The sequence below is a fragment of the Chiloscyllium punctatum genome, chromosome 23, assembly GCF_047496795.1.
Source record: "Chiloscyllium punctatum isolate Juve2018m chromosome 23, sChiPun1.3, whole genome shotgun sequence".
In the NCBI taxonomy this organism is placed as follows: Eukaryota; Metazoa; Chordata; class Chondrichthyes; order Orectolobiformes; family Hemiscylliidae; genus Chiloscyllium; species Chiloscyllium punctatum.
In genome coordinates, this window is record NC_092761.1 from 59,849,661 (window position 1) to 59,993,839 (window position 144,179).

The following is a 144,179-nucleotide window of genomic DNA, read 5'->3' on the forward strand; positions in this document are numbered from 1 at the left end:
TAGGAGAGAAAGGATCAGAGGGGCCTTGGTGGTGTATCACCCTAGATCCTCAAAGGCAGTGGGACTGGTAGATAAGGTGATTAAGAAACTGCAAGAGTACAGAGGATATGGTGCACCTATGTATAAGACTGAGTCGAAGAGTGTGTTGCTGGAAAAACTCAGCCGGTCAAGAGGCATCTGAGGAGCAGGAGAATCGACGTCTCAGGCATAAGCTCTTCATCAGGAATGAAGGGGTGGTCCAAGGGATGGGAACTGGGGGAAGGTAGGTGGGAATGTGGTAGGTACTCCTGCTCTTCGCATGCTACCTGACCATCTGTGCCTTTTCAGCACCACACTCTTCTGCTCTGATCTCCAGCATCCGCAGTAGTCACTTCCTTCCAGTTGATTAAAAACTTATTGCAAAGCCTGTTCCAAGTTCTTCTCCTCCCTCTTCAAGGATTTCAGGAGTCTCTCTCACTGCAACCCCCCCCCCCCCCCCCCCACACACACACACACACACACAAACACATACATATATAGCAAGGACAGCTACAAAGTGGATCCCACCAGGATGAGAGGTACAGGGTTATGAAAGATGTAGATAGGTAGAAACATTTCACCTTAATAGAGGGGTCAATAACCAGTGGGCTGTTTTAAAGGTAAGGAGCAGGAGGTTTTAAGATTAGAGGGGATTCATTTGAGGGACATCAGTTGATTTCTTTAAAAATTAATGTAGCATCACCCGTAATCGTTGTGCCATTCCAGAGAAAATTCTCTCATTGAAGACTATGATGGAAACCTTGCCCAGACCTTCCATTGCATTTTTCCATAGCTGCCCAATAGACTTGAGAATCTGAGTAATAATACTTGACTCACCAGCACATTACATACGTACACACTTAGAGCAGGGATTACATGCTTTGATTTCCTGAACCTGCTCTGTTATTCAATGAAATTATAAAACCTCAAATCCACATCCCCCATCTCTCAGAATCACAGTGTTTGCTGCAAGAGGAGGATTTTCAGCCTGCCATGTCTACACTTACTCCTCAAATAAATACGAGCTAGCGCCAGTGTCCCCACCATAGCCTTGCACATTATTTCAATCCAAATAATCATCCAGTGCCCCCCATGTGCCTCCTTTGAACTTACCTTGACTACATTTTCCAGCAGTTCATTCCATACCTTAACTGTTCGCGGTGTGAAAATGTTGCTTCTTGCATCAGATTTGCTCTTTTTGAAAACCACTTTAAATCTGTGCTCACTGGTTCTTGACAGTTTATCCCTATCAAGCCTGCTCATAATTTTGAAACCTTCTATCAGATCTTCCTCTCGTCTTCTCTCTAAGGCCAACAGTCCCAACTTTTACAATCTGTCCTCATAACCGAAGTTTCTCATCCCAGGAACCATTCTTGAAAATTGCTTCAGTACTCATTCCAATGCATTCATATCCTTCCTACAATGAGGTGCCCAGATCTGTATTTAGGGTTCCAGCTGAGATCTAATAATTGTTATAAAAGTTCAACATCACCTCCTTGCTCTTGTACTCTATGCCCCTTTTAATAAAGCCGAGGTGACTGCATGCTCTACTTCCTGCTCTTTCTACCTATTCTACCACCTATAGTGATCTATACACATATACACCCAAATCCCTCTGCTCCTGCTCCTGCCCCCCCCCCCCCCCCAACCTTGGAATTGTAATTCCATTTATAATGTCTTTCAATATTCTTTATACAAAATACATGACTTCACACTTCTCTGCATTGAATACCACCTATCTGCCCACACTACCAAATTTTTTATGTCACAGAATCCCCAAAGTGTAGAAGTAGGCCATTCAGCCCATTGAGTCCACACCTACGCTTGAAAGAGCATCCCACCCAGGCCCATCCCCCCCATCCCTGTAGCCCTACATTTCTCATGGCTAACTCACCCAATGTGCACATCCCTGGACACTATGGGCAACTTAGCATGGCCAATCCTTCTAATGTCTTTGGACTGTGGGAGGAAACCCACGCAGACACAGGAAGAATGTGCAAACTCCATATTGAGTCACTCAAAACTGGAATCGAACCTGGGTCCCTGACACGGAGGCAGCAGTGCTAACCACCATGACCATCATTGCCTAAATATATGCCTTTTTAAAAAAAAAATACAATCTTTAAGATGCTTAGTTTACCATGGATGGTGGGTTTCCCTTTTGATTTTTGTGTGTTGGATTGCGACTAGTGTATTCTGAAACATCCCCTTAAATATCTGCCATTGTATCTCAATTGACTTACCCCTGAACCTAATTTGCCAGTCACCTTGAGCTATCTCTGTTAGAAGGCAGTGAAAGCCAGGTCATTGAGTATATTTAAGACTGAGATAAATAGGTTCTTGAGTATCAAGGGGATCAAGGGTTACGGGAAGAAAGCAGGAGAATGGGAAACTTATCAGCCGTAACTGAATGGTGGAGCAGACTCGATGGGCTGAATAGCCTAATTTCTGCTCCTATGTCTTATAATCATCCTAATCTAAATTTAAAATGAACCCACTTTTCTCTCCCTCAAACTGAATGTAAAATTCAATTTGAACACTGCTACCAAGGGGCATCTTCACTGTGAAATAATTAATACTACATTGTTACACAATACCAGGTGTGGTATAGGCTGTGTAGCTCCAGAACATGCTGTTCTAAGAAACCAATTCAAAACTGAATTCATCTAAGTTACTTTTGCCTGTCTGACGTTTTCAGTAGACTAACATCTATGATTATTATCAGAGCTTTCTAACAAACTCCCATTGCTCTTTCCTTTATCACTATGTTCTCACATACAGCTATTATAATCATACAATCCCCACAGTATGGAAACAGACCATTAGGCCCAGCAAGTGCGCCCCCCCCCAAAGACTAACCCACCCAGACCCATTCCCCTATCCTATTACTCTAACATTTACCCTGACTAATGCACCTAACCTACACATCTCTGAATACTATTGGCAGTTTAGCATGGCCAATTCACTTAACCTGCACATCTTTGGATTATGGGAGGAAACCCACACAGACATGGGGAGAATGTTTAAACTCCACACAGTCACCAGAGGCTGGAATCAAACCTGGATACCTGGTGCCATGAGGTAGTAGTGCCAACCACTGAGCCATTATGCTGCCCATATGGGTCATTTACATCACACCCACAAGGAATTTGACTTTATCATTTCTCATGTCTACCAGGTCATATCTACATTGATTTCCTGAACTTCATTCATCCCTCTCCAACGTAGTAATAATGAATGAAGAGTAATCATTTTAATAACATCATGTCCTTTCTAATTGTCATGCATCCTTCATTATTTAGATTTGAAGCTATATAATCCCACCACCATGTTTCTGTAATGGTAATTATTTTCATTGGTACTATCTATTCATCTGTTGTATTTCAAGTTATGCTCAGTTACAGAACTTTTAGGTTTGTCCTTTCTGTATTCTGTTGCCATATTTGCTGTTGTAATGTGAATATCATTTCCCATATTAACATTTTTTTCTTGTGATGTGCTGGTGTGATTTAGAATTGTACTGATGTCCAGAAATAGTTATAGTTTAAAATTGTCTTTAATTTGTAAGTTGCAAATGATTAAATCAGTATTTTTACTTATTTTAATAATGGCTGTTGGTGGGTGTATGAAACTTTCACTATTTGCTCACCTGTGCTATGAAAAATAAATTGCAGTTCAATTGCAGATGTTAACATTTCAAAATTGAGCTGTATCTGAAAAGTGTCGTGTGCTGTGCAATACTCTGGTGAACTACTGGTTGCCACAATTTATGTCACAGTTATTCTGGGATAATAAATTGATTGCTAGTTTCCCTTTCATGGCTGGCTGTAGTTAATACCAAGGTGGCAATATTGCAATTCACCTTCTGTACTAAGCTTCCTCAGTGCCTTATTCAGAAAGCGTTGCTCCAACTTGTACAAGTGCTTTTATTTTCACATTAAATGGCGTGTATACTGACATATATCAAATACATTTTGAGCTCCATTTTTATATCATCCTCAGTCTGCAACAGGGGCTGAGGACAAAGTCCTTATTACAAAAGCACACAATGTGTCAAACACAACTTTTAAAATTACTTTGTATAAGTTCACAAAACATAGCACATTGAGTAAGACCTTGTTCTTTTTAAAAAGAGAAAGTTGAACAGCTCAAGCTTGCTGTAGTTTGAAAACAACATGCTTTATATGAAATCTGAAAATGCACATTAAAATACAGTCAAATACACTAATCGTCCTTCATATAAAAAGGGGCAAAAGCAGCTTGATCTGAAATTTATGGACATTGTCCATCAGCACCCTCTACCTAGAAGTAATATTTTATCTCCCTTTTTTGGTTTGTTACAGGAAGTTGTACCATTTAAAATATTTGTTGAAGAGGGTGGCTCCCTGTATAATCAGTGAGTTAATACTGCGTGTTGTCCAATAGATTCAAACCAATTAAGGAGTCCCAGGTCACAGCCCAGGCTGTGTCGAGTTCGCTGATCTCAGCCTGAGTAAAAGTTGGAGCACAATAATTAATGGTCAGTGATTCCTAACGTGATGAATGTTAGCATTCTTGTTGGCATTTTGGAGTTACGCTCCAAAGTTAAACCTCATGCTTATATGCTCACACTGAGCCTGACTGGACTAACCTTGGGGAGTGGGTAGGATCATGTGAAGAGAAAGCCTGCAATGTCCATCTCTCTGCAATTCACACAGATTTCAGTAGTGAGGCAACATTTTCACTTATCAAGACAGCTGCAATCTCTCTTTGCTGCAGACCAGTAGAAATGTAATGGTACATCACAAAACAGGGTATTGCAATGCCTTGCGAGCTTTCTGAATGGTATCTGCAATAGGGAAAGATAGCCTTCTCATCTAAACAGGACTTTACACATAGGAGCCCTGTAAAATGAGCAGTAGTTAGATTGCTAGCATCAGAAAAATAGAAACAATCCCAGATTTGACTAAATATTAACTGGCCACAGAGTCTGAAGTGGAAGAGGAAAATCTGTTTGCAGCTTTTCTGCATCTCCAGGTGAATCGATTGAAAAGCTACATTAAATGTCATAATGTCTATAGGCTGTAATCCCTGAACCAAAGGGAATATTTCAAAGGGAATTCATAGTTCAGACAACATTATGGACTGAACTACACCTCACAGTGGGGGAGCACCATGAATTAAGTGCTTAAAGCATGTATTTTAAGCTGAGAAAAGGAGCAGAGGGATAGTAATAACCCAATGACTGCTGGAGATGTGAAGACACATAACTGGCAGGTTAATAATTCACATGAACCACAATATTGATAGTTTTACCAAGTACACAAGTCACACAAAATACAATAGAAACATGAATTATGACCATGATCATGTTAAGGTCGGTTTTCTGTGAGGCAGACACAACACAGCTTGAAACAACTCAAAGTGAAAGAAGCATTCGATGCTTTTGCTCTTTATAGCACTAAGTACCACTATGTTATAGATCCAGGTGAATACCATCTACAGTACACGGAGGTGACTACTGCCATGACTCCTGCTGTATCCTTTAATATAAAAGGAAGGTCATTCAATGGGGTAAGTATCCTCAAATGGGGCTGGGACAATGAAGTCTGATAGTATTTAAGAGTGTCTCAGTTTGCAATCAGGTAAAATTGTGCCAAATGTGTATAAAATTCAACATTTTCAACTCTTTAAAAAAAATGTTCCAGTTATGATCAGGATTGGAGCTGGATGCAGGATTCCAGATAGAGCTCTGGTAATTTAAGTCTCTGTGCTAGTGAACTGTACCACAAGATAAGTAGAGTATCCAAATCTTCTTTGAAAATGGATTTTAGTGTTTAATTTAACCATTAACTATATTGTTTAAATATAACATTCCAGAAGCACTGAAGAGTCAAAGTAAAATTAATTTCAAGCAAACATTATGATCACATCCTGGACCAGACAGTTCCCAAGTGAATGTCTCTTCTGAATTCACTGCTAAATATATATAATTTAGATTTTTTTTAGATTAGATTAGATTAGATTAGATTACTTACAGTGTGGAAACAGGCCCTTCGGCCCAACAAGTCCACACCGCCCCGCCGAAGCGTAACCCACCCATACCCCTACATCTACATTTACCCCTTACCTAACACTATGGGCAATTTAGCATGGCCAATTCACCTGGCCTGCACATCTTTGGACTGTGGGAGGAAACCGGAGCACCCGGAGGAAACCCACGCAGACACGGGGAGAACGTGCAAACTCCATAGTTGGAGTAAGTAAACACAAATCAGATAAAGAACTGTACTAGCTGTTTCTCTTGATTTTATGGAAACAAACTTCGAAATGTTCGATTTGGAGTTTTATTGCTTTAAATCTAAAGGCAGGGACTTTGCGCATTAAGTGCGGCTTGTTTGAATTAATTATCTACTTGACAGCCCAAACATTTTGGTTTCAAACTTTTCTGTACAAGTTGCTGAAATCTAATTTAAAAACAAAGACTTGAAATGGCAGATTATAGGTACATTTAATTTGTATGGGGTGGGGTATGTGTGCTATTTGATGTGATACACAGACTAACACAGAGGGAGAGGAGACCAATATGGTCAATCCCTGTTCAGTGTTGAATGACCAGGTGGCAGTGGGAGTTCTAAAACTGCCTCAGCCCTGGATTATCAAAGGGGGAGGGCCAATGCAGAGGATAATGAGAAACATTAGTAGGGCTAACACACCTGATTGCTCTCCAGTGATTCCTGCTCAAAGCAGGTCACCAATAGGCATCAGATTAACACCTTCATCCAGGTAGTGCTCTGGGAAATTTTACGAGTGTTCTAAACGACGGGAAAGAAGAACAAAACAGAATTTTAACCCTTTGGTCTCAGTGCAAGTGCTAATTGCAGTGCCAGTTGCTCAACTTTTGCTTTTCTTATTCCATTGTTCCACGTTTGGTTTAAAAACATAATTTTCCCAATTTGATTTTAGTTTAACCTGACACATTGCACTCATCACTGCTGGTTCAAATGGTCTCAAATGTGTGTTAATTTGACAGTAACTATGCCCAGAAACCTGCTTGTTTCTTACTCCCTTTTGTAAATTAATAAATGTTAGTTACATCAGTCTCCTTAATTTACAGAACCTTTAAATGCAAATAAACCTACCTTCAGCCTGCACGATAATTGTGGATAGATTTCTAACAGAATTATTGACTAAAGACAGGGTTTCAGGTGCCATCTCTTTCAATTGATATGTCAATAACTTGATGGAAGAAACAGCTTCACAGCATTAAAGTGACCCATTTAGATTAGATTCCCTACAGTGTGGGAACAGGCCCTTTGGGCCAACTCCGAAGAGTAACCTCCCTCCCTCTGACTAATGCACCTAACATTATGTTTAGTACGGGCCAATTCACCTGACCTGCACATCTTTGGACTGTGGGAGGAAACCCACGCAGAATCCGGAGGAAACCCACGCAGACACGGGAAGAATGTGCAAACTCCACACAGTCAGTCGCCCGAGGCTGGAATCGAACCTGGGACCCTCGTGCTGCGAGGCAGCAGCGCTAACCACTGAGCCACCATGCGACCCATATGGGTCACCATTTCAGCACTTGGTTGAATGCCAACGTCAAGTCAATAAATGCATTGTATAATACAACATACATAACTGCAAGCAGTCTGTTGCCAGGGTACTGCTAATACTCAGAGATATAACCTCCAACAGCTCAGATTTCTTTTGAATCAGAATTTCTTTGTTACAGAAATTAGTATCAATTAATGAATGGATGTCGAAGAAAAAAATTACAGACTGGAATCTAAGGGAGCAGTTCAGGTGGCTCACAAGAATAGTAATGAATATCTAGGATTGAATCATGAAGTGGCATTTAATAAAAGGGTTTCTAGAGAAGTGCCATTGAAAAACGAACAATACGACAACCTGAGGAAATTGCACGACACGCGAGAGGGAAGGGAGGTGTGTGTATACGGACGAGAGAATGTCAGTGAGCAACAGAATACAATGAAAAGGGTCCTTGTAGTCCTATATTTCAGCTTGCATTTTAGACACTGTCAAGAGATCAATACAACACAACTTACTTATAAAGAGAATGTTATACCCCACTCAGAAACAAAGTGCAGCAATTCCACAAGTGGAAATTGCAACTTGTGCAGAACATTAACAATTGGTCCAGCTCAATATTTCATGGGCTGTGGTATCTCAATACTAACAGTCAAACATGTGCTGAGAGACTTTGAAAGTACTTCCTCAATATTTTATAAATCCGATAAAAGTGATATTCCTGGATGGTCAGCATCCTGATGGTATTTGAGAGAGATGTATGTCATTTTTTGTGTCTGTGCATACATAGGGACACAGGAGCAGGAGTAAGCCATTCAGTCACTCAAGCCTTTTGCAGAGAAGCTGGTTCTATGCACTCAAGGTCAAGAAATCTTACCAAGATTCATGTTCAAAGCTAATTAATCAGTGTGGTGCAGCAATAGATCCAAATCGACATCAAAAATAAACATCAGTAAATAATGGAGAACAGTGCATGTTATCTTGGTACAGGATACTCTGTTTTCTCTTTCTGAAATTTAAGGTCTACTGGTTTTAAAATGTTGCTTCATGTAAGTAATTTTTGATAAAGTTAGGGACACAGTTTGGTTCCATAGTTCTTATAACTTACCTTCTACGGTATACTAATTGTGAACAGGCATGATCAGATATCCCAAAGTGGATTAAAAAAGTCTCGTTCACACATAAACACATTGGTTTCTCATTTTATGGTGCATATACTCAAAATGGGACTGCTTGTGGTATTGGAAAGTTCCACTTCAGGGCGGGCGGGGCGGGCGGGGTGGGGGCTGCAGCTCTCCTCCTTATTACCATCATTTCCCATTATAGGGACCCAGTGGCTAAAGGAGGGTTACATAGTCAAGATAACAGGAGTCTGCTGAACCGAGTGAATACCATCGAGGAGAAAGTGAGGACTGCAGATGCTGGAGATCAGAGCTGAAACATGTGTTGCTGGAAAAGCGCAGCAGGTCAGGCAGCATCCAAGGAGCAGGAGTAAGCCATTCAGTCACTCAAGCTTTTTGCAGAGAAGCTGGTTCTACGCACTTAAGGTCGAGAAATCTTACCAAGATTCATGTTCAAAGCTAATTAATCAGTGTGGTGCAGCAATAGATCCAAATCGACCTAAAGAACCTAAACCTAAAGAAGTGCTTATGCCCGAAACGTCGATTCTCCTGCTCCTTCGTTGCTGCCTGACCTGCTGCGCTTTTCCAGCAACACATGTTTCAGCTAGTGAATAGCACCGACTACAGTAGATCATGAGATATGCTTTTTTATAGATGCACAAAGTTATTGATAAGTTTAAAAGTTTGCTCAACTACATTAATCACATTTCAAGATTGCAGAATTTTAAATACCTTTTATCAACCAGTTGAAATGAAGTGGAGCTCCTTCAGTACACCACAGGAAGTTGTTTTGACTAGTCTTGGTTACAAGAAACATGGCAAACATTGCAGCTCTAGAGGCATCTCACCAGACAGAAGCTGCAAGGCTCAATAGAGGATGGAGATAAGTGAAAGAAACATGAGCAGTGTGGGCTTCTCAGCCTGGTAAGGAACAGATGTGAATTGTGATCCTGAGTAATGACTATCTAGAACACAATCTCAAATTAAAAATTGTGACAGGAGGTTCAGAGGCAAATGTGTGACTCATGCCAGAATTTCTGCTTCACAAGGTGAAGTCACAGCATCAGAGTATGGGTCGAACACTGGGGATGAAAACTCTGGAAAAGTCTTAAAATGAGACAAAGCTGGCTCCTTCAGGATGGATGAATGCCTTTGGAATATCTTGTGACCTCTGTATCCAGTGAAGTTTAAGCAGTTGTCAGTGTGAACAGAATAGTGCAACAACACCCCCTCACCCCACCTGGTCCAGCCATACATAAAATCATAAGAATCAAATAGCACGGAAACAGACCCTATGTCCAACTCGTCCAAGCCAACCAACCCAACTTCAGATCTTACAGGTAAAAGGAGAACAGTCTGCTCCATTGTATGTCATGGTAGAGTTACTAACTGTTCCTGACTACTGGTCAACATGACTGACACTGACCCAGAAACTTTCACGATTGAGTGGTTTTTTTTTAGTCATACTTTTTTCCATCATAAACATGCATTCTTCCAATTTTGGAAGCCATATGTAACCCCCCACCAATGACATTCTGTACAGAAGGAAGCAACAGTCAGTTCTCTTTCCTCACCTGTCAGAATCCCATCTCTCAGCAATAAGGGAACACCACACTCCGAACTGTTGGAACTGGTCACACGTTGAGAAGACTTGAAAGCTAATACATTCTGTACGGCTATTACAGAAGTAACCTAGACATGTATCAACGAGTTTAATATAACCTTCGATCTGGCCAAAGACAAAATACGGTCAACAGTAAAACTAAGGCAAAGTGAGACTACCTTAAAGGGGTTTGGCCAGATTGGGCTGGGATGGAAAAGGAGAGGGTTGAGCAGCAAGAAACAGCAAGGAGTAAAGAACTTAAATAAACCATAAAATTTGGACAGGACCAAAACGTGATCTTACCAAATGGATGACAGATCAGAAGATGGTTGGGTTTGACCTTTCATTTGCCAGTCATTGTGCTGACCTACAATTTGCTGTTACAGTATTCACACAACTCAACTTTTGTTCATGGAGTATCAGCCAACCATTTAGCCACATATCTGAAATGCAAGTATCGTCAGTTCTGCTATAACTAGTGTTTTTTCAAAGCAAATGGACTATAATGTGATTGAAGAATTTAGACTGTTATTTGTAGATTGCGACCTTTCCTTACCTGTCTTGGCTATAACGTGATTCAGACCCCATTATTTTAGATGGTGCAGCTATGGCACAATTTCTTTATAACGTGAGACTGCACGAGGATGGAACCAATGCATTACATCAGAACGGACTGTGGTATGAACACGGTCAATACAGGCTCAGTGATTCCTAACATATGAAAAAAACACATTGGGCTTGGGACAGTCTAAATCAGAGCACATTTTTATGAGAATCGAGTTCAAATGTCAGTCTTTAAGGAATAAAATTTTGTAAATTCCACACTGCAGTACTCCATCCCTCTTCAAAAAGAACCACTGAATTAAAAAAAATCAGGTTTCTTCATTAACTCAATGGGATCACAAATACACTTAACCATAATTATTAGTTTTAATATTGAACCAGAACTAGAAAGTTACCATTTTCATTATGAAATCCCTGATGGTTATCTGGAGTGAGACTAATACTGACACAAGCATGGTTACATGTTCACAACCTTGCACACCTTTCCTCTCACCCTGACCCCCTCAAAACAACAGAGAAACACATTATGTTCTGTAAGTCACACACTTGGCACAAATGTATACAAATGTAACATTCAGGCACAAGTCAGCTAACATTTGCAACAACTTCTCTCTCACTCACATGCATTCTATAAAACGCTTTATACATAAAAGTGTACCACTTGAAAATCAGATGAAAGTTCAAGTCTTCTACTTCCCAGTTTGCTAACACGTAGGTGAATTGCACAAGAATTCAGAGAGGTGGGGTGTTGGACAGGTGAAAGGCAGGTCTGGAATCCATGTTCAGAAACACGCGAAGTGTGGCTGCTCATTAACAAAGTCTCCAGTAGAACAGTCTTGCCTTCTTGAGCTGTGGATCATTTGTGAGAACCCTATGCAAAGGGAGGGGGGCAAGAGCATTATACCCTCAACTGAAATTTACTGCTGTGTCGTAGATCGTTGTTTGGCAGGGGATGAATGAGGAGATGGCAGATGCTCAGATGACCCTGTTGTTGTCATGGCAGATTGGATATGAACCGTCTTGTGAAAGAGTTTATTGCTGAGCATGATCACAAAGGAGAAGAGGTGGAGCTGGAAATGACTGGAAGAGAAATTGAAATAACAATCAAAGTTGTGTCTGTTTTAATTTCAAATAGCATCATTCCAGTTCCTATTATGATGGAAACATTTCTCAAGTCCTATTCCCCTTGCTTTGAAATTTCAAGTCGTGATTGTCTGGTATTAATTCCTGCTTTCAATCAAGTGTGATGTGCAGAATTCCTGACTAACAAAGCTCATCTTCACCTTTTTAAAAATGTTATATCTTCTTCATTTTGCTGTATTAATAATATTTGGGACATGAGCATTCCTGCATTTTAAGATTTCACACTGCATTCAATCTGGTGTAAGATGTTACATGAAATTTAGACAAATAAATGTGACTGTGCAACAGAAAACCCTTGATTTTTGATACTGTATGCTTTATAGTAATTCCTGTTTGATTGTAGTTTGTGAGGCTAGCCAGTTCTTCAAATACATTCATAAATTCACCACTTTGAAATTAAAAAAATTCCAATTCTCCCCACACGTCTAGGGGATCGTTTGTCCTTTGCCTGCAGGATAGAAGTATGACGGACAATCAACATAGCAGACAGGAAGGAAGTCTGCTGAGAGTTTTGATGTGCAGTCCTGCAGCTAATGGATGCTAGCCTGTGGCTGCAATTCTGGCTGGTGTTGTGGGAGGCTTCAGCTGTTGGCACTGGGGAAATTGGGCAAGTAACTTTGCTGGGTTACCTGTGTGTACCTACTTCAGGGGGGATAATCAGGAGAACTGGTTGTGTCCTGGCAACAAGTTGCCATCCACCATGAAGCAACAATGAATGGTTTGCAGTCTCTCACTTTGGGAAATGGTTGGAACTGTTCAAACGTCATTCATGGAGGGTCCATACACATCAGCTGGGGCTGGGGTTCTATACTGTGCTCCAGAACTGAATAAATCTAATTGAAGTTGCTTGTCATCCCATCCCTCCCCGAGTTTTATGCTTTTATAGTTGGGAAAAAGGTTGAAACATCAATTCTGAAGGACAACATCACCAACTCTGGGATATGTCATGGAGAAAGAGAAGTCTTTCATTCTCAGTGCAGCATCAAAAACCTCAGTTCTCCCTGCATTGTGCTGACAACTGATGCTATGTTGTCAAACCTGAGAGTTGGTACCAACACTCTTCCCATTTTCCAAACAATTAAAAAAAAATTCATGTGAAGTGGGCATTGCTAGCAAGGCCAACACTTGCTGCCTATTCCTCAATGTCCTCAAGAGGGTGGGCAGTGAGCTGCCTTCTTGAACTTCTGCAATCTGCAGAAATGGAGGAGCAAGAGTAGGCCATTCAGCTGCTCCACCATTCGAGATTATGGCTGATGATCTATCTCAATGCCCTATCCCCTTATCCCCGTCTGGGGCAAACACAGTGGCTCAGTGATTAGCACTGTTGCCTCTCAGCGCCAGGGACCCAGGTTCAATTCCCACCTTGGGCGACTGTCTGCATGGAGTTTCCACATTCTCCCTCTACCTGTGTGGGCTTCCACCACGTGCTCCAGTTTCTTCCCACAGTCCAAAGATGTGCAGGTCAGGTAGATTGACCATGACAAATTGCCCATAGTGTACAGGGATGTGCAAGCTAGGTGGATTAGCCATGGGAAATGCAGGGTTACAGGGATAGGGTAGGGAATGGATTTGGTTGGGATGCTCTTCAGAGGGTCGGTGCAGACTTAATGAACCAAATAGCCTGCTTCTACACTGTAGGGATTCTATGAAAACATAAATGTGTATTCAAACTCCAAAAGTTCCATGAAGTGGTATCAATTTGGTCTGACTGAGTAAAGTGAAGAGTGATTTTTAAGGGCAATAAAGGTCAACCATATTTGTGGGGGTCTGGAGTCAAATGTTTCCCTAATCAGGTAAGGATGGTAGATTTTCTTCCCTAAAGGATTTTAGTGAATCAATTGGATTTCTATAATTATAATTTCAACATGGTTTCATATCATACTTTCACTATACCAATAATGACTTTCAATTCAAGATTTGAGTTTAGAACCATAGAATTAATTCTGAAGGGCAATATCACCCATCTTTGGGAAACGTCAGGAGAAAGCTCTGTCCTCCACCCTCAATGCAACATCAAAAAATTCAGTTCTCCCTGGACTGTGTTGCCAATTAGTGTTATGTTGTCAAGCTTGTGAGCTGAAAGCTCGGAATGAGGCCATTTGGCCCACTGAATCTGCACCGGCCCTCTGAAGAGCATCCTATTCCCCAACCCTATTCCTGTAATCTCGCATTTCCCTCGGCCTGCACATCCCTGGACATTACGGACAATTTAGCTTGGCTAATCCACCTAAATTGCATATGTTTGGACTGTGGGAGGAAACTGGAGCATCTGGCAGAAACCCAGGCAGATTTTATTAATCAATTGAATTTAAATTCCACTATCTGCTGTCGTAGAATTTGAATCCATATCCCAGGTATTAATCTGGCTCTCTAGATTCCTACTCCACTGTCTCCTTGCTATTTTAGTGTTCCTTCTGTTGCGTTATGATGAAAATGGGAATTGAAATGTACTTACAATGATCTCAGTGGGGTCTTTGCTTCATTTGCACTTATTATAAATAGAGGAAAGAGAATGGAGAACAAACAGCCACTGCAAAACACAAAGAGGGACATTTTCTGTTACGAGGAGAAAGTGAGGACTGCAGATGCTGGAGATCAGAGTCGAGTGGAAAAACACAGGCAGTCAGGCAGCATCTGAAGAGCAGGAGAATTGACGTTTCGTTCATAAGCCCGTCATCAGGAATGCCCATCCTGGTGAAGGGCTTATGCCCAAAATGTCGATTCTCCTGCTCCTCAAATGCTGCCTGACCTGCTGTGCTTTTCAAACACCATACCCTTGACCCACATTTTCTGTTACAAAATGATCTTTCTAGCATCCTTTCCTGGGCAATAGCACATTTTATGCCAAGCTGAGGATTCTGGGTAATCCAAGATGGAGGATGGGAAATATTTCTGGCTGTACCAGCTGCTACCTTTTTGAGATACTTTCGATGTTAGAGGCGATTTCCTCGAATTCCAGGAGCAGCAATTACTGTTTTATATGCTGTTGCATTGTTTTGAAACTTTGGGAAAAAAAGGCCATAACAACAGTTTTAAAAGGGAGAAGAACAGACAAAGGAAGCACGTGGTGAGGTCAGTGCAGGAGAGAGGGAGAGAGAGAGAGAGAGAGAGAGAGAGAGAGAGAGAGAGAGAGAGAGAGAGAGAGAGAGAGAGAGAATGAACCTGCACAGTTATTACCTTTGCTGTTTGAATTCATGTAACAGTGGACATCGGAGTGCATCTGGGAAAATTAACAAACAGTGAAATTCACAACTAATCTTGGAGGAATTGTTTGGGTGAAGGTCACAACACAGAATCAGATAAGTGAATTCTTTTAAGTGTGTGGGTTCTTTCTTGATTATATGCTTTTGAGATATGTCTCTTGATTAAACGTAAGATATAAGCCATAGCTATTAATTTAACCTGGGGCAGTGTTTTATAGAGGAATAAGACGGTGTTATTTTCTGGGTCTGTAGATTGTGAAGGAGCAAAAATGGACTTTAGCAGAATGATATGCACTTCTTGTCAGATATGGGAGTTTAAAGAGAGTTTAAGGGTTACTGCGGATTATATCTGCAATAAATGCTGTTGGTTGCAAATCCTATCAAATCGAATGGATCGGTTGGAGAGACAGTTAGAGGCAATGAGGAATTTGCAACACAACAGTATGTGAGGCATGGCAGTTATAGGAAGGGTAAGAGAGGTAGGCAGCTAGTGCAGGAGTCTTCTGTGGCTATCCCCATTTCAAGCAAGTATGCTGTTTTGGAAAATGTAAGGGGTGATGGATTCACAGGGGAACGTACAACAAACAATCCAGTTTCTGGTGTTGAGACTGGCTCTAATGCAACGAGGGGTTTATCTGGTTCCAAGAGATCAGTTGTGTTAGGTGACTCTCTAGTCCGAGAGACAGACAGATGTTTCTGTGGCCAGTAACGAAAAATCAGAATGGTGTGTTGCTTTCCTAGTGGAAGGATTAAAGACATCTCAGAGAGGGTGCAGAATGTTCTTAAAGGGGAGGGGGGCCAGCAGGAGGTCATTGTGCACATTGGAACCAACGACATAGGAAGGGAAAAGGTTGAGACTCTGAAGGGAGATTACAGAGAGTTAGGCAGTAATTTAAAAAGGAGGTTCTCAAGGGTAGTAATATCTGGATTACTCCCGGTGTTATGAGCTAGTGAGGGCAGGAATAGGAGGATACAGCAGATGATTGCATGGCTGAGGAGCTGGCGTATGGGCGAAGGATTCACATTTTTTGGATCATTGGAATCTCTTTAGGAGTAGAAGTGACCTGTACAACAAGGACGGATTGCACCTGAATTGGAAGGGGTCTATTATACTGGCAGGGAGATTTGCTAGAAGAGGATTTAAACTATCAGTAGATGTAATCTATATGGACTTCAGTAAGGCATTCAACAAGGTTCCCCATGGGAGACTGATTAGCAAGGTTAGATATCATGGAATACAGGGAGAACTAGCCATTTGAATACAGAACTGGCTCAAAGGTAGAAGACAGAGGGTGGTGGCGGAGGGTTGTTTTTCAGCCTGGAGGCTTGTGACCAGTGGAGTGCCACAGGATCAGTACTGGTTCCTCTATTTTTTTTGTCATTTATATAATTGATGTGGATGCAAGCATAAGAGGTATGGTTAGTAAGTTTGCAGATGAAAGTAAATTGGAGGTGTGGGACAGCAAAGAAGGTTGCCTCAGATTACAATGGGATCTTCATCAGTTGGGCCAATGCGCTGAGAAGTGACAGATGAAATTTAATTCAGATAAATGTGAGGTACTGCATTTTGGGAAAGCAAATCTCAGCAGGACCTATACACTTAATGGTAAGGTCCTAGGGAGTGTTGCTGAACAAAGAGACCTTGGAGTGCAGGTCAATAGCTCCTTGAAAGTGGAGTCACAGGTAGATAGGATAGTGAAGAAGGCGCTTGGTATGCTTTCCGTTATTGGTCAGAGTATTGAGTACAGGAGTTGGGAAGTTATGTTGCGGCTGTACAGGAGAGTGGTTAGGCCACTGTTGGAATATTGCGTGCAATTCTGGTCTCCTTCCTATCGGAAAGATGTTGTGAAACTTGAAAGAGTTCAGAAAAGATTAACAAGCATGTTGCCAAGGTTGGAGGATTTGAGCTACAGGGAGAGGCTGAACAGGCTGGGGCTGTTTTCCCTGGAGCGTCAGAGGCTGAGGGGTGACCTTATAGAGATTTACAAAATTATGAGGGGGCATGGATAGGATAAATTGACAAAGTCTTTTCCCGGAGGTGGGGGAGTCCAGAACTAGAGGGCACAAGTTTAGGATGAGAGGGGATAGATATAAGAGAGACCTAAGGGGCAACTTTTTCACACAGAGGGTGGTACGTGTATGGAATGAGCTGCCAGAGGAAGTGGTGGAGGCTAGTACAATTGCAACATTTAAAAGGCATTTGGATAGGTATATGAATAGGAAGGGTTTGGAGGGATATGGGCCGGGTGCTGTCAGTTGGGACTAGATTGGGTTGGGATATCTGGTCGGCATGGTCGAATTGAACTGAAGGGTCTGTTTCCATGCTGTACATCTCTGACTATGACTCGGGTCCACAAACCAGTGTTTCCCAAACATTATCTCACTATGACTTCATTTTGACACTTGAAAATGATCAAACCTTTGAGTAAGAACTACCAGGGCGAGGAGAGGAGGACAGTGAGAGTGTGATCGCGGGCCTTACTGTAAGTGCAGGCTGTACGTGTTACAACAGTCAGAGCTCCATGTGGCCACAACTTGCAAGTGTCAGCTTGCAACCCACTCGGGGTCCTAGAGAAGGTGCAGAGGACGCTAACGTGAATATTTCCAACGATGGGTCAAATTGGTTGGAAGGTTAAGTTGGAGAAGCTGGTTGGTTTCCTAGGAAAAATGGGGTTTGGGGACAAGAGTTTGCGGGGAGATCTGGCAGAGGTGTATATGATTGTGAAAGATTTACATTATGTAAAGACATAAAAGCTCTTCTGATTTGCTCATGGCACAAGGATGAGGGAACACAGATATAGGCTCTTTCCCAAAAGATTCTTCAGGGAAGAGGAAAGTAAAAGCTTTATAATCTACTGGATAGTATTGCCTCTGATCTTTGCTGCCAGTGAGGGTGGTAGATGCTGAGATGATGAAAGATTTCAAAAGTAAATTGGATGAGCAAGTGGGCAAACTGAACTAAGCAGCCGATGAGGATAGAGCAGAAGGAAAGGGTCTAATTGGATTGCTCTGGAAGATTTACATAGACTTACTGTAGATCATAGAACAGTACAGGCCCTTCAGCCACTGCTGTTGTGCAGACCTTTTATCCCATTCGAAGAGCAAACTAACCTACATATCCTTCATTTTACTATCATCCATGTGCCTATCCAAGAGTCACTTAAATGTCCCTAACTCTACTACCACCACTGGCAGTGCATGCTACGTACCCACCACTCTGTGTATAAAGAATCCATCTCTGACATCTCCCTTAAACTTTCCTCCAATCACCGGAAAATTATGCCCCCATGTGATAGATATTTCTGCCCTGGGAAAAAGCTTTCGACTATCCACTCTATCTAAGCTTCTTATCATCTTGTACACTTCTATCAAGTCACCTCTCACCCTTCCTTGCTCCAATGAGAAGAAATTTTCTTCATTAGACATGCCCTCCAGTGCAGGCAGCATCCTGGTAAATCTCCTCTGCACCCTCTCTGAAGCTTCCACATCTTTCCTATAATGAGTCGACCGGAACTGAACACAATATTGCAAGTGTGGTCTAACCATGGCTCTATACAGCTACAGCATAACCTCGCAGCTCTTAAACTCAATCCCCCTCCTAATGAAAGCCAACACACTATAAGCTTTCTTAACAATCCTATCAACTTGGGTGTTAACATTGAGGGATCTATGGACATGGACCCCAAGATGCCTCTGTTCCTCCTCACTGCCAAGAATCCTGCCTTTAACCCTATATTCTGCATTCAAATTCGACCTTCCAAAACTTATCACTTCCCACTTCTCCAGGTTGAATATTTCCCAGCCCAGTTCTGCTAACTGTCAATGTCCCATTGCAAACTACCACAGCCCTCCAGACTATCCACCACTCTCCCAACCTTCACGTCATCAACAAACTTTACTAACCCACCCTTCCACTTCCTCATCCAAGTCATTTGCTCACAAAAAGCAAAGGTCTCAGAACAGATCCCTGTGGAACACCACTGGTCACCGAGCTCCAGGGTGAATACGTTCCATCTACTACCACCCTCTGCTTCTATGGTCCATCCAATTCTGTATCCAGACAACCAAATTTCCCTGTATCCCATGCCTCCTCACTTTCTGAATGAGCATATCATGGGGAACCTTATCAAACTCCTTGCTAAAATCCATGTACACCACATCCACTGCTCTACTTTTGAAGTGTTTTGTAACATCCTCAAAGAATTCAATAAGGCTTGTGAGGCATGATCTGCCCCTCTCAAAGCCACGCTGACTATCTCTAGTCAAACTATGGTTTTCCAAGTAATTATAAATCCTGTCTCTCCGAATCGTCTCCAGTAATTTGCCCACCACTGACGTAAGACCGACTGGTCTGTAATTCCCAGGGCTATTCCTATCCAAACAAAGACACACATGAGAATTCCTAGAAGCATGGCATTCCAACTGAAACTGTATCAACAAACACAGAGTTAGACCCCATCTACCACCCCTAGAAAAGGGGCAGCAAATGTCTTCACCGCAGAAAATGACATCACCAACCCAAAGAAACCCAAACATATAAATAGAAAGCAGGAATTTTCAGCACTGCTTCGCCTGAGGCCCACTGAAGATGTTGAGGTAAAAAACAATGACTGCAGATGCTGGAAACCAGAATCTGGATTAGTGGTACTGGAAGAGCACAGCAGTTCAGGCAGCATCCAAGGAACTTCGAAATCGACGTTTCGGGCAAAAGCCCTTCATCAGGAATAAAGGCAGTGAGCCTGAAGCGTGGAGAGATAAGCTAGAGGGTGGGGGTGGGGAGAAAGTAGCATAGAGTACAATGGGTGAGTGGGGGAGGGGATGAAGGTGATAGGTCAAGGAGGAGAGGGTGGAGTGGATAGGTGGAAAAGGAGATAGGCAGGTAGGACAAGTCCGGACAAGTCAAGGGGACAGTTACTGAGCTGGAAGTTTAGAACTAGGGTGAGGTGGGGGAAGGGGAAATGAGGAAACTGTTGAAGTCCACATTGATGCCCTGGGGTTGAAGTGTTCCGAGGCGGAATATGAGGCGTTCTTCCTCCAGGCGTCTGGTGGTGAGGGAGTGGCGGTGAAGGAGGCCCAGGACCTCCATGTCCTCGGCAGAGTGGGAGGGGGAGGGGGAGTTGAAATGTTGGGCCACAGGGTGGTGTGGTTGATTGGTGCGGGTGTCCCGGAGATGCTCCCTAAAGCGCTCTGAAGATGTTACCTAGTCAGGTAACAAAACGTCTGGAAATGAACCTTCAAGCTCAGCGAGCAAACTAACATCCAAAACTATTCTATTCCCTTTCTTGAACAAGGGAGTAACATTTGCCACCCTACAATCATCTGGCACTATTCCAGTGCACAGTGAGGATGCAAAGATCATTACCAAAGGTGCTGCAATCTCTTACCTCGCTTCCTGCAGTAACCGAGGTTATATCCCGTCTGGCCCAGGGGACGTCTCTATCCTTATGTTTTTCAAAATTTTCAGCAAATCCTCCTTCTTAACATTAACCTGTTCAAGCACATCAGCATGTTTCATGCTGTCCTCACAAACAACAAGGGCCCTCTCAGTAAAGAATACTGGACCAAAGTACTCTTAAGGGCCTCCCCTTCCTCTTCTGACTCCAGACACAAGTTCCCTCCACTATCCCTGATTGGCCCTACCCTCACTCTGGCCATCCTCTTTTTCCTCACACAAGTATAGAATGCCTAGAAGCTTTCCATAATCCCAGCCTCTAAAGCTTTCTAATGCCCCCTTCTAGCTCTCAAGTCCAGTCTTCAGTTCTTTCCTGGCTACCTCTACAGCCCTGTCTGATCCTTGCCTCCTCAAACTTAAGTAAGTTTCCTTCTTCCTCTTGACTAGATGTTCCACATCCCTTGTCAGCCAAGTTTCCTTCACCCTATATCCTTCCTTCCCTCAGTGCTGTATAGGTTTGTCGCACTATCAGCAAGTGCTCCCTAAACAACCTCCACATTTCTGTCATGCATTTTCCAGAGAATATCTGTTCCCAATTTAGGCACCCCAGTTTCTGCATAATAGCATTATAATTCCCCCTCCCCCAATTAAATACTTTCTCATACCATCTAATCCTATCCCTCTCCATGACTATAGTAAAGGTCAGGGAGTTGTGATCACTATCACCAAATTGCTCTCCCACCTGGCCTGGTTCATTGCCAAGCACCAAATCCAATATGGTCTCCCCTCTAGTCAGCCTATCTACATATTGAGTCAGGAATCCTTCTGGGACACACATGACAAAAACTGCTCCATTTGAACTCAGGAGACTCTAATCAATATCAGGGAAAGTAAAGTCACACATGACAACAACCCTGTTACTTCTGCACCTTTCCAAAATCTTCCTCCTAATCTGCTCTTCCATGTTGCCACTGGGGGAGTCTGTAGAAAACTCCCAATAAAGTGACTGCTCCTTTTCTGTTTCTGACTTCTACCCATACTGACTCAGTAGACAAACCCTCCTTGGTAACCTCCCTTTCTGCACCTGCGATATTATCCCTGATTAGCAATGCCACTCCCCCTCCTCTTTTACCTCCACCACCCCCCTTCCTTTTTAAACCCGGAACATTAGTACAGAACCTCGATTATCTGAACATGGTGGGCGGGGAGCATCTTATTCAGATAACTAATCCAATGTCTCTCCTCTGGGACTCAGCGTTTTCTGAAGTTTCCTTTTTCCTTTCTCTGCCTACCTTGCTCCCTCCCTCTGTCTCAGGGTTTGTTTCTGAGCAGACAGACACACACACACACACACAATGTAAGGGACCTGCAGCATTGCTGAAGCCTCTCCCTGCAGCTGCTTCAATTCAATGGGATTGACAGAGCGAGTGCTTGCTGAGTCCACTCTCCGTTCAGGAGACCAGGCAGCAGCACAGTTCCCCTCACAAATGCTGCGTACTTTCAACTCCCCACGTTTCCAGCCAGCGGATGGAGTGAAGCGGCCAGATGCCTCTTATCTCTTCCCCCCAATGGGACTCTGGAACAAAATGAAGTAATGGAAATAATACATCAGCTGGACTGGACACCAACAGCAAGACTGCTGCTGCTCTTTTTGGGTGGGGGGAGGAAGAGATGGGGTGAGAAGAAGAGTCTCAATAAAGCACACACACACACAAAACTTCTTACTGCAACGTTTTGACAAGTTCCCACTCTGCCATGGACAGGAAATGTTTGGAGATTATCTGGGGAAGGGGAGTTTGTATGGTAGGGTAGACCCCATAATAAAGAAAAATAACAGTTAAATTTCAGTGTTCTTATGAGTTCAGGACTACTATTTTCAAAAACTCAAATGTGAAGTCTTTGTAATGGACTGGTGTGTTCATAATTTGAGAATATTCAGTGCTCTGAATTTGCCCAGATCGTCATTCTGTCTGTCTTCGTTGGGAGAGGGAGAGGAAGGAGGGAGATCAGTCTTTTGGAGATGTGCCTGAGCTCCAATCGATGTCCAGGACTGTTCTCGGCAGCATTTCAGGAATCCAAATTCACTTTTAATAATTGAAAACAAAAGATACAATCGTCGCACCAGTGTCGGTAACACCTCTTTGATGTAATGTTTTACGGGATCTTCAGATCTTGTTCGGATAACCAAGGTTGTTCTGTACATTCTTTCCCCTGTGATTTCCAAGTCTCCATAATGGCCACACTATCCTAATTCCAAGTACTGACCCATGCTCCAAGTTCGCCACCCTTATTCCTGATACTTCTTGCATTAAATAACACACTTCAACCCATCACACTAACTACAACTTTGCCCTAACACCTGTCTATCCCTCCTCACAGCCACTCTGCAAGCTAATTCTGGCTGTTCACAAGCTGGTCCATCTTCAGATCTGTAGCTCCGGTTCCCACACCCCCTGCCAAACTAGTTTAAACCCTCCCAAGAGTTCTATCAAACCTCCCACCCAGGATATGGGGTCCCTCCAGTTCAGGTGCAACCCGTCCTTCTTGAACAGGTCCAACCTTCCCATGAGGTATCCCAATGATTGATGTATCTGAAGTCCTCCTTGAAGGAATTAATTCTGTAATGTAATGACTCTAATTTTTCCTCATTGCTGCTTGTGTGCCTTTTATGAATCTTATTTTTTCTTCTTCCTTGGTTACATGAAGACAGATCTAAGTTTAACAGACAAGAGCACTTTTGATTTTTTGTAGCAGTCATTATTGCCTTCATCCCATAAACTATAAGAACAGAGTGTGCAGTTTTGGTCATACTTCAGGAAGGATGTGATTGCACTGGAGGGGGTGCAGAGTAGATTCACAGGGATTTTGGCTGGGGTGGAACATTTCAGCTGAGGGGTAAATAGAAAACAGTCGGTACTCTTAGACAAAGGTTCAATATCAAAGGGGGCATAATTTAACATGAAAGATAGGATGTTTGGGGGGGGGGGGGGGGGAGGAATTTGAGGAAAGCGGGGACTCGGGAAAGCGCTGCCTGGGAGGAGAGTTGAGGCAGGAAACTTCACAACCTTTAGAAAGTACTTACATGAACACTTGAAGTGTCATAACAGTCAAGGCAATATGGACTAGTGTGGAAAGTATATTTCTGGCAGCACAGACTTGATGAGCCGAGGACACTCTTCTACCCTGAATGATTCTAAGCTGGTAACTGGTAAGGAAGATGAGCAAGACTGCATCACTGATTAGATTGGGCAATCAGTAATGATCATAAAGTAATTTAAAAACAAGGTGAGAATTTATTTTTTTTTAGTTAGTAGGGACTGGGAGCTGATGTAGCTCACTGAAAGTAAGGATGATGGGTGATTAGGAATTGGTCCAGTACAGGATATAAGTGGCAGAGTTTTAGATGTGCTTTACAGACATAGGAGGATAGGAAGATAGCCATGAGATCACTGAATAGTCACGTGTCGAGGTTAGAAAGACGTGAAAAGATGGCTGAGGTAGGGATGCAAGTACGTGATGTCACAGAAGTAGGAGATAGATGAAGACATGAGATAGCACCAATATTAAGACTCTGTGATTCATCAGAAGTCAACGGTCAGGGGGGCGCGGGAAATGAACTGCAGCTTGTCATAGGGAACGAAGAAATGGGACTTTAGTTTTATTGACATTTACTTTAGACAACTGCACCCATCCAAGATTGGAGTCTGACGATGTAGAGTCCATGAAGGGATAAAGCTGTGCTGTGTGTCTGCATATACATGGAACATAACCCCAGGTTTACAGATGGTGCTGCTGAAAGGTTGATTGGAGATGAAAAGAGGAGAAGGCAGAGGATAGGTGTTGCTGGAGGTAACTGGGAGGGCCAGTCGTTGCTAGATATGCTCTTGCTGTACTTGAATACGAGTGGAATCTTTAAGAGCAGTCCTACTCGTTTTGATAATGGAGGCATAGTGTTTGGAGGGATTGTCAAAAGCTACAGATATTGATACGTAATGATGCACCATACACAGAAAAGCCCATTATGGTGCTGTGGTAAATGTGGAAACTCTCTGGAAAGATTCAAACGGGTGTTATAGCGAAGGATAGAAACTTGGGAGACAAGGACTTTGGAAAGAAAAGTGAAGTTGAAAATGCTGCAACAGTTTGGAAAGGAAGAGGAATTAAGAACGGTTGTTTGAGGAGTTGGTGATGATAATAGTTTCAGAGAGGTTGTGATGGTACACTGTTAGAGCTTCATGGAATTTTATTCTGTCCATCATGCTCATGCTGGTCCTTTTGAAAGTAAAAAATATTCACTTAGATCCAGCCTCCAGGTCATACCCTTACAGCTTTACAATTTGCTCCCCTTGCATTTAATCCAATTTCCTGTTAGGCTTCCATCAACCTTTTGGACAGTGCATTGCAGATCAGAATACATCATTGTCCAAAAAATGTTCTCACTTCACCTCTGCCTCTTTTGTGAATTACTTTCAATCTGTCTCTCTTAATACCTTCCTCCCATTAGAAATGGTTCCACCTGATTTACTCTATCAAAACACCTTGTAATTTTAGACATTTAATTAAATCTCTCAACTTTGTCTGCTTGAAGGAAATCATTCATAACCTTCCGCCTCACCACATTACTTATCCCTGATACCATTCTGGTACATCCCTGCATCCTATCTGTGGCAATGATATCCTTCCTGAAGGATGGTGCCCAGGATTAGAAACAACATTTCAGCTGGTGACTAAGCAATGAATTCAGCACGTTTATTCTGTTTGCTTCCATTAACAAAGCCAAGGAGTCCATAGGTACTGCTGAAAGCAGCTGGTAAAGGAATTTGTGACTGTTGTTGCAAAGTACCTACCTGATGACATAGGATGATGGCAGAGCAGTGAGGATAGCCAATGGCAATCCAAAACCAAAATAATAAGGCCAATTCCTCTCAATGTTGGACAAGCGCTGATGCATCTCGATTCCTGTATACAGCACAAAGAACAAGATTAATACTGCAAATCTGGAGCAGTATTGAGTCACCTGATGACTGCTGTACAATTACTGTACCTATGACATATCACACCAACATACGCACTGTCACATTACATCTAATACCAGGTTACTCAGATCCTTGTGGGATACAGACCATCTTCCCTGTGCAACCTACCATTGCTATACTCCACCTGAGATGGGCCAGACATCCTTGACATAGATACTCAATGGTTGCACCTAATGCAGGATTGGAGGTGGAAATAGGAGTATTGCTAAAACCTGCAGCAATATTCCTGATTAGAGCAGTGTCTCCCAGCCGCTCTCTTCCTCTAACTAATAAAAAAAAGACTGGTGTGTTGATAATATAAGGATTTTCTATTTTATAATCATGTGATTGGTGTGATTTCTTTTTCCATTTATCTATTATTTCATATTATCGTTGGACTAGATTAAGCTTAAGAATAAAAATGACAGGAGATCGCAGACCCGTGTTATTCTCCTTTTGCTCAATGTGAGAGCTCAGGGACGCGGCTAATGTTCCTGAGTTCTTCACGTTCAGGAAGTGTGTCCAGCTGTAGTTCTTGTTAGACCGCATGCTTTAGATAGGGGATCTGGATTAGCAGAGACTTGGAGGGCCGAAGGGCCTGTTCCTGTGCTGCAATTTTCTTTGTTCTTTAGTTTTATTACCTGGCACTGAGGCCTTCAACCTTCCCTGAAGAATAATAGGCCCTGAGTTCAAAAAGCAACCTGGAACCTCAAAGGGCTCTTACCTGACTTGATCTTCAGGGACCCTAAAAAACCCTCCAGTCTCCAGAGGTCCCAGTGCAAGTGTCACTCTGAGCCTACCACAGACAGACCCAGAGGAGAGCTGAAGCAAAAGGGTGGGAATGTCCCTTTGAGTGGGCCTTCAGCAGCTTGGGGAAAGTTGGCAACTGGTAGAGGAGGACATGACTACTCCACCGTCATTACCATTGCTCCACCTAGTATTCCTCAGGTTTAACTGGAGAGGAAAATTTGCAATATAAAGTTTAAAAACAAGTTCCCAATAACTTCCACAGTTTCTCAAGTAGCTGTCAGTTTTTAGGATTACCCCAACAATGAGGAAATGGCTCATTCTAATGAAATTCAAACAGCATAAGTCAGTGAACAAGAAATTAAAAACCCCAGCAGAGTGGTGCTTACCATGCTCAGTGGTAAGCATTCTTGTCTGAGTCAGAACATTGGGAGTTCCAGTTTTGCCCAAAAACCAGATCATCAGGCGGACCTTCCAGTGTAGCATCAAGGAAATGCTGGGCTCTTTCAGATCAGATCATGGCTCTGCCTGTGCTGCCGCTCCCCCAACCCCCCCCAATCCCCTCAAGTGAATGGAAGAGATCTTATAGCATTATTTGAAGGAGATCAACCCTGCTCATTCTTCCCCTCACCTCAGGGTGAGGGGAGGAATGAGATGGAGGAGTGATCACTGTCAGATGTGAGGGGTGGGTGCCAGAGGAAATGGTGGAGGCTGGTATAATTACAACATTTTAAAAGGAATTAGGTATGTGAATAGGAAGAGTTTAGAGGGATGTGGGCCAAATGCTGGCAAATGGGACTAGATTTACATAGGATATCTCGGCCTGGACGAGTTGGACTGAAGGGTCTGTTTTTGTGCTGTACACCTCTATGGTTCTTTGACATGCTGCCAGACCTGAATTTTCCCAGCAATTTCCATTGTTATGTTTCCTTTTGTTATGGGGTTTGCTGAATTCTGTATTTAGATGCTTTCCTTTTCTTGTCCAGTCTCCACAGGAAAATAAACATTGGACTTGCTCCCAATATTTCAGCCTCATTTTAAAATTATTAGGATTAATGTGGATTAATTATTAGGATCCCCTGGATTTGCACCCACCCCTCACTTCTGACAGTGATCACTCCTCCATCTCATTCCTCCGCTCACCCTGACAGTGACCATCCAACTCATCCACCATCCTTTTTAAAATTGGCTATTTGGAAGCCAGGGATTATAGAAAAGGAGTGAGAAGAGCGGGGGTGGGCAAACACATCTCGGGGGGGAATTATTGAATGTTACCATGTGGGGGTGAGCATTGCTACTGCTTGTTCACACTGTGCAGTAACTTTAAGACTAATGTGAACAACTGGAAGTATATCTACTGAGAATTAGAGAAAGGGCATGGCTACAGCCCACATGAGAGATTCCGGACAATCTTAGGTGGGATACGGATCCTGCAAGTGAAGACAGTTTTAGTATGGAAGGATAGGATGTGTTGGTGCAGGGCTGAAAGGCCTGTTCCTGTGCAGGATTGTGCTTTGTTGTAATCTAAGCAGATTGACACCAAACATAGGAATTCTAAACTTGCCAAGTAAATACTGCCGATATAATAACTTGGGTCTTTCTCAGGAGTAATGTAAGTGAAGCTGGAGCCTCTGTCTTTGGTGGATGTGGATTAGGTCCAAAAAAGGCTTCCCATACACATTAATCCTAATAATTTTAAAATGAGGCTGAAATATTGGGAGCAAGTCCAATGTTTATTTTCCTGTGGAGACTGGACAAGAAAAGGAAAGCATCTAAATACAGAATTCAGCAAACCCCATAACAAAAGGAAACATAACAATGGAAATTGCTGGGAAAATTCAGGTCTGGCAGCATGTCAAAGAACCATAGAGATGTACAGCACAAAAACAGACCCTTCAGTCCAACTCGTCCAGGCCGAGATATCCTAAGTAAATCTAGTCCCATTTGCCAGCATTTGGCCCACATCCCTCTAAACTCTTCCTATTCACATACCTAATTCCTTTTAAAATGTTGTAATTGTACCAGCCTCCACCACTTCCTCTGGCAGCTCATTCCATATGCACCACCTTCTGCATGAAAAGGTTGCCCCTGAGGTCACTTTTAAATCTTTCCCCTCACAACCCTAAACCTACGCCCTCTAGTTTTGGATTCCCCCATCCCAGGGAAAAGACCTTGTCTATTTACCCTATCCGTGCCCCTCATGATTTTATAAACATCTATTAGATCACCCCTCAGCCTCCGATGCTCCAGGGAAAACAGCCCCAGCCTATTCAGCCTCTCCCTGTAGCTCAAACGCTCCAACCAAGTGTGGAACGAAAGCAGAGTTAAATGTTTCCAACCTAGTGACCCGACTTCAGAACCCTTCTTCTAGTTCAAAAGAGGAGTTACTGGACCCAATACATTAACTCTGCTTTCTCTCTACAAATGTTGCCAGACCTGAATTTTCCCAGCAATTTGTTGTTGCTTCCGATTTCTTTGGTTTTTTTAGTTTAGGATAATGAGCTCCCCTGCTGGCTGCTTGTTGAAGCTTCAAGCATATGGACTAGCACAGAGGCTCCCAGTCTACATAGAGACAGCTGACAGTAACAGTACCTGCCTTAGCTAACAGGCAAGAGGTAAAACTTAGGAGGGAAAGGTCCACCAGACTTCTTGAAACTGATGACAACTGAAGGACATCTGAAAATACTGACTTCACTTTATATTATTGTCCTGCCACTGGTGATGAACTTGTTTTGCTATTGAGTTTGTTGTGGGATGAAACTCTGTCTGGCTTTTCAACAAAATGTCCATTGTTCAGGAGTCACAAGTGGACAATCCAGTTTAGCCACTAAACTGCTGCAAGAAAGTCCCTTTCTCAACATAGCATTTCAATAAAATGGTTTAAAATGTCCAGAAGTCAGAATTGCCAGATACTTAAACTATGTTTCAAGTTTCCGCCAGGGACACTAAACTCCCTTCTGGCTGAGTTTCACTCAATTTCACTAACTTATCACATTTGGCAGGCAGCAGTGGTACAGAATTGACTCACCGTTGTTGAACCATTTGTATTCAAAGCAATAGAGAGAATACAGCATCGACATGTGAAATAGGCTCCCCAGCTGTCCAATAATTTCAATCGGAAAATGACTCACTATCAGTCCCTACGGAAAACAAATGGAGTGAATAAAACCAGAACTTAAATGATAGAAAATAGCATATCAATGAAAATCATAAAACTTGATCTTGCTGAAGCTTCACAAAGGCACTCTTCAACAGAGGTTAATAGGATAGCAGCAGGAACCCTGATCTCATTTTCCCCAGTTCCAATTCGGGGCAATTCTCTGAACCCTTGCAGTAGACAGTGGTACAATTTGCATCTGAAATGGAAGATTTAAACTCCACCCCAGAGACCCAACTACAAAGATCTATGCTGACACTCCGATTCAAGACTGAGGGAGTGCTGCCTTTCAATAAGATGTTAAAATCAACGAGGTAAAAACAATGATTGTAGACGCTGGAAACCAGATTCTGGAGTAGAGTGGTGCTGGAAAAGCACAGCAGTTCAGGCAGCATCCGAGGAGCAGGACTGGCCCATCTTCTCAGATGGAGGTAGAAGATCAGTGCTTTGGCCAATATTTATCTCCCAGCAGTATTAATGCCAAGTAAAACAGATGATCACACTGCTGTGGATTCTTTTACTGGCTGTTGTGCTTCCTACGTTATAGTACTGGCTACACTTCCCAAGTATTTCGTTGGCTTTAATGAACTTTGTGATGTCCGGATGCAAAAAGCACTACGTAAATGCAATTATGTTCTTTGCACTGAGATCAGCTAATAGCTTAGTCACATTTAAGATCATAAGACATAGGAGGGGAAGTAAGGCCATTTGGCCCATCGAGTCCACTCCGCCATTTAATCATGGCTGATGGGCATTTCAACTCCACTTACCCGCATTCTCCCTGTAGCCCTTAATTCCTTGTGACATCAAGAATCTATCAATCTCTGCCTTGAAGACATTTAGCGTCCCGGCCTCCACTGCACTCCGCGGCAATGAATTCCACAGGCCTACTACTCTCTGGCTGAAGAAATGTCTCCACATTTCTGTTCTGAACTGACCCCCTCTAATTCTAAGGCTGTGCCCACGGGTCCCACTCTCCTCGCCTAACAGAAACAACTTTTTAGCATCCACCCTTTCCAAGCCATGTATTATCTTGTAAGTTTCTATTAGATCTCCCCTTAAGCTTCTAAACTCCAATGATTCCAATCCCAGGATCCTCAGCCGTTCCTCATATGTTAGACCTACCATTCCAGGGATCATCCATGTGAATCTCTGCTGGACACGCTCTAGTCCCTCCTGGGGTGTGGGGACCAAAACTGAACACAGTACTCCAAATGGGGCCTAACCAGAGCTTTATAAAGTCTCAGTAGCACATCACTGCTTTTATATTCCAACCCTTGAGATAAATGACAACATTGCATTTGCTTTCTTAATCAAGGATTCAACCTGCATGTTTACCTTTACAGAATCCTCGACTAGCACTCCCAGATCCCTTTGTACTTTGGCTTTACGAATTTTCTCACCGTTTAGAAAGTAGTCTATGCTTGTATTCTTTTTTTCCAAAGTGCAAGACCTCGCATTTGCTCACATTGAACTTCATCAGCCATTTCTTGGACCACTCTCCCAAACTATCTAAATATTTCTGCAGCCTCCCCACTTCCTCAGTACTATCTGCCTGTCCACCTATCTTCGTATCATCGGCAAACTTTGCTAGAATGCCCCCAGTCCCTTCATCCAGATCATTAATATATAATTTGAACAGCTGTGGCCCCAACACCGAACCCTGCGGGACACCGCTCGTCACCGGCTGCCATTCCGGAAAAGAACCTCTTATCCCAACTCTCTGCCTTCTGTCAGACAGCCAATCCTCAATCCATACCAGTACCTCACCTCGAACACCATGGGCCCTCACCTTACTCAGGAGCCTCCCATATGGCACCTTATCAAAGGCCTTTTGGAAGTCTAGATAGACCACATCCACTGGGTTTCCCTGGTCTAACATACTTGTCACCTCTTCAAAGAATTCTAACAGGTTTGTCAGGCACAACCTTCCCTTACTAAATCCATGTTGACTTGTTCTAATCCGACCCTGCTCTTCCAAGAATTTAGAAACCTCTTCCTTAACGATGGATTCTAGAATTTTACCAACAACTGAGGTTAGGCTAATTGGCCTATAATTTTCCATCTTTTGTCTGGATCCTTTCTTGAACAATGGGGTTACAACAGCGATCTTCCATTCATCTGGGACATTCCCTGACTCCAGTGACTTTTGAAAGATTTTAACCAACGCCTTTGCTATTTCCTCAACCACCTCCCTCAGAACTCTAGGATGTAGTCCATCGGGGCCAGGAGATTTGTCAATTTTAAGACCTTTCAGCTTTTCTAGCACTCTCTCTTTTGTAATGGCAACCATACTCAACTCAGCCCCCTGACTCCCTTTAATTGTTGGGATATTACTCACGTCTTCCACTGTGAAGACTGATGCAAAGTACTTGTTAAGTTCTCCAGCTAGTTCCTTACCTCCCATTATTAGCCTTCCAGCATCAGTTTAAAGTGGCCCAATGTCTACTTTTGCCTGTCGTTTGTTTCTTATGTATTAGGGCTTGCATTTCTTAAGATAACTGTATTTTTGAATTAGAGGTTTTAGTTATAACCCAACAAGGAAACGGTGTAGCACAGGAAAATTTCTGACCTGATGTCAAAGGCAAAGAAAGAAAGAAACAATTCTGGTAAGTCTCACTCATTGACTGTCCAGTTGTTATTCTTCACAACACTACATTAGCACAGGACTCAAATAATCCATACGGTTCTAGTCAGACACAAAAGAAATCCAGCTGGATCTGCAGCTGCTCTATATCTTCATGGTCTGAGTCCCCATTAACCAGTAGCATGACCTATTTACTCGTCTCAGAGCACTGTGCTTCATACATACCTGAATGAGGAACAAGGCCTGCAGGAGCAGATTGAAAAGCATGTCTGCGATAATCTTACTTATACTGGGGAAAGGTTGTGCTTTCCTTCCAGACACTTTAAACGCTAGGTCAGCAATGTCCTGTAACAAGCAATGATTTTTAACAATTATTCACTCTTAAAAGCTATGTGAAAAGTTGTGGGGTTTTCTTTGGGTGGGGTGTGAGGGGCTAAGAGGATAACCAGTATAAGTATTTATACTTTCCACTTCCTCCTTACTCAGTTGTTTCCTTCTGAGCCTCCTTTGAGTATGTAATTGATCTGCTCCCAGGCTGCTGAACAGCGCACAACTTTGAAGCCTCAAAGTCTGTCCTTTCTGTTTACAGACATAGCCTGACCCTAACCCTCCCTGTGCATTTGTAGCACTCTTCGTTTCATACAAGACATTGGCAAAGAAATTTTTAAAAATGACAATGCCACTGCAATTTGAGGCTAGGCGTGTGGGTGTCACCTGAAGAGTTTCTCCTGTAGCCAATATTTAATTCTCCACACTGGTATTAAAATAGCTGAGATTAGGAATTCTGAAAAACTATGGAGTTAGTGGAAATCTCTGCTGAAGGATGTGACAGGCAGTGGGGGGAGAGCTGACACCAGCACACAAGAAGGGACTCAACAACACGCGGAAGCATATGCATTCTCTCACATAGTAACACTGAGGCATTCTGGATTAATTCCCAAATTCTTATAGGTTCAGCTGCTTTGCATTCTCAAGCTCTGTTTCAGATGCAAAACAATAATTTTAAAATAATACTGCATTCTGAGGCAATACAAGAGAAGACACTGGACTACATAAGGAGATATTAGGGTAAAAGCTTGGTTAAAGTGTCCTAGGAAGTGTTAAAGGAGACATCTCACTGAAACATATAGATTCTTAAGGTGCTTGATAGGGTAAATGCTGGGCGGTGTTGCCCCTCACAGGAGAATTAAGGATCAGAGGGCAGTTTCTGAATGAAGGAGCACCAGTTGAAGACTGCGATGAGGAGGAATGTTTTCTATCAGTGGGTTAAGAGGCTTTGAATCACCTTGCCACAGAGACCCACAGGGCAGAGTCTTCATGCACTTTTAAGGCTGAAATAGATTTTTGATCAGTCGGGGAATCAAGGGTTGTGGGGAAAACATCAAAATGCAGATGTGAAGAACGGCAGATCAGCTATGATCCTACTGAATGGTGAAGCAGGCTCGAGGGGTTGAGTCACCTACTCTGGAGATCACAGAAGTACGGAGAGACAAAGCCAAGGAGAGATTTGAAAATAAAAGAGGAGAGATTTAAAATCAAACCATGGTTTAAACAGAAGCCAATGTACGTTCATGATCACAGTGGTGACAGGGAAATGGGATTTGGTGCTAATTAAGACACAGGTAGTTCACTTTAGGATGGCCTCAAGTTAACAGAGGGAAGAGTGCGGAGGACCAGCCAGGAGTGCATTGGAATAGTCAAATCTAGAGTTGGTGCAGACCTGAATGAGGGTTTCAGCAAGTTCACACAGAGGCAAAGTTAGGTAATGTAAAGGAGATCAAGATAGTTGCTTTTAGTGACAATATAAATGTGTGTATGGTAGCTCATCTGAGGGTCAAATGATACCAGATTGTGAACAGACAAGTTGTGGGGGTGTGGGAGGGGGTTGGGCTCAGTCAAAACGTATGGTAAAACTTACTTTCTATTGCCTTTTGCTTAATCCCTAGAATTCCCATCTTCAGTGAGCTGCACAGATTATGATGCCTGGAGGTGCATATCTTGAGTGCTACAGACCACTATCAGACAGAGCAAATGCCAGCAAGAAAGAGAAGGATCGATCCAAGTTGGTGAAGCCTCTTCTGGAGTGCTGTGTGCAGTTCTGTTCACCCTGTTATAGGAGTATTATTAAACTGGAAAGGGTTCAAAAAAGATTTACCTGGATGTTGCCAGGAATGGAGGGTTTGGTTTATAAAAAATAGACTGGAGGGGCTGGAACTTACTTCATGGGCATGTAGGAGGTTTAGGGGTATAAAATGAGGGAAACAGAAGGGTTAATTACAAGGGTCTTTTCCCTGTGGTGGGAAAGTTCAAAACTAGTGGGCAAAAGTTTAAGGTGAGAGGTGAAAGATTTAAAAAAGACATGGGGGTAACTTTTATTTGACACAGAGTGGTTTATGTGTGAAATGAACTCCAAGAAAAACATGGTGGATGCAGGTACAGCTACAAAATTTCAAAGAAATTTGGATAAATTAATGAATAGGAAAGGGTTGGAGGGATATGGGCCAAACACAGGCAGGTGGAATTAACTTAGTTTGGGATCATGGCGAGCATGAACTAGTTACACTAAACGGGCTATTTCTGTGCTGTATAACTCTAACTACAGCAATACCTACACCTTCATCTGCAACAGCTGTAAAAGAATCTGTCACTCACAGATAGGCCTGACTAGCCACCAGTGGGCCTGCACCGTTGAACACAACTATCTAAAATCTTCACAAATGAACAAATACAAAGAAAAAACAATTTGCCAGAATATTAAGATTGAAGAAGGTTCAGAGAAACCTCCAGCTACCCAGATTAGTCTGTATGTTCTTAAGGAGATGTAAACATTACACTTGATTTTCTCTCTTTACTTGGTGTTCATTTGTCCTCTTATCATTCAAGCGCTTTGACTTGTCTTTCTTTTACCAGCTTCTTGCTGCCATTGCCCATGTGAAAGTTGACATATCTTTTTGTCAGTACCAAGTTTTACCTCTCAAAAGCCAAATTTCAAGGATAATCTTGATATAGCAGAATACCTAACATTTTGTTCTTGGGTGTTTGGACGGGACTCCCATTAACAACATCTATGGGGCAAGAATGGACATCTTCATTCAGAAACTCACTACACCTTTTGGTTGAGTATTTTGTGCTAAGTGGGTCACCTCCTGATTCCTTGAAGCTTGCCCATCACACACAAGGCACAAGTGAGGGATGTGATTAGATGCTGTGTCCACATTCCTGAAGAATGCTGCTGCATTACTCAAGTTCAAATCTGTCCAGAACAAAGCAATTGGCTTAATTCCAGCACTGTAAATAAGCAGTTTCATCACTGTAGCATGTACCAACTAAAATGCAAACTTCAGCAAAGCGTTCTTATACAGCACATCTTTACCAAAGGTGATGCATGACAATTTCACCTTCAAATTATTCATCATCCTGACCAAGATCCTATCAAATTTTGTTTTTGTGTGTATGCTATTTATTTAAATATGTGGGACCTTTAAAATATTTTGCACAGGACGACCTATGTACAACCAGTGTGGAATCTTTTTGGATTGCTGATTTGCTGTGCACTCTCACATCTCAAAAGGAAACAACGATCTTGTTCACATTCATTCTTATATTCCTGTGATTATTTGAGATTTAATAATTTAAGTGCGTGGATCCTTTTTGTTTGGTGTGACGTGTGCCAACGTGCTCACCCTGACCAGGGTGTCGCATGTCAAAGAAAGAACATTAATGCTGACTTGAAATGTAGCATCATTCACAAAGTAGACCTAAATTAAACTTGGGTGAGTGGAATGTGTACTCACAAGGAGGATGTACAGGCAGAAACGGACAAATAGAAGTTCAGTATAACTATCCTAGTTGCTTGGCTGGAGACCTGGGAATGGCTGTATGCACACATCAGACCTTTGGGTGGCTAAAATACATAGAGGTTTTTGGCACCAAAGAATAAATTAGTTAGCGTTTTGTGCAGCCTGCAGTGTTTTTATTTGGAGTGTTTGAGAAATTGAAAGCTAATATCAGTCATTTTAACATTCCAGTTAAGAAATGGAGGTATGGAGATGCTGGGCTTTTTTAAAATTCAGGGCTGTAGTTTCCTTTAACACACTTCACTCCTGTCTGTTTACATTTCTACCCATATTCCTCAAATCAATTCCTTGCATGGGTTAATAAATGTGGCTCTATTATTACGTAGGCTTTATTCAGTGCCAACACCACCCTCGTGCTCGTTTCAAGCAAGAACTATTATATTCTTATCCTTTGATTTCCCTTTCCTCCTCAAAATCTCTCTGGAAAACCCACCATTAATTAATGTCACCCCAACTAATCTTCTCTGGCACTAGTTTTCCCCAAGCCTCCCTGAACCAGATTAGGTTACCTACATTAAAGGCATGATATAAATAGCTGATACTGAAGACTTGTTAAACAGGAGGACAGGGTTATAATTAAACAATCTGTTTTACTTACCTGAAACCAGATGGCATTCACTATTTTACTGAGGACAAACAGAGGCAATATCCACAAAGCACTGAAAGTGGAGTTCAAGATAAATTCCAGCCAGGACCAGACATCGCCATGTAATGAGGGGTCACCTGCGCAGATAAAAACACTACTTCACAAACACAGTCAAAGGTCAACATCTTAGGATTAAAACCAAACAAATTTTCTATTAAAGGCCAATGCTACACAATGCAATAGCTTTTATAGTTTGTTGTTCTTGACTTACAAAAGGCAAGAAATTAATCTCATGCAAGGAAAGTACTGAAATAATATGGAACACAGAAAGGAGTCAAAGAGGAGACCATTTCCTAAAACAGGCTACACAACATTAAAATAAGGAGGGAGAAGCACACAATTCCAGGAAGAATCAGGAGCACAGAGGCAAGGTATACAGGTAAACAGAAGGCCTGAGTAATAAATAATGGAAACGATCTTTTGAGGAACAGTCTGGGTCATTTGGGACAATGTTTTTCCAGAAGTTTGGAGTGTAGAATTCCTCAAAGAACTCTGTTTCAGCACTGTTGAGTCAGAAGAAGGTGGGCACTCTTCTTTTATACAGCACGAGTCACCATGTGGTAAGCTAAAGGTCCATTGTGAATGTTAGTGAATGGAAAGGTTGCTAAGATGGATGTGGTAGCAAATGGGCCTGTGGGGTATCTGGGTCAGAGGTTTAACAGAAGATTAAAGAGAGTTGGTGGGGCTTCAGGGAATGAGGTTGGCAGATGATCATGGGAGGGAAGTCAGGTGCGGTGGCTAACAAGTCAGGGGTGTAACAGCTTAAGGAGTTACTTAGGGCTCGGGTATAGCTAGTGTTCAGGTGGTGTACCTCGGTAGTTTGTAGACAGGTTATGGTCACGGCAGTGTCACAGAAGTGCTTCTGGGGCATTAGGAAGGTAGTTGGGGATATCAAGTGAGGTAATCAGGAGGAAGTTTGGACTTAGTTGGCTGTCATGGGGAGCTGTTAGAACATAGAACATAGAAGAGTACAGCACAGAACAGGCCCTTCAGCCCACGATGTTGTGCTGAAGATTAATCCTAATGTAAAATAAAATAACATAACCTACGCACCCCTCAATTCATGTGCATGTCCAGTAGTCGCTTAAATGTCCCGAATGACTCTGCCACCACTGGCAATGCATTCCATGCATTCACAACTTTGTGTAAATAACCTATCTCTGGTGCCTCCTCTATACCTTCCTCCTAATATCTTAAAACTATGAACCCTCATACCAGTCAATCCTGCCCTGGGGAAAAGTCTCTGGCTTTTGATCTTAGCCATGCCTCTCATTACCTTGTAAATCTTGATCGGGTCACCTCTCTTCCTCCTCCTCTCCAGAAAGAAAAGTCTGAGCTTAGTCAACCTCTCTTCATAAGGCAAGCCCTCCAGTCCAGGCAACATCCTGGTAAACCTGCTATACACCCTCTCCAAAGCCTCTGTATATTTCCTATAGTAGGGCGACCAGAATGTTCCAAGTGTGTTGCACCAGGGACTTGTAGAGCTGTAGCAAAACCTTGCAGCTCTTAAACTCGATCCCCTTGTTAATGAAAGCCAAAACACCATATGCTTTCTTCACAACCCTATCCACTTGGGTGGCAACTTTGAGGGATCTATGTACTTGAACACCAAGATCCCTCTGTTCCTCTACACTGCCAAGAATCCTGTCTTTAATCCTATAATCAGCATTCCAGTTCGACCTTCCAAAATGCATCACTTCGCATTTATCCAGGTTGAACTCCACCTCCCATTTCTTAGCCCAGCTCTGCATCCTGTCTATGTCACGCTTCAGCCTGAAGTAGCCCTCGATACTATCAACAGCACCTCCAACCTTTGTGTCATCTGCAAATTTACTAACCCACCCCTCAACCTCCTTATCCAAGTCATTTATAAAAACTACAAAGAGCAGAGGCCCAAGAACAGAGCCCTGCGGGACACCACACAACATTGACCTCCAGACAAAATACTTTCCATCTAAGGAAGTGATATTAACAGGTCACCTTGCGGTCTAAGTAGGTAGCATGGTGTTGTGGAAGAAAGTGATAGAAAAGTGCAACAGTAGGACTTGGACATAAGAATGCTCGTCTGTGGTTCTTGTAAACCATCTGTTGTGTAATTGGTGGCTTTTGTAGGGAAAATGGAGCCCCCATTTGTTAGCCAGGTTTCTGCTAAAATGTCAGTAGACTGGCTAAAAGCAGACACTCAAAGCTTTTTATCTAGGGTAGATATTTTGGGTGTAACCCTTCTTTAGGACTGGGGGTGGGTTAGGAGGTGGAGAAGTCAATGTTTTGGATGTAACCCTTCTACAATACTGGGGGTGGCTTTTCACTACTACCTCACAGCCCCAGGGACCTGGGTTCGATTCCACCTTCTGGCAACTGTCTGTGTGAAGTTTGCACATTCTCCCTGTGTCTACATGGGTTTCCTCCGGGTCTCCAGTTTCCTCCCACAGCCCAAAGACGTGCAGGTTAGGGTGGATTGGCCATGCTAAATTACCCACAGTGTTGGGGGATATGTAGGTTGGGTGCATTCATCATGCGTAAATGTGGAGTGATAGGGTAGAGGGAATAAGCCTGGGTGGATTACTCTTCAGAGGGTTGGTGAGGACATGTTGGGTCAAATGGCCTGTTTCCACACTGTAGGGATTCTATGAATAAACCACTCTGTCTTCTATCAGCCAATCAATTCTGAACCCAGATAGCCAAATCTCCCTGTATCCCATACCTCCTGACTTTATGAATGAGCCTACCATGGGGAAACTTATCAAATGCCTTGCTGAAGTTCATATACACCACATCCTCTGGTCGACCTGTCTCGTTCACCTCCTCAAAGAACTCAATAAGATTACTTAGGCATGACCTGCCCCTCACAAAGCCATGCTGACTGCCTTTAATCACACTACGCTTTTCCAAATAGTCAGAAATCCTATCTCAGAATTTTCTTTCCAAAAACTGGCTGACCACAGAGGTAAGACTGACTTATGGAGTAGTCAGGGCTCAAGGGTGCATCCAGGAAACTTGGAGGTTGTTGTGGTGTTTGGGGGCTGGATCCCCTAATCAGTTTTTGTCCAATGTGTACAGGAGGGTTTCCTGACACATTATGTAGTTCGGCCAACAAGAGGCCATATTGGATTTGGTACTGGGTAATGAACCAGGCCAGGTGTTAGATTTGGAGGGAGGCGAATGCTTTGGTGACAGTGATCACAATTTGGTTAGCAATGGAAAGGTATAGGTATATACTGCAGAGCAAGAGTTATCACTGGGGGGAAAGGCAATTATTATGCGATTAGGCATGATTTGGGATGCATAGAATGGGGAAGGAAATTGCAGGGGATGAGCACAATTGAAATGTGGAGCTTATTCAAGGAAGAGCTACTGCGTGTCCTTGATAAGTATGTACCGGTCAGGCAGGAAGAATGTGGTCAAGTGAGGGAGCTGTGGTTTACTAAAGAAGTTGAATCTCTTTGTAAAGGCGGAAGATGAGTCGCTCTTCCTCCAACCGTCATGTTGTTATGGTCTGGCGATGGAGGAGTCCAAGGACCTGCATGTCCTTGGTGGAGTGGGAGGGGGAGTTGAAGTGTTGAGCCACGGGGTGGTTGGGTTGGTTGGTCCGGGTGTCCCAGAGGTGTTCGCTGAAACGTTCCGCAAGTAGGCGGCCTGTCTCCCCAATATAGAGGAGGCTACATCAGGTGCAGCGGATGCAATAGATGATGTGTGTGGAGGTGCAGGTGAATTTGTGGCGGATATGGAAGTAAAGAAGTTGAATCTCTTGTCAAGAGGAAGGAGGCAGCTTATGTAAAGATGAGACGTGAAAGCTCAGTTAGGGTGCTTGAGAGTTACAAGTTAGCCAGGAGGCACCTAAAGAGAGAGCTAAGAGGAGCCAGGAGGGGACATGAGGAGTCGTTGGTAGATAGGAAGATCCTAAAGCTTTCTATAGGTATGTCAGGAATGAAAGAATGACTAGAGTACGATTAGGGCCAGTCAAAGACAGTAATGGGAAGTCGTCCGTGGAGTCTGAGGAGATAGGAGAGGTACTAAATGAATATTTTTCGTCAATACCCACACTGGAAAAAGACAATGTTGTTGAGGAGAATACGGAGATACAGGCTACTAGACTAGACGGGATTGAGGTTCACAAAGGAGGTGTTAGCAATTCTGGAAAATGTGAAATTAGATAGATCCACCGGGCCAGACGGGGTTTATCCTAGGATTCTCTGGGGAGCTAGGGAGGAGATTGCAGAAACTTTGCCATTGATCTTTATATCATCATTGTCTACAGGAATAGTGGCAGAAAACTGGGGGATAGAAAATGTTGTCCCCTTGTTCAAGGGGAGTAGGGACGTCCCTAGTAATTATAGACCAGTGAGCCTTACTTCAGTTGTGGGTAAAGTGTTGGAAAGGATTCCAAGATACACCATTTATAATTATCTCGAAGGGAGATTATTTTGATAGTCAACGTGGTTTTGTGAAGGGTAGGTTATGCCTCACAAACCTTATTGAGTTCTTTAGTGGTGGTGACTAAACAGGTGGATGAGTGCAAAGCGATTGATGTAGTGTATATGGGTTTCTGTAAACATTTGATAAGGTTCCCCATGGTAGGCTATTGCACAAAATATAGAGACACGGGATTGAGGATGCTACAGTGGTTTGGATCAGAAATTGGCTAACTGAAAGACAGAGGGTGGTGGTTGATGGGAAATGTTCAACCTGGAGTTCAGATACTGGTGGTGTACCACAGGAATCTGTTTTGGGGCCACTGCTGTTTGTCATTTCTATAAATGACCTGGATGAGGGCGGAGAAGGATGGGTTAGTAAATTTGCAGATGACACTAAGATCGATGGAGTTGTGGACAGTGTTGAAGGATGTTGCAGGTTACAGATGGAGATAGATAAGCTGCAGAGCTGGGCTGAGAGGTGGCAAATGGAGTTTAATGCAGAAAAAAAGGGTGCAATGATTCACTTTGAAAGGAGTAACAAGAATGCAGAGTACTGGGCTAAAGGTAAAATTCTTGACAGTGTGAATGAGAAGAGAGATATCATGTACATAGATCCCTGAAAGTTGCCACCAGGTTGATAGGGTTGTCAGGAAGGCATATGTGTGTTAGCTTTTATTGGAAAAGGCATTGGGTTTCGGAGCCACAAGGTCATGCTGCAGCTGTACAAAACTCTGGTGCAGCCGCACTTGGAGTACTGCGTACTGTTCTGGTCGCCGCATCATAGGAAGGATGTGGAAGCATTGGAAAAGGTTCAGAGGGTCAGGAGGTGAGTTACTCGCCACAGTACTTCTAGCCTCTGACCTGCACTTGTAGCCATGGTGTTTTGTTGCAAGTTGAGTTGGTCAATGGTATAAACACACTTGGGATTAGTGGGGGATTCAGTGGTGGTGACACCATTGAATGTCAAGAGGCAATAATTAGATCGTCTTATTGGAGATGGTCATTGCCTAGCATTGGATTCCAGTTTTGCTAGGGCTCCTTGGTACTACATTTGGTCAAATGCAGCCTTGATGTCAAGGTCTGTCACTCTCACTTCACCATTGTGGAGAGATTGGCTGCACTTGTAACTCTTGCTTCAGCAACAGTATGGGAATGAAGAGTTCACTGGCAGAAAACTTTCCCAGGTGTCTTGCCCAGACTCCTCATTCTGCCTGAAATACAAATAGCATAGTCCAGTCAAGCAAACTGAACTCTTTTTATCTATTAACGTGACAGTGTTTTCTAACTTTGGAATTCTACCTGAAAGGACTTGAAAGAAACAAACTATGCTGCAAAACTGCAAATGCTTCAGGGTAGAATCAAGTTCTAAAATTCACCTGTGACTTGTCAGAATCTTTTTAAGAAACGTTTTTTGGTCCCAATTTTTTAAAAAATCAACTTATGCTAAGATTGACTTTGTCCAAGATACGATGTGGAGATGCCGGTGTTGGACTGGGGTGGACAAAGTCAGAAGTCACATGACACCTTTTACAGATTTTCAATAAAACATTTGTAACTCTCTGAAAGTCTTTTGCTGCTTAATTCAACATATGGATATCGGTGTATAAACATGGAAGTCAAGCAAAGACACGGCATCTTTGTCAAATGAAGAAGCTGAAGGAGGAACAGCGCTCCAAAAGCTTGAGACTTGAAATAAACCTGTTGGACTATAACCTAGTATCATGTGACTTCTGACTTTACCCAAGACAATTCATCTAAAAGTCTATTCTTCACTAGTGGGCCTATCTCAGTGCTAGCAGAGTAGTTTGGCTGTGGAGACAAGAAGGGTCCTGTTTTTGCTTGACAACCATGTTTGTACACTGATATTCATATGCTGAATTAAGCAGCAAAGGACTTTGAGATTTACAAACGCTTTATTGTAAATCTGTAAACAGTAAATGCTTTAGTTTCATTGAAACATCATTTCTCATCTTTTTCTTCTGGACCCCTTGCCTGTTTAGAAATGAATCTCCATTGGGGGAGAATGCTTATTTAATTAAAGTCACTGCACCTTCTCACCTACCACAATATACATATGTAACCTGCTCATGAAGGCACGACCCAAACGTGTCTGAAGACACAGGTCAGTCAGACCAAGGAAAGGGCATTCTGGCTATGGAGGGAGTGCAATCAGTTTATCACACTTGATTCCTGGGTTGGCATCAGAGTTTAGAATAATGAGGGTGGAATCTCATAGAAACTTACAAAATTTAAACAGGTATAAACACACAAAAAGATTTTTTGATAACCAAAGTCCAGAACCAGAGATCACATACTCAGAATACCTGGGTAGGCCATTTAGGACTGAGATAAGGAGAAATATCTTCACCGAGACTATGGTGAGCCTGTGGAATTCTCTGCCACAAAAAGAGATTGAGGCCAAAATATTGAATGTTTTGAAGATGATTTAGTTAACAGTTTTTATGGCTAAAGGGATCAGCTAAAGGGATTTAGCTAAAGGCTAACAGGGAGAAAGTGGGAACAGGGCAAGGAATTGGAATGATCAGCCCTGATCATGTTGAATGTGAAAGCAGGTTCAAGGGACTGAATGGTCTGATCCTGCTCCAATGTTCTCCATTTCTATTCCAGAATTTTATAGAACTCAAATTTCACTATCTAGATGCTAGTGATTTGAACTCATCGCATCTACTTTGTGTAGTCAGTTCCACTCTACTTGATCTATTTATAGAATGACTAAACCGGGAAATTTGTTCCTTATGGGCTACTGGTCCCAGATTTATCAAATACATCCACAACCTTTCTATCTCTCGTGGCGTAATAGTTTCCTTACCAATAATACGTGCAGTGATGGCTTGAAGCAGAGGGATAAAGACTCGATAGAAGACCAGGATACTCAGCTGTGCAGACAAGAGGAGAAACATTTGTTGCTGGAAACAGTGTAACAGCATCATTTCTCAAATATTCATGGCAATAAAGCATACAGTACTTAAGTTTCTACTGCTTATTGTTGTACTCTTAATAAGAGAAAAGTACATAATGTATTCACCCAACTTTAAAAAGTGGGTTTTCTTGGATCCAGCAAAGAAGGCAGCCATACTGGTCTACATGTGATCCCAGGACAAGTATCAGCAGGCTGTTTGTGGGGCACTTTATACACAATGCTTATTCCTGACCTCAAAGAATTGCCCAAGTTACTTGTGGTGATACATTTGAATGCTCAACTTCCACTCAGCTGAGATTGACAAATTCTGAAAAAGTATTGTGAAGCCTGAAGTGGGAGGTCAGGAAATGGTATAAGGCATGAGGTCAATAGCAAATTGCTTCTGACAAGCCCCATCTGTTGAATAGCAGGAACTGTAATACTTATAGCAAGAGTGATCCTTGGTGAATAGCTTCAGAACCAGCCAGGGCTTATGCGCAACCATGCACCTTCACTGGAGCCTCCCTATGCATGTGAAGAGACACAAACATCTATTGACCTCCTGTTTTATCCCATTTCTGGATCCAATGGAATGCCTGTTAGTAGATCTCAGTCAGGAATTTCTGAATGGAGTTCCAAAATGGAAGGAAGGCAGAACTGAATAGATCATCATGCAGTGGGTAAAGTGAGGTGCAGCATGGATCGTTACAACCAGCCTATGGGTTTCCATTGGCCAGATAATGTGTACAGGATTGAAGCTTGACAGAACAGAAAGCTAGGGGAGGGCTGTTGAGCACAGGATTCTAGTTATGATACGCATCGATGCATTCAATTCACATTCCCTTGCTAACAACCACATGAGCTAAAGAACCACAGAATTTCTGAAAGTTCAATATTCATTTGCATTGTTTTCAGAATACATTCCAGTGTGAAAAATGTTGAGAAAATAAAATTGGCAGTAATTTCACTCTGGCTATCTCTGCTCCAGAGTCTGCAAAAGATAATTTTTCAATAGACAAACTCATTCCTGACAATTAAGCTCCAACTGACCAAAAACAAATAGTCAGTAATATGACTGGAGGTCTTTAAAAGGATTGATCTTAATCATAGGATAATTACAGCATAAATCCCTTATCATTGAAAATGAAGATGTCATTCCACTTAATAGAATTAAAATCACTACAGCTCCATTAGTATATTTTAAATGAGATCATTAGAGAGAACATATTATTGCAAAATGCTACATTTTATAGTCGTAGCTGGGGATAGGCAAGTCACAATTAGGGCAGACGACAGAATCAGCTGCAATTAGGGCTGGTTGCAGGACAATTCCAATTTGTGATTGAGAAAGGTGCAATGTGATCCCCAATATGGAACACAACTTTGCTCTTCAATTATGAGTCCCTTCTTTGAAATTAGTACATTTGACGGGGTAGTGGAAACCTTTCCTCTTTAATCAGTGAAGACACTGAATAATTCCATCACTTAAAAGGTTCATTATTGCTAACTATTTGTTATAAAATAGTTGCTCAGCTATTTTAAACTAAACCACCAGGAACTTTCAGAAAATAAATACAGGCTCATGTTGCTTAAGCAGCTGTGATTTAGGTAAAAGTAAGGAAGTTAATCAACAAGCAAGTTCACCCTATTCAGGAAACACCATCCTTTAGGAGGAGTTAACCTTAAGCAAAGAACAATGGTCTTACCCAGAATATTCCTCCATTCCAGGCACAACACTGCAAAATCCGGTGTGCTATTCGGGGTTCACTGAAAAACAACAGCAGATGCCTTTCATCAGAGAGAAAAGGCTGACTCTTGATCCCAATGGATGGGTGCCTGTATACTTGGTCTGGGCATATGCAATTTGCACATACACAAGTGTCACCCACTGTGCACTACACAAATCTTACAAGTTTAAACAAAAGAACACTAGTTTCAGTAACCCATTTATTTCCTAAATAAAACAGTTTTGTAGCACTGTCATTCCAGACCCATTCCTTACCCCTTCCAATTTTAGCGAAATGCTCAAACTGACTCAGTGATGAAGTATTTTGACTGTCAACACCTCTATTGATCCTTCTAGTACAAATCTGAAGCTTTCACCTCATTAGTAACAATCTACAGCAGAATGAATTCCCAATCTTTCAGATGCCCCTTCATCATTGCTACCCTGCAATTCTATGACCTAACCTCAAGCCCCAAGCTCAAGGCCTCGGAGTAGGAATGAAGAAAGTTAAATTAATAACCATTACCATTCCAGGTGGGGATGAGTGCAGGAGAAGCACATGTGCAAAACCCACCTCTCCTTCTGCAACTCTTGCTTTACAGATTTAATTCATCACTGAATCCCAATCAGGTACTATTTTAAAACAGTCTTTAACTTGTGTAAGGAGTGTAAATAAGAATTTAACTTAAAAACATTAAGTAATGCACTAAAATTAGTGAATGGAGTAAATTTGATATTGGTATATTTATTAAAATAAACCCCAAGACTGCAATTTGTTCTTTCTGGAACTTCTGGTCACTTTATTTTAGAATTTAGACAATGACGTCTCCTTATCCATCAGAGTTGACTTTGCCCCAGTTTCAGGCTAGACACCAATTCTGGATGCATGCTGTTTTTAAAAAAATAATTGTAGATTGGTTCAAAACACCCTTGCTGTTGAATAGTCTTAGGTTTTTGTTTCCATTTTATACTCGATTCCTCAAAATCTGAATATTTGTACGCCCCCATCATATTTTGCTCAAATATTTGGCAATTTGCACTGATTGCTTTGAAAGATTTATGATGGGATTTGAGAGACCTCTTGAGGAAGATGGTATTTATACTCATGCCATCTCTCAAGAATGCCGTGAGAAAGCAAGTTACATCAGTGACAATTATATATTTATTTACAACTCTCTTGTTAAAGCAACTATAAAGTTTAAAGTTTTAAAAAATGATTGTATCGGGGTAGATCAGGTCATGACAAAACCAGTGAAAAAGGTGCAATACATCTTGTCAGTAATGTTAGAAAATCAATTCAAACCCAAAATGGTTTTCCACATTCATTTTTTCCCTCAAATTAACAAGAGTTTCACCCAAGTGAACAGGGATATCTTCACCTCTGCTCCCTGTCAGGACTTTTCTCATTTATACCCATGACAAATCTTCAGAAAACTGTATGTAAATATGTTGAATCTCCCTGTCATGTTGAACTCCCTTGAATTCCCATTTTTGGTGAAATAGCGTTGAATCCAGTGTTTGAAGTTATACTGGTGAGTTCCAAATGGATATAGATGCTCTCCTCACCCATTATGTTCACGCCTGTTTTATTATAGATATTGACAATTTAAAAACCAAAAGTGCCCCAAATAAAGTAGCAGTCAGTAATTTCAGACAAATGCATTTCATACGATTTCAGGCCTTTTGCCAAATGTTCAAGTCAAGTTTTCTGTGCTGATTTAATTTGTTCCATCTCTGAAATATATCACCACTCCATCCTGCAGTTTTCTTGCTCAATCTACATTTTAAAGAATTTGCCAGCAGATAGCCAGTATTAACTCACTTTTCCTCTCTTTTGTCTTCGATCTGGGCCCTACGATGTGCCAGTACGCTGCGCTGTTCCTTCTTCCTCCTTTGTTCTTCCCGTTTCTGGTGAATGCGCTCATCGAGCTTGGAGATGGTTCGTATGCCGAGGACGGAATCTTTAATGCCCTGAAATAAAAGTAGACAATGCGAGCTCGGGAGCTTTTCCAACTATTTTCTGACCAACCTGTTCAGAGATGTCATTGCACACCTCTGGAACAGGTGGGACTTGAACCCAGGATTCCTGGTCCGGAGATATGGACACTAGCTCCTCTGATCCTCGACAAGGCAATGCTGAAAAACAGAAAACAAAAATAACCTGCAGCTTTCATCCCAGAACTCCCTAAAACGAACAACAGCGATGTCTCATGACAACCCGCAAAGAGCTGAAGAAACCAATGAAAACAACACAATTTGGGAATTCATGTAAATTGACAAATATGTGACTGAACTCTGATTAGGAAAATGTATTAAAAATCCAGGAAAATTGATAACAAAAGTCATAAACCACAATAAATTGCAAAACCTAGAAGGCACTTTCAGCACAATAGTATCCCAGCATCTGCTTGTGAAACAGTCCTCACCTACTCAAATATTTTCAATCAATTGAAATTCCAATAATGGAAATTCAACTCAAAACTTCTCAAATAGGCATGACCATGATTCCCAGGATCTGGGTTTGACACTTGTCTTGGCTGACAATTTGTTAACCTGGGATTATAATAGAAAGGGAATTAAATAGGCACATATTCCCTCCTGGGTCAAATCAGGGTCAATTTTGGTGGCTCACAGTCGAAAAGATCAAACTGTCATTATCCAGGTTTAAATGGGCAAAATGACAAACCCCTTTCCTGACACTTGAGATAAAGTTGCAGGAAGCAGGGCAGTACCCAGAGTCATACAAATTCTACAGCATGGAGACAGGCCCTTTGGCCCAAACTGGTCCACGCCGACCAAAATGTCCATCAACGCTAACCCCACTTCTTTGCACTTGGCCTGTATCCTTCTAAACCTTTCCTATCCATGTAATTGTCCAAATGCCTTTTAAATAAGACTATCAGACATAGGAGCAGAAATTAAGCCATTCAGCCCATCGAATCTGCTCAGCCATTCAATCATAGCTGATAGGTTTCTCAACCCCATTCTCCCCCTAAACCTTGATCCCCTTGATACTCGAGAACCTACCTATCTCAGTCTTAAATATACTCAATGACCTGTCCTCCACAGCCTTCTGTGGCAATGAATTCAGTTGATTCACCACTCTGGGTGAAGAGGTTTCTCCTTATCTCCATTCTAAAAGGTCTTCTCTTTACTCTAAGGCCATGCCCTCAGGTCCTAGTCTCTCCTACCAATGGAAACAATTTCCCAACATCTACTCTGTCCAGGCCATTCAATATTTTTTTATATTTCAATTGGAATCCCCCATATCCTCTAAGCGCTATTGAATATAAACCCAGAGTCCTCAACATTCCTCATGTGTTAAGCATTTCATTCTTGGGACCATTCTCTTGAACCTCCTTTGAATACACTTCAGGGCCAGTAAATCCTTCTTGAGATATGGAGACAAAAACCGCACACAATCCTCCAAATGAGGTCTGATCAGAGCCTCAGAGGCGCATCCCGGCTTTTATATTCAAGTTCTCTCAAAATAAATGTCATTGTGCATTTGCCTTCCTAATTACTGACTCAACCTGCAAGTTTATCTTGAGGGAATCCTGGACTAGAATTCCCAAGTCTCTTTGCACTTCAGACTTCTGGATTTTCTCCCCATTCAGAAAATAGTCTCTACCTCTACTCTTCCTACCAAAGTGCATGACCTCACACTTTCACACATTGTAATCCATCCGTCATGTCTTTGCCCTCTCTCCTCACCTGTCCAAATCCTTTTGCAGCCTCCCGGTCTCCTGAATGTTACCTGTCCCTCTACCTTTGTATTGTCTGCAAACATATCCAGAATGCCCTCAGTTCCTTCATCTAGATCGTTAATATATTAAGTGAAAAATTGTGGTCCCAACACTAATTTTTGCGGAATACCACGCATCACCAGCTGCCATCCTGAGAAGGACTCTTTTATCCCCACTCTGATTTCTGCCGGACAGCCAAGCTTCTATCCATGCTAGTACCTTGCCTCTGATACCAAATGTTGTTAATGTACTCACCTCAACCACTTCCACTGGCTGCTCATTCTATATGCGTATCACCCTCTGTGTAAAGAAGTTGCCCCTCAGGTTCCCTTTTATTCTTTCCCCTCTAACCTTAAACTGATGGCCTCCAGTCCTTGATTCCCCGACTCTGGGAAAAAGACCAACTGTGTTCACCTTATCCATGCCTCCCATGACCTTATATAGTTATATAAGATTCCCCCTTAGTCACCCGCTCTAAAGATAAAAGTTCTAGTTTGTCCAACCTCTCCCTATAACTCAGACCTTTGAGTCCTGGCAACATCCTTGTAAATTTCTTCTGCATTCTTTCCAGTTTAATAACATCCCTCCTATAGCAAGATGACCAAAACTTAATACAATACTCCAAGTGCAGCCTCATTAACGTCCTGCACAAGTGCAACATAACTTCCCAACTTCTTTACTCAATGCTCAGACTGATGAAGGTCAGTGTGCCAAAAGCATTCTTCACTGTCCTGTCTACCTTTGACTCCACTTTCAGAGAGTCGTGCACCTGAAATTCACTAGAGTCCTTAAGGCCTTACCATTCACCATGAAATCCTATCTTGATTTGATTTTCCAAAATGCAAAACCTCTCACTTACCCACATTAAACTCCATTTGCCATTTCTCGGCCCACTTCCCCAGCTGATCAAGGTCCTGCTGCAACTTCTGAAAACCTTCCTCGGTGCCCACAAGACCACCTATTCTAGTCTCATCTTCAAATTACTGATCATGCCATTCTCATCCAAATCATTCATATAGATTACAGATAAAAAACAGCAATGGACCCAGCACTGACCTGAGGCATTCCACTAGTCACAGGCCTCCAGTCCCAACAAGCATCCTTCCACAATTACCCTCTGCTTCCTACCATCGAGTCAAAATGTGTATCCAATTGGCTTGCTCCCCCTGGATTCCATGCGATCTAACCTTCCAGACCAGTCTATTATGTGAAATCCATATAGATTACATTTACTGCCCTGCCCTTGTCAACCTTCCTGGTCACTTCATCAAAGAACTCTAACAAATTTGTGAGGCATGATCTTCCACATACAAAGCCATGCTGACTATTCCTAATCAAATGCTGTCTTGCCAAATGCATGTACATCTTATCTCTGAGCATATTCTCAAGTAACTGACCTACCACATATGTTAAGCTTACCGATCTTTGCTTCCCAGGTTTTTCTTTGCAGCCCTTCTTGAATAAGGGCACAATATTGATTCCACTCCAGTCTTCCAGGACCTCAAGTGGCTAATGATGTTGCAAAAACATCAGCCAGTATCCCCACAATGTCTTCTCTAGCCTCTTAGTGTTCTTGGATACATCTAGTGAGAACCAGGAGATTTATCCAGCTTCATACATTCTAATACATCCAACACCTCCTCTACTGTGATATGGACTCTCCCCAAGGTATGACCACAATCTTCCCCAAGCTCCCAAATATTCATGTCTTTCTCCACAGTAAACACAGAACAGAAATATTTGTTGAAGAACTCTAAGCTTTTTCCCATCGCAATCCTATGTCAAGGCTTGAAAATTATTATGACTCCTCAACAAGAACAAAGAGCTGGTTTGGTGATTTTGAGACCAGGGGTCTTGAAGAGCAGAGGCCCAGATATAATAATTTGGCCAGAACTTCACAGTAGCCATTATGCATATTCTGCTGTGACTCCACCTTGATCCCCAGTTTGGAAAGACCTGACTTAGCAAATGCAATTCCTCTTTTGATGGATGTGAATAATGTCATAGTACTACATTGAGAGCTGTGATCTCTCAGATATTTTTGGCTAATTTTCTTCCCTTAAGCAACACAATCAAAAACCACTTAACTGTTTTTCTCTCTTTAAATTATCAAACTACTTGCCCGACATCCAAACTGGATGATCAGAAACTACCTCCAATTACTATATTGTCAGAACTGAAGCCATTTCTTTGATCCCAGCACAATCTCCATTTCCTAGCTACCAACTCCATTGTTCTCCTTGGGAACAGTCTGAGACGAAACTAGCCAATGCACAACCTTGTTGTCATATTTCACTCCACGTTGAGCTTTTGACATCAGGTTTGCACCATCGCTAACATCGCCTATTTCCACCTTTGTATTTTCACTGATGCCATAGCTGATCTGCAAGTGAAACTTTCCTCCAATGCTTTTGTTATCTTGAGACTTGGCTATTTCAACATGCTCCTGGCTGGGCTCTCATATTCTATCCTCAGTAAATAAGAGGTCATCCAAAATTCTCCTGCTCATGTTTGCCACTCACACCACACTGTTTGCCTGTCAGCCCTGTACTCACCATTTACCCAGCATGAGCCAATACAGGTCAATGTCTTGATAATAAAATTATCATTCTTCCTTTCAAATCACTCCATGGAGCTGCAGATCCCTTGCTCTAGAAAGTCCTACAGCATTCCAACCCCTCCCTGAAAAACAGTGCGCTTTTTTTTTAAAAACCCGACTTGACCACCTCTGACTTTAATTATTCCACCATGGTGGCCTTGCTGACTAGGCTTTAAGCCCTGAAAATATCTTCCTTATCTTTTCCAACACTTTACTCCACTTTCATCTTTCAAGATGTTCCTTAAAACCTACTTGTTGACCAAGCTGTTTGATATCTGACCTAATATCTCTTTAAAAGGGACTCAGACTCGTGCTTTGTTTCATAACACTCTTGTAAACCACCTTGGGGTCTTCAATGCATTAAAGCTATTGTTTCCGTCTCAATTACTGCATGTGGGATTGTTCTGTTCATACTCAAGTCAATGCAAGTATATTTCAAAGTAATGAAATGGCAGCGAGGAATCTTACATCTTTCAGAGGACGCCAACAATGTTGTATTAATGGAAGTTCCCTCCTTGTTTATGCACTGGGAGATTTAATTTAACGTTCTTTCAAGCTCAGATGTCACTGTAAATTTAACATGTTGGTTACATACATATCGAAATAACAAGTAAATGAAGTGCAGTAATACACCGCAGAGAGCAATCAATGAAACTGAAGACTTTCCATCTTTCTGGAGAGCCACTGATCAGGTAACAAGGCTGCAGAGTTCCAGCTTGATCTAAGTGAAGGCAAAAGAAGTTGACAAGCCTTCATCTGCGACATTTTTAATTCTTTGGGTGGTCTATCTGCATCAACGCCTACTTAGGCCAGAATCCGTCGCCCATCCTGAACTGTCCATGAACCAAGTGGCCTGCGTTTTTAAAACTCATTTATGAGGTGAGGGCATCTCTGGCTAGGCCAGCGTTTATTGCCCATCCATAATTACACAGAGGGCAGTTTAAGAGTCAACCACATTGATGTGGGTCTGGAGTCACATGTAGGCCAGACCAGGTAAGGACAGCAGATTTCCTTCCCTAAAAGACATTTGTGAATGATGGGAACAGAGACTCAATTTCTATTAAAATCAGCTACCTGGATAAGGTACCAGCAAGTTGTCAATGAATGTTAAAACACACCTCTGCAAGAGCAACCTTCAGGACAGGTGGGAAGGAAATCTCTGTGCCCAGGGAGGGCAGGAAAGTTCTGAATGCAGGAATGCCAATCTTGTCACATTAAATTTAATGTATTGGTAGTATAAACATCTAAGTATATCAAACATAGTTTTTAAGATTGATTTTCATTGCACAAACTAAGCAAAAATCTGCAATTTGGAATTTCATTTTTGCTGGATTTCATCGGCAAATTCACAGCTTTGACTGCATGAAATCTTCCTATACACCTTGCATCTTAGTACAGTTTTAACAGTAAAGGACACTCACCTTAACAACATCCAGAAGGAATGTTTTAACGCTATCCGCCATAGCAGCATCAACTGTAAACCACAGCTTCACAAGAGCATCTCATTGTGGGAGCTAGCAGCCAGCCCAGATAGCTGAGGAAAGGAGTAACATCACCAGGTCAGTCACACTAACCGGCTGCTTTAGACTCAGGTGAAAGTGTGAGGAAGGGGGTGCAGGAGGGAACAGAGGTGACAGATGGGGTAATGCACACGTGCGACAGCATCAGAAGGATTGGCAAAAAGAAGTGGAGAGCAAGGCAACAGTTTATTGAATAGCTATCAAGAAACACAGACTACTTTTATAATCACACCTGCATTATTTTGCTTAGTAGTCTCTTGTTGATCAGCCTCTCACTCAGATTTCACTTTATAAGTTTCCCAGAGCTACAATGGTAATATCACCATTTTTGTGCATACAATATGGGGAAAAGCTGGCTAAAACTAAAGAGACCAGAAACTGAAATGGAAGATATGGAAAACATCATTTATTTACTCATAAACAAAAATGCAATCAACAACAATAAAAATAGAGTGTGCTGGAAAACATGAGCACATCTGTCAACATTTGCAGTGAAATAATGTCATTAGAAAGAAAGTCCTGATGGGCTCTATCCCAGAATATTGAGGGAGGCAAGAGAACAAATTGCTGGAGCATTGATAGACATCTTTGTATCCTCTTTGGCCACAGGTGATGCCCCAGAGGACCGGAGAACACACAATGCGAGTTTTGAGAAGATTTGTAGCTCAGGTTGAGGTTCGGGATGTAGGCTTGCTCGCTAAGCTGGGAGGTTCATTTCCAGATGTTTTGTCACCCTACTAGGTAACATCTTCAGTGGGCCTCCAGGCGAAGCACTGTTCATGATTCCTGCTTTCTGTGTGTTTGGGTTTCTTTGGGTTAGTGATGTCATTTCTTGCGGTGATGTCATTTCCTGCTCTTTTTCTCAGGGGGTGATAGATGAGGTCTAACTCCATGTGTTTGTTGATAGAGTTCCTGTTGGAATGCCATGCTTCTAGGAATTCTCGTGTGTCTCTGTTTGGCTTGTCCTCGGATGGATTTGTTGTCCTTCCTTATATGTATGTAAGGATACTAGTGAGACAGCGTCATGTTGTTTTGTGGCTAGTTCTTGCACGGTATTTTGTAAATGACATTAGTTTTGCTTTTTGTCTGTATAGGGTCTTTCAAGTTCATTAGCTGCTGTTTTAGGATGTGTGGACTACCATGATGCCAAGGGGTCTGAGTAGTCTGGCAGTCATTTCTACTAACACTTAGTAGAGGACTCACGCCACTCCATCCAAGAATTCCTGAAGACCAAAGACACTAAGATAGAAGAGGATGAAATAACGGTCTCCTTTGCTGTAATGGCCCTGTTTACACTAATTAACATTAACCTGGCCAAGGAAACACTGACTACACTGTTAGAAGACCCAAAAACATATACAGCAAACACCACTAGCGTCATCAGCAAGGACAGTATCGTCAAGCTAGTGGACCTATGCCTTACCACACACTTCACCTTCAACAACAAAAACTACAGACAAACCAATGGAACACCCATGGGATCTCCGATATCAGGGTTCTTAGCAGAGGCAGTAATGCAGAGACTTAAACAAACAGCTCTGCCAACCATCCAACCCAAGCTTTGGGTCCGCTACGTGGATGACACCTTTGTCATTACTAAAGGAAACAAATTAGAGGAAACCTTCAAGACCATCAATCATACCCTTCCTGGCATAAAATTCACTAAAGAGGAGGAAAACAACAATAAACTGCCATTCCTAGATGTCGCAGTAGAGCAAACAGCCAATGGGGAACTTCAAACCAGTGTCTACAGGAAAGCAACACATCCGGACCAAATATTGAACTACAATCATCTCAACATCTACAAACGAAGCTGCATTAGAATATTATTTCAAAAAGCTAACAAACGCTGCAGCACAGAGGAACTACACAGAGCAGAGGAAAATCACCTATACCATGTATTCAAAAAGAATGGGTACCCAATGAACACAGTCTGCCGATTTCTCAGCAACAAACCCAAACAAGCAGACAAAACATGTCCAGAAACCCTAGCCACTCTCCCCTACATCAAAGACATCTCGGAAATGATTGCCAGACTACTCAGACCATTTGGCATTGTGGAAGCCCACAAACCCACCAACACACTAAAACAGCAGCTAATGAACTTGAAAGACCCTATACAGACAAGCAAAACTAATTTCATTTACTTAAGTATCGTGCAAGGACTATAACAAACACTGCATTGGACAAACAGGCAGAAAACTAGCCACCAGGATATATGAACACCAACTAGCCACAAAACAACATGACCCTCTCTCACTAGTATCCTTACATACAGATAAGGAAGGACATCACTTCGACTGGGACAACACATCCATCTTAGGACAAGCCAAACAGAGACACACACAAGAATTCCTAGAAGCATGGCATTCCAACTGGAACTCTATCAACAAACACATCGAGTTAGACCCCATCTATCACCCCCTGAGAAAAAGAATAGCAAATGACATCACCAACCCAAAGAAACCCAAATATATAAATAGAATACAAGAATCAAGAACAGTGCTTCACCTGGAGGCCTACTGAAAACGTTACCTGGTAGGGTGACAAAACGTCTGGAAGTCAACCTTCCAGCTCAGTGAGCAAACCTACATCCCATTGTTTAAGAAAGGTAACAGGGATAATCCTGGAAATTAGAGGCCTGTGCGCCTCACGTTATTAGTAGGGAAATTACTGGAAAAGATTCTTAGGGACAAGATCTATATGCATAAAGAAGCAAGTGGACTTATTAATGATAGACAGTACAGTTCTGTAGGAGAGGTTGTGCCTCACTAACATGATTGTGTTTTTTGAGAAGGTGACAAAGATGACTGATGAGGGAAAAGTGGTTGATATTGCTTACATGGACATCAGTAAAGCCTTTGACAAGGTCTCTCATAACAGACTGGTACAAAAGGTAAAGTCACATGGTATCAGGATGAACTGGCAAGATGGTTACAGAACTGGCTTAGTCATAGAAGACAGAGGGCAGCAGTGGAAGGATGCATCTTGGAATGGAGGATTGTGACTGTGGTGTTCCAAAGGGAGCTGCCATTCGTGATCTCCATAAATGATTTGGAGGAAACATATTTGGCTTAATTAGTAAGTTTGTGGACAATACAATGATTGGTGGAGTTGCGGATAGGGAGGAGGATTGTCAGAGGATACAGCATGATATAGATCAGTTGGAGGCATGGGCAGAAAAACAGCATATGGAATTTAATCTTAGATGATGCATTTTGGAAGGTCAATGTGGAAATTATACAGTGAATGGTAGAACTCTTATGAGTATTGATATGCAGAAGAATCTGGATGTATGGCTCCACGGATCACTGAAGGTGGCAGCACAGGAAGGTAAGCTAATTTTAAAAAGGCTTATGGCATGTTTACCTTCATTGGAAGGGGCATTGAGTAAAAGGTTACACAAGATATACAAGGCAAATGTGAGAACTGCAGATAGAGATGTACAGCATGGAAACAGACCCTTCGGTCCAATCCATCCATGCCGACCAGATATCCCAACTCAATCTAGTCCCACCTGCCAGCACCCGGCCCATATCCCTCCAAACCCTTCCTATTCATATACCCATCCAAATGCCTCTTAAATGTTGCAATTGTACCAGCCTCTACCACATCTTCTGGCAACTCATTCTATACGCGTACCACCCTCTGCGTGAAAAAGTTGTCCCTTAGGTCTCTTTTATATCTTTCCCCTCTCACCCTACACCTATACTCTCTAGTTCTGGACTCCCCGACCCCAAGAAAAGACTTTGCCTATTTACCCGATGCTGGAAACCAGAGTTTAGTTTAGAGTGGTGCTGAAAAAGCGCAGGTCAGGCAGCATCCGAGGAGCAGGAAAATCGACGTTTCTGGCAAAAGCATGCCTGAAGGGCTTTTGCTCGAAATGTCAATTTTCCTGCTCCTCAGATACTGCCTGACCTGCTGTGCTTTTCCAGTACCACTCTAATCTGCACAAGTTATACTGCAGCTTTAAAGAACTTTAGTTAGGCTACACTTGGAATACCGTGAACAATTCTGGTCACCACACTACCAGAAGGATGCAAATGCTTTGGACTGTCTCCGTAGTCTCAGAGATGACTACCAAACTACTCAAACCAGCTACTAATGAACCTAAAGGACCCTGTACCAGCAACCAGCATAACAAATGTCATTTACAAAATACCCTGCAAAGATTGCAACAAACACTACACTGGACAGACTGGCAAGAAACTAGACATCAGGATACACAAACACCAACTAGCCACCAAAAGACATGACCCACTATCACTAGTATCCATACACAGACGAAGGGAGACACCACTTCGACTGGGACAACATATCCATCCCAGGACAGGGTGAACAGAGACATGCATGGGAATTCCTAGAGGCCTGCCATTCAAACCGGAACTCTATCAATAAACACATCAATTTGGACCCCATTTACCAACCTCTAAGAAAAGGAACCAGAAATGATACCACCCACCTTGAGAGACCAAGATACATAAATAGAAAGCGGGATAGAACACCAGCGCTTCACTAGAGGCTCACTGATAGCTCAGCTAGCAAACTTACAACCTGAGCTTTGGAGAGGGTACAAAAAAGGTTTACCAGGATGTTGCCTGGTATAGATTTTAGCTATGAAGAAAAGGTTAGATAGACAGTTTGTTTTCATTGGAATACAGGAGGTTGAGGGGCAATCTGATAGAAGTTTAAAAGAGTGTGAACAACATGGATTGTGTATAAAGTATGAGGCTTTTCTCATGACGGGAGGGTCAATTACTAGGGGACACAGGTTCAAGGTCTGGAGGGGGAGGATTAGTTTAAAAGTGAGGCAAGGCAAGTTTTTCATACAAAGAGTGGTGAGTGCCTGCAGCATGCGGCCAGAGGAATAGTGGAAGTTTTAACAAGAAAAGCCAAAACATTTTGGCATAGGCTTGGAGGGCTGAAGAGCATGTTCCTGACTTGTATTGTTCTTTGTTCTGTTGAATTAGAGTCACATCAGACTTGAAATGTAAACTTGTTTCTCTCTCCACAGCTGATGCCAGATCTGTGTTCAGATAAAAAAGGTCACTCGACCCAAAATATTTACTCTGATTTCTCCACAGAGATGCTGCCAGACCTACTGAGCTTTTCCAGCAATTTCTATTCGCGTTTCTGATGTCAAATCCGCTCAGTTTCTCCAGTACTTTGTTTCAATTTCAAAATTCCGAGCATCTGCAGTATTTTGCCTTTAGTGCATATTAAACTGAAACACTGGCTAAAATCCGTACATCACCTGGCATTCCCTTGGCAACAAATGTTTTCTTATCCACTGAATTCAAATTTTCTTGTTGCTTGAGAATAATCAAACTAGCCAGTATTATAGCTGAGCTGAAAATGGGTTGCTGGAAAAGTGCAGGTCAGGCAGCATCCAAGGAACAGGAGAATCGACATTTTCAGCTCTGATCTCCAGCATCTGCAGTCCTCACTTTCTCCTTGAGTATTATAGCTGAAGTAATTTTACTAAATACAAGAAGATTTTTAAAATTTGATTAGAATTTGAATTAAAATTCAAATTAAACACAGAACTGTTTACGGTCCTGCAGGTCGTCTCCTGATGCTGACACTTACTTTCTAGTGAGAAAGCCAATGACTGAGTGTCAGCGACCTCACAGCTGGCAATATAGCTGTGGGCCATCCCTGGAATCCATTCATGCACCTCTTGTATAGTTGAAGGGTAGATTTAACAGGAACAAACCTGTTGCTTTTGCTCTGGGAAGCTGTTCTTTAAAAATAAACCGTAAAAATGTTATGGAGGAGTGCAATAATTTCAAAGAATAGGTTCTGGTCACATCATTAGCAAAGATCAGCAAGGCAGCCTATGTGTGGAACTGCAGGAGATGGTGGGGTGGGGAGGGAGAGAGAGAGAGAAATACTAAACGAGTATTTTGCATGACTGTTTACAGTGAAGGAGGATATGGAATATATAGAATGTGGGGAAATAGATGGTGATATCTTGAAAATGTTCGTATTACAGAATGCCTTAAAATGTATAAAGGTGGATAAATCCCCAAAAGCAGATCAGATCCACCTGAGAATTCTGTGGGAAGTGATTACTGGACCCCTTGCTGAGATATGTGTATCATCAATAGTCACAGATGAGGTGCTGGAGGTTGGCTAACATGGTACGACTATTTAAGAAAAGTGCTAAGGAAAAGCTAGGGAACTACAGACCGGTGAGCCTGACATCAGTGGTGGGCAAGTTGTTGCAGGGAACTCTGAGGGAAAGGATTTACATGTATTTGGAAAGGCAAGGACCGGTTAGGGATAATCAACATGGTTTTGTGTGTGGGAAATCGTGTCACAAACTTGATTGAATTTTTTGAAGTAATGAATACTGTGCGCAATTCTAGTCTCCTTCTTATTGGAAGGATGTTATAAAACTTGAAAGGGTTCAGAAAAGATTTACAAGGATGTTGCGGCACAATGGCACAGTGGTTAGCACTGCTGCCTCACAGCGCCAGAGACCCGGGTTCAATTCCCGCCTCAGGTGACTGACTGTGTGGAGTTTGCACGTTCTCCCCGTGTCTGCGTGGGTTTCCTCCGGGTGCTCCGATTTCCTCCCATAGACCAAAGATGTGCAGGTCAGGTGAATTGGCCATGCTAAATTGTCTGTAGTGTTAGGTAAGGGGTAAATGTAGCGGTATGGGTGGGTTGCGCTTCGGCGGGTCGGTGTGGACTTGTTGGGCTGAAGGGCCTGTTTCCACACTAAGTAATCTAAAGAATTTGAGCTATAGGGAGAGGCTGAATAGGTTGGGCTGTTTCCCCTGGAATGTTGGAGGCTGCTGGGTGACCTTACAGAGATTGATAAAATCATGAGGGGTATGCATAGGGTAAATAGATAAGATCCTTTCCCTAGGGTGGGGGAGTCCAGAACTGGAGGACTTAGGTTTCGGGTGAGTGTGGGAAAAATGTAAAGGGACCTAAGGGACAACTTTTTCATGCAGAGAGTAGTGCACGCATAGAATGGGCTGCCAGAGGAAGTGGTGGAGACAACAAAAACCTGCAGATGCTGCAATACAAGGTAGACAATAGCAAGTGGTGGATGATGGTACAATTACAACATTTACGACCATAAAATATAGGAGTGGAAGCAAGGCCATTCGGCCCATTATGTCCACTCCGCCATTTAATCATGGCTGAAGGGCATTTCAATTCCACTTATCCGCACTCTCCCCATAGCCCTTAATTTTAAAGGCATCTGGATGGGTATATGAATGGTAAGGGCTTAGAGGGATATGGACCAAGTGCTGGCAAATGGGACTAGATTGAGTTGGGATATCTAGTCAGCATGGACAAGTTGGACCAAAGGGTCTGTTTCTGTGCTGCACATCTCTGTGACTCTATGATAACAAAGTGACTTTGATAAACACGTGTCTTGTACTTCAATTCAGCACCTCTTGTCCATTCACCATCACTCATAATTTCAAAGATAGATTTTTGAACAGTAAAGAAATTATGGGTTATGATAAGTGGGTGGGTAAATGGAGCTGAATCCACAAAAAGATTAGCCACGATCTTATTGAATGGTGGATCTGGCTCGACAGGTCAGATGGCCTACTTCTATTTATTTCTTATGTTCACTCAGCTCACTGACATTTCACATCTCAAGTCACAACTATTTACTCTGGGCAATGACAATTTATTCATCTCCCTCTCTCAGCGTTACATTCAGTTCTCAGTGATAAAGAACATGGCAGTAATTTTCAAGGATAGGGCAAGTAATGTTTTACAATGACACATTTCATAGCTGGAAGCAAAGTCCAAGTTTTCAACCAAGCTCTGCAGAGTTTAACAAATTCTCTGCAATTGCCCTGCCGGGATCGGCACTTTGGGTATAGCAGTAGAAGGTAGCCGTTCCTCAATCCCCAAAAACACAGTCAATTTTACTAGAAAACATTACTTTGGTGAGTGATGTCCTTGTGACTTCCTGTGACTTACTGATACAGAAATTGGAAGGGAAGGAAAATAAAACAAAAAAATAGTCCATCTTTGACACTGCCGTGGAGCATGGGATATTTAACTACAGATTTCAGTAAACAGGAAATACTCAAAAAAGAGAATGAACTCAAGTTAGTCAATCCTACAAACGTGTACAAGCTACCAGTTCAAAATGACTCATCAGGAAACTGTTTCTGAAAAATCTCCATCTTCAAACTAAAAAATCCAAACATTATAAAAATATAGAACTGTCCACGTAAACAAATCTGTTAATAAACTCCTTTTCAATTGCATAATTATTATAGCAGAATTAGGGCGTATCACCATACCAGCTTGTACCATCATTTGACCAAATGTGCCATTGTAGCTCTTTACTGGAAAAATAGAAAGCACTCATGGTATCTCAATATCATTTAGGCACAAAGTGTCTAACAATTTGGGTCTCAACCAAACAGCTCAGATGATACATCTGAATAAGAAGGGGTCAATTGTCACAGACCTTGAATCAGCGCTTATTTTTAAACCCTCCCGGAAGAATGCAGACTTAGCATTCAAATCCACTAGATTTATGGAGCTGCCGAGCATCCGGTTTCCTGATGTGTGCACTCCTGCATCACAAAAAAATCTGCATACAATCTGTGCCATCACCAGTATTTTCTTCTCCAGATGATAGGCAGAAGATAAAACTTAGAGAAAATAAGAACTGAAGATGCTGGAATCAGAGTTGATAGTGTGTTGCTGGAAAAGCACAGCAGGTCAGGCAGCATCCAAAGAGCAAGAGAAGAGAATCGATGTTTCAGGCATAAGCCCGTCATCAGGAATCAGAAGATTTACAACAAAACCTGTAAGCGTGTGCTACTGAAGATGAAGATGGGTGCCTGAGGGAGGTAGGTGGAGGAGAGGAGGAAAAGTCAGTTAGTTAGGGAGAGGGGTATTAACGAGGGAAAGTTAGTCAGTCAGTTAGAGATTAGATTAGATTCCCTACAGTGTGGAAACAGGGCCTTCAGCCCAACCAGTCCACACCGAGCTTCCAAAGAATAACCCACCCAGACCCATTTCCCTCTGACTAATGCACCTAACACTATGGGCAATTTAACATGTCCAATTCACCTGACCCGCACATCTTTGGACTGTGGGAGGAAACCGGAGCACCCGGAAGAAACCCACACAGACACGGGGAGTATGTGCAAACTCCACAAAGACAGTCGCCTGAGGCTGGAATCAAACTTGGGACCCTGGCGCTGTGAGGCAGCAGTGCTAACCACTGAGCCACCGTGCAGCCCCAACTTCTTAGGAGTAGAGGTATTAAGGAGAGCACATCAGCTGAAGAGTTACCCTTCAGGAGAACCTGTCAATACCACTACATATTTCAGCACACATCAGTTAAAAGAAATGTGTTTCAGTTCAGGAGAACAACAATTTTACACCAGGTTAGATATAGACATTCCTGCTATAGAAACGTGGGATTATACAATCTGCATTTGGAATTCATTTATAACTGGTGTAATAAAATATTTATTTGCTGAACCTCAGACCAATATTTTTAATATTATGTGCATTTTAATACCACCCAGTAAATTACTTATTTCATGATTAATATTAAACTCTAACAACTGGAAGATCCAAACAACATTTCCAAATTTAAAAAAGATGTCACACACCAAGTCTATGCCACACTGGTTTATTCTCTGATGTGGTTTATTCCAAAATGTGACACATCATAACACCCACACCAGCGTTCATAAACACAAAGGTGTCTTAAAGGGCAAATACTTTGGAAAATGATATTTTTTTCTCTCCTCTACATTTCCAGGTGAAGCACATAGCTGTTTTTTCTTGCAGGTGATGAAAGGGGCTCAGTGACTTGCCCTCAGACCATCATGATATTCTCTATACATCCCATTTCATCACAGACAGAATGCCCACAGCCCCAACTCACACCCCCACACCCACACAATTAACACACCCAGCCCCCACCCCATACCCACATACCTCCCAGCCCCCACACACCTCACACCCAACACCATACCCACATACCTCACACCCACATACCTCACATCCCCCACACCCCACACACCTCACACCCCCACCCCACCCCATACCCATATACCAGAGGATGTGGAGGCTGGTACAATTGCAACATTTAAGAGGCATTTGAATGTGTATATGAATAGGAAGGGTTTGGAGGGATATGGGCCGGGTGCTGTCAAGTGGGACTAGATTGGGTTGGGATATCTGGTCAGTATGGACAGGTTGGACTGAAGGGTCTGTTTCCATGCTGTGACTCTGTGACTCTATGACTCACCCCCCCCCCCCCCCCCAACATACCTCACACCCCCCACCCCCACATACCTCACACCCCCCCCCACCCCCACATACCTCACCCCCCCCCCACCCCCACATACCTCACCCCCCCCCCACCCCCACATACCTCACCCCCCCCCCACCCCCACATACCTCACACCCCCCCCCACCCCCACATACCTCACACCCCCCCCCCACCCCCACATACCTCACACCCCCCCCCCACCCCCACATACCTCACACCCCCCCCCCACCCCCACATACCTCACACCCCCCCCCCACCCCCACATACCTCACACCCCCCCCCACCCCCACATACCTCACACCCCCCCCCACCCCCACATACCTCACACCCCCCCCCCACCCCCACATACCTCACACCCCCCCCCCACCCCCACATACCTCACACCCCCCCCCCCACCCCCACATACCTCACACCCCCCCCCCCACCCCCACATACCTCACACCCCCCCCCCCACCCCCACATACCTCACACCCCCCCCCACCCCCACATACCTCACACCCCCCCCCACCCCCACATACCTCACACCCCCCCCCCACCCCCACATACCTCACACCCCCCCCCCACCCCCACATACCTCACACCCCCCCCCCACCCCCACATACCTCACACCCCCCCCCACCCCCACATACCTCTCACACCCCCCCCCCCACCCCCACATACCTCTCACACCCCCCCCCCCACCCCCACATACCTCTCACACCCCCCCCCCCCCACCCCCACATACCTCACACCCCCCCCCCACCCCCACATACCTCACACCCCCCCCCACCCCCACATACCTCACCCCCCCCCCCACCCCCACATACCTCACACCCCCCACCCTCATACCCACAGCCCACAGCCCCCACCCCCCGGGCCGGTGATGCAGACCTGCCTGTGCTACTCTAGTGAGAGCATGCTCTTGGGCAGAGGTGGGAAACAGGACAAAGAGCCGGCTGCTGCCATTGTCCGAGACCCAGCCAGGGCCCTTCTTCGGCCAAGCAGACCTCAAGTGCCCAGGCCTAGGCCTCACGAACCCTGGTAGCCGGCGATCACTTACCCGCCGCCTCAAAGGCGAGACTCTGAATACACAACAGGCCCGCTCCCTGCCACCTCTTGGTGCACGCATGCGCTACGAGTTGACCGCCGGGAAATGTAGTTCATTGCCAGAACTATAACTTCCAACCGTTTATCCGGTAAAACTACAACTCCCAGCGGGCAATGCGGGAAACTACAACTCCCAGCGGGCAATAACACATTAATCAGAATTGTTGAGTGGGTCAGTTATTGTCACATATATTTAGGAAGATACATTGAAAAGTCTTTGCGACCACAATTCAGTGCCATTTTGAGCAGATTAGATTCCCTAGTGTGGAAACAGGCCCTTCGGCCCAACAAGTCCAAGCTGACCCTCCAAAGAGTAACCCACCCAGACCCATTTCCCTCTGACTAATGCACCTAACACTACGGGCAATTTAGCATGGCCAATTCACCTAACCTGCACATCTTTGGACTGTGGGAGGAAACCAACGCAAAGCTGAGAGGAACGTGCAAATTCCACACAGAGTTGCCCAAGGCTGGAATCATACCTGGTACCCTGGTGCTATGAGGCACAGTGCTAAACCCTGAGCCACCATGCCACCCCTCCTCCACCCCCCACCCAGTAGCAAAAAGAAATTACATGAATAGAGTTAAAAGTCACACAACACCAGTTTATAGTCCAACAGGTTTATTTGTAAGCACTAGCTTTCAGAGCGCTGCTTCTTCTTCAGATGATTGTGGAGTATAAGATCATGATCACAGAATTTATAGCCACAGGAGTCCAGTGTCATGGAGATGTGATACATTAAACAAGTTTAGAGTAAATATTTCATCTTTTAGAATGGGATATGCTGGCTTCAGTTCTTTGATATGTAAACCCCATAACTTCTTTTAAATTACATTCTCAAGGTAGCTCAGCTTTTCAAACAATAGGTGTGAAGTCTGTCTGTGACCCAATGTTGAGTCAGACTGACAAGCCCTCTGCATAGTTTTACATAGATTCATGGAGTTTTTTAGCAAAATAAAATATAATTCTGCAAAAACAAATTCACCCCATAAACCTTTTAGTGTGCGTCTGTATGAGCGATAGAATGTGCATGTGAGTGCACATTATAGAGCGTGTGTGATATATATATATAATATATACACATATATACAAAATACATATATATATATACACATGTGTGTGTGCAAGCTTGGTTAATCGTGTGTGCAAGTCTGATGGGGTATGTGTCTGACAGGGTGCGTGTGTGCATATGAGAGAGAGTTTGTGTATGAGAGGGTCTACATGGGTGTGTGAGTATGTAGGAGTGTGCATGCGTGAGAGAGTGTATCGTGCAGTGGGGTCACCTATAGTGTGACATGAATCCAAGGTCCCGGTTGAGGCCATTCTCATGGGTATTGAGCTTTGCTATCAGCTTCTGCTTAGCCACTCTGCATTGTTGTTTGTCCTGAAGTCTGCCTTGGAGGATCCTGTGGCACTCCACTGGTCACAAGCCTCCAGGCTGAAAAACAACCCTCCACCACCACCCTCTGTCTTCTACCTTTGAGCCAGTTCTGTATCCAAATGGCTGGTTCTCCCTGTATTCCATGAGATCTAACCTTGCTAACCAGTCTACCAGGAGGAAACCTGTCGAACGCCTGATTGAAGTCCAGATTGATCACGTACATGGCTAAGACCTCATCAACCTTTTCGTTACTTCTTCAAAAAACTCAATTAAGTTAGTGAGATACAATTACCCATGCACAAAGCCAGGCTGACTATCCTTAATCAGTCCTTGCCTTTCCAAATACATGTACATCCTGTCCCCCGGATTCCTTCCAACAACTTGCCTACTACCAAATTCAGGGTTTGTGTTGGACTTACACTATTATCAATATCCAAATGATCAAAAATAATTGTTCATTAAGTGTCAACAGTGAATTAATCGAAAAAATATTTGAACCAATCACATTTTATTGCTTTATATTTGATTGCTGAAACATTTTCCAAAATGGTATCTTTAGAAGAAATGTAACATTTATATTTGGAAACAGAAATAACTGTTGAAAACAATCTAAATAAACTACTCATATTATCAATAATTGTCAGTGTGGGATTTTCTACAGTTAGAATCATAGAATCCCTACAGTGTGGAAACAAGCCCTTCGGCCCAAGAAAAATGCACACCAACCCTCTGAAGAGTCACCCACCCAGACCCATTCCCCTACCCTCTTACTATATATTTACCCCACAACTAATGCACCTAACCTACACTTCCCTGAATACTATGGTCAATTTAGCACATCTTTGGATTGTATGAGGAAACCAGAGCACCCAGAGAAAACCCACGTAGACACGGGGAGAATGTGCAAACTCCACACAAACAGTTGCCCGAGGCTGGAATTGAACACAGGTCCTTGGTGTTGTGAGGCAGCAGAGAGTTCTAGATTAGCACAGTCTATTAGGAAGATACATTGGTATTACAGACAGTCCAGAGAAGTTGCACTAGGTTGATTCTGAGTATGGAGGGACTGCCTTAAGAAGGAGAGGTTGTGTAGGTTGAGCCTTTCCTCATAGGAGTTTAGGAGAAGAGCTTGTTTTCCCTCGAGGAGAATGTAGGACTTGGGCATAATCTCAGAGTATGGGGTCAACCATTTAAAACAGAGATGTAGAGGATATTCTTCTCTCAGATGGTAGTCAGTCTGTGGAATTCTTCATTGCAGAAATTTGTAGGGGCAGGGTTGGTAAGTATATTCAAGACTGTAAAACAGGCAGCCAATCAGAATGGGTCAGCCTCTTGGTCGGTGGGTTAGGTTAAATTGTCTACTCTCCTTCAGACTAACCCTTTGGCCCACTGCTGTTCCAAACGTGAAAAGCCTTGAAACTGTCCCAGCTGGCCACAAAAGGCTTGTGTCCAATTTGCCCAAGGAGAGGTTACTGCATACAGCTCCTCTGAGATTTTTTTTGAATGACAGTATATAAACAATTTAATTTAAAATATAACTATTGGATGGCAGCACGGTGGCTCAGTGGTTAGCACTGCTGCCTCACAGCACCTAGCCTTGGGCGACTGTCTGTGTGGAGTTTGCACATTCTCCCAGTGTCTGCATGGGTTTCCTCTGGGTGTTCCGGTTTCCTCCCACAATCCAAAGATGTGCAGTCAGGTGAATTGGCCATGTCAAATTGTCCATAGTGTTAGGTGCATTAGTCAGAGGGAAATGGGTGTGGATGGGTTACTCTTCGGACGGTTGGTGTGGACTTGTTGCGCCGAAAGGCCTGTTCCCACACTGTAGGAAATTTAATCTAACAAAAAGAATAAGCTGTGGAATACATGAATAACAGAGGAAAAATAAACTTCATATCATTCACACGCTGGAAGGTGAACACAATGGAACGCTTCATTCTTACTTAAAAACATGAATGATCCAAAAAACACACACATAGTGAACAGAAACAAAAAAAAATTTGCATGCCCAGTACAAGCTCAAAATACATTTATTTTACCATTTAAAATAATTCAGGCAAGTTCTGATTGCAAGGGCACAAAAGGTAAACCATAAGGGAAACCATCTGAAAACATTCACACTAACCCTTTCCATAAAAATCATCTAAACTTTGCCATCACAGCATTCACTGTCTTAACTCTCAGATTTTGTTGCCATCATTACATGGCATGGATCTCTCAGATTTTATTAAAGACTTAACAAGGAAATTATACAAGATACAAAATGAGGAAATTAACAATTGAAAGCAAATTCCACCAGGGTATTTCGAGAATTTGAATAAAATTGTTTTAAAGCCTCAAAGGTGAATCAATAAACCAGTTAAGGACAGAAACCTGGTCTTGTTATTGAGTCAGGCCTTTCTTTGGTTCCAGTCCATGTGATAGGGTTAGGGTGAGGACTGGTGGTGTTGTCACCTGATATCCCTTGACATGGGCTAGAAAGCCATTTAGTTCTATCAAACTGGCATCATGATTCACCACCTTCTCAGGCAACTAATGATGGCCAAAAATATTATATCAGCTGTACCAGTAAAACATACATCCCAGAAATGAATGAAAAAGCATTTGTTGAAATTTCAACTTCTTCCTATTATACTTCAGCTTGAGGTTGTCAAAGTGTGAAAATGTCATTATTGAGCAACAGCTATTAGTTTCTGAGAGGCTGAATTGGCTAGGACTATGTCAAGATTAGAGTGGTGCTAGAAAAGCACAGCAGGTCAGGCAGCATCTGAGGAGCAGGAAAATCGATGTTTCGGCCTGGAGCCCTTCATCAGGAAACTAACGAAGGCCTATACTCACTGGAAATTAAAAGAATGACCAGGGGTTGGGGCCAGGGCAGGAATGGTGTTGGTGGTGGAGGTGGCGGATTCATAGAAACTTATAAAATTCTAAAAAGGCCTACAAAGGATAACTGCATGAAGAATGTGTCTGATGTTTGGGAGGTCCAGAACCAGGGGGTCACAGTCTCAAAATATGGGGTAGGCCATTTAGCACTCAGATAAGGAGAAATTTCTTCACCCAGAGACTGGTTAGTCTGTGGTATTCTCTGCCTCAGAAAGCAGTTAGCGTCATAGAGAAGTACAGCATGGAAATAGACCCTTCGGTCCAACCCGTCCATGCTGACCAGATATCCCAACCCAATCTAGTCCCACCTGCCAGCACCCGGCCCATATCCCTCCAAACCCTTCCTATTCATATACCCATCCAAATGCCTCTTAAATGTTGCAATTGTACCAGCCTCCACCACTTCCTCTGGCAGCTCATTCCATACACGCACCACCCTCTGTGTGAAAAAGTTGCCCCTTAGGTCTCTTTTATATCTTTCCCCTCTCACCCTAAACCTATGCCCTCATGTTCTGGACTCCCTGACCCCACGGAAAAGACTTTGCCAATTTACCTATCCACGCCCCTCATAATTTTGTAAACCTCTATAAGGACACCCCTCAGCCTCTGATGCTCCAGGGAAAACAGTCCCCAGTCTGTTCAGCCTCTCTCAAACATTGAACGTTTTCAAGAAGAAGTTTGATCTTGTTCTTAGGGCTAAAGTGATCAAAGGGTATGGGGAAAAAGTGGAAACAGAGTACGGAGTAGATGATCAGCCATGATCTAATTGAATGGTGGAACATGCCCAAAGAGCCAAGCGGCCATCTCCTGCTCCTATTTTGATTGACTTATTGTTGTCACATGTACTGAGATACTCTGAAAAGTGATGTTTTGTGTACTATACAGGCAGACCGCACCACACAAACTGCATCAGGGTAGCAGAACAAAGTGCAGAATACGGTGTTACTAATGCAGAGAAGGTGCAGAGAGAGGGAGAGAGATCAGAATTCATATTTGAGAGATCCATTCAAAAGTCTGATAACAGTGGGGGGAGAAACTGTTCTTGAATCTATTCGGATGTATATTAAAACTTTTATATCTTCTTCCCGATGGAAGAGGTGGATAAGAGTAGAACTGAGGTGGAAGGGGTCTTTGATTATGCTGGTTGGTTTCTCAAGGCAGCAGGAAGTACAGCTGGAGTCAATGGATAGAAGGCTGGTTTGCATGACGGATTTAGCTGTGTTCATGATTCTCTGTAGTTGCTTACTGTCTGTTGCAGAGCAGTTGCCAAATCAAGCTGTGATGCATCTATAAGAATTGATCTGATTTCATTTATTCTTGTCACATGTACCTAGGTACAGTGAACAGTTTTGTTTTGCATGCTGTACAGGCAGATCATACCATACAAAGTGCATTAGGGGAATAGAGCAGAGTGAAGAATACTGTGTTATGGCTGCAGCAAAGATACTCAAAGAGATCAACATTTAAATTTCAAACTGGAGAGGTCCATGCAGAAGTCTAATAACAGCAAGGAATAAAATATTCTTGAATCTGCTGGTATGTGTTTAAGCTGTTGTGTCTTGTGCCTGATTGAAGAGTTTGGAAGAGATTATAACTGGGGTGGGAAGGATTTTTGATGATTTTGGCTGTCTTCCCAAGGCAGTGAGGAGTATAGATGGAGTCAATGGATGGAAAGTTGGCTTGCATGATGGACTGGGCTGTGTTCACAACTCTCTGCAGTTTCTGACAGTCCTGGGCAGAGCATTTGCCATACCAAGCCATAATGCGTCTAGATAGAATGCTTTCTATGGCACATTTATAAACATTTCTAAGAGTCTTTATGGACATGCTAAATTTCCTTAGCCTCCTGAGGAAGTAGAGGCACTGTCATGCTTTCTTGACTGTAGCATCAACATGGGTGATCCAGGACAGATTGTTGATGATCATCAGTCCTCGGAACTTGATGCTCTCGACCATCTCCACCTCAGCACCATTGATACAGACAGGAGTTCTCCCTTCACCTTGCTTCCTGAAGTCAATGACCAGCTCCTCCCTTTTGCTGATTTTGATGGAGAGATTGTTATCTTTACATCAAGCCATTAAAACACTCTTTTCTCTTTCCTGTATTCTATTCCGCCATTGTTTCAAATCCAACCTTCAAATGGTGATATCATCAGTGAACTTACATATGGAGTTATGATGAGTCATGAGTGTACAGGGAGTATAGCAAAGGGTTAAGTACACAGCCTTGCGGGGTGCCAGTGTGGAGGATTATCATGGAAGTGGTGTTGTTGCCTGTTCTCACTGATTGCGATCTGTGGGTCAGGATGTCAAGGATCCAGTTGCAGAGGGCGGAAGAGCAAACTAGGCCTCTGCATTTGGAGATTAGTTTGGTTGGAATTGTGGTGTTGAAGGAAGAGCTGTATCAATGAATAGGAGCCTACCACAGGTATCCTTGTTATCCAGATGTTCCCAGGTGTGTAGGATCAGGAAGATGCTGTCTGCCCTGGACCTGTTGCGACGCTAGGTGAATTGTAAAGGATCAAGGTGGCTGGGAAGGTGGAGCTGATGTGAGCCTCAACTAACCTATCGAAGTATTTCATAATTAAGGAGATCAGAGCCACCAGGATGTGGTCATTGAGGCGCATTGCATGCGTTTTCTTTGGCACTAGGATGGTGGTGTTCTTGTTGATGCAATTTAGGATTTCAGATTGTAGAAAGGAGGTTAAATATGAATACTCCAGCCAGCTAGCACACACAGGATCTGAACACATGGCTCGGGATGCCATCCAATCCAATTGCTTTCTGTGGTTTCACTGACGTCTGCAGCAGTGTCTAAGGGAACAGCATCTGAGACTGTCAAGGCAGGTGACACAGTTTTATTATCCTGTTCAAAACAAGTGTAAAATATACTGAGTGTATTAGGGAAGATGTATTTTTGTCCACTATTCTGTTTTGCTTCGCCTTGTAGCCAGTTATGACGTGTAGGTCTTGCGACAAATGGCAGGTGTCAATGTTGGTCAGTTTGGATCTCTAGTTTAGTCTGGTATCGCCTCTTGGTGTTTCAATAGCCTTATGGAGGTCATATCTGGATTTCCTGGTGAGGTCAGGCCATAGTGCTAACTTCTGCTTCAATGTCTTATGGTCTTATGATTGGTGTCCGCTGTGGTCCTATTGTGATGGAAGGAAATTTGCAGGGTATCTAGGAGGCGAAAGGTTATGTAGGGCATGACCAGCGTACTGAAGCACTTCATGATCATGGAGATCAGAGCCACTCAGCAGTAGTTGTTGAGGCATTTTGCATGTGTTTTCTCTGGTACTGGGAGGATGATAGTCTTTTTGAAATTGGTGTGGACTTTGGATTGTAGCAAGGAGAGTTTGATTTCAGTGGATACCTTTGCACAGGATTTGAGTGCACGGCCGGGGTCTCTGTCTGGGCCAGTTGCTTTCATCAGGTTTACTCTTGGGAAGACAAGACAAAAGATGGAAAATTATAGGGCGATTAGCCTAACCTCGGATTCTAGAATTTTACCTACAACCAACGTTAAGAAAGAGATTACTAAATTCTTGGAAGTGCTGGGGTCAGATTAGTACAAGTCAGCATGGATTTAGTAAGGGGAGGTCATGCCTGACAAACGTGTTAAGAATTCTTTGAAGAGGTAATAAGTAGGTTAGACCAGGGAAACCCAGTAGATGTTATCCATCTAGATTTCCAAAAGGCCTTTGATAAGGTGCCTCATGGGAGTCTGCTAAGTAAGGTGAGGGCCTATGGTGTTCGAGGTGAACTACTGGCATGGATTGAGGATTGGCTGTCTGACAGAAGGCAGAGATTTGGGATAAAAGGTTCTTTTTTGGAATGGCAGCTAGTGACAAGTGGTGGCCCGCAGGGTTCAGTGTGGCATTTGGTAAAGTTCGCCAATGATACAAAGATAGGCAGACAGGCAGATAGTACTGAGGAGGTGGGGAGGCTGCAGAAAGATTTAGATAGTTTAGGAGAGTGGTCCAAGAAATGGCTGATGAAATTCAATGTGAGCAAATGTGAGGTCTTGCACTTTGGAAAAAGAAAGAATACAGGCATAGACTGTTTTCTAAACAGTGAGAAAATTCATAAAGCCAAAGTACAAAGGCATCTGAGAGTGCTAGTCCAGGATTCTCTAAAGGTTAACTTGCAGGTTGAGTCAGTGGTTAAGAAAGCACATGTAATGTTGTCATTTATCTCAAGAGGGTTGGAATGTAAAAGCAGCGATGTGCTACTAAGACTTTATAAAGCACTAGTTAGGCCCCATTTAGAATACTGTGTCCAGTTCTGGGCCCCACACCTCAGGAAGGACATACTGGCACTGAGGCATGTCCAGCGGAGATTCACGTGAATGATCCTTGGAATGGTAGGCCTAACATACGATGAACAGCTGAGGATCCTGGGATTGTATTAATTAGAGTTTAGAAGGTTGAGGGGAGATCTAATAGAAACTTACAAGATAATGCATGGCTTAGAAAGGGTGGATGCTGGGAATTTGTTTCCATCAGGTGGGTATACAAAGACCCGTGGGCACAGAGGGGATCAATTTGGAATGGAAATGAGGAGACATTTCTTCAGCCAGAGAGTGGTGGGCATGTGGAATTCATTGCCACAGAGCGCAGTGGAGACTTGGACATTAAATGTCTTCAAGGCAGAGATTGATAAATTCTTAATCTTGCAAGGAATTAAGGGTGCAGGTAAGTAGCAGTGAAATGCCCATTAGAACAGAACACACAGCAGTCTCACAATTCCTTTTGGAAGGGGAGTCTAGCTTTAAGTTCATTCATTTTGTTTTCAGTAGTTTGAACATTTCCAGGAATGTGCTGGGTGGGAGTGATTGAAACCCTGAAGTTTCAGTCTCACCTAAGTCCAACACGTCTCCCACATTTCCTGGGTAGATGGTTGCTTCTAGACAATCCCAGGCATTGGTAAGGGAAGTCTGCTGATCCATGTGGTAAGTGTGTGTTCCTGATGGAGTCTTGGGCACCAGTCACAGCCTTTAAGGTCCCAAGGGTCTTGTGGCAGGTTCAGTTGGGCTTCCTTGATGTTGCGTCGCCATGGTATCATATAGTATTCGCGCACTGGTCTAGGTTTCCATGACATTGGTAAGGTCAGACCTGCAAGAGGCCAGAAGGCCTCTAAGCTTGTGACTTGAAGGTGCATCCGATGTGGTCCTGGGAACTCGTCTTGTTCGCAAGCACTTGGGGGAGGGGTTTTGCAGTCGGTGTGGTCAGGCCTCCTTGATGTCAGGTCACCTGGGGTCAGATCTTGCTCCCGTGCTGATTGTGCCTTGGTTCCTAGGTTTCCATGAAGTCAGGGAGGTCAAGGATGCAGTTCCATTGTCGGCAAGGTCAGCAGGTGCATCCAATGATGTCCTGGGCACCAGTCTCGCTCATGAGCACTCTAACAGTCTTAGATTAGATTACTTACAGTGTGGAAACAGGCCCTTCGGCCCAACAAGTCCACACCGATCCGCCGAAGCGCAACCCACCCATTCCCCTACATTTACCCCTTTACCTAACACTATGGGCAATTTAGCATGGTCAATTCACCTGACCTGCACATCTTTGGACTGTGGGAGGAAACCGGAGCACCTGGAGGAAACCCATGCAGACACGGGGAGAATGTGCAAACTCCACACAGTCAGTCGCCTGAGGCTAGAATTGAACCTGGGTCTCTGGCACTGTGAGGCAGCAGTGCTAACCACTGTGCCACCATGCCGCCCGTCTTACAGTCTTACAGTCGGTCTAGTCAGTCCTTCTCGATGTTGGGTCACTGTGCGGTCAGATCTTGTTTCCTGGCTGGGCCTCGGTTGCTGGGATTCCACAGAGAGGTTGAGCTTGCAGGCCCCTTAATTCCATTAGGGTTACAGTTCCAGCGTTGGTAGTTGAGCCTTGTTGGTCGTGGCACCTTTAAAATTGAAAGTAGATTTAAGAGAACATTGTTAGTAATTCTGATAGACTTAGAATTGAAGTTTAGAAGAGAAGAATGATTATAAGATATTAAGAATAAAATTTGCTGTAGACAGCTCGAGAAACGTCACCATACTCCAACACCACCCTGAAGATGTTTCTATGAAAATGCTGGTCTACTTTGACATTATTTTCTTAATTCATGATAACAGCTTTTCAAAGACAGGGTGGACAACAATTAGAAAATAGGAGAGTGACTGAACAAGGGACACAGAGGAATGGTCAAAACAGGAATGTAGCTACAATTCTACAGCTGCAGATGTGAAGAGGTCATCTTTACAAAATGTGTATTGTATAAAATTAGCATCCAACATGAGCTTAGTTTTATCCTTCCCTCTGACTTTGCATGTATACATTCTGGAGATTTAGAAAGAAGTCATGAGTAGAAATGTTGAACTGAGATTCTGCCCATCCTCTCTGGTAAATGTGAACAAATTCCCACAGCTATAGTCCAAGAAAGCATGTTGCAAGTTCAGTTCTGAGGCAGGTCGTTGTGGAAGACGAGGAGGTTATTCAAACAAAAAAAAGGAGAGTGCTGGAAAATATTGTTTTTGAAAAAAAAAGACAAATAAAAATTGACATTAATTCATTTATTTGAATCACCAACAGTATTGATAAATGGATGTACATTTTTAGCAATAATTTGCAGAAATGATAAAATTGGGTTTTTAACGCTGGCAGGACTACAGTATGATTGCTTCACATGATCAATGATTCTTCCAGAAATTGACTTGTATCAAGAATTTTTAAAAAATTTACAAGTTTGAAGTATTTAAAATAACTCTAAAAATATGTGAATGCACTGACTTTTAAAAAAAACATCCTATTTTATTCTGAAGTCAAATTATTATTGCAATGTATAGACAAACAGGCTACCAGCACCTTTCCGCACTTTGATGCAGATGTCACAATTTAGAGGAGTGAACTGATTATTGTCGCATGCCACCTGAGATTTTTGATTAGTGGTGCTGGAAGAGCACAGCAGTTCAGGCAGCATCCAAGTAGCTTCGAAATCGACGTTTCGGGCAAAAGCCCTTCATCAGGACTTTTGCCCGAAACGTCGATTTCGAAGCTACTTGGATGCTGCCTGAACTGCTGTGCTCTTCCAGCACCACTAATCCAGAATCTGGTTTCCAGCATCTGCAGTCATTGTTTTTACTGAGATTTTTGGCAGCACAAATGATGACTGCTCTGCATCCTGATGTACTAAAGTATCTTGTGGCCTGTCTGCTACCATTCACTATTATTTTCAACCATAATAACACACACTGAAGCCAAAATGTTTCTTTTCACACCAGATTATTTACAAATCAATATTTTTTGTGTACATGCATTCATTTATCAACAGAAGTGGTAGTGTGTTGGTTAAGACACTGGAGCAGTCAATCCAGAAACCTAAATTAATGCTCTGGAGACATGGGTCTGAATCCAAATACAGCAGCTGGTGGGATTTGAATCTGAAAATAATAGTCCAGCCCTGCCCAGCCCAGATCAGCCTGGCCCTGTCCTGCCCTACCCTGACCTGGCCAGCTCAGCTCAGCCCAGCCCAGCCATGCCCAGTCCAGCTCAGCTCACCCCTGCCCTGCCCTCCCCTGCTCAGATGGGCCCTGCTCTACCCCACACTGCCCTGCCCCTGCCCTCCCCTGTCCTTACTCTGCCAGCCCTGCCCAGCCCACATCAGTCTGATTCTTGTACTCTGTTCCCTGACCAATAAAGGCAAGCATGCTATACGCCTTCTTTATCCACCCTATCGACCTGTGTGGTCAATTTCAGGGAGCGATGGATTTGAACCCCAAGATCCTTCTGTACATCAGTGCTGTTCAGAGTCCTACCATTAACTGTATACTTTCACTTTACATATGATCTCCCAAAGTGCAGCACCTTACAACCCATCTGCTATTTCTATATCCCACTATATCCTTTGACAGCCGTCTACACTATTTACAACTCTACTGATCTTTGTATCGTCTGCAAACTTACCAACTCATCCATCTATATCTTCATAGAAGTCATTTATATATATTTCAACCAGCAGAAGTCCCAGTACAGACCCCTGCGGAATACCACTAGTTAAGGACCTCAGCCTGAAAAACACCCTTCCACCATTAACCTCTGTCTTCTATGGGCAAGCCAATTCTGAATCTACACGGCCAAGTCACCATGGATTCCATGCATCTTAATCTTCTGGATTAGCCAACTATGAAGAACCTTGTCATAAACCTTACTAAAACAAACAGACCATCCCATGATCCAGCCCAAGCTTTGTGTCAGCTATGTGGATGACACGCAACAAATTAGAAGAAATTCACAAACACATAAACAACATCCTTACTAGTATAAAGTTCACCAGAGGAAGAGAACAACAACAGATTCCCCTTCCTACATGTCACAGCAGAATAAAAAGCCAATGCAGAGCTGCAGACCAGCGTCCACAGGAAAACTGCACACACTAATCAGATACTCAACTACAGGAGCAATCATCCAACACTCACTAACGGAGCTGCATCAGGACATTATTTAAATGAGCCACAACATACTGCAGCACTCAGGAACTACGAGAAGCTGAGGAAAAACACCTTTACAACGTATTCAGGAACAGCGGGTAACCCAATAAGCACAGTCCGCCAATTCCTACACAACAGACCTAAACAAGAAGACACACCACGTCCTGAGACTCTAGCCACCACGCCATACATTGAAGACAACTTGGAGATGACAACCAGACTACTCTAGCCCCTAGGCATCATGGTAACCCACAAATCTATCACCACACTGAAACAGCTCCCGATTAATTTAGAGGATCCGGTAGCAACAACCCACAGAATGAAAGTCACATACAAAACACCCTGCAAGGACTGTAACAAACACTACACAGGACAGACTGACAGGAAACTAGCCACCAGGATACACACACATCAACTAGCCACCATAAGACATGACCAGCTATCACTAGTATCCATACACACAGATGAAGAGGGACACCTGTTCGATTGTGCCTTTGACTAGAGAGTCCCCTATCACAATCAATCATTTGGAACCCAATAAACCCCTCATTACATTAGAGCCAGTCTCAATATCAGAAATTTGGCTGTTCATGTTACTTTCCCCTGAGAGTCCATCACCCCCTACAATTTTCAAAACCATATACTTGTTTGAAAGGGGGATAGCCACAGAAGACTCCTGCATTACCTGCCTATCCCTCCTACCAGTCCTGGAGTTAAGTCATCTACCCGACTGTATCTGTGGCTATTCTCTCTTCTTAAAACTGCCACTCGTCACATCCCCTAGCTCTTGTAAATTCCTCGTTGCCTCTAACTGCTGCTTCAACTGATCCATGCAATCCATAGGATTCGCAATCAAAGTCATTTCCTGCAGACATAATCATCAGTAACATGGAAACACACCTAAACTCCCACTTCCGACAGGAAGAGCACATCACTCTACTAAAGGCCATCCATGCTGATTCTCAATCTTTAGACTCAGAAAAATAGCACTGTCTTTTTGCTCTAAAACAAAAATACTCCAGGCCAACTTGGTACTTATGGCTTATATTTTTAAAATTTAATCAAGAGGCAGATCTCAATTAAATGTATAATCAAAAAAGAACCCACCTCTACTCACTACTGTAGACTTATAGCAAGGTTACACATTAAAAAATTATCTGTTCCTGTGCTTTGAGCTCTCCCACACAGGTTCCTCCAAGGTCAGCTGTGGATTTCACTGTTTGTTCATTTTTCCTAGATGCACTCCTACGTCCAGAGACACACTGTGCAGATTCACTGCTGTGTCTGTTAGCAATGTAGGTTTCTTTCTCTCCCTCCCTCACTGACCACGTGGTTGCTGCCTTTTGTCAGTCTTCCTCCTTTTAAAAGTGCCATTGTTTTCATCTTTTTTCTCCATAGAACATAGAACATTACAGCGCAGTACAGGCCCTTCGGCCCTCGATGTTGCACCCTGTCATAATAATCTGAAGCCCATCCCACCTACACTATTCCATGTACGTCCATATGCCTGTCCAATGACGACTTAAATGCATTTAAACTTGGCGAATCTACTACCTTTGCAGGCAAAGCATTCCATACCCTTACTACTAAAGAAACTACCTCTGACATCTGTCTTATACCTATCTCCCCTCACTTTAAAGTTGTGTCCCCTCGTGTTTGCCGTACCCATATTTGGAAAAAGGCTCTCCCTGTCCACCCTATCTAACCCTCTGATTATCTTGTATGTCTCTATTAAGTCACCTCTCAACCTTCTTCTCTCTAACGAGAACAGCCTCAAGGCCCTTAGCCTTTCCTCGTAAGACATTCCTTCCATACCAGGCAACGTCCTAGTAAATCTCCTCTGCACCCTTTCCAAAGCTTCCACATTCTTCTTATAATGCGGTGACCAGAACTGTACACAATACTCCAAGTGTGGTTGTACCAGAGCTTTGTACAGCTGCAGCATAACCTCCCGCTTCCAGAACTCAATCCCTCTATTAATAAAGGCCAAAACACCATGCCTTCTTAACAACCCTGTCAATCTGGGTGGCAACTTTCAAGGATCTGTGTGCTTGGACACAGATCTCTCTGCTCATCTGCACTCCCAAGAATCTTACCATTAGCCCAGTACTTTGCATTCCGATTACTCCGTCCAAAGTGTATCACCTCACACTTGTCCATATTAAAGTCCATTTGCCACCTCTCAGCCAGCCCTGAATCCTATCTATGTCTCTCTGCAACCTACTACACCCTTCGTCACTATCCACAACTCCACTGACCTTAGTGTCGTCCGCAAATTTACTAACCCACCCTTCTAAGCCCTCATCCAGGTCATTTATAAAATGATGAACAGCAGTGGACCCAACACCGACCCTATGCCGCTAGTAACTGGACTCCAGGATGAACATGTTCCATCAACTACAATCCTCTGTTTTCTTTCAGCAAGCCAATTACTCATCCAAACTGCTATGTCTCCCAAAATCCCATTCCTCCGCATTTTGTACAATAGCCGACTGTGGGAAACTTATCAAATGCCTTGCTGAAATCCATATACTTTTTTTTTATTTCAAAAATATACTTTGGTCATGCCATACATATGTCCACATTTACAAACACAGATTCGAATTTATCATTTATACAGGTCTGTGCATTTCTCAATCTTATGCATATATTTGGCTGAGGCATCAGCAGAGCCCAAAAAACGTCCGCATGGGCCTCCTGTTCTTCTTTAGGCAGGCCGATCTTACACGGTGGTCTTTCCCCACCGCGCCTTGGCGGCAGCTGCCCCAAGCTTCAGCCCGTCCCTCAACACGTAGTCCTGGACCTTGGAATGTGCCAGTCTGCAACACTCGGTCGGGGTCAACTCCTTCAGCTGGAAGATCAACAGGTTTCGGAACGCCCAGAGAGCATCCTTCACCGAGTTGATGATCCTCCAGGCGCAGTTAATGTTCGTCTCGGTGTGAGTCCCAGGGAACAGGCCGTAGAGCACGGAGTCCCGCGTCACAGCGCTGCTCGGGACGAACCTCGACAAGCACCACTGCATTCCTCTCCAGACTTCCTCTGCATAGGCACATTCCAGAAGGAGGTGTGTGACAGTCTCGTAACCCCCCGCAGCCACTTCGAGGGCAGCGTACGGTGCGGCTGAGAGTCCGGGCGTGCATGAAGGATCTCACAGGCAGAGCCCTTCTCACCACCAGCCAAGCCACGTCTTGGTGCTTGTTGGAAAGTTCTGGCGATGAGGCATTCTGCCAAATGGCTTTGACAGTCTGCTCAGGGAACCGCTCGACAGGATCCGCCCTCTCCTTTTCCCGAAGGGTCTCAAGGACACTACGTGCTGACCACTTCCTGATGGACTTGTGGTCAAAGGTGTTTTTCTTCATAAATTTCTCCACGAAGGACAGGTGATACGGAACGGTTCAACTACTCGGAGCGTTCCGCGGCAGCGAGGCCAGGCCCATCCTTCACAACACCGGGGACAGGTAGAACCTCAGTACATAGTGACACTTGGTGTTTGCGTACCGGGGATCCACGCACAGCTTGATGCAGCCACACCCTGGCCATCAGGGTGAGGGTGGCATTGGGAGTGTTTTTTCCCCCATTGCACCGGTCTTTGTACATTGTGTCTCTTCGGACCCGGTCCATCTTTGATCTCCAAATGAATTGGAAGATGGCCCGGGTGACTGCGGCGGTACAGGTCCTGGGGATAGGCCCGACCTGTGCCACATATAGCAATACTGAGAGTACCTCACACCTGATGACCAGGTTTTTTCCCGCGATGGAGAGCGACCGTTGCCCCCATCTGCCTAGTTTCTGTCTCATCTTCCTGATCTGCTCCGCCCAGGTCTTGGCGCACGCCCCAGGCCCCCGAACCAAATACCCAGCACCTTCAAGTGGTCAGTCCTGACGGTGAAGGGGATCGAGGATTGGTCGGCCCAGTTCCCGAAGAGCATGGCCTCGCTCTTGCCTCGGTTTACCTTGGCCCCCGAGGCCCGTTCAGACTGGTCACATATGCACACGAGTCTGTGCACGGACAGCGGATCCGAGCAGAAGACAGCGACGTCATCCATGTACAGGGAGGCCTTAACCTGTAGGCCCCCGCTGCCAGGAATAGTCACCCCTCTCAGGCTCGCATCCTTCCTGATGGATTCGGCAAATGGCTCTATGCAACACACAAACAAGGCGGGTGAGAGGGGGCATCCCTGCCTGACTCCAGATCTTACAGGGAAGCTATCTGATTCCCACCCATTGATTGAGACTGCACTGACAATGTTGGTGTAGAGCAGTCGGATCCAATTTCCGATTCCCTCCCCAAAGCCCATTTTGGAGTGGACATCCCTCATATATGTATGCGATATCCTGTCAAAGGCTTTCTCCTGGTCCAGGCTAATGAGGCAGGTGTCCACCCCCCTGTCCTGCACGTAGGCGATCGTATCCCTGAGGAGCACAAGACTCTCAGAGATCTTCCTGCCCGGTACAGCACAGGTTTGGTCCGGGTGGATCACCGATCCCAGAGCAGACCTGACCCGGTTGGCGATGACCTTTGACAAGATTTTGTAGTCTGCATTTAACAGTAAGATCGGTCTCCAATTTCTAATTTCCTCCCTCTCCCCCTTCCGCTTGTAGACGAGGGTGATGATGCCTTTCCTCATGGATTCACTCATGGTACCTGCCCGAAGGATACTGACATACACCTCCAGCAGGTCCTGGCCGATCAAGTCCCAAAGAGCAGAATAAATCTCGACCGGTAAGCCGTCGCTTCCGGGAGTTTTATTCTTTTCGAAGGACTCGAGGGCCTTGGTCAGTTCATCCAGAGATAGCGGCTGGTCCAGCCTCTCTCGTGTTCCGTCATCTAGGACCTCCGTGATAGAGGACAGGAACGACTGGGAGGCCGCGCTGTCGGTTGGCTTCGAGTCATACAGGCTGGCGTAGAAGGATTTGCTGATCCTCATGATGTCAGCCTGAGATGACGTTACCGAGCCATCTTCTTCCTACAGGCTGCTGAGCACGGAGCTCTCTTTGTGCACCTTCTGGAAGAAGAAACGTGAGCACGTCTCGTCCTGCTCCACCGAGCGGACCCTGGACCGGAAGATTATCCTGGAGGCCTCCGAGGCAAAGAGCGAGGCTTGCTGGCCCTTCACCTCCTTGAGGTCCTCCGTGACATCCACCCCCATCGTCTGCAGCAGGAGCAGGTTCTGCATACTTTCCTGGAGCTGGGACAGTTTTCCCCGCCTCTCTCTCGCCTCCTGGACACCTTTGAGGATAAAGAACCTCTTGATGTTCCCTTTTACCGTTTCCCACCAGTCCGCTGGGGACTCAAAGAGGGGCTTCACGGTTCTCCAACCTGCGTAATCCCTCTTGAGCTCTTCGATGTTTCCCGGGGTCAACAGCTTAGTGTTCAGTTTCCACGTTCCCTTGCCCGCCCGCTGTTCGTCCTGTAGGTGACAGTCGGCCAGCAGGAGGCAGTGATCAGAGAAGAACACCGGCTTGACGTCAGTGGATCTGACCGAGAGCGTTCGGGACACAAACAGGTAATCTATCCTTGAGCGGATAGACCCGTCTGCCCATGACCAGGTGTATCTACGCTGCGCTCCATCTGCAGGGGTGTTGAAGATGTCGTGCAGCTTGGCGTCTTTGACCATTTCCATCAGGGCCCTGGACGTAGCGTCCGGTTTACTGTCCCCCCCACCGGATCGTCCATCTGCATCAATGATACAGTTGAAGTCTCCGGCCAGAATGACCGGCCTGGACGTAGCCAGCAGCAGTGGAAGCTGCTGCAGGATGGCCAACCGTTCACTCTTACCCACTGGGGCGTACACGTTGATTAGTCTCACGGGAGCGTTTCTGTATTTAACGTCCGCGACGAGGAGGCGCCCGCCCACCACCACCTTAACCTCGGAGATGGTGAAGTTGCCTCCCCGCAACAGGATACCCAGGCCGGAGGCATGGCTATCGTTGCCCCCCGACCACACTGACGGCCCATGGGCCCACAAGCTCGACCATCTCCTGTAACTGCTGAGGTGCAGTATCCCACACTCCTGCAGAAACAGGATATCGGCTTTGACGTTGGCCAGGAAGGCCAGTGTTGAAACACATCGCGTAGCCGATTTAATGCTACGCACATTTATGCTGGCAATTTTAAACCCCATTTTACCAGTTTACGGGGTTACCAGTGTCCATTTTCTTCTGGTCTTGCTCCAGTGGGGTAGCTGCGTGCATCCCCGTGGTAACGGCAAACTGCTGGACCTTCCCAGGGCTGAGGTAGTTGTCCAGCTCCACGCTGGAGTCATTTCCCCGTTCTGGTGTCATCGTGTCAGACCCAGGGTCCGCATCGCTTCGTTCTCCATCTGACAGCAGGGCTGTCACTGGGACGCTGCTCCCAGTTACCTGGAGCTGTGGGCCGGTGGGTACCCCTTGGTTCTCACCGGGTAGGGGGAGGCCTTCACCCATCCCCTCAGAGGGATCGACTTTTCCTTCTTGGGCGGTTACGCCCTCCCTTCTCCCCACGGCGCTCTGCCTCTTCCTCCGGAGGCGACCCTTCTTGCGCCCGTCCTCACCATCGGAGGAGCTGCCTGTATCCTCATCTTGGAGGTGTCTCTTCCCCCTTCGCTTGGTGGCTTTGGGGCCCTCGAGAGGTTTCCTCTTCCTGTTTTTGACAGTAATGCAATCCTCTGCCTCCTTTGATCCCTCCTCTTCCATTTCCTCCGTCTGTCTTGAAGGAGCTTGGGTCGGCTGCTGCATCTCCCCGCTGTCTGCCGCCTGCTCCTCAACAACCTTCCCTTCCTTCTGGGTGCCTCCAGACACCGTTCCTTTGCTGATTCGCGGTACCTCGCTGGACTTAGTCGGTCCGCGGCTCGTGTTGCCACCTCCGGCCATCTGTGCGTAGGTGGTAGCTCCTCGTCTTGGGCAGGTCTTGTACATGTGGCCCGCCTCCCCGCACAGGTTGCAGCTCTTTTCTTCCTGACAGTCCTTAGTCAAGTGACCCTCCTGTTTGCAGTTCCTGCAGATGGTCACTTTGCAATCCGCCGCCACGTGTCCCGACTTCCCGCAGGTTCGGCACACTTTCAGCTGCCCTGCATATGTCAGCTAGCCTCTGCTCCCTCCGATTGTGAAGCTCGAAGGTGGGTGGAGGATGTTCCCACTATCATCGGCCCTCAGAGTTACCCTGACCTGCCGCTTACTGGTCCAGATCCCAAAGGGGTCGATCACATCAGTGGCTTCTCCCTCAACTTGGACGTACCTTCCCAGGAAGGTCAGAACATCAGCCGCTGGAACATAGGGGTTGTACATATGGATTGTAACAACCCAATTCCTCTGTGCAGGAAGCACACACAATGGGGTCGCTGACAAGATGGAAAACAGCAGCTCCCCTTCCCTCTCCTTGAAGACCTTCAGGAGCTGTTCGCACTGCTTCACACTTCTGAAGGTCACATCGAAGTAGCCTGCCCCAGGGAAATCCTGCAGGCAGTACACGTCCTTTTTTTTTATTTCAAAAATATACTTTATTCATAAAATGATTTGATGATCTGTATATTTGGTCATGCCATACATATGTCCACATTTACAAATACAGATTCGAATTTATCCTTGTCATATACAGGTCTGTGCATTTTTCAATCTTATACATGTATTTGGCTGAGGCATCAGCAGAGCCCAAACAACGTCCGCATGGGCCCCCTGTTCTTCTTTAGGCAGGCCGATCTTCTTACACGGTGGTCTTTCCCCACCGCGCCTTGGTGGCAGCTGCCCCAAGCTTCAGCGCGTCCCTCAACACGTAGTCCTGGACCTTGGAATGTGCCAGTCTGCAACACTCAGTCGGGGTCAACTCCTTCAGCTGGAAGATCAACAGGTTTCGGACCGCCCAGAGAGCGTCCTTCACCGAGTTGATGATCCTCCAGGCGCAGTTAATGTTCGTCTCGGTGTGAGTCCCAGGGAACAGGCCGTAGAGCACGGAGTCCCGCGTCATGGCGCTGCTCGGGACGAACCTCGACCAGCACCACTGCATTCCTCTCCAGACTTCCTCTGCATAGGCACATTCCAGAAGGAGGTGTGTGACAGTCTCGTAACCCCCCGCAGCCACTTCGAGGGCAGCGTGCGGTGCGGCAGAGAGTTCGGGCGTGCATGAAGGATCTCACAGGCAGAGCCCTTCTCACCACCAGCCAAGCCACGTCTTGGTGCTTGTTGGAAAGTTTTGGCAATGAGGCATTCTGCCAAATGGCTTTGACAGTCTGCTCAGGGAACCGCTCGACAGGATCCGCCCTCTCCTTTTTCCGAAGGGTCTCAAGGACACTACGTGCTGACCACTTCCTGATGGACTTGTGGTCAAAGGTGTTTTTCCTCATAAATTTCTCCACGAAGGACAGGTGATACGGAACGGTCCAACTACTCGGAGTGTTCCGCGGCAGCGAGGCCAGGCCCATCCTTCACAACACCGGGGACAGGTAGAACCTCAGTACGTAGTGACACTTGGTGTTTGCCTACCGGGGATCCACGCACAGCTTGATGCAGCCACACACAAAGGTGGCCATCAGGGTGAGGGTTGCATTGGGCGTGTTTTTTCCCCCATTGCACCGGTCTTTGTACATAGAGTCTCTTCGGACCCGGTCCATCTTTGATCTCCAAATGAATTGGAAGATGGCCCGGGTGACTGCGGCGGCACAGGTCCTGGGGATAGGCCAGACCTGTGCCACATATAGCAATACTGAGAGTACCTCACACCTGATGACCAGGTTTTTTCCCGCGATGGAGAGCGACCGTTGCCCCCATCTGCCTAGTTTCTGTCTCATCTTCCTGATCCGCTCCTCCCAGGTCTTGGCGCACGCCTCAGCCCCCCTGAACCAAATACCCAGCACCTTCAAGTGGTCAGTCCTGACGGTGAAGGGGATAGAGGATTGGTCGGCCCAGTTCCCGAAGAGCATGGCCTCGCTCTTGCCTCGGTTTACCTTGGCCCCCGAGGCCCGTTCAAACTGGTCACAGATGCACACGAGTCTGTGCACGGACAGCGGATCCGAGCAGAAAACAGCGACGTCATCCATGTACAGGGAGGCTTTAACCTGCAGGCCCCCGCTGCCAGGAATAGTCACCCCTCTCAGGCTCGCATCCTTCCTGATGGATTCGGCAAATGGCTCTATGCAACACACAAACAAGGCGGGTGAGAGGGGGCATCCCTGCCTGACTCCAGATCTTACAGGGAAGCTATCTGATTCCCACCCATTGATTGAGACTGCACTGACAATGTTGGTGTAGAGCAGTCGGATCCAATTTCCGATTCCCTCCCCAAAGCCCATTTTGGAGTGGACATCCCTCATATATGTATGCGATATCCTGTCAAAGGCTTTCTCCTGGTCCAGGCTAATGAGGCAGGTGTCCACCCCCCTGTCCTGCACGTAGGCGATCGTATCCCTGAGGAGTGCGAGACTCTCAGAGATCTTCCTGCCCGGAACAGCACAGGTTTGGTCCGGGTGGATCACCGATCCCAGAGCAGACCTGACCCGGTTGGCGATGACCTTTGACAAGATTTTGTAGTCTGCATTTAACAGTGAGATCGGTCTCCAATTTCTAATTTCTAATTTCTAATTTCCTCCCCCTGCCCCTGCCCCTGCCCCTGCCCCTGCCCCTGCCCCTGCCCCTGCCCCTTCCGCTTCCGCTTCCGCTTCCGCTTCCGCTTCCGCTTCCGCTTCCGCTTCCGCTTGTAGACGAGGCTGCAAGCCCGCAACACTCCCGCAGAACTTTCTTCACAAACACCGTCCGATCCACCGGTGTGTGCTCCTCCACCTTCTTCACAGTCACCCTGACTGTGTTCCGAATACCCTGGCCTGGCGGCGAGTGGCTGCTGAGGCCATAGCTCAGAGGTTGGCTGGTCCCTGAATTGGCGTTAGGCCGAAGCCAGCATGAAGATCCACCAAGAGCAGGTCTGCACAACCAAACGATCCCCGAACGTCCAATCACGATCCAGCAATGGTCTCCAGCAGCTCCGACGACTCGCAACACAATCCCCGTGGTACTTCCCCCACCAGCGCACGTCTGCTGTGTCGAACCTACGACATTCGACCAGAATCTCTTCCTCTGGTCCTCAGAAACTACACATATTCCGAGCCAAAAGGCCGAGAAGCGATATGCTGAAATCCATATACACCATATCAACTGGTTTACTCTCATCTACCTGTTTGGTCACTTTGTCAAAGTCAATAAGATTCGTTAGGCACGACCTACCTTTCACAAAATCGTGCTGACTGACCCTGATCAGATTATTCTTTTCTAGATGGTTATAAATCCTATCTCTTATAACCTTTTCCAACACTTTACAACAACTGAAGTGAGACTCTCTGGTCTGTAATTACCAGGGTTGTCTCTACTACCCTTTTTGAACTAGGGAACCAGATTTGCTATCCTCCAGTCCTCAGGCACTATTCCTGTAGACAATTATGATTTGAAGATCAATGCCAAAGGCTCAATCTCTTCCCTTGCTTCCCAGAGGATCCTAGGATAGATCCCATCCGACCCAAGGGACTTGTCTATTTTCACACTCTGCAGTATTTCTAATACCTCTTCCTTGTGAACCTCAATCTCTTCTAGTCTAGATGCAAGTATCTCTGTATCTTCCTCGCCAACATTTTCATTTTCTTCCTCCCTGTGTGACAGGTACATAATTATCTAGGGGATACAGGGGCTTTTCCTTGAATAGATTCCACATTTTTAATGTGTTCATCCCCTGCAGTTTCCTTCCCCATTTTACGCTTCCTAAATCTTTCCTAATTGCATCGTAATTTCCCTTCCCCCTGCTGTAACTCTTGCTCGGTGGAGTACACCTATCCTTTTCCATCACTAAAGTAAACATAACAGAATTGTGATCGCTGTCTCCAAAGTGCTCACCTACTTCCAAATCTAACACCTGGCCAGGCTCGTTACCCAGTACCAAATCTAATGTGGCTTCGCCCCTTGTAGGCCTGTCTACATACTGTGTCAGGAAGCCCTCCTGCACACATTGGACAAAAACTGACCCATCTATAGTACTCGTACACTAGCGATCCCAGTCAATATTTGGATAGTTGAAGTCCCCCATGACAACTACCCTGCCTCTCTCACTCCTATTGAGAATCATCTTTGCTATCCTTTCCTCTACATCTCTGGGACTATTCGGAGGCCTATAGAAAAATCCCAGCATGGTGACTTCTCCTTTCCTGTTTCTAACCTCAACCCATACTACCTCAGTTAACAAGTCACCAAACATCCTTTCTATAACTGTAATACTGTTCCCTGATCAACAATGCCAAACCTCCCCCTCTTTTACCATCTTCTTTGTTCTCACTGAAACATCTGAATCCCAGAACCTGCAACAGCCATTCCTGTCGCTGCTCTACCCATGTTTCCGTAATGGCCACAACATCGAAGTTCCAGGTGCCAACCCACGCTGCCAGTTCACCCACTTTACTTCGGATGCTCCTCGCGTTGAAGTACACACACTTCAAACATGGTTCTCGCTTGCCAGTGTCAGATACTTGATTTGGGAACTCCCTACTCTCATCCTCTTTTGTACCTGTCCTACAATTTTGGTTCCCATCCCCCTGCTGGATTAGTTTAAATCCACCTTAATAGCTTTAGCGAATTTTTCCCCCAGGCTATTGGTACCCCTCTAGTTTAGATGAAGACCATCCTGCTTGTAGAGGTCCCACTTATCCCAGAAAGAGCTCCAATTATCCAAAAACCCGAAACCCTCCCTCCTGCACCATCCCTGTAGCCACGTCTTCAACTCCTTTCTCTTCCTATTCCTCACCTCTCTAGCATGTGGTACGGGCAGCAAACCAGAGAAAACAACTCTGTTTGTTCTAGCTCTAAGCTTCCATCCTAGCTCCCTGAATTTCTGCCTCAAGCCCCTATTTCTCTTCCAACCTATGTCGTTGGTGCCAATGTGGACCACGACTTGGGGCTGCTCTCCCTCCCCCCAAAGGATCCCAAAAACACGATCAGAGACATCACGGACCCTGGCACACAGGAGGCAACACACCAACCGTGAGTGTCTCTCGTCCCCACAGAGCCTCCTATCTGTCCCACTAACTAGCGAGTCCCCAGTGCCTACTGCTCTGCTCCTCTTCCCCCTTCCCTTCTGAGCAGGGGTCCCATTGCTTTCCCCTGCTAAGTCATCCCCCCCAACGGTATCCAAAATGGTATACTTATTGTTGAGGGGAATGGCCACAGGGGATTCCTGCACTGCCTGCCGGTTCCCTTTCTGTCCCCTAACTGTCACCCATCTGTCCTTTTCTTTTATCTGGGGAGTGACTACCTCTCTAAGTCCTGTCAATAACCCCCTCTGCCTCCTGAATTGGCCCTGAGGAAGCTGGATCAGTGTCACGGCCTCTCCAAGGATGACAGAAGGCCGGCCTCTGAAATTATTTTACCTTGAATTTTCAGTTCACAACTTTGAACTGCTTGTAACGATGTTTCCATAATTGCTGTAAGATCATTAACTTCAAGCTGTGAAATTATTTCATTTATTTTGCTCAGAGTCTGTTGTTCTGATGTTAACTCCCTTTACCGCTAATGCACACTGCCAGCAATGGGGCAGCATGATGGTTTAGTGGTTAGCACTGCTGCCTCACAGTGCCAGGAATCTGGGTTTGATTCCCCTCTTGGACAAATGTCTATGCTAAGTTGCCCAGTGTTAGGTGCATTAGTCAGGGGTAAATATAGGATAGGGGAATAAGTCTGGGTGGATTATTCTTTGGAGGGGCGGTGTGGACTTATTGGGCAAAATGTCCTGTTTCCATACTGTAGGTTATTCTAATTTATACCATCTACAAGACGCCAAAACAGTTGCTCATCTCTGGTTATTTCTCATTAACTCTCCCCAGAATATTGTTACAATCCTAATCTCTGGCTTGACTTTATCCTTCAGAGGACAATTACATTTTGTGCTTTGCTAATTAAATATAATTGCTATCAATTTTAGCTCCTCTCAAATGAAACAATGGCATCGAAACATTACGAAACCACCAGAGAATGTTGGTGTGTCAGCATAATTCAATCTCATTATTGATCAATGCTCCTGGGAGATTCCCCCAAGCCCATTCCTCCAACTCCATCAGTGGCTGACATTAGTTTGAGCCGATACCAACCACATCTGAGGTAACCTTAATCTAATGTATTAATATTGGTAAGAAACATGAAGGTTTGGGGTTTTCTGACACAGAACTTTTGAACTATGAATCAAAGCAACTGTGGCGCCTGCCCACTTGCCAATAACTGGAAACCAAACATACAAAATGAAACATATCTTCTTTACAAAGGGCATGGGAGAGCGGGTTAAATGTGTTATTGAACTCAGCTTAGTATTTTATAGCTGAGAATTTTTCTAACTGTACTTAAACATTTCATAATTATAATATAAAATGTACAAAGGGTCACTCGACACAAAATGTTAATTCTGCTGCCAGACCGGCTGAGCTTTTCTGGCAATTTCTATTTTTGTCTCCGATTTACAGCATCCATTGTTCTTTCAGTTTTATAAAATGTACAACTCTTTGTCAATTATCTCCAATCTTAAGGGGCACTGGCCTCAAAATGAAGTTGACAGCATTACTGAACATAGTCTCCATCAACACGAAGCAGCCAAATCCTTTCAAAAATGCCAAAGATTCCAATCACGTTAAGTGATGGACCATTTGCCAAAAGTAAACTGGGGTCTGATACCTTCAGCTGTACATGCTGCAACCAGTTTCTCACACGACAGATGTAGTCATTGGAAGGACGGCAAGGTGAATCTCATTTACTACAAAATCCTTGACTAAGGTTAATAAGAGAAGCAACTCTCCACCACCACCACCCTCTCTCTTCTACCTTTGAGCTCATTCTGTATTCAAATGGCTGGCTTTCCCTGTATTCCATGAGATCTAACCTTGCTAACCAGTGTCCAATGAGAAACCTTGCCGAACGCCTGACTGAAGTCCACGACGATCATGTCCACCGCTTTGCCCTCATCAATCCTCTTTGTTACTATTTCAAAAAAAGCGTGTTACCCACTGAAAAACAGAACAGTACAGCACCAGAATAATCGGCCCATCGTGCCTGTGCGGATCATGATACTTTTCCAAACTAATTCCATCTGCCTGTACATGTTCCACATCCCTGCCAACCCATTCCTGATTATGTGTTTGTCCAAGTGCCTTTTTAAACATTGAGATTATTTCTGCTTTAACCATCTCCCAGGAGACTACATTCCAGACACCTACCACCTTCTGCATAAGAAACTTGCCTGATACACCTCCCTTTAAACTTGCCCAGATGTTGTTGGAAATGCTAAGCAAGTCATGCAGCATCTGTGAAGAAAAATCAGTTAATGGGTCAGGTCCAGTCACCCTTCCTCAGAAACGCTAGCTCTAATTTCTCTTCACAGATGCTGCTCGACCTGCTGAACTTTTCCAGAAACTTCTGTTTCTCTTTCACCAATACCTTTATGGATATAAGATTTCCACCCCCCAAGTAAAGTTGTTCTCTCTAGGTGGTTTAAAAGGGACAAATTTAAGTTGTATAATCAAATATTTTCATTTCTTTTAACCATTGGTAAAAAAAAACAATTTGGCTACAGTTCAAGTGTTTTTGACAATGAACAAAACTTTTCTTTTAACCTGCAATCAGACAGATCAACAAATTGGGCTTTTTTTTGGCAAATGTTGACATTTCTGGCAACAGAGGGAGCAGTGACATTCAATATCAATGCACATTCCTAAATGAGTCATGACACTCATGTTGGTTCTTCTGTAATCTCACTGTTGACTGATTTTCTATTTCCACTCAATACTGTGGTTCACACCTAGGAATAAAGAATATATTAGATGTCAGCATTGAGAACAGCTCTTTACTGTGTATGTGCATTGCCTTCATGAAGAGGAGCTACAGATGAACCTCGATTACCCGAAGGCAATGGGTCGGGAATATTTCACTCGCTTAATCAAATGCCGGATAACTGAATGCCAGATAACATAGTTTAGCCAAGCGTCAGGACCTTGTGACCTTGTTCGGATAATCTGAAATTTGGATAACTGAACGACGGATAATCAAGTTTCCTCTGTATATGGTATCTATGGTCTTTATCAACATACCAGACTTTTCGATTACGTTCCTCCAACAGTCTAAAACAAAAAGAAATTAACTTTGATAAATTGTTTGAAACTAAGTACAGAATTTAATGCAAGTATACAAATGTGAGTAAATTTATGTATATATGAGAGTTTGCTGTCAGCTAATGATTATTTTCTGGCATGCTCTTGTGCTCTTTTATATCGGGGTAGACCTAAACAGCTGTGGTAAGATTTGGAAGATGCATGGTTGTCATTTTAACTCCATAGATTCTTTTTAAAATTTGTTCATGGAATGTGAGCGTTAATGCTGAGTGAGTGTTTATTGCCCATTCTTTATTACCTGGAGAAGGTAGAGGAGAGCTGCTTTCTTGAGCTGCTGCAGTCCTTGGGTGGAGGGACATCCATAATACTGTTTGAAAAGTACAGATTGTGGACAAATTAGACTTCATTTCTATCCTTTGTCTCTCTTCACAATTAACTGGTTGATCTATGATCACAAGGTTACATCAGATCCAAGTTATCTCAATATATGTACAGATTGACAAAAGACCTCTTGCACCAGTGGATCTCTCAATCCAAATCCCATATACACTCTGTTCATTGAGGATCCCATCGGTCTCCCAAAGAAGAGATTGTCATACTTAGCTGGTGAAGTAAATTTCAATGAAATTTCTTTAAGAGCCCCCACCCCACCTCTGCCCAGGAACTCCAAAACAAGAACAATATTCACCTTTCTTGCTGCTCTGTGCGATTCCACACTGATTGATGATAGTCTCTTGCAATGGTAGCACATCTTCTACATTTCTGCATTCTATTCAGCAGTATGCAAAACCACCCAGGTATGTCTTGCCCTCAGAAAGCAGGACAAATCCAACTTGGCCAACCTCCATACTACCAGTCTACTCTCAATCATGTATAGAAGGGGTCATCAACAGTGTTATCAAGTGGCATTTGCTCAGCAGTAACCTGATCACCAATGCTCAGTTTGGGTTATGTCAGGCCAACAGATCCTGATATCATTCATCCAAACATTAGCAAAAATATTTGAACTGCAGAGCTAAGGTGAGAGAGGCTAGCTTCGACAGAAAAGCAGCATCTAACCAAATATGAGATCAAGGAGCCCTAGCCAGCAGGTGTCAATAGAAATCAAGGATAAAACTCTCCATTGTTTGAAGTCACACCAGATACATGGAAAGATGTTGTGTTTGTTGGAGGTTAACCATCTCAGTTCCAGGACATGTCTGCAGGAGCTCATCACAGTAAAGTCCTAGGCCCAAACATCTTCAGCTCCTTCAATGATCTTCCCTCCACTATAAGGTCGGAAATCCTTCACTGATGACACATTGTTCAGCACCATTCACAATTCCCTCAGCTTCTAAAGCAGTTCATGACCAAATGCAGGAAAAAAACTCGACAATATCCAGACTTAAATAACCCATCTCCCAACAAATGAGAGTCAAAGCATCTCCATTTGACATCAAAAGCTTTTCCATCACTGAATCCCTCGCTAACAACATCTGGGGGATTTCAGAAACTGAACTACACTAGCCATGTAAATACTGTGGCCACAACAGCAGGTCAGAGGCTTAGAATTCCTTCTTAGAGTCATAGAACTGTTCAGCTTGGAAACAGACCTTTCGGTCCAACTCGTCCATGCTGACCAGATATCCCAACACAATTTAGTCCCAGCTGCCAGCACCCAGCCCATATCTCTCCAAACCCTTCCTGCTCATAAACCCATCCAGACGCCTTTTAAATGTTGTAGTTGTACCAGCCTCCACCACTTCCTCTGGCAGTCCATTCCACACATGTACCACCCTCTGCGTGAAAAGGTTGCCCTTTAGGTCTCTTCATATCTTTCCCCTCTCACCCTAAACCTATGCCCTCTAGTTCTTGACTCTCCCACCCCAGGGAAAGACCTTGTCGGTCTTACCCTATCCATGCCCCTCATGATTTTATAAACCTCTAAGGTCACCCCTCAGCCTCTGACTCTCCAGGGAAAACAGCCCTAGGCTGTTCAACCTACCCCTCTAGCTCAAATCCTCCAACCCTTGCAACACCTTCGTAAATCTTTTCTACTAATGCCCATTCACTATCGACAAGGTGCAGAAGCGAAGTGTGACCGAACACTCTTGGGTGAATGCAGCACCAATATCACTCAGAAAGCTCGACACCACCTGGGACAAAGCAACTCACTTGATTGTTATTCCATTCATCATCTTCAACATTCTTTCCTCACTGCTGCACTTGTGGCATTGCTGTGTACCTACTTACCCAGGCTCCTCCAGAAACTCTACCATATATAAAGACAAAGGCAGAATATGTATGGAAACACCGCCATCTGTTAGTTCCCCATTATGGCACACATACTTGAATGGTGTCCTTCTACTGTCATTGGGTCAATATTCTGGAAATCCCTTCCGTACAGCAATAGGAGTGTCTCTAAAGCCCAAGGACTGCAGTTGTTCAAGAAAGCTCACTACCATCTTTTCAAGGTGAGTAGGGATGTGCAAGAAATGCTGATCTGGCCAGTGATGCCGACGTACCATAAATGAAATAAACACCTACTCACTATCCTGGCTATCTTTGATATTGTTGCACTGTTTTGTTAGTCATTTCTAGTAAGTGGTGGAGGGGAGGTGGAAAATCCCTCCTGCTGTTCACAGTCATACCTAGCACACAGAATGACTGTTGTGGGTCTTAGAGATTAGCCATCGCAGCCCTAGGAAATCATTACAGAGGTGATGGCTGCTTTGTTCATCAAATGTATACCTAACGTTTGCTTTTTAAAATGTTCAACAACCCCGCCTGAGCCATTATTGGACTCTGACAGAAAGAAATCCCCACTTGTATGTTAAATTTTACACTGCGTCCCCTGGTTTCAGACCCTCTCACAAGGACAAATAGTCTTCAGGGTCAAGTTGCCTTAACCAATGCTAAGCATCACCTACATCAGAGTAGGATTTCTAATCTCAATGTGGTTTTAAAACATTTATCAATGAGAATACATCGGCAGTTTTCGGATCATTTCAATTACTACCTGACTACCTGAGTGTATGTTCTGATACCAAATGCAATTTTTTTCCTCCACTGTTTTTGCCCCACAGTGGCCCATGAGTGAACTCTCATCATCAAGTGGTTACTTGCGAGTACTTTTCAGAAAAATGTATTGGATTTACGTAGCATTCCTTTTCATTCTCAGAATGTCCCAAAGCACACCCCAGATAATCAGTTAATGCAGTAATGTATGCTTAGCATCCTACTGATACAGAGAAACATCCCACAAATATTAATGAGACATTGATTAAAGTTGGTTTTAGTGATGTTGGTTAATATTGCCAAGTAGAAACTGATCCAACTACCTTCCCCTGTTCCCCCAAGAATAGATTAGATTAAATGACTAGATTACTTAGTGTGGAAACAGGCCCTTCGGCCCAACAAGTCCACACCGACCCTCCGAACAGCAACCCACCCAGATCCATTCCCCTACATTTACCCCTTCACCTAACACTATGGGCAATTTAGCATGGCCAATTCACCTAACCTGCACACCTTCGGACTGTGGGAGGAAACCGGAGCACCCGGAGGAATCCCACGCAGACACGGGGTGAATGCGCAAACTCCACACAGACAGTTGCCTGAGGTGGGAATTGAACCAGTGGCTCTGGTGCTGTGAGGCAGCAGTGCTAACCACTGAGCCACCCGAGTAGTACCAAGGAGTCTTTTAAACCCACCTGAGTGAAAAAACTGAGAAAATAGTTTAACATTTTAGCAAAAATTCAGCACATGACCAATGCTGCACCAAGATGTCAGCAGGGATTAGGTTCTCAAATCTCTACAGCGTACCATGAATTCATGGCTTTCCAGTGAAGGCACGCCAGTACTACCTCGCAAACGTTATGGTGTGCAGAATTAGTGAAATGTGCTATGTAAATTCAGTCTGTGTGACTTTGCTGTGCTAATGCACTCATTTCCGTTTTCCAAAAGCAGCATCATGTCGGAGTGTGATGGTTAATTTAATTAGGGGGAGGCTGTGTATTGTGACTGAAAGGCAGGATCATCCAAGTCAGATCTCCCTAATCCCCTGCTGACTAATCCCACTTGATTGGGATTAGAAATCATATTCTACCCAAAATGTGTTTAATTCACTACTAATCCCAAAATCAGGTCAACAAATGTGTTCCTATATGCCTGGATTATCAGTTATTTCAGTTTAATCTGTTACAGTTAAAAGAATTCTGAACACTAATTTTCTGCTGGCACCTGCCCATGTCCATCTTCTGAACACAGTGCATTATGTGTCACTGCCTCAGGCTAATGGGTTTGAGTCTGTTTATTTTACAACTGTCTCACTACGTGTGTAGTGTAACTGCCCATGCTGTTATTAGAAACAGATGTAAATGTTATACTCACCGAATGCAAAGCTTCAGAGCCATTATGAATTCATTTATCCTGTTCCTGCAATTATTAGTGAACAGGGTATTGACAGAATGAACAGTATATGAAAAATAATTGCACTTGTTATTGCTTAAACATGATTACTTGCAAACTACTTTCTTTATTACCAGGGATTCTTTATTACAAGGGAGTTCTGCTTCTGCCAATGTCTCAAACCTAAATGGACTGAAGAATATGGTAAAATAATCAATTCTCAGCCATTATTGGACACTTAGGTGGAAGTGTTGAGGTTTGGTGGCAGGTGTTCTCAGGACGAAGGAACATATTTTTAAACCCAGACCACTTCGGTGTGACATGAGAAAACACAAAAGGGTACTGGAAATCTGGAAAAGTTCACCCTATACATTCCCCCACCCTAATGAACGGCTTTGAGACTAATTGTAAAATCTGACAACTTATTCAAGTTACATCTGATGATCACTCAGAGCAAACATTGTTTACTGTTAACCAAGGTAGACAAGAGCTCTCTGCTCCTTTTATACGATGTTGTGTTGATGGTACCATCATTAGCAAGGCCTTTCCACCCCATGGGTTGGTCCAAAGTGAAGAGAGGTAACAGTTTGAATTATTTGCTCCTCCATCCTCTTAAAAGGGCAAAATGGAGGAATGGTTGGTTTGTGCAAGAAGAAACCTTGCTCATCACGGTTAATGCTAACAATGTAAATAGTGAAGACCACCTCACTCAAAGCTGGATGAAGTTACACACTTGGCAAATTTCAAGACCCACCAAACATTTGCTGGTAGGCACTTGCAGCCCCACAATTAAAATAAATGCAAGTGGCACAAGTCTAATACTGAAACAACACTGAAGGGTTCTGCTGGCCAGCTACTTGCTCAATACGATTCTTGAAAGATAACGGAAAGACTTTTTATTTAAAACAAAAGAGATATGCTACAAAATATAAATCAAAGAAACTGGGAGTCAGTCATGGATCTGATGTAGGGGATAACTTGGACATGACTAGGAGCTGCTCTGTTGAATCAGGAGTTGACTTGCCTTCCAACCATCCTTGTTGACCCTTGCATCACAAAACCATCTTTCCCTCACTTGACATCTTTATATAAAAAAAGGAAATCTACAACAGCCCACTCCTACTTTGTTTGCTTTCCAGAGTTGTGTTGCTTCCAGTAGCATTTAATTCACTTATTCCCAGGTTAGATATGAGTGTACGAAAGGGAGTTCAGTGACAGACAAGTATCCTTGTTCTGAAGAATCATCTAGACTTGAAATGTTAACTTGCTGTCTCTCCACGAATGCTGCCTGACCCACTGTGATCTCCAGCATCTTTTGTTTTCTGTATCTTTGCTGCATATTAACTCTCAATATGTGAAAAGCCCAGCTTTTAAAAGGCTCCACAACTGCCTGTGCACAGTGTAACATGGGAGACGGCATGGGATTTGTCAGTCATTCTAACTAGGCTGGCTTCAGACATTATGTAATTTTGACTGTTCTAGTCTGCTCTCCCACATTCTACTCCTCATATAGTGAAGGTCATTCAAAAATCTGCTGCCCATGTTGAAACTCACATTACCCCTGTGCTTGCTGACTACACTGGCTTCTGGTCAAGTGATGTCTTCATTTTAACATTTGGGAAAAGTCCAGGAATAGTAGGAGTTCCCACCACCATAAAGACGTCCCACCTCTTCCCAGGTCCAGAACATTAATGTGCCACTGACAAGCTTCATTGGCCTCCACTGGGAGTGTAACCAAGAAGCGGGGGAGTGTTTAGCAATGTCCAGCCTCCAAGACTAATGGCATCTGTTTCATCAAGAAGAGCCATGGTGTATATGAAAGGCAATAAATCACGGGATTGGAGCTTGTTCACAATAAACCTGAGTGTACACTGCTATGCAAGTGGTGTGGGGGGGGGGGGGGTGTGGAGGAGAGGAAGTATAAATAATGAGACACGGAACATCAGATTCATACCTTAATTTCTATTTGAGCAACACAGGTCTACTGAAAATTTGTTCTAATTCAAAGATAACAATATTTTGTTAAATATAATCATCATTCAATTGGTATACCTTGAATTAATATCCTCTTCATCAGGAGTAGTTTCCTAAGGAATAAAGTGTAAAATATGAACTTACAAATGAGAAATTATGACAAACAACATCGCAATAGGCTTACACGATCTCCTCAGCAGCATGTCTTAAAAGCAGTCAGAGTGTTTCTAGGCTATTGGACCTGGGACATTGCAGCTGAGTTCAGCCCATAGGGGGCCAGCACGAGACACATTTTAGATGACAGTCCCACTGCAAAGCCCAGTGAATGGGACTCTGTGCTGGTGACCAGCTACATTTGAAAAACGATTAGGAGGGAAGGTCCGGTGGAGTAGATTTTGTATTATAAGGCTTTATATTTCTCCTAACTTTCATTTCCATTCAAAATGTTTTTGTTGTTTATGGGATGTGTGCAGCACCAGGTAATGGGCATTTATTGCCCATTTCTAACCGCCCTTGAGAAGGATGGTAGTCTCTTGACCTGCTCCAGTCCTTGGAGTGGTGTTAGGAAGGAAGGGATGGTGGGATTTTGAACCAGTGACACAATAAAGGAATGTTGATACATTTCCAAGCCAGGTTGGTGTGTGGCTTGGAGGGGAACCTAGAATCAGAGTTTTACGGCACGGAAGAGTCCATCATGTCATCAAGCAGCTATCTTTGAATTCCATTTTGCAGTGCTTAGCCCAGAGCCTTGTACACTACAGCATTCCAAATCATCATCTCAATGTCTTGAGGGTTCCTGCCCCTACCATTCATGCAGACAATGAGTTACACATACCCACAACCTTCTGAGTGAAAGTTTGTTTCCTCAAATCCCCTGTCCTTTCCTCTAAAACTCTACATGGCCCAACACCACCCTTCTAGAACATAGAACATATAAAAGTACAGCACAGAACAGGCCCTTTGGCCCATGATGTTGTGCTGAGATTTAATCATAATGTAAAATATTGTAATTTAACCTATGCTCCCCTCAACTCACTGCTATCCATGTGCATGTCCAGCAGTCACTTAAAATGTCCCCAATGACTCTGCTTCCACCACCACAGCTGGTAACGCATTCCATGCATTCACAACTCTCTGTGTAAAGAACCTACTTCTGACATCTCCTTTATACCTTCCTCCTAATATCTTAAAACTATGACTCCTCGTACCAGTCAATCCTGCCCTGGGGAAAAAGTCTCTGGCTATTGACTCTATCTATTCCTCCCATTATGTTGTACATCTCAATCAGGTCTCTTCCTCCTTCTCTCCAGAGAAAAAAAGTCTAAGCTTACTCAACCTCTCTTCATAAGGCAAGCCCTCCAGTCCAGGCAACATCCTGGTAAACTTTCTTTGCACCCTCTCCAAAGCCTCCGTGTCGTTCCTATAGTAGGGCGACCAGAATATTCCAAGCGTGGTCTCACTAAGGACTTGTAGAGCTGCAGCAAAACCTCGCGGCTCTTAAACTCAATCCCCCTGTTAATGAAAGCCAAAACACCATATGCTTTCTTAACAACCCTATCCACTTGGGAGGCAACTTTGAGGGATCTATGTACTTGCATACCCAGATCCCTCTGTTCCTCCACACTGCCAAGAATCCTGTCTTTAATCTTATATTCAGCATTCGAGTTCGACCTTCCAAAATGCATCACTTTGCATTTATCCAGGTTGAACTCTATCTGCCATTTCTCAGCCCAGCTCTGCATCCTGTCTGTGTCGCGCTGCAGCCTACAGTAGCCCTCTACACTATCAACGACACCTCCAATCTTTGTGTCATCTGCAAATTTACTAATCTACTCCTCAACCTCCTCATCCAAGTCATTTATAAAAACTGCAAAGAGCAGAGGCCCAGGAACAAAGCCCTACGGGACCCCACTCAACACTGTCCTCTAGGCAGAATATTTTCCATCTACAACCACTCCCTACCTTCTGTCAGCCAGCCAATTCTGAATCCAGATAGCCAAATCTCCCTGTATCCCATACTTCCTGACTTTATGAATGAGCCTTCTCTGGGAACCCTATCAAATGCCTAGCTGATGTCCATATACACCACATCCACTGCTGGACTATCGTCGGCCTGTCTTGACACCTCCTCTAAAGAACTCCATAAGATTTGTGAGGCATAATCTGTCGCTCACAAAGCTACGCTGACTGCCTTTAATCACACTATGTTTTGCCAAATAGTCATAAATCCTATCCCGCAGAATTCTTTCCAAAACTTTGCTGAGCACAAACGTAAGATTGACTTGTCTATAATTGCCAGGGATTTCCCTATTCCCCTTCTTGAAAAGAGGAGCAACATTCACCTCCTTCCAATCCTCCTGTGGAGTGAGGAGGCAAATATCCTCGCCAGCGGCTTAGCAACCTCCTTTCCCACTTCCCAGAGCAGCCTAGGATAAATCTGCTCTGGCCCTGGGGACTTATCAATCTTAATCTTTCCCAAAATTTCTAGCACATCAGCTTCATCAGTTTTGATTTGGTCAAGACTGTGTCCCAGCTCCTCTAAGTTTTCACTTAAAACAAGTTCCCTTTCCTTGGTGAAAACCGAAGCAAAAAAATCATTTAGGGCTTCCCCTATCTGTTCAGAAGTTATTGTCCTGACTCCTAAGGGGGGAAATGTTTCCCCCTGTCTGTACCCCTCAGAACTTTGTACACCTTAATCAGATTCTCCTTCAGCCCTCTCTGCTCTAACACAAACAATTAGTCTCTCTTCATCATCAAATCACTCCAACCCAGGCAGCATCCTGGTCAATTTCCTTTCCCCCTTCTCTACAGCAATCACACCCTTCTAGAATGGTGACCACAACTGCACAGCAAACTCCTGTTTCATAACTTTGTAAACAGCTCCCTTGTAATCTCGCTGCTCTTGTATTCAATGTCTCAACTAATAAAGGCACGTATTCCCTTTGTCTCCCTGTCCCACTGCCTTCAATGATTTATGGACATGCTCAAAACGGACCCTCTGATTTTCTGTACTTTTTACAGTCTTACCATTCAACAGTTACTCTCATGCCTTGTTAGTCCTTCCACAATGTACCAATTCTCACTTTTCAGGTTAAATTCCATTTGCCACTGCTCTGCTCAACATACTGGCCACTGAATCTGTGCTCTGCTCTAAGGCTTTTCCCTTTGCTATTGCCCACACCACAAATTTTGGTGTCATTTGTAAACTGATCAAGCCTTCAACATTTGTAAATTGACTTATCTGTAAGAATAATAACGTGTTATGGTAGGGGATTTTAACCTTCCAAACAGAGACTGGGACTGCCGTAGTGTTAAGGGTTTAGATATAGGAGGTAGTAGTTAAGTGTGTACAAGACAATTTTCTGATTCAGTGTATGGATGTATCTACTAGGGAAGGTGCACAACTTGACCTGCTCTTTAGAAATAAGGAACGGCAGGTGACTGAGGTGTCAGTGGGGGAGCACTTTGGGCCCAGTGACCATAATTCTATTAATTTTAAAATAGCGATCGGGAAGGATAGACCTGATCTAAAATTGAAGAAAGGCCAACTTTGATGTAATTAGGCAAGAACTTTCAGAAGCTGATTGGGGGCAGATGTTCACAGGTGAAGGAATGGCTGGAAAATGGGAAATCTTCAAAAATGTGATAACGAGAGTTCAGAGTCAGTATGTTCCTGTTAGGGTTAAGGGGAAGGTTGGTAGATGTTGGGCATGTTGGATGACAAGAGAAATTGAGGCTTTGGTCAAGAATAAGGAGGAAGCATAAGTCAGGTATAGACTGAAGGGATTTAGTGAATTCTTAGAAGAGTATAAAAGCAGTAGGAGTTTTCTCAAGAGGGAAATCAGGTGGGCAAAAAAAGGGGACATGAATTAGCTTTGGCAAATAGGGTTAAGGAGAATCCAAAGGACTTTTATAAATACATTAAGGTCAGAAGGAGATCTTAGGTCAAGAATAGGGTCCCCTAAATAGCAGCAAGGCCATTTATGCGTGGAACAGCAGGAGATGAGGAGATACTAAATAAGTATTTTGCATCTGTATTTACTGTGGAGAAGGATATGGAAGATAGAGAACATGGGAAAATAAATATCAACATCTATTGTAGATGTGTTGGTGTTGGACATCTTAAAATGTATAAAGATGCATAAATCCCCAGGACCTGATCAGGTGTACCTCAGAACTCTGTAGGAAGCTAGGGGAGTGATTGCTGGGTCCCTTGCGGAGATATTTGTATCATCTGTATTAGTAGTCACATGTGAGGTGCCAGGACGCTAGACGTTGGCTAACGTGGTGCCACTGTTTCAGAAAGGTGGTAAGGAAAAGCCAGGGAACTATGGACTGGTGAGGCTGACAGTGATGGTGGCAGGTTATTGAAGTAAATCCTGAAGGACAGGACTTACATGTATTTGGAAAGGCAAGGACTGATCAGGGATAGTCAACGCGGCTTTGTGCTTGAGAAATCATATCTCACTAAGGTCATGGAGTCTTTTGAAGAAGTATTTACTGTGGTAAAGGATATGGAAGATATAGAGTGTAGGGAAATCTTGCAAAATGTCCAGATTACAGAGAAGGAAGTGCTGGATATCTTGAAACGGTTAAAAGTGGATAAATCTCCAGGACCTGATCAGGTGTACCCGAGAACTCTTTGGGAAGCTAGAGAAGCGATTGCTGGGCCTCTTGCTGAGATATTTGTATCATCGATAGTCACAGGTAAGGTGCCAGAAGACTGGAGGTTGGCAAACGTGGTGCCACTGTTTAAGAAGGGCGGTAAAGAAAAGCTAGGGAACTATAGACTGGTGAGCCTGACCTCAGTGGTGGGCAAGTTGTTGGAGGGAATCCGGAGGGACAGGATGTACATGTATTTGGAAAGGCAAGGACTGATTAGGGATAGTCAACATGGCTTTGTGCGTGGGAAATCATGTCTCACAAACTTGAGTTTTTTGAAGAAGTAACAAAGAAGATTGATGAGGGCAGAGCAGTAGATGTGATCTATATGGACTTCAGTAAGGCGTTTGACAAGGTTCCCCATGGGAGACTGATTAGCAAGGTTAGATCTCATGGAATACAGGGAGAACTAGCCATTTGGATACAGAACTGGCTCAAAGGTAGAAGACAGAGGGTGGTGGTGGAGGGTTGTTTTTCAGACTGGAGGCCTGTGACAAGGATTGGTGCTGGGTCCTCTACTTTTTGTCATTTACATAAATGATTTGGATGCGAGCATAAGAGGTACAGTTAGTAAGTTTGTAGATGACACCAAAATTGGAGGTGAAGTGGACAGCGAAGAGGGTTACCTCAGATTACAACAGGATCTGGACCAGATGGGCCAATGGGCTGAGAAGTGGCACATAGAGTTTAATTCAGATAAATGAGAGGTGCTGCATTTTGGGAAAGCAAATCTTAGCAGGACTTATACACTTAATGGTAAGGTCCTAGGGAGTGTTGCTGAACAAAGAGACCTTGGAGTGCAGGTCCATAGCTCCTTGAAAGTGGAGTCGCAGGTAGATAGGATAGTGAAGGTAGCGTTTGGTATGCTTTCCTTTATTGGTCATAGTATTGAGTACAGGAGTTGGGAGGTCATGTTGCAGCTGTACAGGACATTGGTTAGGCCACTGTTGGAATACTGCGTGCAATTCTGGTCACCTTCCTATTGGAAAGAAGTTGTAAAACTTGAAAAGGGTTCAGAAAAGATTTACAAGGATGTTGCCAGGGTTGGAGGATTTGAGCTACAGGGAGAGGCTGAACAGGCTGGGGCTGTTTTCCCTGGAGTGTCGGAGGCCGAGAGGTGACCTTATAGAGCTTTATAAAATTATGAGGGACATGGATAGGATAAATAGACAACGTATTTTCCCTGGGGTGGGGGAGTCCAGAACTAGAGGGCATAGGTTTAGGGTGAGAGGGGAAAGATATAAAAGAGACCTAAGGGGCAACCTTTTCACGCAGAGGGTGGTACGTGTATGGAATGAGCTGCCAGAGGAAGTGGTGGAGGCTGGTACAATTGCAACATTTGTGAGGCATTTGGATGGGTATATGAATAGGAAGGGTTTGGAGGGATATGGGCCAGGTGCTGGCAGGTGGGACTAGATTGGGTTGGGATATCTGGTCGGCATGGACGGGTTGGACCGAAGGGGTGATGACTCTATAAGTAACAAAGAGGATTGGTGAGGGAAGAGCAGTGAACGTGATCTGTATGGATTTCAGGCAGGTGTTTGACAAGGTTCTTCATGGTAGACTCATTAGCAAGTTAGATCACAAAGAATACTGGGAGAACTAGATACTTGGATATAGAACTGGCTTGAAGGTAGAAGACAGAGGGTAGTGGTGGATGGTTGCATTTCAGACTGGAGGCCTCGGACCAGTGGTGTGTGTCACAGGATCAGTGCTGGGTCTGCTGGTTTGTCATTTATATGAATGATTTGGACGTGAACATAGGAGGTATAATTATAAAGTTCACAGCTGGAGGGATTAAGCTACAGGGAGTGGCTGAACAAGCTGGGGCTGTTTTCCCTGGAGTGTCAGAGGCAGTGACCTTATAGAGATTAGAAAATGATGGGAGGCATGGATCGTGTAAATAGACAAGGTTTTTTTCCCTGGGGTGGGGGAGTCCAGAACTCGAAGGCATAGGTTTAGGGTGAGTGGGGAAAAATTTGCAAGAGACCTAAGGGGCAACATTTTCATGTGGAGGGAGGTGAGTGTGTGGAATGAGCTGCTAGAGGAAGAGGTGGTGGTTGATACAAATACAACATTTAAAAGGCGTCTGGATGGGCATATGAATAGAAAGGGTTTAGAGGGAAGAATATGAGCCAAATGCTGGCAAATGGGACTAAATTAGTTTGGGCTAACTGGTTGATATGGAAGGGTTGGACAAAGTCTGTTTCCATGCTGTACATCTCCATGACTCTATGACATGGACTGCAGAGGTTCAAGAACCAGCTTACCGTACCTCAAGGCCAACTGGGAATGGGTAATGAATGCCAGCAAGCCAGTGACATTCGTGTCCCACGAGTGAATAAGTAATTTAAAAATTAAGGAGGCAAAAGCAGACTTAGAAATCTTAATGTAGAGTCAATTTGATTTTTTGAAAAGGAAATCATGTTCTGCGAGGAAATAACAAACAATATTGATAAAGGCGAATCTGAGGATGTGGTTAACTTGAATTTCCAAAAGGCATTTGACAATATGCCACAGCAGAGATGAAGCACACAAATTAAGAGCTCGGTTGGTGACCTGTAACAGGTAGAGTGCCACAGGGATCAACATTTACCATCTGTAACAATGACTTTGTTGAAGGAACTGAATGTAAGGTTTGCCAATGTATTTGCAAATGACACAAAGAGAGGCAAAAGACTAAGTTGTGAGGAGGAACATAACTTATTCATATCCTTTTGCTGACATCTCAAGTGAGCTGCCCACTTTGATATGAGTAATAGGAAATAAACATACGATTTAAATGAAGAAGACTGCAGGAATCTGAGTATGAGTCTGTGGAATTCCCTACCCAGAAATAGCAAAGGCATGGCCATTGAAAACCTTTCACTTTTCTTCCCACGTATTTTATTTGAATCTTATTGATGTTGCCATCAGCAGAGCTGACCTACTTTCTCTTATTCAAACTTATTTGCACCTATTTTACATCTCAACCACACCAATACTACCATTAGGTAGTGCCTTGTCTCCTTCACCATCTGTTATACTTACTTCTTTGTCAACAGCATGAAAAATAAATCATTTTCCGTCCCCTTTAGTTCCAATCAAACAGTCATTCTTCATTGAGAAGGTTGAGATTTAAAAGTAGGTTTGAGGCTGGATGAACCATGACTAAATCAAATCAGAGGCAAAGCAGGCTCAAGGGACTGAATAGCCTAGCATGTTCCGACTTCATATGTTTGTATCTATATATGTTAAGATCAATTAGGCAAAAGTGGGTATTGCAGATGCTGGGGTTTAAGTCAAAATTAGAGTAGTGCTGAAAACGCACAGCAGGTCAGGCAGCATTCGAGAACCACGAAAATCGATGTTTCAGGCAAAAGCCGTTGATCAGGAATTCTTAATGAAGGGTTTTTGCCCAAAACATCGTTTTTCCTGCTCCTTGGATGCTGCCTGACCTACTGTGCTTTTCCAACACCACTCTAAGCTTGACTTGATATGTGTTAAGGCTGCTTTATAGATGAATGTTTCTGATTTTAGGAGACCCATTTTACACAGCCTGGGTCTAATGGTGACTCCAGTCCCATATTGTCATGGCTGACTTTCAAATGATTAAACTATTACATAAATTGTGATTCAAGACAGACCCCCATCAGGGCCAGTAAAGAGCAGCAGTGACTTTCCCATCCAGACATATAAATCCGCTCACTTTGAGTCATATTTGCATCTATGATTTAAATATCAGTAAAAAGATGATAAACTGGGATTGGGGTGGTTTATCAAGGTGGTAATCTTGGGTTTAACAGTCTGAAAAAAGTTTGAGAAGAAAGATGTGGAGTGAGAAACATGTTAATGAATTTCAATTTTGCTGCGCTGCTCTAAGAAAAAGGTATTTGTACCTTGGAGGGGAGTAGAAGAAACTTAATGAAGATTTTGAAGAATATTTTTAGAAAATAAAAATCAAATTTACTGAACAGGTCACCTAAGGGTCATCCTCCTCTTTTTTACACCGTGCTCTGTTTTATATAAAAAGAACATGACCAGTAAAATTGATTCATTCATGACAAATCCATGCTCTAATATTAATGGTGCAGCAGTTACAAAAACAGCTATATATTACTCAGCTTGTAGGATATGGAAAGGAAAATTGGAAAACGCTCATGCAAGCTTCCAAACTAGAAGACTTGATCATCCATTTATAATGAGACATAATAGCAGGAGATGGTATAGCATTGATTAGTGACTAGATAGGTCAGACCCATTATAGTGATAAATATAGTGATTAATAAAACATTTAACTAATGAATCAATGTGTGCCAAAGGTGGAATCATGAGATATTTATGCTGGTTTCAGCACAGGCCACAGCAGATCAAGCAAATGTGCCAGAGGTGGATACTGACAGCAGTACACATGTCTCTCACCTGTCAATGTTAGACTGCGGAGAAAAGAAAGTGTAAAATGAGAAATTACAAACTGCAACATTTATTCATGAATACATCGGAGAGTCAATTACAAGAAATACATGGCATTGCAATCTTAACGAACAACATATGAGACCAGAAATCTAGAGTGTTTCCAGGACTGTAAAAGACTAGAGAGATGGAATGGGATGACATAATGAAGAAGCTTGAAAAGGATGGGAGTTACAGATTGGAGGCAGTGTCAGATTAAGAGCCAACGAAAGTCAGCATGTGTGGGTTGAGTGAATTGGATCAGCTGCAAAGACTCATAGATAGCAATTGTTATGATGGGCACTAGTTTATGTAGGTGGAAAATATGAGGTAAGCCCAGATTCATTGAAATAGCCAATTCTAGAGGCCATGAATAGACCTTTCAGAGGCAGATGAACTAAGACAGTACAGAGAGTTGAAGGGGAATCACACAATGTCTTGGGGGTTGAAGTTTGTGATCGGAAACTCAACATTAAAAATAAGATCTGAACCATTTTCTCAGCTTATGTCTGTAGGTGACTGAAAGCACAACAGTGGGTCAGTATTCAGAGTCAAAAATTATGGTGCTGGAAAAGCATAGCTTGTCAGGCAGCATCCGAGGAGCAGGAGAGTCGACGTTTCGAGCCTAAGCTCTTCATCAGGAATGTGGTTGGGGTTAGGGTAGGGGTCTGACCGGCTGTGATTTCCCAGCAGCACACGTTTGACTCTGATCTCCAGTACCTGCAGTCCTCCTAGTGGGTGTAGTATTGGCAAACAGATCATAAATTTTTCAAACTGTTTCCTGTAAAAGCAGCACATTTTTACTACAGCTTCCTCCACCATCCCACACTTTTGTCTCCTTTAATGCCATTTATGATTAGTTTATTATTTATGCGTTTGTGACATTTTATTGACATTTTATCTCAAAGCCTGAGTAAAATAAGTGTTTATTATTTACTTCATTATTTACTGTAAAATAATACCGCAATTCATTATTTACTGTAAAAGATTGTTTTATGCACAACAATTTGTGCCAATGCCATTCTATTTAATATTCACATTTCATAACAATTTGATTTTTTTTCTTTATTCGCCCACAAGATGGCAGTGGGAACTGCAGTATTTGGTAGTCAAAACCAGGCACAGACTGGAGGCTAGGTGCTAGCAGGGACTGAATTGGAAGGAGCATTGCTCTGAACTTTCTATTTCTCTACCTCTTAATTTATTCCTACAATCTGAAATGCTGAACTTTTTATTTCTTTATTTTTCTACCCTTTTCTTCCCCCTAATAGCCTGTGTTGAAGACTCTATATATAGGTACCTTGTATATGAGACTGTGCCATAAGCAGGGACTTGTAAACATTTCACTGTATTCACTGGAGTACATATGACAATAAAGCGAATTCAATTCAATTCGAGTGGTTTGCTGGGTCATTTCAGAAGGCAGTGAAGAGACAGATTCAGTGGTGAGAGTCTGGAGTCATATGTAGGCCAGACCAAGAAAGAAACAGGAGATTTGATATCCCCGAATCCCTAAAGGATATTAGTTAACAAGGTGAGTTTTTTTCCCCAACACCAATGATACTCTGATGGTTACCATTGTTGAAACTAGTTTTCATTCTAGATTTATTAATTGAATTTAAAATTCCATTGTGCTGGGATTTGAACCAGTGGCCCCATGCATCTGGATGGCAAGTTCAGTGATTATGAACATGTAGCACCACCTCCCCTTAACATAATAATTAATGTAAAGGGCTAGGTGGTTGTAATTGGCTTAATTTGGAATAATCATTACCTCAACCGGGAGGGTTTTGGCCTCCTGTTGCTCCTCAGATTGATCCATTAAGAAAATATCTTCTTTCACTTCTTCCCTGTTAAAGATACATATCAGTCAGAAACTCAAACGTCACCTTGAAATTACATGGCCAATACAGGCGTCTTAACTGAACACACAAAAAGGACTAAAATTCTGAGGAAGTCAGTTTGAGATCCTGTGCTTTGCCGTTGCATTGCTATAGATTTACGCTGCATGCTGCCTTTTGCATTTATCACATTCTTAAGACACATCGCATGCAGAAATTCATGAATGTCATTGGAACAGTCAATTCTCAAGGTAGCAAAAGGTACATGTAATGATTTCAGCAGTGAATAAGGCAATTCAGGCCAGTGGTGCAAATGTTATGGAGATTAAAACGGTGCAATCCTCGAGGTAAAAATCATACACCCCCAGGTTATAGTCCAACTGGTTTAACTAGAAGCACTTTTTTTTCAAAAATATACTTTACTCATGAAATATTTTGATGGTCTGTACAGTTGGTCATGCCATACATACGTAAACATTTGTATACAGAGATCAGAATTTATCATTTGTATATACAGGTCTGTACGTTTATCAATCATATATCCGTATATTTAGTGGAGGCGTCAGGGCCCAAATGACTACGTGGACTCCCTGTTCTTAGGCAGACAGACCTTAAACGGTGGTCATTCCCCACCGTGCCTTGGCGGCAGCTGCCCCAAGCTTCAGCGCAACACATAGTCCTGGCCCTTGGAATGTGCCAGTCTGCAACACTCAGTCGGGGTCAACTCCTTCAGCTGGAAGATCAACAGGTTTCGGACCGCCCAGAGAGCGTCCTTCACCGAGTTGATGATTCCCCAGGCACAGTTGATGTTTGTCTCGGTGTGCGTCCCAGGGAACAGACTGTACAGCACGGAGTCCTGCATCACGGCGCTGCTCGGGACGAACCTCGACAAACACCACTGCATTCCTCTCCAGACTTCTTCTACATAGGCACATTCCAGAAGGAAGTGTGAGACAGTCTCACCCCCCTCCCGCCCCCTGCCCTGCCTGACTCCAGATCTGACTGGGAAGCTATCTGATTCCCACCCATTGATTGAGACTGCACTGACAATGTGGGTGTAGAGCAGTCTGATCCAATTGCAAATTTCCTCCCCAAAGCCCATTTTGGAGAGAACATCTCTCATATGGGTGTGTGATATCCTGTCAATTAGAAGCACAGTAGCTTTCAGAGAGTCGCTCCTTCATCAGGTGGTAGTGGAGGGCTCAATCCTAACACACAGAATTGATAGCAAAAAATTTACAGTGTAATGTAACCGAAATTATACATTGAAAAATTGATTGTTAAGTCTTTCATCTGTTCGAATACCATGAAAGTTTCACTTCTTTCATGTGTAAATCACAAAACCTTTTTTTAAAAGTTGCATTCTCAGGTTAGTGGTTACCAATGGGTGATAGCTAGACAATATGTTGAAGGTGTTCGCCCCCTGTGTTCTCGGTCTATGCCATGATGTTTAGATTGATTCTAATCTAAAAAAATGAGATAACGGAGTTTTACATAAGTTCATACAGTTTTTGAGCAAAGTACTATGTAACCCTGCAAGTACAAATTCAACACCTCTACTTCCTCAGGAGGCTAAGGAAATCCATAAGACTATTACCAATTTTATAGATGCGCTATAGAAAGCATTCTATCCCAATGTATCACTGCTTGCTTTGCCAACTACAGAGAGTTGTGAACACTGCCCAGCCCATTATGCAATCCAGCCTCCCATCCATTGACTCCATTTATATTTCCTGCTGCCTCAGGAAATCAGCCAACATAATCAAAGACCCCGCCCACCCCGATTATACTGTCTTCCAACAGGCAGAAGATACAAAAGCTTAAACATCAGCAGATTCAAGAACAACTTCTTCCCTGCTTTATTTGACTTCTGCATGGAACTTTCAAACTTTAAATTTAATGTTCTTTGTGCACTTCCTCTGTAGTTGTAACATTGTATCCTTTGTCCTATTACCCTAATGCACTTTGTATGGTATGATCTGTCTGTACTGCACGCAAAACAAAACTTTTCATTGTACCTGGGTAGATGTGACAATAATAAATCAAATAAAAATCCTGAACACCCTTCCCAGTAACATCATGAATATAGCTACATCCCCTAAACTGCAGCTTTTCAAGATGGAGGCTCACCATCAGCTTCTCATGAGCAATTAATGAGTGCTGAGCTAACAATGCCCACATCTATGAAATCCACAACTATCGTCTTAGAACTTGAGAACCGTTTCCTGGTAGTGCAAAAGAAGAGTCTTAATCAGAAAGAAAGAAAGATTATTTTAAGAACATGAAACCACTCTATATCACAGGGCAGTGACTGGTATAATCTCATTACAACATACCCAATCTCTCAGAAAACCCTCTAATGCTCTCCACTCCCCACCCCCTCCCCCACCCGCAGATATATATCAAAATAAACTCATCAATATTCTAATTTAAAAGCAAAATATTGTGAATATTAGGAATCAAAAACAAAACCTGAAAAAAGCTGGGACCACTCAGCAGATCTTGCAGCACAAACACAGTTAGCTAATGTTTCCTGTCAAACTAATATACCTCTTCACTTCTGAAGAAATTACATTCAACTTGAAACATCAACTAATTTTTTTTTCTCTCCATGGATGTTGTCAGAGCTGCCGTGTATTCTTCAGCAGTTTGATTTTATATTGTCAATGTTCCACTCTGAAACCTTTTGCACTTTTCCTCTTGAACTCATTTTCCACATAATACCATTGAATCCCTGCAGTGTGGAAGCAGGCCATTTGGTCCAACTTTCCGAAGAACACCCCACTCAGACCCTGCTGCCCTACTCTGTAACCCTGCAATTCCCATGGCGAACCCAACCAGCCTGTATATCCACGGATACAACGGGCAATTTAGTATGGCCAATCAAACTCACCTGCACATCATTGGACTGTGGGAGGAAACCCACATACACACAGGGAGAATGTGCAAACTCCACACACAGTCACCAGAGGGCAGAACTGACACTGGATCCCTGGCGATGTGAGACAGCAGTGCCAACTACTGAACTACCCCTGACTCTCTGCCTGTTCTGTCCTCAGTATTTAACTGATAGACACAATTCAGGGAAATTATACAGTAGGTATAAATCAGAATACCCAGGCTTAAATACAATTCAAGCTTTGCTACTTCATGTGCACATGCCAAATTTGTTAACAGCATGGAACCCTGACTAGTCTCAAATATCTCTGCGGAGACATTTGTCCACCCATTCTCACAATACAGACCAGAAGGAAATCCAAGTCTGAGGTGAATTGAATCGAATTAGCTTTATTGCCGCACGTACACACATGAGCACAGTGAAAGGTTTACAAGTCACCACTTACGGTGCCATCTTCCCTACAGATTCTAGAGTACAAATTTTTAAGGAAGGAAAAACAAAGAAATAAAATGTCCAGCATTACAGACGTTCAAAAGTACAAAATTATAGGTTACGAACAGGAATGAGCATAAATAAAGATTGCATGTGGATATAACAATTCTTGTTGGTACCATGGAAATCTCAACCCAAAAGAAGACAGCTAGTTAAGGATGTAGAATTCTTTTTTCTAATTTACCGACAGAATACTGGGCCAGTATTTGTTCTCCATTCCCTTCCCATTTGCCATTGAGAAGGTGGTGGAGAGCTGCCTTCTTGAAATGCTACAGTCCACATGCTATGGGTAGATCCTTAATGTTGTTAGGGAGTGAATTCCAGGATTTTGACCCACCGACACTGAACGGATGGTGATATATTTCCAAGCCAGAATGGTGAGTGGCTTGGAGGGGAACTTGCAGGTAGTGATGTTCAAATCTATCTGCTGACTTATCCTTCTAGATTGAATTAGTTGTGGGTTTGGAAGGTGCTGTCCGAGGATTTTGGGTGAATTTCTGCAGTGCATCTTGTGGATATAACACAGCTGCTACAGAGCCTCAGTGGTGGTGGGGAGTGAATATTTGTGGTTGTGCTGGCAATCAAGGAAGTTGCTTCTTGAGTGTTGTTGGAGCTGCATCCACCCAGGCAAGTGGGGAGTATTCATCACACTCATGACTTGGCCGAGTAGATGGTCAATGACTCTGGGGAGTCAGCTGGTGAGTTCCGCAATGCAGGATTCCTAGCCTATGAACTGTTCTTGTAGCCACTATACTTACATGGCTATTCTATTCAGTTTCTGGTCAATGTTAATCCACAGGGTGTTTGTTGGCAGTGGATTCAGGGATGATGACACCATGGAATATCAAGAGTTGATGGATCGATTTGCTCTTATCGCAGGTAATCATTGCCTGGCTATTTGGTGCCAATGATACTTACCATTTTTACCCCAAACCTGGATGTTTTCCAAGAGTTTGTGCCTGGACTGCTTCAGTGTTTGAAGAGTTGGAAATATGCACTGTAAAGTTCTTTGTATACAGTGAAATATTGATGGCTAACTGGATGTTGGCCTTTATATTCTACTTGCCCCCAAAATCTTTGACTTGTCAATCAGAAGTTTGTCGAAAACAAATTTGTGTTATGTTCTAGTACATTATAAACTTTCAGTCAATATATTAAAATTTTGAACACAAACAGACTTAAAACATAATATTTGTTGGTTTCAGCTCCAGACAGTCTCGAGTCTCAAGCAAATACATAATTATTACATATCAGATATGGACATTCACAGTCATCCGGGAGAGCCACACTCCCTTTTATTTAAGGATGGATCATCAACAAGAGAAACTAGTGCATTCTAGTCAGTTTTTCTATTTCAACACTGTCAAAGAAACAGGGAAACTCAATGTCTATTAGACTTATTCAAATGGATCCCATCAACCTTTCATTGTATTCTGATGGTTTCCCTCATCCAACCCAAGTTAGGTGCACCTCAAGGTGTCAAACAACAGCATGGAATGTATAATCAACATAGCACCTCTGTGACAAGACAGTTAACACGCCACTCAGGTCCTCGACCACCATTCAATAAAATCCTCCGTGATCTCATTGGTTCATATTCCCAATTACGCCCGACAACCTTTCACCCCCTAAAAATGCTCTCTAGAAATCCAATTACTAGTTCCATTTCATCCACAGCTGATGTTATTTAATCATAGAATCGCCACAGTGCAGGTAAGAGCTATTTGGCAAAATGCGATTGCACCAATCCTTCAAAGAGCCTAGGGTCTTTGGCTCTAGGGACTAGGGTCCTGCTCATGTGATTCTACGTTTTATGCTATTATAGTTTCATCTGATACCCAAATTCCTGGAAATTCAACTACAAGAACCATCACTGTTTAATCAAGAATCCTCTGTTTTATAGAATCCCTACAGTGTGGAAGCAGGCCATTCGACCCATTGGGCCCATACAGACCCTCCGAAGAACATCCCACCAAGACCCACCCTATTCTTATAACCCTGCATTTCCTATGGCTAATCCAACCAGCCTGCTCATCCCAGGACACGGTGGACAATTTACAGCATAAAATGTAGAAACACAGGCCACCACTGCCTCACTGAATTTATAGTGGCTGCTGACCATTGACTAGGAGAAAGTGAGGACTGCAGATGCTGGAGATCCGAGCTGAAAAATGAGTTGCTGGAAAAGCTCAGCAGGTCAGGTAGCATCCAAGGAGCAGGAGAATCGACATTTCGGGCATAAGCCCTTCTTCAGGAATGCTGACCATTGACTCTTGCTTTGCTTGGATGCAGCCTGACCTACTGTGGTTTTTCTGTTGTGACACTTTTCAACTCTGACTCACCAGCATCTGCAGCCTTCAGTTTCTGCCTGCAACTATGAGTTACTGATTTCAGTGAGGGAGAGATTCTAAGATGCACAGCTTGTTATAGTATTTCATTACAAAAGCACAGAGAGACAGACATGTCCCTCACCAACAGGAACCTGCAGCTAACCACAGTGACCGGGCTTAGAGATGGCAAAGCAAATTACTGCAGATGCAGATGTCCCCCACACTTCACTTCAGCTCAGGAGACTCAAAACATTAAGGCTGCTCTCTCTCCATGAATGCTGCCTGAACTGCTGTGATCTCCAGCATGTTTTTTGTTTTCAGTCTCAGGTAGAGAACTGTCTGCAAACCTGATGTCTCTCACTCAGCACTTGCCTCCCTGGGATGCAGTTCTTACTGACCTTGCTGAAGACCCTGATTTCTTTTCTAGGGTTGACCGAGATGGTTGGGATGCAATTCAGTTGTATGTTGTGTGAAATGTAACTTTCATTAATCAGTGATTAGCCTCACAAGTGCTAGCTTCACAAATGTGTTTGTTATCTAATGTATTTTGGCATTTGCGGATATAATTTTGCAGCAAGCTTTTGGCTGAATGTCATTATCTAGATAGTGATTACTTATTGTTATCAGGAGATAACAGTTATCTGGGTGGATGAGGAAGTGAAGGGGGGTGGTGTTAGTGGTTGGAAGGTAACTTAGCTACGGATGTAGAAATCAAACTACAAACAAATTCAGCCACAGTCTTATTGAATTGTAGGGTGGACCTCAGAGGTTGAGTGGTCTACTGTTGCTCCTATTTCATATGACTGTAACACTCACAGCCCTTTACATAGGTATGGTTAATCATAGGTATAGAGTTAAGATTATACTCACTGGAGTTTATGAAAATGAGAGTGATCTCATAGAAAACTAATCTAATCTAAATGTAGGGGAATGGGTCTGGGCGAGTTGCTATTCGGAGAGTCGGTATGGACTTGTTGGGCTGAAGGGCCTGTTTCCACACTAAGTAATCTAAAAAAACTACAAAATTGTAAAAGGATAAAACAGGGCAAACTCAGGAAGGATGTTTCCTGATGACCGGGGAGTCCAGAACCAGCGGGCAACTCTCTGAAGGATCAGGGCTGTGCCATTTATTACTGAGATGAGGAGACATGTCTTCATACAAAGAGTAGGGAGCCTGTGAAATTCTCTGCCAGAAAGGGGTTGTGGCCTAAACACTGAATGATTTCAAGGAGTTAAAAATAATTCTTAAGCCTAAAGGGATCAAAGGGTGTGGGGAGAAAGGAGGGACAGGGGACCTAATTGGATGATCAGTGATGATCATACAGAATGTCCGAGCAGGTTGAAGGGCCGAATGGCGTGATCCTGCTCCTATTCTGTGTGTTTCTTTTTTCCTATTACAGCACAAAACCAGCCAAAACAATCCAACCTCTCTACGTCAGTGATGATTGTAGATTTCATCACACCCTTGCCCTATATCACCTTCATTCGGTTTCATTCTTCGCATCCATTTAAATTCATCTGCGCTACCCACTCATGGCAACAAGCTTTTCATTCTCCCCTTTCAGGGAGAAAATAGTTTCTTCTCAATTCCTTATTCTATTTAGGTGCAGTCACATGGATACAAAGGCTTTGGTTTTGAGTTGATACAGTCTTATCAGGAGGCCATTTGTGCCTGCACCAATTCTATCCCTTGGTGTCAATTTCCTGATTTTTCCCCATATCCCTACACACCATTTGTATCCAAATAATCAGCTAGTGCCCCTCCTGAATGCCCTAAATGAACCTATCTCCACTATCATAGAATTCCCTACTGTGTAGAAACAGGCCATTCGGCCTAACGAGTCCACACTAACCCTCCGAACAGTAACCCGCCCAAACCCATTTCCTGACATTTAGCCCTGAATAATTTACCCCCCTTTGACATTTATCCATCTAACCTACACATCCCTGAATGCTCTGGGCCATTTAGCATGGCCAATTCACCTAACCTGTACATCTTTGGACTGTGGGAGGAAACCCATGCAGATACAGGAAGAATGTGCAAACTCCACACACACAGTCGCCCGAAGCTGGGTCCATGGCGCTTTGAAGCGACAGTGCTAATCATTGAGCCACCATGCCGCCCCTTACTTCCAGGAACTGCATTCCAGACCCTAACTACTTGCTGTGTGAAAAAGATTTTTTTCTCACATCACCTTTGCTTCTTTTGCACATCATTTTCAATCTACGTCTCTCTTGGTTGTGTTCCTTTTGAGTGGGAAGAGCTTATCCCAATCCACTCTGTACAGCCCGTGAAATAATGAAGGCTGGTATCCCGTCCAAGTCACCCTTTATTTACAAGTGCACAGTACACGACACTGACCCAGCTAACTCAGAGCGAGCTCGGAGAGTGAGCAAAACCCCTGACACTCCGGTTTATACCTGTGAGCCAGGATTCCCTGACTGAACCAGGTTTAACAGCCCTTCATGGTTTTGAAAGCTCTTATCACATCTTACCTCAGTCTTCACTCCAAGGAGAACAGGCCCAACTGCTTCAATTTATTTTCATTGTTGAACTGATTGTCGGGCTTGCTGTAGATTGGAGTCGGGCATTGGGACCATATAGAGTAGGTGTGAGTCAATCATTTGGTGGTGAAGAAAAGTAAATATTACTGGAAAAAGGCACATTTTGTGGATGTTAGCGTCAAAGATTCCTGCAGCACAGAGACAGGCCCTTTGGCTCAAACTGGTCCATGCCGACCAAAATGTCCATCAACGCTAACTCCATTTCCCTGCACTTGGCCCACATCCTTCTAATCCTTTCCAATTTGTCCAAATGCCTTTTAAATGTTGATGTTACCCACCTCAACCACTGATGCTGGCAGCTCATTCCATATGTGCATCACCCTCCATGTACAAAGTTGCCCCTCAGGTTCCCTTTTATTCTTTCCCCTCTAACCTAAAACTGATGCTCTCCACGCCTTGATTCCCCAACCCTGGGGGGGAAAAAAAACACTGAGTGCATTAACCCTATCTATGCCTCATGATTTTATACACCTCTAAGGTTCCCCCCACAGTCTCCGATGCTTTAAAGAAAAAAAGTTCTGGCTTGTCCAACCTCTCCCTCTGACTGAGAACATTGAATTCAGGCAACATCCTTGTAAATTTCTTCTGCACTCTTTCCTTCCTATAACAAAGTGATCTAAACTGAACACAATACTTCAAATCCGGTCTCCACAAAGTCCTGTATAACTGCAAAATAACTTCCTAACTTCTATACTCAATGCCCTGACTGATGAAGGCCAGTGTGCGAAAAGCCTTCTTCACTGCCCTGCCTACCTGGGACTCCACTTTCAGGGAACTGTGCACCTGAACTGTAAGATTCCTCTGTTCCACTACACTCCTTAAGGCCCTACCATTCACCATGAAACTCCTACCATAATTTGACTTTCCAAAATGCAACACCTCACACTTATTGATATTAAACTCTATTTGTCATTTCCCCAGCTGATCAAGATCCTGCTGCAACTTCTGATAACCTTTCTCACTGTCCATGATTTTAGTGGCTTCAGCAAATAGTCATAGAGCGTGACACACAGGGAAATGTTCTAATAGTTGTCATGGCAGTTCATGGAGGGGAAGCTAGAAACAAGTACACAAAGTTCCCAGTTTGTTCATGCCACACCAGTTACCCCTTTTCTAGTCAAAAACCATACAATAGGTGTCTGTATTTACCACAACATTTATCTGATATACTAACACTCGTTTTTCTCTCCATGATTGCGGCCTTGCTTCCTGTCGTTAAAGATTTCCGACTAAACCACAGAATTTACTACTGACTGGCCCACTAATCTAGACTGGGGTCAATAAAAATTCAAACCTCTAACTGGCAGACAATCCCATAAGAGCAAGGATTGTAAATTATTATCATCTGAGAAGCTGCCATCTTCTGATAAATAACTTACATATTAATTAGCATTGCTGTACAGGACTGTGAACCACATATTCTTCAGGGAAAGGGCCCACGTAATTCAATCGCACATTCCTAGCCTGGTCTTTGGAGTCACCAATTGTGGAAACCATCAGACATTGTGTACTACAATGTGATAGAGGAACCAGGAGGAAATCCACAAACCACTGAATAAAAAAAGCCTGAAAGGATAGGCAAATACTCAGATAAATATACATCGAAACACAGACATACTCACATTCAAATCGGGACACATGCACATTCATACACAGAGACTCAGATGGATGCACACACATTCACTAAGACATACATAAGCAAACAGAGACAGACAGATACACAAAAACAAAGAGACAAATACTCGTCAACACACATCGATCAAACACAAAGACAGGCACGCGTGCACACACATGCACACACACAAAGATAATTCTCAAAAGAGGCACAAGATCAAAGTTTTGTCTTGTATTCTTCAGAACTGAAACAAAAGAAAACCAACTTTAGAAATCATGATTTGGAGATGCTGGTGTTGGCCTGGGGTGTACTGGTGTTGTGTGATTTTCAACTTTAGATAGATAACAATTTATACTCCATACATTGGCGGCACAGTGGTTAGCACTGCTGCCTCACAGCGCCAGAGACCTGGGTTCAATTCCCGCCTCAGGCGACTGACTGTGTGGAGTTTGCACCTTCTCCCAGTGTCTGTGTGGGTTTCCTCCGGGTGCTCCGGTTTCCTCCCACAGTCCAAAGGTGTGCAGGTCAGGTGAATTGGTCATGCTAAAATGCCCGTAGTGTTAGGTAAGGGGTAAATGTAGGGGTATGGGTGGGTTGCGCTTCAGCGGGTCGGTGTGGACTTGTTGGGCCGAAGGGCCTGTTTCCACACTGTAATGTAATCTAGTTGTTGTTTCTTTTCTAACGTCATTTTCTTGTCTCATTGAGTGCAAGATGAAAGGCTTTGACTACAGGTCAGGTTCAAGATCCTACCTCCACTTTTCCCAGTCCATGTTGTTCAAACAAGTTTGAACCTCAGGTTGTTTTGGATAATGCACACTGATGACAATTGCAAATCTATAACCACAGAATAACCATTAAGTATTCAGCCTAAACCGTCAGGATGAAGACATTTTTGGGAATGAGAAGAAGGAAAAGAAACTTTCTGGCCATGTCCCTGACATTCCTGTTCTAGCTCCAAGGCTCGTGGTTCCCCTTAGATCAGAATCTTCCTGATTTCAATTTGTGCTGTACAGATGCTTCCTCAGCCTGCAAAATCAGTTCTCATTCCACACCATTTTATATTCACTCCAAAGCCCATCTGCTCTGGCTTTCTTTACTAAATTTTTGTGTGGGTCCATATTTTAAACTTTTAAAAAATCTAAATAGACTACACTAAGAGTCCCCTTTATCTATTCTGCTAGTTATACCCTCCAACAGGTTGTCCCAAATCTATGTTGATTCTGCCCTATCCCACCAAAGGTTTTTTTAAGTGTCCTGTCATCGGATAATTTTGCCTATGACTGATATTTGTATAATAAATCAATCGTTCCTAGTTTTCTTTCCTCCTTTCTTAAATTTCCACTTTTCAATTTGGAAGAACTGTTTCACAGTCCATAGAACTTGGAAAGGCAGTCATCAATTATAATACCTGCCTCTATAACCTGTACTTTCAACACTTAAATGCAGATCATCAGGTCCAGGTGAATAATCTACTTTAATTGACAATATTTTCTCTACCACCTTATTAAAATTTATTTTAATATCTTGCAGTACCTTCAATACAGTAGTCCCCAGATTCTCATATTTTTGTGAGGTTTTCTAGCTTTCTCCTCCATGGAGGTAGACACGAAACTATTACTTTAGATTCTTTGTAACTCTATTATTCCCCAATATAAATTCTTCTGAATCTGCTTATACTTGAAGTGGGAGATGGCACGGGGCAGGGTGACATTAAACACACGGACACACAAGATGGCCACTGAGCCATCAGTTGGCCACTTGGCACATAAGATGGCCATGAGACCACAATATGGAGAGTTACAGCAAAGCGAACACAGACACTACCTGGGGCCATCAGAATGCCAGCACAATGCACTCACAACCCAGTTGATTAGTTTAAGGTGGGTAGGGGACAGAATACACATGAGTAACGTACACTGCCCGCCAAAGTGTCTGGGTCCAGCCAACACCTTTGATGAAAATGCTAACAGTTTGATACAGACTCACTACAGAGTGCTAATAGTCAGGGCTGCAGTAATCGTTCTTCTCAGGGAGAGTAATTAACATCCATTACTATAGCAATGGACTTCCACACAGACATTGAAATTGACAACAACCGCGCTGAAATTGACAATGACTGCAGCAAAACTATTAACGATTCTGCAATGTTTGCAATAAACAAACCATGTTGCAAAGACAAGAATCTCATCACTGACCTATTATATCATAAAATGTATTAAAAAAGTTTCTTGACATGTGCTCTGGGTTGAGAGAAGACTCGCAGCTGACTACTGTGCTGTTGGTGTCTCTCTCTCCCTGGAGCTCTGGTATTTCCCTGTACAATAAATTTGGTCATTGAACCCAGACTCTGACTCAGAGATTGGCGATTTTCCCCATAACATATTGTTCTCACATTTGTGTTTTGTAATCTTTTTCTCAATAAATACTTGGAGAACCTTTTACAGTCTGGTGATGTGTTTTTCAATTGTTTGCACTCATTCTGTTCTCCATTTCTTAATTCTGTTTTTGGTCCTCATTTGCAAAATTCTAAAATGCTCCCCATCAGCAGGCTTATCAGTTTTTGGCAACTTTATTGGCCTCTTCCTCTAATTTGATGATTTCTTTCATTGGCCATAGTTGGAATATCTTCCTTTTTTTGTGAATAAAAGGAACATATGTTTGTTGTAAACTACGTTTTAGTTCTTCAAATGTTAGCCATTGTCTATCATCACGTACAGCATGGAAACAGACCCGATGGTCCAACTTGTCCATGTTGACAAGATATCCTAACCTACTCTAGTCCCATTTGCCATAGCCCATATCCCTCTAAACCCTTCCTATTCATATACCCATCCAGAAGCTTTTTAAATGCTATTCAAGTACCGGTCTCTCCTATTTCCTCTGGCAGCTCGCTCCATACATGCACCACCCTGTGTGAAAAAGTTGCCCTTTAGGTCCCTTTTATATCTTTCACCTCTCACGCTAAACCTACGCCCTCTAGTCTGGACTCCCCCATCCTAAGGATTCTCTCGTTCTCTCCTGTCTATACCTGACATATGCTTCCTTCTCTATCTTAATCAAAACCTCAATTTCTCCAGTCATCCAGCATTCCCTACTCCTAACAGCCTTTCCTTTCAACCTAACAGGAATATACTGTCTCTCTACTCTCATTATCTCATTTCTGAAGGCTTTCCATTTTCCAGCTATCCCTTTACCTGCGAACATCTGCCTCTAATCAGCTTTTGAAAGTTCTTGCCTAATACCGTCAAAATCAGCTTTTCTCCAATTTAGAACTTCAACTTTTAGATCTGGGCTATCCTTTTCCATCACTATTTTAAAACTAATAGAATTATGGTCACTGGCTCCAAAGTGCTCCCCCACTGACACCTGTCACCAGCCCTGCCTTATTTCCCAAGAGTAGGTCAAGTTTTGCACCTTCTCTAGTAGGTACATCTACATACTGAATCAGAAAATTCAATTGTACACACTTAACAAATGTCATTTTTCAATTTACCATTGCAAATCTTCATTCACATTTTCACACATTCTTACAATCTTATGTTTGATCAGAGTGGCATGGTGACTCAGTGTTTAGGATGGCTAACAGTACAAGGGACCCAAGTTCAATTCTAGCCTCGGGTGACTGTATGGAGTTTGCGCATTCTCCCCATGTCTGCGAGGGTTTCCTCTGGATGCTCTAGTTTCTTCCTACAACCCCAAAGATGTGCAGGTTACATGGATTGGCCATGCTCAATTGCCATAGCTTCCAGGAATGTGTGAATTAGCCAGGGTTAGGGCAGGAAGCTGAGTCTGAGTGGGATGCTGTTCAGAAAGTCAGTGTTACCAAATGGCTTGTTTCCACGCTGTTTGGATTCTATGATTTGTTTAGAATAATGAAAGGCATTTTCCCAAAGCAGGCTGCCATCTAGAGCCATTTGCACATGTGCATATCAATGATTTCCATCATTCCGATTGAATCCTATTTCTGTAACTGTATATCAAAACTCAGCTTCATGGTCTCACAACTTTCTCTCTCTCAGTCCCTGAACTCCCAATGACAATGTAAAGGCAGTGGCAACTTGTCCTGGAATAAGTCACAAGGCTTACAAGGTGAAAGGTGAGTCAAGTGAGCAGCATGAACCTTGGTTCAGTTTCCTCTTAAAAATTGTTCTCAAAAAATCTATTTTTCAGTAAAAATATATTTTAAAAAAATTGTTCTCAACCGAGTAGCCAAGTAATTGTCAAAAATGTTTGGTTTCCTGGAGCTTTTATAGGTTTCCGTGATGTAAGTTTAAATGCAACAATCTTGTATTGTCTGTACACATGGTATTCGATCTGATGATAGTTATGGCCACAAGCATAACCTTACACCTACTAGTTAAGTTAGCTGTTTCCTGCTTCATCTCATAAACCAAGACCAAAGCAGTAGAACATAGGGTATTTTGAAAGATGATGCTCAATGTATTCACTAGGAACTTGGTAGCATTTAAATTCTATTTGTTTCCCCTAATACTTTCTCAGAAGTCACACGACACCAGGTCTATTTAAAATTACAATCTTTCAGAGCACTGCTCCTCTAATAGATAAAGTGCAACAATGATACCTATCATTTTATTTGAGCCAGTTTGGTTTGTCTACAGCACCACCTTATGTAATTTTTTTGTAATTATCTCTCTGCCTTAATTAATCGGGGGTTCATAGGTCATCCCTTCACTTGCTATTCAGCTATTGAAACTTTACTCACACCATCTGACACTTTTGGTCACCTGCAGAGACTTGTTATTCAGCCTGGCGACACTCCACTCACACCATTTGTCCTTATCTGTTGACACTCTTAATTACCTGGAATTATCTTGCCATTATCTCTCTGCCTCTATATACTGTGCCAGTGCATTTCCCTCCACTTCATCTGATGAAGGAGCTGCGCTCCAAAAGCTTGCGACTTCAAATAAACTTATTGGACTATAACCTGGTCTCATGTGACTTCTGACTTTGTTCACTACAGTCCAACACTGGCACCTCCACATCACTAATATGTCCTCTCTGACATTTTTTAATTTCCCTTTCCTTTTCTCTCCTCAATTTTCTACTATATTTGAGAAGGTTTTGAGTCTTTAATCGACACACCAGTTCAAACTCTGTACCATTTCCTTGTTTCCCCTTCTAAATTCTCCAGTTTCATCTTAGGAAGAACCAACATCTACTTCAGCTATGCTCTATATTAGTAAAAGCTCTTACTGCCTGTTTTTGTACTTTTTTCTTCTTATATTCAAATTTCTCCCTCCTTTCTTGTTTTCTAGGTTCTTAAATTTTCCCCTTCTGCTGGGCCACCATTGTTTTGCAGCATTATACTTTTTTTCCAATCCATCCTTAATCTCCTTCGTTAGTCAGGACCGGAGCATTCTTCTTGTTACTTTCTCAAACATATTTGTTCATCATTATGAAATAACTTCCCAATTAGAAGCAATGCATGTCCACCCTCATGCCTTTTTAATCTACTTTTTTAGTACACTGTATTGTCTGTGGACAGTTATAATTGCCTTTAAAGTTTAAGGGAGAGGTGAAGGAAAGAGGGGTTCCATTTCATGGGGCATTGGCACCAGTTTTGGTTCCGGGGGAATCTGTACTGATGGGATGGTTTCCACCTGACCTGATCTGGAGCTAGTGTTCTAGCAAACAGGATAAATAGGTCAGTCACTAGGACTTTAAACTAGTGAGTCGGGGGGAGAAGGGAAAGGGAAAACAACTAAGTATAATGGTAAATAGAAAGGTAAGCAGCAGGTTTGCATGTATGCAGGAGGGTTTAAGTTCAAAGCAGACTATGAAAGAAGTAAAAAGGCAGGATAACTCAGGAGATATTATTAGAGACATTGGAAATCATGAGGGTAAGAAAGCTGGCATAAAGGCACTTTATCTGAATGATTGTAACATTCGTAACAAGGTTGATGAGTTAACAGCACAAATCATCGCAAAGTGAATATGATTTGGGTAGCCATTACAGAGACATGGTTACAGGATGGTCACAACTGGGAGTTAAATGTTCAAGGGTGTCAAACTATTCAGAAGGACAGACAGAGAGGTAAGGGAGTGGTGTAGCTCTGATATTCAAGGACGACATCAGGACGGTGCTGAGAGATGGTATAGGTTCTATGGAGAATGAGGTTGAATCCATTTGGGTGGAAATTAGAAATTCTGAGAGGAAAGAATCTATGATAGGCATAGTCTATAGGTCACCAAATAATTACATCACACTGGGGAGTGCAATAAACAAAGAAATAACTAATGCCTGTAAAAATGGGATGGCAATTATCATTGGGGACTTTAATCTACATGTGGATTGGTCGAACCAGCTCAGTCAGAGTACCCTTAAGGAGGAGTTCGATGAGTGTATCCGTGATAGTTTTTTTCAATAGCATATACTGATCTGACGAGGGAGCAAGCTATCCTAGATCTGGTCTTGTGTAACAAGGGGGGGGAATAATTAATTACCTCATAGGTAGGGATCCTCTTGGAAGGAGTGATCAGAGTCTGGTTGAATTTAGAATACAGATGTGAAGATAAAATCCAATACTCAGGTCTTGTGCTTGAACAGAAGGGAACTACAATAGAATAAGGGAGGACTTGGGTAAAGTAGACTGGAAACAAAGATTTTATGGTGGGACAGGTGACGTGTAATGGAGAACTTTCAAAGCAATTTTTTTCAAAGTGCGCAGCAAAAGTATATTCCAGTGAAAAGGAAGGACGGTCAGAAAAGGGGTAATCTGCCACAGGTGCCTAAGGAAATAAGGGAGGCTATTAAATTGAAAGGGAAGGCATACAAAGTGGCCAAGAACTGCAGGAAACTAGAAGACGATTGGGAAAATGTTAAAGGTCAACAGAAATCCACTAAAAGAGCGATAAAGAAAAGTAAGATTGAACATGAGAAAAAAAAACTAGCTCAGAATATCAAGACAGATAGCAAAAATTTCTATAAATATTAAATACAAAAAGGAGTGGTTCAAGTAAAGGAGTGGTTAAAGTTAAAAGGAGTGACACACAGGATGACACAGTGGCTCAGTGGTTAGCACTGCTGCCTCACAGCACCAGGTTCGATTCCAGCCTCGGGTGACTGTCTGTGTGGAGTTGGCACATTCTCCCCCTGTCTATCATCCGGCTGCTCCGGTTTCCTCCCACAGTCCAAAGGATGTGCAGATCAGGTGAATTGGCCATGCTAAATTGCCCCATAGTGTTAAGTCAATTAGTCAGAGGGAAATGGGTCTGGGTGGGTTACTCTTTGGAGGGTCGGTGTGAACTGGTTGGGCCGAAGGGCTGTTTCCACACTGTAAGGAATCTAATCTAATCTAAAGTTGGCCTTTAGAGGATGAGAACGAGAATTTAGTTTTGGGATATGATGAAATGGCCAAGGCATTGATCAGGTATTTTGTGTTGGTCTTCACAGTGGAGGACACTAATAACATGACAGTAATTGACAAAGAGACGAATGTAGGTGATAATCGTAATTATGGAAGAGGTAGTGTTGGGCAAACTAATGGAGCTAAGAATACACAAGTCTCCTGGCCCTGATGGAATGCATCCCAGGCTACTAAAAGAGATGGCGGGTGAAATAGCAGGCACACTGGTGGTACTTTTACAAAATTTGTTGCAGTCTGGGACAGTCCCAGCAGATTGGAAAACAGCAAATGTAATGCCACTGTTCAAAACAGGAGGCAGAAAAAAAGATGCAGAATTACAGATCGATTAGCTTAATGTCTGTAGTGGGGAAGATGCTTGAGAATATTATCAAGGAATAAATAGCAAGGCATCTCGATCCAAATTATCCCATTAAGCAGTTGCAGCGGGGATTCCTGAAGGGCAGGTCATGCTTGACAAATCTTTTGGAATTCTATGAAGACATTTCAAGCAACGTGGACAATGGGGACCTAGTGGATGTGGTGTACCTAGATTTCCAAAAGGCCTTCCACAAGGTGCTGCTGCATAAGATAAGGATGCATGGTGCTGGGGTAAAGTATTAGCATGGATAGAAGATTGCTTCACTAACAGGAAGCAAAGAGTTGGGATAGACAAGTGCTATTCCAGCTGGCAGTGACTAGTGGTGTGCTTCAGGGATCACTGTTGGGACTGCAATTACTTACAATTCATATCGAAGATTTGGAGTTAGGGACCATGTGTAGGGTGTCAAAGTTTGCAGATGACACTAAGATGTGTGGCAGAGCAAAGTGTGCAGAGGACTTGTGAAACTTTGCAAAGGAAAATAGATACATTGAGTGAGTGGGCAAAGGTCAGGCAGATGGAATACAATGCAATTAAATGTGAAGTCATCATTTTGGTAAGAGCAACAGTAAAAAGTTGCAGCATTCTTATGCAGAAGGACTGGGTGGCCTTGTGCATGAATCACAGAAGGTTGGTCTGCAGGTAAACAAGTAATTAGGAAGGCAAATGGAATTTTGTTCTTCATTACTAAGGGGATTGAGTTTAAAAGCAGGGAGGTTAGTTGCAGCTGTACAAGGTGCTGGTGAGGCCACACCTGGGATATTGTGTGCAGTTTTGGTCTCCTTACTCAAGAAAGGATGTACTGCCACTAGAGGAGGTGCACAGGAGGCTCACTCGGTTGATTCTGGAATTGAGGGGGGTTGGCTTATGAGGAGAGACTGAGTAGACTGGGATTACACTCATAGGAATTCAGAAGATAGAGGGGGAATCTTGTAGAAACATATAAAATTATGAAGGGAATAGACAAGATAGAAGTAGAGAGGATGTTTCCATTGGCAGGTGAAACTAGGACAAGAGGGCATAGCCTCAAGATTAGAAGGAACAGATTTAGGATGAATTGAGAGTGAACGTCTTCACCCAGAGGCTGTTAATCTGTGGAATTCCTTGCCCAGTGAAGTAGTTGACATTACTTCAGTAAACATTTTTAAAGCTAAAATAATTCCTTTATTGTTCAAAATAATCTAAGGGATATGGTGAGAGCATGAGTAAGTACAGCTGAGTCCACGAGAAGATCAGCCATGATCTTATTAAATGGTGGAGCAGGCTGGAAGGACCAGACGGCCTACTCCTGTTCCTAGTTTTTATGTTCTTATTTGTTAAGTTCACTTCCCAAATAGACTGGGAATTGAGAGTATGACATCCCTGGTTTGCTCACAATTCTTACAACCTAATATTTTATCCATCTTAAATTGAAGATTGATATCACTTCTGCTGAGGCTTCCAAGTTGGTCTTCCAAAAATTGTCCATATGTTTAACGCTTTCCATTCAGAAAAGGGAGACAGGGATGACCATTCCCCGCCCTAAAATGATTAGAGTCTGCCTGCCTGGACTAAGATTAATCGGGTTACCACATTGAAGTTAACACTGCCTGTTGCATGTTTATGCCAATCAATCAATCATTACCTTCTTCTCATACTGAAAAACTTGTGGTTCTCATTCTCAGTACTGATGAGTAAGAGATTAAAAAGTATCAATTTTGAATGATATTCACTTTTTGTACAACCAAGCATTTAAGTCTCAGAAACTCAAATGTTCAACAAACCTATGTGTGTCTCTGCAGGACTGTTGCTGTGGTTAGTATTACGATTTTAAATGAAAATCTTTTGAGTGATTTAAATGTGAAGTTAGGTAAGTGACTGGGGGTTTTCTGAACCCACGTTGAGTACAGGAAATTTGGGAACTAAATCTTCAGTTTGTCGCTAACCGTTTCTTTTTTCACAAACAGAAAAAGAGAACTGGGATTTCTGTCCAGTTGCAGAAATAAAAAGAGATTTTGCAAAGATTTTCCACGTAAAATTAATGTCACATCTTCAATTACTCAGAGTCATAGAAATGTACAGCATGGAAACAGACCCTTTGGTCCAACCCGTCCATGTCGACCAGATATCCCAACCCAATCTAGTCCCACCTGCCAGCACCCGGCCCATATCTCTCCAAACCCTTCCTATTCATAAACCCATCCAAATGCCTCTTAAATGTTACAATTGTACCAGCCTCCACCACTTTCTCTGGCAGCTCATTTCATACACATACCACCCTCTGCGTGAAAAAGTTGCCCCTTAGGTCTCTTTTATATCTTTCCCCTCTCACCCTAAACCTATGCCCTCTAGTTCTGGACTCCCCGACGCCAGGGAAAAGACTTTGCCTATTCACCATATCCGTGCCCTTCATAACTTTGTAAACCTCTAAGGTCACCGACGCTCCAGGGAAAAACAGCCCCAGCCTGTTTAGCCTCTCCCTGTAGCTCAAATCCTCCAACTGGCAACATCCTTGTAAATCTTTTCTGAACCTTTTCAAGTTTCACAACATCATTCTGATAGGAAGGAGACCAGAATTGCACGCAATATTCCAACAGTGGCCCAACCAACGTCCTGTACAGCCACACATTACCTTCCAACTCCTATACTCAATGCTCTTGACCAATAAAGAGAAGCATACCAAATGCCTTCCTCACTATCCTATCTACCTGCGACTACACTTTCCAAGGTCTCTTTGTTCAGCGACACTCCTTTAGGACCTTACCATCAAGTGTGTAAGTTCTGCTAAGATTTGCTTTCCCAAAATGCTGCACCTCACATTTATCTAAATTAAACTCCATCTGATCAAGATGCCATTGTAATCTGAGATAACCTTTTTTACTATCCATTACACTTTCAATTTTGGTGTCATCTGCAAACTTACTAACTATAACTCCTCTGTTCATGTCCAAATCATTTATGTACATGAAGAAAAGCAGTGGACCCAGCACCAATCCTTATGGCACTCCATTGGTCACAGGCCTCCAGTCTGAAAAACAACTACCACCCTGTCTTCTCCCTTTGAGTCAGTTCTGTATCCAAATGGCTGTATTCCGTGAGATCTCACCTTGCTAACCTGTCTCCCATGGGAAACCTTGTTGAATGCCTTACCAAAGTCCACATAGATCATGTCCATCACTCTGCTCTCATCACTCCTCTTTGTTACTTCTTCAAAAAAACTCAATCAAGATTGTGAGACATGATTTCCAATGCACAAAGCCATGTTGACTATCCCTAAGTCCTTACCTTTCCAAATACATGTCAATCCTGTCCCTCAGGATTCCCTCCAACAACTTGCCCACAACCAATGTCAGGCTCACTGGTCTATTGTTCCCTCACTTGTCCGAACCACATGTCTTAATAATGGTAACACATTTGCCAACCTCCAGTCTTCTGGTATCTCACCTGTGACTATCGATGATACAAATATCTCAGCAAGGGGTCCAGCAATCGCTTTCCACAGAGTTCTAGGGTACACTCAATCAGGTCCTGGGGATTTAGACCATAAGACATATGAGTGGAAGTAAGGCCATTCGGCCCATCGAGTCCACTCCGCCATTTAACCATGACTGATGGGCACTTCAACTCCACTTACCCGTATTCTTCCCGTAGCCCTTAATTCCTTGTGACATCAAGAATTTATCAATCTCTGGCTTGAAGACATTTAGCGTCCCGGCCTCCACAGCACTCTGTGGCAATGAATTCCACAGGCCCACCACTCTCTGGCTGAAGAAATGTCTCCGCATTTCTGTTCTGAAATGACCCCCTCTAATTCTAAGGCTGTGCCCACGGAGCTAGTCTCCTCGCCTAACGGAAACAATTTCTTAGCGCCCACCCTTTCCAAGCCATGTATTATCTTGTAAGTTTCTATTAAATCTCCCCTTAAGCTTCTAAACTCCGATGATTACGATCCCAGGATCCTCAGCCGTTCCTCGTATGTTAGACCTACAATTCCAGGGATCATCCATGTGAATCTCTGCTGGACACGCTCCAGTGCCAGTATGTCCCTCCTGGGGTGTGGGGCCCAAAACTGAACACAGTACTCCAAATGGGGCCTAACCAGAGCTTTATAAAGTCTCAGTAGCACATCGCTGCTTTTATATTCCAACCCTCTTGAGATAAATAACAACATTGCATTCGCTTTCTTAATCAAGGATTCAACCTGCATGTTTACCTTTAGAGAATCCTCGACTAGCACTCCCAGATCCCTTTGTACTTTGGCTTTATGAATTTTCTCACCATTTAGAAAGTAGTCCATGCTTGTGCAAGACCTCGCATTTGCTCACATTGAACTTCATCAGCCATTTCCTGGACCACTCTCCCAAACTGTCTAGATCCTTCTGCAGCCTCCCCAGTTCCTCAGTACTACCTGCCTGTCCACCTAACTTTGTATCATGGGCAAACTTTGCTAGAATGCCCCCAGTCCCTTCATCCAGATCATTAATATATAACATGAACAACTGCGGCCCCAACACTGAATCCTGTGGGACACTGCTTGTCACCGGCTGCCATTCCAAAAAAGAACCTCTTATCCCAACTCTCTGCCTTCTGTCAGACAGCCAATCCTCAATCCATACCAGTAGCTCACCTCGAACACCATGGGCCCTCACCTTACTCAGCAGCCTCCTGTGTGGCACCTTATCAATGGCCTTTTGGAAGTCAAGGTAGACAACACTGGTGGGCGGCACAGTGGCACACTGCTGCCTCACAGCGCCAGAGACCCGGGTTCAATTCCCGCCTCAGGCGACTGACTGTGTGGAGTTTGCACATTCTCCCCAAGTCTGCGTGGGTTTCCTCCGGGTGCTCCGGCTTCCTCCCACAGTCCAAAAATGTGCAGGTTAGGTGAATTGGCTATGCTAAATTGCCCATAGTGTTAGGTACAGGGTAAATGTAGGAGAATGGGTGTGGGTGGGTGCACTTTGGCGGGTCGGTGTGGACTTCTTGGGCCGAAGGGCATGTTTCCACGCTGTAAGTAATCTAATCTAATCTAAAACAACATCCACTGGGTTTCCCTGGTCTAACATACTTGTCACCTCTTCAAAGAATTCTTAATACGTTTGTCAGGCATGACCTCCCCTTACTAAATCCATGTTGACTTGTTCTAATCAGACTCTGCTCTTCCAAGAATTTAGAAACCTCGTCCTTAATGATGGATTCTAGAATTTTACCAACAACCGAGGTTAGGCTAATTGGCCTATAATTTTCCATCTTTTGTCTGGATCCTTTCTTGAACAAGGGGGTTACAACAGCGATCTTCCAATCATCCGGGACTTTCCCTGACTCCAGTGACTTTTTAAAGATCTCAACCAATGCCTCCACTATTTCCTCAGCCACCTCCCTCAGAACTCTAGGATGTAGCCCATCAGGGCCAGGAGATTTGTCAATTTTAAGACCTTTTAGCTTTTCTACCACACTCTCTTTTGTAATGGCAACCATACTCAACTCAGCCCCCTGACTCCCTTTAATTGTTGGAATATTACTCATATCTTCCACTGTGAAAACTGACGCAAAGTACTTGTTAAGTTCTCCAGCTATTTCCTTATCTCCCATCACTAGGCTTCCAGCATCAGTTTGAAGTGGCCCAATGTCTACTTTTGCCTGTCGTTTGTTTCTTATGTATTGAAATAAACATTTACTATCATTTCTAATATTACTGGCTAGCCTACCTTCATATTTGATCCTCTCCTTCCTTATCTCTCTCTTTGTTATCCTCTGTTTGTTTTTGTAGCCTTCCCAATCTTCTGATTTCCCACTGCTCTTGGCCACTTTATAGGATCTCTCTTTTTCTTTGATAGAATTCCTGACTTCCTTTGTCAGCCATGGCTGTCTAATCCCTCCCCGGATAATCTTTCTTTTCTTGGGGATGAACCTCTGTACTGTGTCCTCAATTATACCCACAAACTCCTGCCATTTTTGCTCTACTGTCTTCCCCGCTAGCCTCTGCTTCCAGTCTATTTTTGTCAGTTCCTCTCTCATGCCCTCATAATTACCTTTATTTAACTGTAACACCATTACATCCGATTTTGCCTTCTCTCTTTCAAACTGCAGACTGAACTCTACCATATTATGATTGCTGCTTCCTAAGTGTTCCCTTACTATGATCTTTTATAAAGTCTGGTTCATTACACAGCACTAGGTCCAAAATAGCCTGCTCCCTTGTGGGCTCCATGACAAGCTGTTCCAAAAAGCCATCTTGGAATGCTTACAGGAATTCCCTTTTCTTTGGATCCACTGGCAACATTATTTACCCAGTCCACCTGCATATTGAAATTCCCCCATGACCACCGTGACCTTGCCTTTCTGACATGCCTTTTCTATTTCCGGTAGATGTTGCACCTCTGGTCCTGACCACTGTTAGGAGGTCTGTACATAACTCCCATTATGGTTTTTTTGCCTTTGTGGTTCCTCAATTCCACCCACACAGACTCCACATCATCCGACCCTATGTCGTTCAGTGCCATAGATTTAATTTTGTTCTTAACTAACAAAGCCACCCCGCCTCCTCTGCCCACCTCCCTGTCTTTTCGATAAGTTGTAAATCCTTGGATTTTAACTGCCAGTCCTGAACCCCCTGCAACCACGTCTCTGTGATGCCTACCACATAATCATTCACGATGATCTGTGCCGTTAGCTACGAGCATTCAGGTAAAGTGCCTTAATGCTAACTTTCTTATCATTAGAGATATTGGAAGGCATAAGATGTCATAAGTTATCCTTCCTTTTTGTTGCATTCCTAATCTGCCTCAAGTTCAAATCCACCTGCATACATGCTATCCTGCTGCTTATCTTTCCATTTAACTCCATACTCCCCGTCGCTTTCACTTTCCCTTACCCCCAACTCAGAAGTTTAAAGTCCTACTGACCACCCTATTTATCCTCTTCGCTACAACATTGGTATCAGATCGGTTCAGGTGGAGACTGTCCCAACGGTACAGATCCCCCCGGTTCCAAAATTGATGCCAATCCCCCATGAAATGGAATTATTCTTTCCCACACCAATCCCTTAGCCACGTGCTTGGTGTGGGAAAGAGGGATTCCATTTATCCACCTTTATGCGTTTCAACACATCCAGTACGTCCTCTTCTCTAATATTGACATTTTTCAAGATGTCACCATCTATTTCCCTACATTCTATATCTTCCATGTCCTTTTCCACAGCAAACACTGATGCAAAATACTTGTTTAGTATCTCCCCCATCTCCTGCAGCTCCACACAAAGGCTGCCTTGCTGATCTTTGAGGGGCCCTATTCTCTCCCTAGTTACCCTTTTGTCCTTAATGTATTTGTAAAAACCCTTTGGACTCTCCTTAACTCTATATGCCAAAGCTATCCTTTTTGCCCTCCTGATTTCCTTCTTAAGTATACTCCTACAGCCTTTATACTCTAAGGATTCACTTGATCTTCCCTTTCTACACCTGACATATATCTTCCTTCTTTTTCTTAACCAAATCCTCAATTTCTTTAGTCATCCTGTATTCCCTATACCTACCAGCCTTTCCTTTAACCCAACAGGAATATACTGTCTCTGGGTATCTCATTCCTGAAGGCTTCCCATTTTCCAGCTGTCCCTTTACCTGTGAACATCTCTGTGTCCAATCAGTTTTTGAAACTTCTTGTGTAATACTGTCAAAATTAGCCTCTTTTCAATTTCAAACTTCACCTTTTAGATCTGGTCTATCCTTTTCCACCACTATTTTAAAACTAATATCTGGCACAAAAGGAAGTCGGTGTGACCCTGGAAGGTCAGTTATCTCAGCTCCAGGACATCTCTGCAGGAGTGCCTCAGGGTCGTGCCCTCAGCCCAACAATCTTCAGCTGCTTCATCAATGACCTTCCCTCCATTATAAGGTCAGAAGTGGGGATGTTCGCTGATGATTGCACAGTGTTCAGCACCATTCGCAACTCTTCAGGTACTGAAGCAGTCAGTGCTCAAATGCAACATGATCTGGACAATATCCAGGCATGAGCCGACAAGTGGCAAGTAACATCTGTGCCACACAAATGCCAGAGTACAACCATCACCAATAACAGACACTAACGATCAGTGGTATTACCATCACTGAATCGCCCACTGTCAACATCCTTGGAGTTACCATTGAACAGAAACTCAACTGAACTCACCACAAACACACTGGCTTCAAGAGCAGGTCAGAGCCTAGGGATACAGCGGTAAGTATCTAACTCCCTGACACCCTAAAACTATCCACAAGGCACATGTGTCAGGAGTGTGATGGAATACTCCCCACTTGCTTCGATGGTCACAGCTCCAACAACGGTGTAGGTAAAAACAATGACTGCAGATGCTGGAAACCAGATTCTGGATTAGTGGTGCTGGAAGAGCACAGTAGTTCAGGCAGCATCCAAGGAGCAGTAAAATGAATGTTTCGGGCAAAAGCCCTTCATCAGGAAAATAGGCAGAGAGCCTGAAGGGTGGAGAGATAAGTGAGAGGAGGGTGGGGGTGGGGAGAAAGTAGCATAGAGTACAATAGGTGAGTGGGGAAGGGGATGAAGGTGATAGGTTAGGGAGGAGGGTGGAGTGGATAGGTGCAAAAGAAGATAGACAGGTAGGACAAGTCATGGGGACAGTGCTGAGCTGGAAGTTTGGAACTAGGGTGAGGTGGGGGAAGGGGAAGTGAGGAAACTGTTGAAGTCCACATTGATCACCTGAGGTTGAAGTGTTCGAGGCAGATGAGGCGTTCTTCCTCCAGGCGTCTGGTGGTGAGGGAGCGGCGGTGAAGGAGGCCCAGGACCTCCATGTCCTCAGCAGAGTGGGAGGGGGAGTTGAAATATTGGGCCACAGGGCGGTGTGGTTGATTGGTGCGGATGTCCCAGAGATGTAGCCTAAAGCGCTCTGCTGGGAGGCATCCAGTCTCCCCAATGTAGAGGAGACAGTATTGGGAGCAACAGATACAATAAATGATGGTGGATGTGCAGGTAAAAGTTTGATGGTTGTGGAAGGCTCCTTTAGGGCCTTGGATAGAGGTGAGGGAGGAGGTGTGGGCACAGGTTTTACAAGTCCTGCGGTGGCAGGGGAAAGTGCCAGAATGGAAGGGTGGGTTGTAGGGGGGGTGTGGACCTGACCAGGTAGTCACGGAGGGAACTTTGTGGAAGGCGGAAAGGGGTGGGGAGGGAAATATATCCCTGGTGGTGGGGTCTGTGTGAAGGTGGCGGAAATGTCGGCGGATGGTTTGGTTTATGCGAAGGTTTGTAGGGTGGAAGGTGAGCACCAGGGGCGTTCTGTCCTTGTTACGGTTGGAGGAGTGGGGTCTGAGGGCGGAGGTGCGGGATGTGGACGAGATGCGTTGGAGAGCATCTTTAACCACATGGGAAGGGAAAATTGCGGTCTCTAAAGAAGGAGGCCATCTGGTGTGTTGTGGTGGAACTGGTCCTCCTGGGAGCAGATACGGCTGAGGCGGAGGAATTGGGAATACGGGATGGCATTTCTGCAAGAGGTAGGGTGAGAAGAGGTGTAATCCAGGTAGCTGTGGGAGTTGGTGGGTTTGTAAAAAATGTCGGTGTCAAGTCGGTCGTCATTAATGAAGATGGAGAAGTCCAGGAAGGGGAGGGAGGTGTCAGAGATGGTCCAGGTAAATTTAAGGTCAGGGTGGAATGTGTTGGTGAAGTTAATTAATTGCTCAACATCCTCGCGGGAGCACGAGGTGGCACCGATGCAGTCATCAATGTAGCAGAGGAAGAGGTGGGAGTGGTGCCGGTGTAATTACGGATGATCGACTGTTCTACGTAGCCAACAAAGAGACAGGCATAGCTGGGGCCCATACGTGTGCCCATGGCTACCCCTTTGGTCTGGAGGAAGTAGGAGGATTCAAAGGAGAAATTGTTAAGGGTGAGGACCAGTTCGGCCAAACGAATGAGTGTGTCGGTGGAAGGGTACTGTTGGGGACGTCTGGAGAGGAAAAAAATCGGAGGGCTTGGTGGCCCTGGTTTCTATGGTGAAGATGAGGCGTTGGGGGCCGGGAAACGGAAGTCTTGGAGGAGGTGGAGGGCGTGGGTGGTGTCTCGAACGTATGTGGAGAGCTCCTGGATTCGGGGGAATAGGACAGTGTCGAGGTAGGTAGAAATGAGTTCAGTGGGGCAGGAACAGGCTGAGACAATGGGTCAGCCAGGGTGCTCCAACAACATTGAAGAAATTTGACATCATCCAGGCCAAAGCAACCTACCTGACTGGCACCACTTTAACAAAAGGTAAAAACAATAACTGCAGATGCTGGAAACCAAATACTGGATTAGTGGTGCTGGAAGAGCACAGCAGTTCAGGCAGCATCCAATGAGCAGTGAAATCGACGTTTCGGGCAAAAGCCCTTCATCAGGAATAAAGGCAGTGAGCCTGAAGCGTGGAGAGATAAGCTAGAGGAGGGTGGGGGGGTGGGGAGAGAGTAGCATAGAGTACTCTCTATGCTGAGAGTATGGTGAGTGGAGGAGGAGATGAAGGTGATAGGTCAAAGGAGGAGAGGGTGGAGTGGATAGGTGGAAAAGGAGATAGGCAGGTAGGACAAGACTGGACAAGTCAAGGAGACAGTGCTGAGCTGGAAGTTTGAAACTAGGATGAGGTGGGGGAAGGGGAAATGAGGAAGCTGTTGAAGTCCACATTGATGCCCTGGGGTTGAAGTGTTCCGAGGTGGAGGATGAGGCGTTCTTCCTCCAGGCGTCTGGTGGTGAGGGAGCAGCGGTGAAGGAGGCCCAGGACCTCCATGCCCTCGGCAGAGTGGGAGGGAGAGTTGAAATGTTGGGCCACGGGATGGTTTGGTTGATTGGTGCGGGTGTCTCAGAGATGTTCCCTAAAGCGCTCTGCTAGTAGGCGCCCAGTCTCCCCAATGTAGAGGAGACTGCATCGGGAGCAACGGATACAATAAATGATATTAGTGGATGTGAAGGTAAAACTTTGATGGATGTGGAAGGCTCCTTGAGGGCCTTGGATAGAGGTGAGGGAGGAGGTGTGGGCGCAGGTTTTACAGTTCCTGCGGTGGCAGGGAAAAGTGCCAGAATGGGAGGGTGGGTCGTAGGGGGGGTGTGGACCTGACCAGGTAGTCACAGAGGGAACGGTCTTTACGGAAGGCAGAAAGGGATGTGGAAGGAAATATATCCCTGGTGGTGGAGTCTTTTTGGAGGTGGCAGAAATGTCGGTGGATGATTTGGTTTATGCGAAGGTTTGTAGGGTGGAAGGTGAGCACCAGGGGCATTCCCTACGACCTACCCTCCCATTCTGGCACTTTCCCCTGCCACCGCAGGAACTGTAAAACCTGTGCCCACACCTCCTCCCTCACCTCTATCCAAGGCCCTAAAGGAGCCTTCCACATCCATCAAAGTTTTACCTGCACATCCACTAATATCATTTATTGTATCCGTTGCTCCCGATGCGGTCTCCTCTACATTGGGGAGACTGGGCGCCTCCTAGCAGAGCGCTTTAGGGAACATCTCCGAGACACCCGCACCAATCAACCAAACCGCCCCGTGGCCCAACATTTCAACTCCCCCTCCCACTCTGCCGAGGACATGGAGGTCCTGGGCCTCCTTCACCGCCGCTCCCTCACCACCAGACGCCTGGAGGAAGAACACCTCATCTTCCGCCTCAGAACACTTCAACCCCAGGGCATCAATGTGGACTTCAACAGTTTCCTCATTTCCCCTTCCCTCACCTCATCCTAGTTTCAAACTTCCAGCTCAGCACTGTCCCCATGACTTGTTCAGACTTGTCCTACCTGCCTATCTCCTTTTCCACCTATCCACTCCACCCTCTCCTCCTTGACCTATCACCTTCATCTCCTCCCCCACTCACCATACTCTCAGCATAGAGCATACTCTATGCTACTCTCTCCCCACCCCTACCCTCCTCTAGCTTATCTCTCCACGCTTCAGGCTCACTGCCTTTATTCCTGATGAAGGGCTTTTGCCCGAAACGTCGATTTCGCTGCTCATTGGATGCTGCCTGAACTGCTGTGCTCTTCCAGCACCACTAATCCACTTTAACAAACATTCAATCCCTCCACTACAGTGCAGCAGTGTGCACTGTCTACAAGATGCACAGCAGAAATTCACCAAAGATTCTCAGACAGCATCTTCCATACCCATGACCACTTCCACCTAGAAGGACAACGGCAGCAGGTACTTGGGAACACCACCACCTGCAAGTTCCCCACCAAGTCACTCACCATCCTGACTTGAAAATATACCACTGTTCCTTCACAGTCGTTGGGTTAAAATCCTGGAATACCCTTCCTACTGGCATTGTGGGTCAACCCACAGCAAGTGGACTGCAGTGAATCAAGAGTGCAGCTCATCACCACCTTCTCAAGGGCAAATAGGGATGGGTTACCAATGTTGGCTACCCAGCGACACCCAAGTCCCACAAATGAAAAAAAGTACTCAATGCATTGATCAATAAAGGCAGGTGTACCAAATGTCTTCTTCACTATCTGTGATTCCACTTTCAAGGAACTATGAATCTGCACTCCAAGGCCTCTTTGTTCTGCAGCATTCCCCAGGATCTTACCATTAATTGTATGAGTCCTGCCCGAATTTCCCTTTCCAAAATGCAACACCTCACATGCATTCAAGGAACGTGAAAAGTAATCACGTGGTCATTTAATTACTAGTTTCCAAACTGTTCAAACAATTGCTTGACAACACCTGAGCATATCTTAAATTCAAATAAATATTGCTAAAAATCACATAACACCAGGCTTATTTGGAAGCACTAGCTTTCGGAACACTGCTCTTTCATCAGGTGGTTGACACAACCACCACCATCACAACCCCCTGATAAATATGGCAACTTCAGGAGTTATGTTTCAGCAAAATAGACAATCACACTGACCAGATAATCAGAATCAATTCTCCCGCAGAACTTCACAGCTGCTGGGCTGTGTAACAGAGACAAAGTTGAGGTCAGGCTTTGAAACACATTAAGGAAAGTGTCCAAAGATCTGCGTGCGATGTATGTCAGGCTGCACCAAGACACTTGCACTACAAACATTTAAAGCTTGCACTTTGATCCAGCAGTTCCATACTACTCTCTGATCTTAGTGGCTTTCTGGGCAGACGTCTTTCTAAAGATAGGGTCACACTTATCAATCTGCCTGGCAGACTGGAGACCCACGCAATATTGTGGTTCAACCACAACTGATTTTTTCCACCAATATTAAATTTACCAGAAGTTACGAGAAGTGTAAATCAGATATTGCATAAAGTCAGAGTTACACCCTCATATTTTTCCTTCAGTCAGGCTAGCTTGAAAACCTTGTCACTGATCCTCCTGACAGTGCAGATCATCCTTCTGAATGTACTTCAGAGTGTCATACAGCACGGAAACAGATCCTTCGGTCTAATCAGTCAATGCCAACCATGTTCCCAAACTAAACTCATCCCTTATGTCTGCTTCTGGACAATATCCCTCCAAACCTTTCCTATTCATGTACTTACATAAAAGTGTCTTTTAAACATTGTAACTGTGCTCGCATCCACCATTCCCTTAGGAAGTTAATTCCACACAAGAACCACCCTCTAAAAAAATTGTCCTTCATGTCAATTTTAAATTTCTCTTCTCTCACTGTAAAAATAAGTCCTCTCATCTTGAAATGCCCCCATCCCAAGGAAAAGACACCTACCATTAAATCAATCTACACCCCAAATGATTTAATGAACCTCTATAAGGTCACCTCTCAAACTTCTCTGCTCCAGTGAAAAGGGTCCCAGCCCATCTAGCCTTTCTTTATAACTCACACCTTCCATACCAAGCAACATTCTGATAAATCTCTTCTGAACATTCTCCAGTTTAAAAATATCATTTCTATAACTGGGCAACCAGAGCTGGACACTGTATTCCAGAAGAGGCCTCAATGTCCTGTACAACCTCATCGTGACTTCCTAACTCCTCTGCTCAAAGGTCTGAGCAATGAAGGCAAGCATGCTAAATACCTTTGTAACCACCCTATTTGCCTGTGATGCAAATTTCATTGAAATTTCAAGGTCTTTTCCTTGGGGTGGGGGAGTCCAGAACTAGAGGACATATGCAAAGGGTAAGAAGGGAAACTTTTTCACACATAGTGGTGCAAATATGGAATAAGCTGCCAAAGGAAGTGGTGGAGGCTGGTATAATTACATTTAGAAAGCAACCAGATGGGTAAATGAACAGGAAGGGTTGAGAGAGATATGGGCCAAATGCTCGCAAATGGGACCAGATCAGTTTAGGATATCTGCTTGGCACGGACAGGTTGGACTGAAGGGTCTTTTTCTGTGCTGTATAACTAAGATTCTATAGTAGACAGAGAGGTCTTAGATAAATTATTCATTAAACATAGATATCCTAGTTGCTAATGTAGCAGCTTCACAAATAGAATTGCTGCTCCGAGTCACTGACTTCAGTCAATCATCTGAATTAGAGTCATAGAGATGTATAGCATGGAAACAAACCCTTCAGTCCAATTTGTCCATGCCAACCAGATATCCTAACCTAATTACTCCCATTAACCTACTAGTTATTCTAACCTAATCTAGTCCCGTTTGCCAGCACTTGGCCCATATCCCTCTAATGCCTTCCTATTCATATACCCATCCAGATGCCTTTTAAATTTTGTAATTCTGCTAGCCTCCAGCACTTCTCTAGCAGCTCATTCCATACACACACCACCATCTGCGTGAAAAGATGGTCCCTTAGGTCCCTTTTAATTCTTTCCTCTCACACCCTAAACCTATGTTCTCTAGTTCTGGACTCCCCCCACCGCAAGGAAAAGACCTTATCTATTCAGGAATGATCCCTCATTCCTATTGAAGAGCTTACGCTCGAAACATTGATTTTCCTGCTTCTCGGATGCTGCCTGACTGGCTGTGCTTTTCCAGCACCACACTCTTCGACTCTGATCTCCAGCAACTGCAGTCCTCACTTTCTCTCCCTTGTCTATTTACCCTATCCATGTCCCTCATGATTTTATAAACCTCGATAAGGTCAACCATCAGCCTCCGACATTCCAAACACCCAGAAAAGCTCACCTTGCCTCAATCTGTTAAAATGAATGACAGAACTCCCAAATGCCACCATTTAAAAAATGATTTGATGCTATTTTCTTTAAAAAGGAAGCTTATGTCAGGTATGGACAGCAAAGATGAAGTGAATCCTTAGAAGAGTATAAAGACAGGAGGAATATTCTTAAGAGGCAAATCAGGAGGACAAAAAGGGGACATGAGATAGCTTCTGCACAAACAGTTAAGGAGAATCTAAAGGGATTTTATAAATACATTAAGGACAATAGGGTAACTAGGGAGACAATAGGACCTGGAAAGATCAGCAATGCAGCCTGTGTGTGGTTATGGGGTAGATATGAAATGTGCATTTTGCATCAGTGTTTACTGTGAAGAAAGACATGGAAGATATAGAATGTGGGGTAATAGATGGTGACATCTTGAAAAATGTCTACACTACAGAGTAGGCAGTGCTGGATGTCTTAAAATGTATCAAGGTAGATGAATCCCCAGGACCAGATCAGGTCTACCCCAGAACTCTGGTAAGCTAGGGAAGTGATTGCTGGGCTCCTTGCTGAGATATTTGTATCATCAATAGTCACAGGTGAGGTGCCGGAAGACTAGAGGTTAGCTAACGTGATGCCACTGTTTAAGAAGGGCGGTAAGGAAAAGCCAGGGAACGATAGACTGGTGAGCCTGACATTGATGGTGGGCAAGTTGTTGGAGGGAATCCGGAGGGACAGGATTTACATGAACTTGGAAAGGCAAGGACTGATTAGGGACAGTCAACATGGCTTTGTATGTGGGAATTCATGTTTCACAACCTTGATTGAGTTTTTTGAAGAAGGAACGAAGATTGATTAGTGCAGAGCAGTGGACGTGATCTATATGGATTTTAGTAAGGTTTTAATAAAGTTAATAAAGTTTTAATAAAGAATTAAAGTTGAACCTTGTATTCAACAAGATTCCTCTTGGTAGACTGGTAAGGTTAAATCTCATGGAATACAGGGAGAATTAGCCATTTGGATACAAAATTAACTCGAAGGTAGAAGACAGAGAGTGCTGGTGGAGGGTTACTTTTCAGACTGGAGGCCTGTGACCAGTGGTGTGTACAGGGATTAGTGCTGGGTCCACTGCTTTTCATAATTTATATAAATGATTTGGATGTGAATATAGGAGATATAGTTAGTAAGTTTGCAGATGGCACCAAAATTGGAGGTGTAGTGGACAGCGAAGGAGGTTACCTCAAGTACAATGGAATATTGATCAGACGCATCAATGGGCCGAAGCGTGGCAGATGAAGTTTAATTTAGATAAATGTGAGGTGCTGCATTTTGGAAAGACAAGGCAGGGTAGGACTTCTACACTTAAGGGTTAGATCCTGAGTAGTGTTGCTACACAAAGAGACCTTGGAGTGCGTGTTCATAATTCCTTGAGAGTGGATAGTGAAGACGGTGTTTGGTATGCCTTCCTTTATTGGGCAGAGTATTAAGTAGAAGAATTGGGAGGTCATGTTGCAGA

The 144,179-nt window shown here is 43.7% G+C and overlaps 1 protein-coding gene across 2 annotated transcripts; it reads right to left on the bottom strand.

Moving 5' to 3' along the window:
* Nucleotides 1-3,924: 3,924 nt before the first annotated feature.
* ei24 (EI24 autophagy associated transmembrane protein) lies at nucleotides 3,925-64,922 on the bottom strand. 2 transcript variants are annotated; one of them, XM_072593067.1, is made up of 11 exons: nucleotides 64,843-64,922; nucleotides 53,417-53,529; nucleotides 47,473-47,621; nucleotides 45,631-45,691; nucleotides 43,835-43,901; nucleotides 36,542-36,666; nucleotides 32,312-32,431; nucleotides 29,371-29,482; nucleotides 25,428-25,539; nucleotides 14,441-14,515; nucleotides 3,925-11,922 (listed from the first exon to the last, which is right to left on the bottom strand). In XM_072593067.1, exons 2-11 carry the CDS (start codon nucleotides 53,456-53,458, stop codon nucleotides 11,760-11,762), a joined length of 1,026 nt encoding a protein of 341 aa, XP_072449168.1. In that variant the 5' UTR covers nucleotides 53,459-53,529; nucleotides 64,843-64,922; the 3' UTR covers nucleotides 3,925-11,759. The 2 variants fall into 2 exon arrangements, with proteins under 2 accessions (XP_072449168.1, XP_072449169.1); XM_072593068.1 differs by lacking the exon at nucleotides 64,843-64,922 and adding an exon at nucleotides 64,674-64,789.
* Between the last annotated feature and the right edge of the window lie 79,257 nt (nucleotides 64,923-144,179).

Coding starts and splice junctions, on each gene's coding strand:
- ei24 (XM_072593067.1), bottom strand. CDS start 53,458: ATGGCGGATAGCGTTAAAACATTCCTTCTGGATGTTGTTAAG. Junction 43,902..45,630: donor GGAATGGAGGAATATTCTGG/GTAAGACCATTG, acceptor TTGTCTGCACAG/CTGAGTATCCTGGTCTTCTA. Junction 32,432..36,541: donor TGAATGCCATCTGGTTTCAG/GTAAGTAAAACA, acceptor TGCTTGTTACAG/GACATTGCTGACCTAGCGTT.